At 38.8% G+C, this 109,750-nt stretch overlaps 2 protein-coding genes across 3 annotated transcripts; one reads left to right on the top strand and one right to left on the bottom strand.

The window, feature by feature from the left end:
* Positions 1-51,825: 51,825 nt before the first annotated feature.
* MOSPD2 (motile sperm domain containing 2) lies at positions 51,826-87,074 on the bottom strand. Of its 2 annotated transcripts, none has more exons than XM_089511650.1 (15): positions 86,937-87,074; positions 84,251-84,314; positions 78,112-78,267; positions 76,769-76,855; positions 74,374-74,528; positions 73,255-73,315; positions 71,073-71,111; positions 70,533-70,657; positions 69,257-69,427; positions 63,903-64,015; positions 60,715-60,811; positions 57,991-58,087; positions 56,627-56,756; positions 55,421-55,523; positions 51,826-54,377 (listed from the first exon to the last, which is right to left on the bottom strand). In XM_089511650.1, the coding sequence occupies exons 1-15, from the start codon at positions 86,946-86,948 to the stop codon at positions 54,231-54,233; spliced, it is 1,557 nt and encodes a 518-aa protein (XP_089367776.1). In that variant the 5' UTR covers positions 86,949-87,074; the 3' UTR covers positions 51,826-54,230. The 2 variants fall into 2 exon arrangements, with proteins under 2 accessions (XP_089367776.1, XP_089367777.1); XM_089511651.1 differs by having other exon boundaries at positions 84,251-84,311; positions 86,937-86,977.
* Positions 87,075-87,410: 336 nt separating this feature from the next.
* FANCB (FA complementation group B) lies at positions 87,411-108,159 on the top strand. Its single transcript, XM_089511649.1, has 9 exons — positions 87,411-87,673; positions 92,142-93,170; positions 94,622-94,771; positions 96,639-96,731; positions 99,269-99,397; positions 103,047-103,204; positions 103,509-103,933; positions 105,147-105,384; positions 106,367-108,159. The coding sequence occupies exons 2-9, from the start codon at positions 92,247-92,249 to the stop codon at positions 106,758-106,760; spliced, it is 2,511 nt and encodes an 836-aa protein (XP_089367775.1). The 5' UTR covers positions 87,411-87,673; positions 92,142-92,246; the 3' UTR covers positions 106,761-108,159.
* The last annotated feature ends 1,591 nt before the right edge of the window (positions 108,160-109,750 follow it).

Raw genomic sequence — 109,750 nt, 5'->3', positions numbered from 1 at the left:
AACGTGGAAAAACAACTACAAATTTACTGTCTCTCAAAATTTAAGAGAAAATTTTTATAAAATGTTTTTTCATTGGTATTTGTCCCCGGTCAAATTAGCTAAAATTAATAGATCAAAGAATAACAAATGTTGGAAATGTAAGAAGGAAGTGGGGACTTTCTACCATTGCTGGTGGACGTGCAAAGAGATAAAAAAGTATTGGAAAGACATCAACAACCAGATCAATACAATTATGGGTAAGCATATAAAATTATCACCAGAATGTTACCTTTTAGGAATATTCGGAGAGGAGGTCAAAGGAAAGGAAGAGAAGTTACTTTATTATATGATTGTATTAGCGAGAATATGTCTCGCACAGAAATGGAAAAGTGAGACTTGTCCAACAATTGAGGACTGGGCATATAAACTGTATGAAGGTATAGAAATGGACAGATTAACACAAATAGTTAGATGAAACCCTAAAAGTCAGACAAAAGAAGAATGGACAGATGTACTCAGATATTTAGAATCGAGATGGGGTAAAATGGCAAATGTAATTTGGTAATTAGGATAAGACAGTAAATCTAGTGTAAAGCACCTAGATTTTTATTCCTTATCTCCTTATTTTTTTTTCTATTTTCCCCCCCTCTTTTTTATTTTATCTTATTTAAACAAAATATTAGAGATATTTTAGGAAGGAAATGGGATCCACAAACAATTATACGAATGTAAGAAAGGCATTATTATCATGAATAGAGCAAATACTGGTGTAAGGAAGTTACTATGTTTGTGTCATACTCGTTTGTTTGTTAGTATCTGTTATGTGTATATGGGAAGTTAGGGTTGGAGGTAGAAGGTAGGCAGAATGTTGAAGAAGGTTAGGGTAGGTAGGAGAAGAGTGAAGATGGGAAGAATAAGAGTAGAAGGAGGAAGAAGAGTAAGAGAGTAAGAGAGTAAGGAAGCTATAGGAGAGTCTAGTGTAGGGGAAGTTAGGACATAGGATAAATAGGAGAGAGATTCCCATTCGAGGTCTTAAGACTGTATTTTATTGTTTATTGTCTGCTTCTTTCTTTCTTTTTTGTTTGGTAAATTTGTGGTTATTTGTATATTGGTTTGTTACATGTTGCTTGTTTTTATATTCAATAAAAAAATTTAAAAAAAAAGTAATAGGCTGCTGTCATCTTGGCACAGTTCTCCCACAATGAGCTGCAAAGATATACCTGGATTGAGCTGGAATGATAAGGTGCCTCAGCTGCTTATGCAGATGCTGTTGGGGGTGCTTATAACCTAAGAGGCCAAATACAACATGCCATGATTGGTCAGGTGCTTGAGATGCCTCTTATTCTGAACTCTTAACTGAGTAGCACATATACACTCAACCAAACTTTATGGAGTGCCTGGTGGAGTACCTGTAAATGTCATATATGGCTGCTAGTGGTGGCCTTGTTTTGCTTGGTGGGTTTCAATCAAGTTGTGTAGCCCTAAGTCCTGAAGCAACACAGTGTATAGCCATTCATATTATACCAGACAAATGCATGTTCATAAACAGGGATGGCATTTGAGGCATTGCCCTCAGATCAGAATTCTGCCTCCCACAAAATCTGCCTTCACTTGATGTGGAGAGGAGTAATCAGAGCTGCCTGTATAGAAACATGGTGCAGTGAGTGCATAAGTCACTCCAAATCTTTTGTTCATGTCATATATTTATGTTTTGTACAGTCTTAATGTACAGCCATTTGCTTTTTGCTTTTTTTCTGTGTGTGCTATTTGTTGCCATTGGTCTACAAAATGATGAAAAAATACATTTACCCTGCAGAATTAATCAAGCAAAAAAGCTCAGTGTCTCATATAAAAAAAGGAAGCACGCCATGAGAATGGGGTTTGGAATGGGTTGAACTTCAATCATTTTATTATCCCCTGGGGGTAAATTTGCCTGCTGGAATTCATTTTCAGTACTACCCATTATTTATTCCTGGGGATTTAAATAAATGTATTTCATCAGTTTTTATATCTTGAAAATAAATAAATTATAATGAAATTCAGGAAACTCATATACATATTTTCCTCTTGAGGACTGCACAAATTACAGAACCCTGCTGCTTGTCAATTTCAGTCACATTGATTATTCAGCTGTTCTGCATTTTCTTATTTCCTGAAATGCACTAGCCATTGAGGTGCAGATCAAATATCCTGTGTTTGATCAATAAAGTATGACCTCATATCCTTTTTTTTGTTGTTCACCAAGGTGTACTTCTAATAAGCGATCACTTCCTCTCATCCTTCTTATGCCCCCATAGTGTTTAACCTCATACTTATCTTTCATCACTTGTTTTACTGGCTATCATATTTCTTATTAATAACATTCACACTTTCCTCCCTCTATCCAGCAGTGCCAAGAATTACTGTTTTTACTAATTCTTTTGTTTAACAAGTTCAACAGGCATGAACACAATTATCTGCAGGTTCATACTTTTACAAATGAAATTCCTGAATAGGTGGGGGGAAATGTAATGCCTTTTCCATAATTGCAGGTTTCATTATTTTCTAAACTATGGCGGGATACAAACCGCCGCTTTGCGGCGGTCTGCCACCGCCGCCAGTTACTCTGCGGGGGAGCCGGAGCCTCCACACGGCGCGGCTCCCGTGCAGACTGAAAAAGAAGCTCCAAAATGGAGCTTCTTCTTGAGTCGCGTTTGCGACGTAGCGAGGCGCCAGGGGCGCACTCGCTACGTCACAACGCCCGCGACGCGTACGGATGCTCAGCGTCCGATACATCAAGATGGTGGCGCCCATGTGGAAGGGGCGCCGCCATCTTGTACGTATTGAATACGTACTAGGGTTAGGGGGGTGCGGAAGCACCGCCCCTTCCTAACCCTAGTACGTATCCTATACGTACTAAATGGCGGTATGTATCCCACCTATGAATCTGATATGATTTTTTTAATATTGTTTTTGCACTATTTGGTATTTCTTTTATTTCTGCCACTTGCTTTAAACTTCTCTTAAATTGTAGTGTATTTATCTTTTTGTTTTCAGTAGTACCCCCCATAACTTTAAATTTTTGGAACATGCCCTGGGAAATTTTGAAGAGTGCAGGGTGTAAAGCCCTAAAATATGTAATAAGTCACCTTCTTGGTGACTACTCTAGGACTTTGGAACTACCTCCTAGTCTACTTTATTTAAATACTCATCATTACATTCAAATAGAATGTGATCCGGCTACATATGATTTGTGCAATTCAGGTTTTGGAGGAGGACAGAAAAACTCCTTAAACTCCACAGAAAAAGGCTTTGTGGTTTTTACAGGCATAGCACATGTGCGGTGTCACTAGAGCTGGTGTCACCCGGTGCAGTAATTCTTCGTGTCACCTTTACTTTGACCTCTTCTCATACCACATCATATAGAATCCTTAGTAAAAAATGTTTTACTAATGTTAATAATTAGTCCTAATTTCTTTATATCAATAAATGTAATGGTAATAGTTGTGACATAAACAACAAGCAAAATTAAAATTATCTTTAAATTACAGCCTAAATGTATTTACATGTATAGTTTCATGTGGTTAAAGTGAAAATTTGGCAAGATGTGATGTTTTTAAAGAAAAATTTAAAAGAATTAAAATTTTAAAATTAATTTTTTTAAACCTGGGGCCCGTCTTTTCTCCTTCCACTGAGCCTTGCCCCACTCACACCATCTGTTCACCACTTTAAAGGACACAGGCAACACCACAGCCCATTTCTACCAAAAGGCAGATATTTGGGCAGTAGTGTAGTCACCCTCCCCTTAGGGCGTAGTCTGCACTCCTCGCACTCCCCTACTGATGTCCCTGTTCAAAGGCATCCTGCCTCTGATGCTAAAGGTAATCTAAAGACCTCCTGACTAGTAGTCATTGCTGGCCTTCTTCTCGATGGACATGTCCACTTCTCTTGAAACCTTCCAGGCTGGTATGTAGAAGCTGCCCTCAGGTCTTTGATGTGTGATATATGTAATGTGAGAAGAGTGCAGAATGAGGAAAAAAAAAGTGAAATGTAAGGTGTTTTTGTATTTTGTGCTGGATGAGAGAAGGGAGAAGAGAAATGGTTGTTGAAGAAGGAGAAATGCCATGGTGGGAAGAGCACCCAAGGAGAAGCCAAAACAAGTCAATAGAGTGAAGAAGAGCCACTATGAGGGAATACAAAGACAAGAAGCAGACGATGAAGAGAACATATAAGACACACCAAGGACCAGTGAGATTCATCAACAGACAACAACAGTCTGCTATTGTGCCATTAACATAGCCCTGTCATTTATCATGGTTTAAATTAGAGTTGTCCCTATCAGGCATGGTGTGGTCATGTTTGTTATTTACTCAGTATAGGTACTCACTGTAAAATTAAATAAATTTGTTTTTCTGCAACTGGCCCACCTTGCCCTGATAAGAAGTTTCAGGGGTGTTACAGAAATCCACTGCTACATCTTGTAGTAATAAATCTCATGGTATAATCTGTGCACTGTGTGTACTTCTTTTATCTGCTCTGAATCCCACACCATTCAGCTTTATTGGATGACTGTGCATTCTAGGATAAAGAGTGAGAAAAAAACTTCGTCGTATCTTTGACTCACAAAAGTTTAGAAGAAGAAGGATTTGCAAACTAAAAATGCTCTCAAACATGGTCTAACAGGTCGGCATTGGTGAGTCAGCCTCCCACAGTATCTACCGCACTCTGCCTAATGGTTGTGCCAGCCCTGGACCTAGCCTGCTCATTGTGTAGCCAGCCAAGGTGTGTGTGTGCTGAGAGGAACTAAATTTGCAAGCCTGCTTAAGTTTTGTTTTTATTTTGTTTTTTGCCAGTGTCCACAAAACTTTGAACTAGCTTTGCCCTTACACTGCCTCTTGAATGCTCTTTGCATTTTATGATGCAAATGATAGGCTGTGCAGGAGGGCCAGGCTATATCAAATGCCCAGGTATGTTGTTGCCAGACCTATTTACCTATTGTGCAATTATCCCTGTAGACCAGATCCAGAGCTTGTTGGACTGCAAATCTCAGCATTCCTCACCATTTCCTTTGCTGTGTACTGCTGATGTGCATTGCAGTTTGACAAAGTCTGAAGGAACATAGATTCATAGAATAATAGAATTGGAAGAGACCACAAGGGTCATCCAGTCCAATGCCCTGCCATGTGGGACCTCACAATCAAAGCACTCCCAACAGATGGCCATCCAGCTCTTCCAAAGACCTCCAAAGAAGAAAACTCCATCACACTCCTAGGGAGCATGTTCCACTGTCAAACAGCTTTTATTATCAGGAAGTTCCTTTGAACATTTAGGTGGAATCTCTTTTTCTGGAACTTGCATGTATTTTCCAGCTCTCCTATAAATAGAGTACACTCACTGGTGGCCTGCAGTCTAAGGGTCAGGAAGGGGACTCTTCCTGCAGTGGTGAAATGAGGTATCTCTTTCTACTTGACCCATGGACTGTTGGAGAGTAGCTATAGGAACAACCACTAGTTCCTGGGAATAACAAGCTGCTGTCACATTGCAGAATTAATGCAGTTTGACACCACTATAACTATCATGGCTCCAACCTAATCCTGGGATTAGCGTTTTGTTGTGACACCAGAGCTCTCTAACAAAGAAAGCTAAATATCTTGCAAAACTACACATCCCATAATTCTATAGCATTGAGATATGGCAGTTAAAGAAGTGTCAAACTGCATTAATTCTACATTGTAGATGTAGCCAGAGATAGGCTTCTAACTGTCAACCAGAAGTTAAACTGATTGGAAATCATTTAGATGGTGTAGGAAAAGACTGAGATTCCAGGAAACCTTTGGCTTTATGGAATCATTTTGTAGCTGGCAAATGTGGTGGGTGTTGAATCTCTGATAACTGAAAGTATTTGTAATGAGATGGAGCAGTCCTATTTTAGCAAATTCTAAAGCTGTTACATGTATTTAATGTTAATGAGATTAGTTAGCATAATTAAACCTAACAGTTTCTTATTTCCCTGAGGAAAAATAAAATGACTCTCTTTGGGCATAATCCAGGCAAAATTAAGCACTTTGGATTTCAATGGGGGAGATGTAAGTACATGCTTAACTCTTCAGGGGATATCAATGGGATATTAAAGTGCCTAACTTTGGCTGGATTGTGCCATTTAATTTCTTTTGTTTGCCAAATGTGTGTGATGTTCTCTGGTTTTTCATGGCTTTATTTGTTCAAGATGCATATATGGAAGAGAACCATAGTGTTAGAGAGAAGAAATATTAGTAAAATATCAAAAGCACTGCAAAGTCTTTGAGATCCTTATCAAATATTTCAGAACTCACTAAAAGAGGTATTGTGTTTACCATGACTTGTAAATAAATTTATTACTTTGTTTCAACAAACAGCTCTCTGAAGTGATTTCAGAAACACATTGAAAACACTATCAACACTGAGAAGTCTTTTAGGGTAAGGACACATTAGATAGAGGGTGTGTGTGGTTGTCAAAAAATATTTGAGGCCCAGCTGGGGAAAATGTTGAAATCCAGAGTGCTGGCATCTAAAGAGAGTTATAGTGCAGGAGACACTTAAGAGAGTCCTGGGTTTGAATCTCACAGTGAAACATTGGTAAGATAGTGGACATCATTTTCACATAATTGGTGGCAGCAGTGGCACACAGTAAAAAGGAGTGAAAGGTTTAAAGCAATTTTCACAGTGCCACGTTCTCACCTTGACAATAAACTTGCACATCCAACCTGTTTAGTGGAAATCTGATTCATCTAAATTGTGAGGAATCTGGAATCTTAAGTGGTAAAGTTCAAGGAGGTCTATACACTGAAGCAGAATTTGGCATATTTCTTCTGTACTCATACAAACTTAGTTCCATGTTATCCACACTGTACCATGTTATGAAAACAGAAGGGACTTGAATGTGCAAATACTAAGGCCAGGGGAACTACATGATACGCAGGGACTACATGACCCCTAAGACCACTGTTGGCCACTGTTTTGTTGTCTGTATCTGTTGACATACATTGGTTAGGATTGGAGTGTATTCTGTTAGTGTGGACTGCAGAGGTTTGAATGGAATGTCATCTGTTCCTGGCAAATTGTTTTCCCCATTTCTCTTATTGCAGCTTCTACTTCACTTTTTAGAAATCCAAAGAGTAAGAGAGAGAGAGAGACTGTCTTTTCTGAAAGCCAACACAAAAACGCTCTAACCTTCTGTGGAGGGAATGATCAGATGGCCTAGATGTCCATCTGCTAACCTAATTCCCCCATCCCTGATTCCACCAAAATCTCAATTTGATGGTCAAATCATAATTTTAAAAAAAATCTTGAAAAACTGTGGAGTAAATTGAAGTTGTTTTTTAAAAATCCTTTAAAGCACTTAGGCATTGAAAAGAAGTGTTTTCACATCATAAGGTAAGGAATGTCATGTGTTCCAGCTAGACTGGGATCAAGGTAAGGATGCATTATTTATCCTATGTAGTTTCACTCTCTGTTAACAAATGGTATAAATGTTTTCCTGAGTGTTTTTCCATGAGGACATAAAAATTATGTACTACATAACAGACATTTTAAAATGTTCATACAATCAACATTGTTCAAAGGTGATAAAAAGATGGATTTTTTCCCCTTTTTGGTTAATGATATCATGAAATCAGTGTTCTAATCCATGCATGAAGAATGTGTGGTGGTTGTAATCTGGTAAGGAAGAATAAAAGAATGAAATCTTGTATAAGTGGCATTAAGCCAATTCAAGATACATATTCCATACTTTTATGACAGGAACGAATTGTTAAATAGTGTAATGGTTTCTGTGCTGTAAAACTGGCTCTGCCTATTTTATTAGTCCTATTAGTAAAGTGGGTGTCCTGTTTCCAGATGTACTGGCCCTGGAATGGACCCTGGAACCATGAAAACAGAAGTATATCACTGCTTTTTGAAACAGGGGATGGGAATGCTATTAAAATAGGCAAGAAAATATGGGTGGTTTTTTTTAAAACTTGTTGCAGTTATTTAAATATTAGTGTGAACCAGTTTGAGAATCATATCCTTTCTGCTTTATATCCACAGGGCAGCTTTGAAGCAATTCAATTAAAAAGGGAGCTTGGTAAATTATTATTGTATCAGAGCTTGGTAATATGATGCTCACTATTCAGTCACGGATGGGTTCAGCTCATCATTCTTTTCATTTTTCTTAAAAATAACCTTCTAAGCCCTGATTTAAAAAATGCAAAACAATAAAATAATTACACACTCATTGGATTCAAGGTTGTAATCCTATATTCATTCACTTGGCATTAAGCCGCAATAAACCCAATGGGGCATACTTTTGAGTGCCCAGGATTGAACTGTAAAGTCTGAAAACTTTACTTGAACTTTTTCTCAGACCTGCCTAACCCTCCTTCCAAAAGGAATGAGCAAATAGGCCGCCTTTTAACATTTTACGCTATGTGAGCAGATTTAAAGTATTATTAGCATGGACCTACCTCTTCAGTTCTAGAGGGAAAATACAACTAGGAAAAGTTACCTTTTAATTATACCGTTCAGAATTCTCCAGTTAGCATGGCCACTTGTTATGCTAGCAGGGCAGGGGAGTCCTGAAAGGTTTAGTTTAAAAGAAGAAGAAATGTTGAGTTTGAAATGTATTCCTTGTAAATAAGAAAAATTCAATACAGATTAATTTAAAAAAACCCTCTTCCAAGCTGTGTGAGGGCATCATGAATAAAGGGGATGCTTTAAAATATCATACCCAAAGCCCAGGAGACATAGAATTTAACAAAACAGCATGAAAACTCCCAATAGGTTGTATAATACTATGCAGCCTTACACATGTGGAAGGTTTTTAATAAGAAACACCCTTTTAAAATAATGCAGTCAAATTCGCAAATAGTTACATGTCCTACTTGGGCAGAATGAGTTTCAGAATGTATGCAGAATTGCTTAAAGAAAATGTGCTCTAATAGAGGACATCCCCTGCCTCCTTACTAAATGTTATCAGGAAGATTCAGACTGAGATCAAACACTCATATATCTATGGAGGTACAGTAAGCATAAATGTATGGTTCCTTTGTGAAGATTAAGTATTGTTTGCTCATGTGGGTGACAATCTGTATTTCTCTTATTGATGGTTTAGCCATCCAATAAGAAAATTGCCTAAAAACTAGGATAATCTGTTTTACAACTCTGTACTTATAAAGAAGCTGGTGACTACTTCCTGCTCATAATAGTACTATGGAAAAGAAACTAAGGTCCAAAAAACAAGGCAGAAATAATCCAGTTTGAGACTGCTTTAACGGCCCTGGCCAAAAACTACAGCACCCAGAATTCCCTAGCATTGAGCCAAGGCAGTTAAAGCAGTCTCAAACTGGATTATTTCTTGGATTATGTTTTGGATTTAGGTTAGGAATACATACTCAGAGATTTTTTTTAGGAAGGCTTCATAGTATAGTTCTAACTGTCACAGACAATCAAGAGATACATTAAAATATAGAGGTTCATCATTCTGTCATTCATTTAAACTGTTATTTAAACTAATATCTCACAATGAAATCTTGATTCCAGGTCCTGTCTTATTAAAACAAAACAAAACAAAAACAGTCAAAAACAGCCACAGCTTTCAGTTTGAATACAACAACAAACTATAGAAATGGAATCATACTCCTTTGAGTTGGAAGTAAGCAAGAAAATGAGAAACACTGAACTACACCTGCATTTCTGTAATAAAGAAACATAAGGAAAATCAGCTCTTCTCTGCTGCAAATGTTAGCAAAGTTTTAACAAGGAAAAGGAAAGTAGAACACAAAGAAATACAGTGAGCCCTCAACATCTGCTGGACTTTGGTTCCAGAACCCCCCTTGGATACCAAAATCCATGGATGCTCAAGTCCCATTACATATAATGGTGTAGTAAAATGGTGTCCCATATATCAAATGGCAAAATCAAAGGTTGCTTTTTGGAAATAATAATATTATAGAATATTTTCAAACTGTGGATGGTTGAGTCAGTGGATGAAGAATCCATGGATATGGAGGGATGACTGTAGCAATGAAAGTATGCAGAAGAAATATGCAGTTTATTTGTATAGTGGCACTGATAAAAACAAATCAAAATGTAATGAAAAATAAACATAAAAATGAATGCAAAAAATAAAATAAAAATGAATACAAGAACTCCATTCAGTGAGGAATAACACTCACTGACTTTGAATTACAAGAAAAGAGGTTCCACAGAAACATTAGTAAGAACTTGTTTATTGTATGAACTGAATAGATTGCCTCAGAGGGTGGTAAACTCTCTTTCATTGTGAGTCTTTAAACAGAGGTTGGATCAACATTTTTCAGGAAAAGCTTTAGCTGTGTGTTCCTGCATGGTAGGGAGTTGGACTTGTGGAATAGTTCTATGAGTCATGGCAAGTGACAGAAAACAAGAAAGAGGAATGAAACAAAAAGGGCAAATGAAACGTAAGTCACAGTGTGGTCGTGTGCATGCTTATTCAGAAGCACATTTTAGTGAGCTCATTTCCTGAGTTCTCCTGAGTAATTATGCATATCTGTGTAGCTTTAATGTGCCATAAGAGGTTTGAAACACTGTTAGCTGCACAGTTATTGCAGAAACAACAACAGAACTGAATTATGTAAGAGTTTCCCAACAACAAGGTTGAATAGGTGCCATTTCCAGCTCGCTGCTACAGAGCTGTTGTGTGTAGAATGCCAAAAGTGCTGCTCTGATTTTCTTGTTCATATGGTGGAAATATTATTTAGGAGACGGGATTGATAAAAGAAAGAGGAAATCCACAAAGAAAGAAAACAGAATCGAGCAAAATTGTTATGGTTCCGTTATGCACCATCTTCCTAGCGACATGGGCAGTTAGTTTTGTAAGCAAGTGCACAGAAATTCATAGCCAGCATTCATCAGAGAAGCCAAGAGTATGTGGCTGAGCAAGGCATGAATTGATGTAGAAAGCATGAGAAGAATAAAAAATAAATGTGCCAAACATGTAGGTTCTCTTTTGCTTCTTAATACAATGGGATGGCTTTGGAGACTAATTTTGCTTGAACACTTCTGGCTACCACTAACATTTATATGACAGTGTTTGATCTTGTTTTTAATCCTTTGAGTTTAGGTTTATTTATACTTCATTTAAATTTAATACTTTGGGGCAACTGCAAGCACTTGCCTCTTGTCATCCGTGCTCTCCTTCTTATATGCCAGGACTCTGTTTCTTCCAAAGGCATGAGTTGTTGAAGGAAGCAGGAAGTGGTTGGGCAGAAAGAAATCTTTACTTTGCAAATAGCAGGTATTTCTTGGAGATCTTAATTTTGCTCGCAGGATGGATTGTAGCATTGGGGAGGGTCTTTTCAGCCCACCTGACCCAATATCATCATATTAGATCAGCCATTGCAGCACTTGCTTTGAGTTTATTATCAGTCAAGTCTTTTGGATGTTCAGTTATCTTCTTAACAGTTAAATAAACATTTTGGAACTAGGCTGCTGCTATGTTCTCACTAATACACACACATTCTCTCTCTCTCTCTCTCTTTCTCTCTAATACATAAGCTTATACTCTATATTATATTCTATATATGTATAACACCCTATTAGTTATATTTCCAGGCTTCAGAGTCGGCAATGAAATCAGCACAACCTGAAACAACTGGTTATATAAACATAATGAGAGACAAGCAATAGACAATATGAATGCTCCATGTATCCATGAATTGTGAAAAGAACAAGAAGGAGGCCCACAGCATTCTGGGTAGATCATTTATACAGGATTCATGGCAAGACCTGAATTATAATCACACCAAAAAACAGGATGGAATAGTTGCAATCTGTATTAGTAGAGCTAGGACTATCCACATCACTGAAACCTGAGGTCTTCTAAAATATTCAGGGCACATTAATGTAAAATGCTCCTCTATGAAATCTGCTCCATATAAACAATTTATTATAGTAAAAAGACTTCCACACAGAACTGTTTTCTAATGTTTGCCTCCTCATGTAAAACATAAGACTGATTAGCATGTCAAAAGTATGCCATCTCATTATGCATTTGATACTCAATTCAGTGCATCCTGTGGGATTATCTGAAGATTAATGTTTGTTTTTCAGAAATAACTGGGCCAATCTGAATGTATATTGTCAATTTTTCTTTATTTTTAGGATTTCCAAACACTAAAAAAAAGTTGTTAGAACTACTCTTTACTTCTTTGCTGCAAGTCTTAAACTCACTTCTTTTTACAAATATATCATTTCCAAAGGTTTTATTTGTTTTCCAGCAAATAAACAGTTGTTTTATCTTAAGGAGCTCCCTTTATCTGTGTGATATATTTTCAGATGAATTGCTCTATCAATTGGTCATAGGAGAACGCAAATGTGGAACTAGTTAATTTGGTGGGAACTCTCAAATGCAATTGATGTGTAGAGTGAACTGAAAAGATATTATTTTATATTATGAAGATCGTGCTTCAGGTAAGTTTTTTCCTATCTCTGCCTTTCCCTGTAATTTAAAGTAGATGTTTGCATGGACAATGTGGATTATTTAATGTCCTGACAGTGGCTTGCAATTTGTATTTCAGCAAGTGATGGTTTATGAAGTATTTATTTCAGGAACTGTATTGTGTTGCTGTTTATACTGCCCTTTCTTCAAGGTGCCAACTTTGTTGATGTCCTTGATTTTCAGAAATTTGCTTCTGTGTGATTTATTCACTTTTTTAATCCAAGAAGTATATAGCCTGGCTTTCTGCATATGACAAATTAGTAGGGATGGGTAACTAAACAAATATGGAATTTTCTTCATACACAGGATATTAAGAAACCAGTTTTCAAAACTGAATTTGGGAGAGAAACTGAAATATACTCAGACCAGAAGGCTCTAACGCCCTAAATCGTAAAAGTCTAGATCTGAACCAATGGTTAAGATATTGAATAAGTGTTGCCACTGCATTTTTCTGAGTAGCTCCACAATTTTATCATGTATGTTGCAGGTAGGAACAATATGGTCCCCTCAAGCTCTTAATAGTGGTATGCAATGAATTTGGTCATTGCAAATGAAGATAATTTTGTTGCATTCGGTTTTGAAGAAATTGCTAGCACTGACAAATTTAGGGTGGATAGAACTTGAAATTAAAAATGGTGGTGGGAATCAGTCCTGAGATGGAAAGCATCATGCTCATCCAAGAAAGAAACAGAAATCTTTCTTTACTTTGTTAATTACAAGCTTCCAATGATTCCAGTTGGTACATAAACCTAAAAATGTATGAGATAATCTTTGTATCTCTGTTTTCTCATGATTTTAAGAAAATATTAGACATTTGATAATATAGTGTTGACAGTGGACCTCAAAACCTTGTCTGAAACTTACTGAGTTAATCAAACCTCAAGTTAAAAAAAGATAATTTGAGTGAACTGAGTGAATAAAATGATGAAACACTATTGGAAAGGGGCAGGATGATGAAGCAGAGTGATTCTTAATCTGTGGTCCACGGACCCCTTGGGGGGCTGCAATGTCCTCACAGGGAGTCCACAAAGATTTGAAGAAATGTTCTCAGCCCTCAGGTGGAAGGCTGGAAAGACCTGGAGTAGGGGGAGAAGGAAAAGGAAGAAGAGAAGGAAGGTGAGGGGGAAAGGAGAGCTGGCAGCACCTTTTGCTTCATACAACTTTGCACAACCCAGATGCAACTGGGCAGAGAACCAGCCAGGAAGGCAGGCATCTAGACCACTTTATGTAGGTTTTCTGTCCCATGAGCATTTAGCCCATGGGTGGCACCTCTGCATCACCCCCAGACCACCAACTCTCCTCCTTTCTCCCTCTCAAAACTTTAGGGTTTCAAATCTTGAATTAAGTCTTAGTGATCTACTGATATTTAAAGGGGGTGCATAGTAAAGAAAAAATTAAGAACCACTGATGTACTTGAGAATATGGCATTTTCCTTTAACATTTCCTTTTCATCCACTAAGAAAAAGGCCATGAGGTTAAATGTAAGTAGACTTCACCATAAGTGATTTGCTCTTGCTCATTAGGCCACCTTGACTGGCTACTGATGCAGTCTAAAGAAGAAAAATTTAAACAGGAAATCATTATAGTGATGTATTGGAAACTTATTTCTGAAAAAAGGCATGGCTTTTTAAAATAATGTGACTATTCATAATGAACCTGGAATGAATAGTTGTAAGACTAGAAATCATCCCCCTCCCCATGTGCCAACATTTTGTCAACCAGATTTTGGGAAATGAGGGGCAATGTTACCAAGTGTGGTCATTGGCACAATTAGTACAAAAGCAGAAGTGCCATAGGAAGTAGGAAAGAAAGATCTCTCTGCCCCTGAAATTAGGGATGGTGACTAGCTTCTGCTAAGAGCTAATCCAAGTCCAACATCAATACAATTCATGGGTCCCCCCCCCCCCCCCCGTGCCAGGGACTTGGTCTTCAATTCCTCCTGGGACCATTCTAATAGGAGATGGTTTTTTGACCCTTTGCCACCACCAGAGTCCTGACATAGATCTCATCCTCCTGGGATATACTATTTGCATTAGATGGGAACATTCCATCAGTTACTATTGTGGCTTGTTTCTCAATGTGGGTAGAAGCTTTGGCGACCTGATCCAAACTGACATGACAGTACAGGAAAAAGAGTTAAATTTCCCCTTCCACCATGCCAAAATCCTACACTATATCCAGATTTACTTTCCAAACATAATAAAAGAAAACAATAATGTTGTATCTGTTTTAGTTCTGAAGACCATGGATCCTTGCAATAAATTATCACTGCTGTACTACCTGTCATAATGAAGGGCATTTTGCTAGCTAAAAGGAATTGTTGTTGTTGTTGTAGTTGTTGTTGTTAACTGCCTTTGTGTTGATCTCAATCCATGGTGACCCTATGGATGAGACATCTCCAGGACCCCCTGTCCTCTTCTGCTTCTGCCCACCACCTGCAAAATCATATCCATGGTCTCTTTAATAAAGTCCATCCATCTAGCATGTGACCTTCCTCTCTTTCTACTTCCCTTCACCTTTCCTAATATTGTTGTCTTTTCCAAAGTATGACAGTCTGAGTCTTGTCATCTTGGTTTCTAGGGATATTTCTGGCTTCATCTGATCTAGGACCCATTTGTTTGTCCTTTTAGCTGTCCATGGAATCCTTGGCACTCTCCTCCAGTACCACATCTCAAATGAGTTTATTTTCCTCCTATCTTCTTTCTTGATTGTCCAACTCTCACATCCATACATGGTAATAGGGAATACAATGGCTTGTATGATTCTGACTTTTGTGCTGATTTGTATGTCTTTGCATTTTAGGATCTTTTCTAGTTCTTTTATAGCTGCTCTTCCCATTCTTAATATTCTTCTGATTTCCTGGCTGCAGTCCCTGTTCCGATCACTGTTTGATCTCAGATATGAGAACTCTTTAAAGCTAATGGTGGATAAATGAGGTATACATTGAATGTTCTGTTAACTTTTTGAATGCATGGTTCCATGAAAGAATATATAGAATTCCATGGAAAAATATTTGGAAATTGAATGTCCCCAGGTTTCTGCTTCTCTGCCTTCCCTCCCTTTTCTACACTGTTTAGCCTGCAGTTTCTAATATTTTCTCTGTTGATTTGTTTTCTTTTATTTGGTTGTGCTTGCTTTAACACCATTCAGCATTCCTGAGCATTTCAAGCATCTCTTGCCCAGCCTGAACAATGGAAGAGGTCTCAAGGAAACCTGCAATTCAACAAAGATAACCTCAATGTGTCAGAAGCACTATAGCAGAATGGTAACACACAGTTCTTTTCCTCCAGATTGGTAAGAGTATCTAATTAATTTGGCAGAGTTTTCCCATCCTCAATTATGGCATCTGTTGTGCCACAGAATGATCCAGGGCAACCATCTGTCTTTCTACAAGTAAAATGAATGGATGAGCAAAGATATAATTTTTTTAGCAACAGAGGGTAGGAATGAGCATGATACCGAGGCTGAAGCTATGCACTTTAAGTTGTCAAGGTTAATTACCAGAGAAATACACAGTACTGCACATTGGGCTTCAGCAGGCTAGGCCTTCCGTGCTAAAGCACAGTTGGAGGATGATTAGCAACAAACAAGTTATACAGGGTCATACAGGTTTCATTATATTGGATGTATAAATCTTTTTTCGCTCTTCCACCTAATCAATGTTCATCTCAGCTGCCCACCTGAGGCAAATCCTTCTGCCAAGACTATTGTGTGAGGGAAACAAAACAGAACTATACGAACGACTCTGCATGTGGATGGTATTAGACAGCAGCTGGCCCAGTTTAAAGACTTGCACCTTCAGGCTCCTTCCCTACAATATACATGTTGCTTGCATAAGAAGATATCTACAGCAACATGGGAGATGTTTGGGGACCAAAGAAGCTCTTTGGATGTATATGACCTGGCAAGTAATCATGGATTGCACACAGCAAGAGAAAATTAGCTGCTGCTGCTGCTGCTGCTGCACCTATGTTTCTTTAGCAAAAAAATTCACATTAGATGCTGGAACTACATGCAGTTCTTTTGAGTAACACTGCTAATCAGTGGTTGGGGAAGTAGTAACAACAATGGGCTGCATTAAGTCCATAGCCAGGCTGCTAATGTCTTCACAGGGCTTTGGATTATGACACTGAGAAACATTTTAGATTCTTCAGCAGGGTTTCCTCAGTTTCATAGCCAATGGCTAGCATTCTGGTGCTGAATTTCAATGATACAAGTTGGATTTATGCCATGATAACCCACTTTTTTGGTCATTACAACAGTCAGAATTCTGTTCCAACTGTGGATCAAAATCCTTAAACTCATCTTGTAAACTGTGCAGCCTCTTAGCCATTTCTGAGTTGCTGGAGAATAGCTGGATCAATGAAGATAAGTCATGCTATTCTTATACACACTGCAAGGACATAATCTGCAGGGACTACTCAAGGACCTCCAAAGGTCCCTATGAATGTCTGTCACAGGGCAGTCAGCTGCAGCAAAATAGTTGGATGTGTCCCTGCTGATTACTCTGAACTCTGACAACATTTGTGTGTGGGTGGGTGGGGGGGCTGGACTATTTGTAAGGTGATTTTTGTTACCTTTCCTGATGTAGGATCTTGGCCTTTATATCAAATTTATCCAGTTCAGTATCTGACACAGCAGCAAAATGTGATCATTCAAAAGCCCATGACAGGTATGAAACCCTTACATGGTTTTTGTTTAGGTTGCAACATCTAATTGGTTATATTACTGGTTAATTTTTTTAATTGACTAAAATGAAGGTCTCGATGAACAGATTAGAGACATTCACCATGACTGAGATTAGAATGTATTTAATTGGGTAGGAGTGGTTGTTAATTAAAAATGTTTAATTGACTGAAATGGTGGCCTTGATTAATTGTTTTGGCACATATACATTGTTTAAGATTAAAATGCATTTAATTGAGTTGCATTCTAAGTTTTCACATTAAAAAAAAGGACTTGTCACACTTGTAGTTCAAATTCTAATGTCTTTCAAAATCCTTCTAGAATTCAGATCAGTAGGTTGATCAGCCATGAATACTACAAATGGCAGTCAGAACACCTTTAATGCTTTTAATAATGGGACTCTACTGTGTTATCAGAGGGGACCAGCTAAATGGCACATGAGTGCCTGGCCAGACAGAAAAGTCACAGGGAAAAGGCAAAACTGCTCAACATCTTCTTTGCTTTGGTCTTCTCTGAGAAGGAGAACAGTGCCCAACCTGAGAAAATTGGAGTAGAAGATGCAATAGGGGAATACTTTGTACAGGAATACCTTGCTACTCTAAATGAATCCAGCTCTCCAAGGCCAGACGAACTTCATCCAAGGATGTTAAAATAACTGGCAGAAGTAATCTCAACACCACTGGCAATAACCTTTGAGAATTCCCGGTGAACAGAAGTCTCAGAAGACTGGCGACAGGCACATGTTGTCCCCATCTTCAAAAAGAGGCAAACAGGGGACCCAAATAATTACTGCCCAGTCATTCTGACATCAATAACAGGAAGGATCCTAGAGCAGATCATTACAGACAGTTTGTAAGCACTTAAAAAGGAATGCCATGATTACTAAAAGTCAACATGGGTTTCTCAAAAACAAGTCATGCCAGACTAACCTTATCTCTGCTTTCTGGGCACCACAATTCAAAAAGGATGTTAACAAGTTGGAGTGTGTCCGGAGCAGGGCCACCAAAATGGTGAAGGGTCTGGAAGCCATGCCTTATGAGGAAACACTTAGGGAGCTGGGTATGTTTAGCCTGGAGAAGAGATAGTTAAGAGGTGATAAGATAGCCCTGTTTAAGTATTTGAAGGGTATCACACTGAAGATGGAATAAGCTTATCTTCTGCTAGAACATGGAACAATGGATGCAAGCTACAGGCAAAGAGATTCCAGCTCAATATCAGGAGAAACTTCCTGACAGTAAGAACTGTTTGCCAGTGTGACACACTCCCTCAGAGAGTGGTGGAGTCTCCTTCTTCAGAGATCTTTAAACAGAGGCTAGATGAACATCTCTTGGGTGCTTTGATTGTGATTTCCTTCATGGCAGGGGGTTGGACTGGATGGCCCTTGTGGTCTCTTCCAACTATGATTCTATGATAGAGTTACAAGCTTAGTAGTTGAAGGGAGATCCTGGAGAGAAGTGACTAGCGGGGGTGCCACAAAGTTTTGTCGTAAGCCCAGTGCTATTCAACATCTCTGTCAATGACTTAATGATGGAATAAAAGGCATGCTTATCAACAATTGACACCATTTTTAAAAAAAAATAAACTTGAATCCTGAACCTCTAGTGGTAACACAAAAATTCAAAGCCTGTAAGAAGTCTCTATGTGTATTATTGATATGGTGGAGAGTGCACTGTAGAGGGTGATAGGATATTAGGGATTTGAAACCTAAGAGAATTTGACAAAAAGAAAATTTAGCAAACCACACTGTACAGCTTATTATGTTGTGCTTTAATATTTTCCCACTCTGTTTCATTAAATCAATATCTCCCTCAGCTAAAACTAAAGACCACAAGTTATGTTTCTGACATTTAATAATAAAGATCTTCTGCTGATATACTGAAAAGGTGACATACCTTCCTACAAATTATCATCAATCTTTCCCATAAAACAGACTGTAATTGTAAGCTTGCTTACTTGGATGTTCTTGGACTTAGCAGAATTTATTTTTGAGTTAACATGGATAGATTCAGACTGCATGACAAATGCTTCCTTTTTTGGCACCACAGAGAAATTGTACTGTAGAGTATAATATGGAATTTAATATTTGTGTTGTAGAATGGAAAATATAACCTGCACAACAGAGGTTTCCTGATTTTATTTGGCAAAGCCTTCTTTGGACAGTCTTTCACATGGGTCCTTTTTCATCCAGTTGATTGAATATTGCTGTTATACCCCCCAGTGCATTACACCTGCATTATATTTGCTTTCTCTACATTGGTGTTCCATGCATTTCGTTAGTCACAGCTTGAGAAAAGCAACATATGCCCGGTACATACCTTTAGGAATGTCCGGGCTGACGGTAGCTTATTTCCCTCCGGGAGGAAGCTGCAGCCACCAAACTTTCCTCTGGAGCTTCCAGGCTCTTTTTAAGGCGCTGGAGTGATGTTGCAAGTGTGCCACTGGCACATTTGTAATGTAAGTGACACATGGTGACATGCAGATGCTGCGCATCGCTTACATCACAATGGGAGCCGCACCCATGTACACAGGACACCATTATTAATCCACCACTACTCCATACTAGGGTTAGGGACCATGCAGTTGGTGTGCGGTCCTTAACCCTAGTATTGCCACCATGCCCCTTTTGGCCCATCTGTCTCGGGCCATAGACAAGGTTTTCCTTGAACTATGTGTCAGATTTCTTGTTTCACCAAGAAATGAAATTCTAGCTATTGTGAAGCTCTTTTGCTTGTGAAATTGTCCATTTCATATACAAAATATATAGCAAAGAGCAATAGTCAGTCATCAGTCATCTAGTCTCCAGGGGTATTCCTGATACTTGTCCCATAACTAATCAATTGAGTACCATTGTCCTTCCTCCTATTGGCTACTGAAATCATGTATCTTTGTTTCTAGTATTTAAAACTATATATCATTCAAGTTGTGACTCTATGAATACTTTCTTGAGAGTAAGTTCCACTAAACAGTCAGTCATACTTCTGGACGAACATATACAGAATTGCAGATGGCGAAATAGGTGGAAAAGATTAGTCATGTTCTAGACCAAGACAATAAGCAATTGATTGTGAAAGAGGACTGTAGGCTTTTGCAGGTTCAACTCTCTTTAAAGATACAGAGAAATTGAATTTAGGATGTTAATGAATATAGACATGAACTGGGCTAGGAAATGGAGCCCGGGGATAGGAACTATTTACTAGACAGGAATTTGGTTTTGTTACAGAATTCTAGAGCTGAATATGTCTTGGTGTAGTGGTTTGAGCATTGGAATATGACCTTGGAGTGCAGGTTCGAATCCCTACTTGGTCATTGAAACTTTGGCAAGTCACACTCTCTCAGCCTCAGAGGATGGCAATGGCAAACCACCTCTGAAGAAACATGCCATGATAGACTCATCTTAGGGTGACCATAAAGCGGAAATGATTTGAGGCCACACCACCACCACCACCACAACAACAACAAAAAGAACAAGAACATATTTGAGAAGGGCACCATGTTCTGCATTGAGATTCCTGATGTATTTCAAAGTGTAGCACTTAAAACTCACTAATTTCACTGAGGGAGAATTAAACATCAAAAAACCTAAGTGCATATTTATTGGGATAGTAGTAGGTGATCAAAAAAGAAGAAATATATCACTTAAAAGAAGGAGGATGGAATTGTGGATAAGATCTGAATCTTTTAATGCACATCTAAACAAGAAAATTTGGAAATGATGAACAGAATGCACAGTGTGTGAGACCATGGCATGAACTATAGACTTTATCAAATGGTAGGAAAGCATCCATCATTAAATTGTGTTAATCATGCCATCGGGGGGAAGATTATCACACTCTCGCATGCTTATCCCATTCTTGCCCCATCTCTAAATTGTAATGGACCCATCATTTGGTATTAACAAAAACTCCCATTAATACCAAATAATGGGTCCATTACTATTTACAGACCAGACAAGAATGGGATAAGCATGCAGGGGTGTGATAATCTTCCCCGCTATCTTGTGATTAACACAGTTCAGTGATGATTTAAAGATGGAAGGAGGATGCTTGCCTTCTCCATATTATAATCTCCATCATGTCTGCTCAGTTTGGGCAAATTTAAAACTCCTACTCTGCAAATTATGGTACCTTAAATAATTTTGTCTGAATAACTCTTTGAAGGAACAATGTCTTCAAACAGGACTGCCCTCTGTGCAGTAGGACGTATGATCACACTAGACAGCATTTGGAATGTAATAATAACAGAGCATGATAGGACCTACAGTGATGGAAATGTCTTGTTCCAGACTGGGTATACTAGCAGGCCTCTCAAAGGGTTCTTCCAGTGCCAAACACTAACACACATTATTGCTTTAGTAGAAGCTTTATTGATGGTAAATGATGCAGTAAATGGTACATAGTAGGGAAGCATCCAGCCCTTTCACTGATGAGATCCAGTATCCCTTTACAGCCAATCATAGAATTGTGCCCTCAAAGAAATTCTATACAAATCTATCCCATAGCCAACAGTCAAATCAAATCCCTATTGCTAGACATATGAGGAGCCCTTGGATTATGGTATACCTCCCCCAAGGCAAGGCCAATGGAAGATGGGCTCCCATGGGTTATATAGGTGGTGTACAGGCTGGCACTTTGTGCCAGCCTGTGGGTGGAGCCACGGTGCAGCATCTGCATGCTGGATGCCGTGACTCCGCCTCCATCACATCATGACGCCGGGTACCCTTCTAGACAGTGCACGACATCATGGCACAAATCTGGCACTGCAGCTATGACACCCAGAGGGTGCAAAAAGGAGCTGCTTTTTGCAGCTCGTTTTTCTGCTTTCCAGAGCCCAGATCCAGCTGCCCATCTGTATAGCTCCATTTTGCAGAAGAGAAAATCAAAATGCATATACATGGCCCATCTCTTCCCATTAGCTATGAGAACTGTACAAGGATGTTGGCAGCAGGGAAAAATTCACTCCTCCAATTGGTCCTCAGCTTTCATATCTCTTCTCTGCCTCAGACTATAAAATTGATCCAGAAAGTATCCAACATGGGCATTAATACAAATTAACTCTTTCACATCACTGGTCATGATGCTAATAAGAACTCTGAAACCCATATTCCTGGCAGCAGAGGTCCAACTCACTACAGAGAGTGATATTCAAACTTTCCTTCTCCAATTGTATATGCACAGCTGCAAGTACAGGCTTTTGCACTAAGGACACATATTCTCTTATGTCTCTCCTGCCTCCAGCCACAATTGTAACATCATGCTTTAAATTTTGCTTAGCTGTCATTGATTTTTTTTCTTAGCAAAGCCAGATAAGATATATATTCTTGTGATCTAGAAAGACTGGAAAAGCATGATTAAAAATGACCTACTTCAGCATCATAAATAACACGTATATCCAAAACTCAACAATTGGGTTCCTGTTGCTTTCAACATATATGTCCCCATTTTTTTTACCACAGTGTGTTATTAGGTGCAAATAAATAATAATTTATAATTATGCATATAATTAGGTATATTCCACAATAACTGAGGCGTAATTTAACAAGGGATGACATCATTCTCTTTGTGGCATAATTACAACTGCAGAAACTACTTTCATAGTAGGGTGTGTCCCCATTGATAGAAGAGAAATGCTGCGTTATTCCAGTCCCGGTTTAAATGACTGTCTTGTAGTGACGTTGAGATGAATGGGAGGGGAGTTTTATGCTATAAGGCAGGAATTTGTAATATTTCAGGGGGTGGAGAGAGAGTAATTTTTTGTCAGTTCCAAGTTCACCTAAACAGAGCTTGACTCTTTTACCTTAAAAGTGTTGGTGGAAGTGCTTTGTTCCTGCTGAAAATGGGGTTTTGGAATGGTAAATAGACACAAATTATGTTTAAAAAGGGAGGGAGGGAGGGAGGACATACAAGCAGTGGTGGCCTAGGATTATAATCTCTTCCACAAATATTTTCCACACAAGCTGTGCAACCAAAGTTTCTGATCCCACAGAGGACAATAACTATGTGCAGTTGAATCCATTCATAAAGTCTCTTCAGACTTTCCAGTTCAACATGGGAGTGGAGGGGTTAGGGCCAACAGTATGCCTCATGTGTTAGAATAAAGCTATTGCCAAAATAGATGGCTGGGTAAATCTAGAATTTGTTCTCCAATCTGTTGCCAGGTCAGTTGCATGAAATCACAGTTGCCATTTTCAATTTCAGTAGTGTAGCTGAGATTCACAGTGTGGTCCAACACTTGTTCTGTTTCTGTGTGGAATATGCTGAGGGTTAAAACTAGAGTTATCTACAACTTTCTTGGTTATCTCTGCCTATTGGTTAAGTAAAGGCTAGTGCATTTTGAACAACTGTTCAGACTGCCTCAAGGCTATCAGTGTCAAAGACATCGAAAAAAATGAGAGAGGTGCCTAAGAGATTCTCATGTTTCCGTTTCAGTACTTCAGCATGAAACCAAAAGTGAAGACCAATAAAAGCAAGCATAATGTGGCATATATGGTAATCATGAGAACCTACGAGTACAGTGACATCTCAACTCTGATAGTTTCCACAAGGATGATTTGTCTTTCTTCTAGTGGCCTCATATTGAAAAGGAGGTGGGATCATGCTCTCAGTCCTTGTCATAGAATTATAGAATAGACTCATAGAATGGGTCTGACATCATACAGCTTCTATAGCCAGAGGAATCCATACCAGTAGTGTGGTGAATATATTTCAATTGTTTTTCTATATTTTCTATTTAGAATACACACACACACACACACACACACTTTAAAGGAGCTATCCAAGGTGTTTAACACATTTTGGGGCATAGGGTTTAGCAACTTGGACAGTTCCTTTAAAATTTGGGATGAAACTGAGAGTGGAATCACTGCACTCATGACATCGAAACCATCATCCATCCTTGTCTCCATCACTTTTGCCTGCTTGGTCTAGAAGTCTGAGCTGGGAAACATGACAGCTTCCAATTTATGTTCCCATGTGTTCGAATTTCCCATATGGGAAATATGTTCCCATGCATTGGTATCCCCAGAATAGACAGCCATGCCACATATGCAATGGAAGCTGTGAAACATTGAATAAAGGCAAGGGGCATGAAATCAAGGGCAGTAGTTAGCCATTTCTAGCCACTGTCTGCTTCAGTACAGCATGAAGAGGTTTCTGCAGTGTGTAGAGGCTAGAGTCATTTGTACTTCTGCTGCCTCTCTACAGTTTAACCCCTTTGCAGCTAATTGTTCCTGATCTTTTGACTCCCAAGTACTAGAAAAACTCTTCATAAACAATAGAGAAATATAAGTAGCATCTGTACAGTCTAATCTGGCTTTCAGAATACTCATGAATCAGAATTTAGCATTCTTATAGCTATTTTTTGAAAATGCAATGAAAGTGACACATAGTCAAGGCATCAGTAATGGAAAGATGCATTTCCAGTACCAGCAGTGGTTTTCATTTATTGGTCTCATTGCAGCCCAGCTGAAAAGTAACTCCTAAAAGAATGTTGAAAGTTGTAATGGAAGACACTGAGATATCCCACAGGGAACAGGCACGGAAAGGTCCTCTGGTCCACTTAAGATAAATTGATCTGACAGTGTCAGAAGTGACTGACAGCCACTCACTGCTATGAAGGAAGTCTGACACTCATTGGAATGAAGAGAGAAAAGCCCCCCCCCCCCCCAATTAGGAACAAGAGAAGTAGAGACTTGAAATTGAATACTAGCTGATAGCACAGGACAGCTATCACCAATACTGAGGTCAAGTCATCTTGAATATAGACTGTTGTGAAATTTGGCTAAAAGAAGTGCTGAAAACTTTTTGTCTAGACATTGAGTGACAGTCTGGCAGCAAGTGGGTTGAAGTACTGATAGAAACCATGGACATGAAATGTTATTCTTGTTGCAAAGCCTGGTTTGTTTAACTTTTACCAGGAAGCACTGGGCCATATTGTGCCTGCTTATATCATGTCTGTTTGCTGAAGGAAAGTAAGCACAGGTAGAATTTAGCAACAAGGGCTCTACTGACTCTTAGCCTTTGGGTAGAAAGATACAGGTTTATGATGACCCAGACTACAGTGTACTCTCTATTTTCTGCTCCAATTTAATTCGATTACCACACTCTACTGTTATAATACTATATTCTACTTTAACTGCCATGGCAACATCCTGTGGAATTTTATGGTTTGTAGTTTAGTAAGGCCCAAGAGTTCTCTGGCTCAAAAGGCTCCTCCCTAAACTACAAATCCTATGATTCCATAGGATGTTGCCATGGCAGTTAAAGTGGAATATGGTGCTATAAGAGTATAATGTGATATATAGCTAAAACAGGTGTGGGGAAGCAGAACCTGGGTCCAAATTGTGCTGTGATCCTCCGGGATACCCTGGTGGGTACAATCTCTGCTTTGTGACACTATAATTTTGTGATTTATCAGCTTTTATACCATTTCCTCCAATTCTAAAGACTGAGATGCCTCTCATACATTTTATTTACTGCCAGTAAGAGCTTTAAGCTAAAATATACTAGTATTTTTGGCCCCATCATTTTGCCTTTGCCCCACTCACCATAGGAACATAAGCCCCCCCCCCCCCCTGAGAATTTCTCAGAATTTAGCCTTCTGGGTATATATCTGCCTTATTTTCATATGGAAAGGAAGTCTCCTATCAGCATAGGAAACTGCCTTATGCATAGTTAAACCAATTGTCCATCCAGTTCACCATTGTCTATAACACTGCAGCAGTTCTCCAGAGGTTCAGAGAAGCATCTTTCCCCATTCAAATCTAGAGATAGGATGGAATCTAAGCTCTTCCATGTGTGATACATTTGTTCTACTACTGGAGTATGTGCCCCATCAGGTTCTTATCACAGAGTGATAAGTTTTGAAAATAAAATTATACTTCTGGAGTTAATTTTAGTCAGGGGTTAGTCAATGGCAGTAAAAACAACAAAGAGCCCTAGTGCACTTTACAGACTAACACATTGAAAACAAGTTATTCTCTTTGACAATTAAAATAAAAAAGAGAGTAGGGTTTCCCTCAGGGTTCACCTAACTTCCAAGATTTTAGCCCAAACCATTAATACACAAAGAAGCCCCTCCACTTCTATGGAATTGCCAGCCTTCAGTTTGCATTGATGATATTTGCCCCAGGTCATGCAAAAAGTCAAAGCAAGAAAAAAGGAAGAATGCACAATCATTGTCTAAACCCACGCTTGGACATGGGTGAAAATAATGTTTACATGGGCAAGGTAAGGGCATGTGATAATTTTTTACAACTGGTTTGGGAGGAAAGGCTTTGTGGGGTGACCTATCTGGATAGGGCCAGGGCTGGATTTGTTAGGGAAAATGAGGGAGCCATCTTAGATAAGCCATGGCAGCAGTCAATAGGGTCAATGAATCTGCTCTGTGTTTTCATCCAGATTTGAAAACATCTGCTCAAGGTGCAGAGTCTATTTTTGGAATAGGGTTCAGCATTTTGGATGCGTCTTTAAAAATCTGAACAAAGGTCAAAAACAGATTTATTACTGAAGCAACCAAGACCAGTGCAACACTAGTTATTGAAGCAACCAACACCAATACAGACAAGCTGATTTTACCTGTTGTAAAAGTTCTCTCTCCTACCTGAAGCTATTTAACAATGAGAGGAAAGTCCTTCCAGTATCAAAATAATTTGATTGACCTCCAGGTACCATGAACCTTGACTTGGGAGTGGAGCGAGTGGCATTTGCTTCTCTGTATAATGTAGCAAAATGCCTAGGGACATCCATCCTGGTTAAGGAAGACAATGAAACTAATGCTCTGGGACTGAGCTGGAGTCTTTCCATTTTGGATCACCTGAGTGCCAACTTTAAACAATGCTAAATATCTTCAACATATCTGTCTTTAACATAACATAAAATAAAGGCTGGCATCCCCAGCAATAAGTCCAACTTAACACCCGTGTTGCTCTTTATTTCATAATCATGGAGAGAGGCATTCACTACTTCCTTTGTGAAATGACTGACCTCCTCCCAGAAGCAGATCCTGACATGGCCATGTAGTAGCCAGGGAAGTGTTGGGGGCAGCTGATTATCTTCTAGCTATAATCAGATAGATGATAGATAGATAGATAGATAGATAGATAGATAGATAGATAGATATGATAGATAGATAGATAGATAGATAGATATGATAGATAGATAGATAGATAGATAGATAGATAGATAGATAGATACACAGTTATGCAAGCATCATCCAGTAGTTTTCCAGAAATCTTGGAGGATGACTAAGAGGATTATCATCATGTTTCCAGCTGTCAGAACATAGCAGGATAAGCCTCGACTACTTCTTTCCCTCCCTTGATCACTTCATGGTTATATCAGGTGTGAGTCTTGGAGTGGGGAGGAAAGTACAGATGTTGAACAGTTCTGTTTGGCAGAACTTTATGCTACATCTCACATTTCCTTGATACACAATCTTGGTCAAAATGAAGAAATTAATTACTAAATTCTAGAGATAGCTGGCATGGTTTAGTGGTCTGAGTGTTGGAGACTGGGAGAACAGGGTTTGAATCCCCACCCAGCCATCGAAACCCACTGGGTGATCTTGGCAAGTCACCCTGTCTCAGCCTCAAGTGACAAACCCCCTCCGAAAATCCTGTGATATATTCTCCTTAGGGTCGCAATAAGTCAAAATGACTAGAAGGCACATAGCAACAGCTATTATTAATACTCAAAGGGACCTTGCAGCACCTTTGAGACTGTCTCAAAGTTGTAGCATGAGCTTTTGTAGATTTCAGAGATGCACCTGAGGAAGTAGACTAGGTCTATGAAAGCTCATGCCATAACTTCTTTTGCACAATTAGTTTCAAAGGTGCTGAAAGATTCCTTTGCATACTGATATTCCAGAGTAGGACGGCTATGTCTCCAATTAGTACTGGTACTATTTAGTACATTTAGTACTAGATAGAAGAAATGTACTGTATTTGTAGATGGCAAAAAGTCCAAAACAGAACAAAATACAGAATGAATGGCTTAGATTTTTAGAGTCATCCATGACAAAGGAGTGTGGAATTTGAAGATGACAAAGGTCTTTTCTTTCCCTGTCCTTTGTATATTCAGCTGCATTACACATTGGTTAACAAGAATCATGATGGTTATGTAAGAGTATTTTAAAATCTTGAAGTGAGGATAAAGCTTCATGCCTAAGGGCATATAAGCAAAACACTAACCAAAGGGGGGGGGGGGGGAATGCATACACACAAACACACATCTCTTGAGGCAAGGTCATTCTATAAATGCCTCTTGCAATGTCAGTAAAGTGTTTTTGATGTCTTTGATTAAAAAAAAAAACTATTTATGAAAGTGGGTGGGGGAAGAGATGCTGAACGTCTTATTGGGAGGATATTAGATCTTTCTCTGTTCTGCGAATGTCAGTATAATGGTTACACACTGTTACATCAAATGCTACTTCAAAAAGAAAAAGGAATAGAAAAAGAATCCCCAAGTTTCATCAGAATTCAACTGCATTTAACAGTAGAGAAATACAAAGAGACTGGGGTGACTACATTTTCAGTAAATATACATAGGATCAAACTACAAGTCACACATACAAATGAAAAAGCAATGAGAGTCTCAGCAATGGCACTTGCAGGAAAAAAAGGGCAGGACACTTTTTCCAGGAAATCATTAGTGAACGGGTTTCATTTGAAAGTCCTGGCTTACTTGTCATAATGCTCTTGGAGTTTCAGACAAACAATGAACACTTTTGGTGGAAGATTAACTCAAGGTATTTAGTAAGTGGTGTTCGGTTTAGCCATTTCAAAGTAATCTCCTGAAATGTATGAACTCTGTAACAAGCTAATTAAATTCTCTAAAATCCTTAGACCTACCACTTCTGGGAAGGTTTTGGGAGCTTTACTGAAAGAACCTTTGTTTTGACAGAACTTACTTAGAAAAAACGGAGGGGGAGGAGGAGGAGAAAGATGGAGGAGGTTGCTTTGTCAGTCTGAAAGAAGAAAATTCTCTCCCTAGTGAGCCACCATTAACCCTAACCTGAACAGCCATCATGGGCTTCCATTCACCAAAGATGACCAAGTGTCTCAGCCATATGTTGGAACTCTCTTTTTTGAGTGCAATGGAGCTTGTTAAACGAAATTAATTGAAAGCCTCCACATGACTTAACTCGGCCCTGTGGAGCTGGCTCTCACTAGAATAAGTTAAATGTCCTCAGATTATTAATTTGGGATCAAAAATGACTGAAAAGTCAATCTCTACAGTCGATTTAGACTTTCATTTTAATAGTGGAGAATCACTACAAGTTGATTTTCCCCTTCTGTTTTCGGTGGTGTTGCTTTCCTCGGAGTGCATTCCTTTTCTTTACTTCCTTTTTCTATAACATGAGACCAGTCATTTCCACATCCTGGAAAATATTAGTTTACAAATGTTTTATAGGATGTAGGGTAAATATCACTATCATTGTTCTAGCCTGTTAACTCTGAATTGAGTGATGCAATGTTGGTATGCATCAGGAAGAAGGGACAAACGTTAAACTGAAAATAATCGAAATATGGCTGTGAATATGGCAGAATGTCAACAAAGTGTTCTTTGGAAATACTGGAATTGCTTTCTTAACAGAGGAAGACAGAAGAACATTTAGCCCTTGAGGATACAAGGAACATCTTAACCCATGTCCTAAAATGAGAAGAGGAATTCCAGTTCATTGAGACATTCCTACATCAGATATTAAACTGTGCCTTGTTTGGGGCCAGAAGCTGGGATTTTCCAGCTTCTGGGTGTCTCAGGTCGTGTGTTATTTGGGTCTTCAGCATCTACAACTGTTCTATTACATTTCTTATTTATTTTTGTATTTGTTACCTCCCCTGGAAACTGTTTTTCATGACTATCCTGAACAGATTTGCAAAGACTAAAAAAATTTTGGTTTTTAAATCTGAAGTTAAATAGTTCCTATACACATGTGTGCATATTCACACTTAACAACCATAAACCCAAGTAATTAAGTTTTAACATCACTTGGCAATGGTACATGGTCACAACTATTTCTTAATAAATATACCATGATTGTTTATTTGTTAATATAATCAGCATGTTATGTCACGATCATGGTAGGACACTTCATGCAGAACTTCAAAAAGTTACTTCAAAAAGATGCTGAGACCACCCTGACTGAGGGACACAGGGAGCTGTAGTCTAAAAAAAGTACCTTTTACAAGTTCTTAGCTAGAATTCGAAAGCCTGAGACTCAAGAGGTATGTCCAGTTGGTACTGCAGGGTTGTTAACTCTTAGAAGGAAAAACAAATAGGTATGTGATTTGGGTTCGGGAACATAGCCAAGCAGCAAGAGAGCAGAAACAGAAATGGGAAGACTTGGGGTGGGGAGGAATATAAGGAAACGTCAGTTCCTTCCCTGTATTGGCACAGGGGACTGAAAGCCTCTTATGAATGATAAATAAGGTATGTTGAAAGCACTTTCCTCAGCTCCATGTATTCCTCCATGCTGCCGCATAGGGAGGATGCTGCTGGGGCATGACATTATTCCCATGGATGGCTTATTCACACCACACAAGGTGCTGCATGTGCAACTTACATATGGGTGAAATAGTTAGAAGATGTTGGCATGCATCAGCTAATGCAGATTTCATTGGCTGTCCTGAAAGCCGAAGTATGAACCCTCAAACCTGTGTATCATGGCTAAAGCCTGAGAGTTGGCATCCAATGTGCCACTTGAAAAAAAAATGAGTGGGAGGAAAAACAACATTGTGAAGTTGAAGGCTTTCATGGCCGGAATCCATAGGGTTGTTTTTTTTTGGGGGGGGGGGGTGGGAGGTTTCAGGCTATGTGGCCATGTTCTGGAAGAGTTTATTCCTGACATTTCGCCAACATCTGTGGCTAGCATCTTCAGAGAATAGCCTGAAAATTATTCTATGACTATGAAAATAACATTGTTGACAATGCTGAGCTATGTCAAATAAAGCCAGTCTTTTTTAAAAAATTGACTTTCCTGTAAAGAGATGCCATGCTCAAGTTCCTCAACTCACCTGCAAACCTAGTTTAGATGCTGCAAGAGAGCCATAATGGGACCCTTCTTCTCCTGCTGTGTTAGCATCTTCTGCTCAATGGTTTTGCAGGCTCCTACATGGGAGTGGGAACAACCAGAGATACCCAATGGACCTTCCATTGGGTCCACTGAAATTGTAAACAAACAAACAAACAAACAAACAAACAAACACCTGCACCTCAGCACACAAGCCCATAACTGAGCTTTAGACTCCTTCTCCCCTCCTTTTCCTTTAGTCTGGTACTTCTCCTGAGTTCTGCAGTTGTACAGTTACTGTTTGGCATATTGCTGAATTCCTGTGTTTGTAATTATTGGATGATTCACCATAGCTAGGGTGGCTTTGGAATTGGGTAGGTTACAGTTGTGAAGTGACTGAGGGTGTGTCCATCATCTCCAGTTTGAAAGTCCCTCTTAAAGAATCCTGGAGTGGAGGCATCCAGGGGCTTGGGGGATTTGTGTTTCCCCAGGTGATAGCAAAAGAATGCAGTGGCTTTTGCTCATTTGGCATCACATTCTGTTCTCACAGGTTTCCTCAAACAGGTAGGCTGCAGATACCTCAGCACTGGTCAGCAGGCTGGTATTCTGATGCTCCTTGCTTCTTAACCTGCATCCAATAAAACTATAGCCTTAAAACACTGCACCTGTGCTTCAGCATGGAACAAATTCCCCTTTGAATGTGCTTCCATATTTATTGCAGTTGATCGGGTAGCTTGAAATACTTCTCTGAATCCTATGAGAAAGCTAATGCTTTTTCACAGGGTGCGGGTGGAATTGATAATGTTTATGTTTCTGTTTATAAAGAATACTCCTAGCAATAAACCGTTCACTGACTTACACTACCGAAAACAGGATACTTTCCCTCAACTTACTGTTTGAGTTGCTGAAAACAAGCCATAAAGGTTTGTCTCCACCAAATCCTTTTCCTTTATCCCTCCCCACTTAGGAAGGCAGGGTGTGTTTCTGTGCCAAATCAGCCAGTGATGTACACAAGCGAGGGTACTGATCAAGTGGCCATATCAGCTGACTTGTTAAACTTTAAAGCCCTAACAAAATTACTGGTTTCAAACTTGTGCTGTTTAATTATATGTCACAGTTGTTTAAGGCATGAAGTGCTGTGGTCTCCAGCTTGCACTTCACAAGACAGATCAGTGCAGCTTAGCCACAGAGAAAAAGTGCCCTTTGTGCCTTGGGTATAGAATTGTACTTTACAAAACTGTTTGCAAAGAACAAATAAATCCCCCATTGTCACAGCACTTGAATCTAAGGGGCAAAGTAAAGTGCCCTTACTGAAGTCCAAACACATCTACTCCTGCTTTCTCCCTGATTTGGAAAATACAGGCAAGCCTATGAGTTTGAAAAGGAGCACCTAAGATAGGAGGAAAATTAAAAAGAGGCTGCGCATTCCCTGTCTCTCCATAATTTGAGCATTGTCTTTCCTGAGATTTTCTCTGGAGGCCGTTTGTGCAAAAGGATTGGTTGGTGTCTGTTGCATTGCCTGAGAACTTAAAATGAGACTCAAGTTGAAAAGTTTTGCCAGGTTCATTCATAAATAACATATGTCATGAAAAATTTATGCAGGATTTGTTTAATTGTGTGCCATTTCTTCTATATCCCGTCCGTTAGGCATTATAAACATCAAACGTCTCTCTGTTTCTTGACATTCTCTCTCATTTGGAAGGCTTCTCTTTGCAAAGCAAATGCCCTGTTTTCAATAATGTAAACAATGTAAATGTTTACCCACAACAACACTGCAGAGAGGGCAATGCCTCCCAGGCTGGCACTGTGACTTTAGGCCACTTTGAGCAACTATTCAGAGCAGGCCTAGATGCAAGTATCATGGTGACATCACCATTACAATTCTTAGAATGACCTCTGGCATGATTCTTCATGCCTCATCTCAAGGGAAGTCTCAAGGGACTAGAAACCCACATTTTCTAGGGACATTTTCATTTTCTGTTCATTCCACTTTGTATTTAGTACTATTGCTTCCCTGCTTTGTAACCCGCAGTCTGATAGTTTTCACTGCTTTGTCACAAATGGCAAATATGGAAGAGAAAAGGGGACATCAAGCATGAGTTCAATTGTGGAGAGAAGCTCTAGGGAAGGTTTTTAAAAGATCCATGGTACAGTAACACAGGGGGGGAAATCCTTCCCAGCCTCCAAAGGTGAATAGCCACAGCCCTGAAAGAAAGGAAGCCCTAGAGTAGATAGATGTGTGGGAAAAGAGGGGAACCTGCCGTCTGGCCAGATGCAAATGACTTCACCTCCTGTAGACCATTTGGAAACTTCCCACAAATAGGTTTCAAATTTTTACCTGCCAATTTTTTACCAGACATTCTTGGTGTGATGCCCTGCTTAACCATTTTCTGGTCTAGAATCCATTGAGCGCTGTGTCTTCTCAACCATACTTAGTTTACACATGGTGTCTTTGAGGAAGAATTTTGAAAATGAATGTATCTTTTTGGTAATTTTTGTATTTGTGTGGCCATACCATTTCATAAGTAATAGAGTGTCTGGCCTCTATGGCCTGAAACACATGGGTAAAAAGTGCCAGCTTTGGACCTTGTCAGAGACGAGGCATTTAGATGATGAATGCCCTTAACGTGGCTGGAAGCTGCGCCAACACCACACCAAGCAAGAGGAACCGGGTCAAAAAGGAGCAGATATAATCCACTCTCTCTGGCAGCCCAGTTCAGGACTGTGGCAGTGGTCCAGATTGGGTCTGGGCCCATGCGGCTACCATGGTCCTGGTGTGATTGGGGCTGGTGCAGTCCCGGCACGGTCCTTTTGGTCTGCCTGCTTTGGGCCTTAGTCCCAGTGCAAGAAGAACTGAGGAAACAAGGGTCTAAAACAGTTTGAGATGCAAATAAAGCTTATATGAGAGGATAATTTATAATGTATGCCTCCAGATTGAGAAAAAGAAAGAGAAACTAAAAAGAGTAAGTTGATTGATGGAATACAAAATCTGGAAGGAAAACTCAAGAAAAAAATTTATAAAAAGACTTAACAAAAGATTGTTATTTCCAAAATAGTTTTCATTATTTAAAGTCTAAGAAATGAATGTCCAGCTATTATATCTTAAGGAAAAAAACATTTTGAATTTGCAGTTAAACCCAGGAAGTGGCTTTCTTACAAGCATAGATAGGAAAGGATAAAGAAATCTGTGACAAAGATTTGGAAGAGAGATCAACATGTATTGGATAATTTGTAAATATTGGAAGCTTTTGAATAGGCTTTTAATAAATAGGCCTGTGACAACTATGGAGTTTATTGAAGCAATTAAAAAGATTAAACCTGGAAAAGCTCTGGGCCCAGATGGATTACCTGCAGTATGTTATTTAAAATTTGGAGCTGAGTTGTTACAACCATTACAAATGGTGTATGATGTGTTATTAGAAAAAAAGTTGGACATCAGACTCTTGAAGAAATGCCTGTGTTAAAGTGATTCATAAAGAAGATACAGATGAGACATTAGCAAAGAATTACAGATGTATTTAATTATTAAAAATGACTACAAGATATTTATTACTATTTTGGCAAGCAGACTGAGAAAACAGTTATCAAAATATCCAAGAAGACCAGAGTGGCTTTTTGCCAAAAATACAATTAAGGAGTAATATAAGAACTGTTCTTAAAATTATCAAATATTTGGGACATCATAATGAAAGGCTGTTTTGATATTTTTTAAAGATGCATAGAAAGCATTCAATATTATTTCTTGGACTACTTATTCCAAATATTGGAAAGAATCAACTTTAGTGAAAATATTATTCAGGCAATAAAGGCAATCTACTCACTTCAAAATTCCCAGATTTTAGTAAATTACAATGCAATAATATCAATCAAAATACAAAAGGGAACTAAACAAAGTTGTCCACTCTCAATTTTGCTGTTTATTTTGGTAATCCTACTTAGAGACATCAGATAAGATGACATAATCTGTGGAATAAGGCTAAAAAAAGAACAGTATGAATGGGTGACTTATGCAGATAACCTTGTGATAATGACAGAAAACCCACTGGATTCAATAAAGTCTTTTCCGGGAAAAAAATATTGTGTTTGGGTATGCTCTGGGTTTAAAGTATACTGTGATAACACAAAATTGTTGGCTAAAATTATATCTTGAGAAGAGGAAAATTAATTAATAGCTCTTTCAAGTTTTAAAGTAGAAAAAGGGGGGTTAAATATTTGGGAGTTACAATAATGAATAATACCAGTTTATTATTTTAGAAAAACTATGGCAAAGGCTGGAAAGAAATTAAAAGAGATTTAGAAAAATGGGAAAAGTTAAATTTATCCCTTCGGGGAAGAATTGCAGTAATAAAAGCAAATGTTTTGCCAAGGCTTTTATTTTTCTTCTAATGATCCCCATTATAGGAAGTGGAATATCTTTTGTGCAATGGAAGAAAGTAATCTCCAGATTGGTTTGGCAAACTGAGAAACCCGGAATTAAATTTAAAATAATGAGCGATGCTAAAGAAAGGGGTGGTTTAGGAATTTCTAATATAAAATTGTACTATGAGGCCTGCTGATTCGTATTGTTGAAAAAATTAGTATTGCTTAGAGATGAGAGACTCTTGGAATTTGAAGGTCACGATTTAAGATTTGTGTGACTGGGGCTGTATTCACACTGCAGAAATAATCCAGTTTGACATCGCTTTATGCCATGCCATGGCTAAATGCTATGGAATTCTGGGAATTGTATTTTTTATGGCACCAGAACTTACAAAAAAAGTTTCCTATCACCGTCGAATTGTTCTTCTTCACTGCATTCACTCTGACTGCTGTTCACCACTAGGGTCGTAAGTACATCCTCAAAGACAAGTCTCAAATAAGATACAAATTATATTAGCAGACTGTAATATGTTCTGTATGAAAAATAACAACAGAGAAACAAACATACCCAAGGGAGAGAAAGGATCTGCAGATGTGCTAAACCATACAGATTCACTGCATTTTAAGAGACTTGTTCCTTTATTACCCATTTCAAAAAATGAAAAGAAGCAGCTCAAAATTCCTCTCTTGACCAGGCAAACTAGCTCTAGATTAGAAAGATCACCGCATAACTATGTGTTTGTGTTCCCACCTTAGCCGCTAAATACAGTCATACAGTGTTTTGATAAATCTTTTCTGAATATAAGAAGATTAAGGGCAACCTAATCAGGGCTTATAGTTAATATACTTGATCTAAGCCACACATGGCAAGGAATTTGACCTACTATTACAACAGCTCCCTTGGAAATGAAATTTCAAATGCAAAACTATCTGTACAGATATTGCATACAGATATACCATCTCTATTCAAGTTGCCTGAAGAATAACTATGAATAATAAATAAAGAAACCAATATTGTGTTTATATAGCAGTTGCTCACATATTTCAGCAATTGTGACTTGGGACAATATCACATGGACAAATAACCCGAATGCTCCCTAATGAGAAGCAGCCAGGGTGCAGGATGCAGGCGGGTATTATTGCACGCAAGTGGCTGCCAATTCTGCAAGGTGACTGCAACCCAGCTGCATCCTGTGTCCCAGGCACGCTTCAAAGGCTGCTTTTCAAAGATGGAAAGGTCCCAGCTTTGAAAAGCAGACTCTAAAGTCTGCCTGGGACCTGGGATGAAGCAAGGCTGCACTCACCCAGTGGAATCGGCAGTGACTTGTGTGCGATAATACCCGCCTGCACCTTGCAGCCCGGCTGTATCCTGTTAGGGAACAGTCAGGTTATTTGTCTATGTGGTAATCTCCTTGGTGCCTGTTTATAAAATAAATGTGACAGATTGTGATTCAATCAAAGATCCACCATTTTAGCAGTACAATTTACAAAAGGTGGGAATGACTTTGACTTCATCCCCGTCTGATGAAGGATGGAAAAGCAGGCACTTCTGTGTGCACCTAACGTGCTGAAGTAGAAGCCAGTCTGGTGTAAAGCCAGGGTGAGAATGTGTGAGCTCTGGCTTCAAGGCTTTTCCAACCCATTGTGTTTTTGGACCCTGCCTGCAGAAGATCCAAGTCCCTCTCTACTCCTGAAGCTCAGCCCTCCATGCTGGAAAAGAGGATCCTCAGTGTCAGGTGTCAAAGATAATGGAGATTCCTTCTCTTCTTCTTAGGCAGCATGTGACAGAATTGCTAGGCAGACCTGATTTCCAGGCAGCCAAATCAGGTGGTGAACTGCCCTGGTTAAGTGCTAGGAAATACTGAGGATTTGTAGTTTATTGTGGCACCAGCATTCTCTGACAGAGAAGGCTAAACTATGGTTCCCAGAATTCCCTACTATTGAGTCAGAGCAGTTAAAGTGGTCTCAAACTGGATTATTTCTGCAGTGTGTTTTGAACACTCCCTGTTCAGAGAAGCTGTAAAGATTAATCTTTGTGAATCTTTTATTTTCCACTTAAATCTTTGGTTTTCACACTATTTTAACAAGAATCCAAGAGAAGCTTATTCAGATACTGGTCTTAACACACTGCACAATGTTGTTTGTTTTAAATACAAGACTACAAAACAAATCCAAACCCTAGTGGAACAACGAGTCATCTTTTTCAGTATGCCCTATATTTGTACACAGGCTCTAGGGGGGCTATTTGATTGAAATAACCCCATGAATAGATTTTCTAGAGCTAGCAGTCAGTGGAAGAGGAGGTATTAGACCCATGCCACTATGATCTCACCTGAGCATTTGGCAGAAAACTGATCATTCCAAAATTCAGCAAGGGAGATTACTTTTTTTTATCCCACTGTATTTCATATTGTATTGCACTGCTCAAAGGCAGAATAAATTATCACTAAATGTTCAGTGACTGAGGGATTATCAAGAAGTTCAATTTAATAAGCAGGAAGAAGCCCCCTTAATTCCTCCTGAAAAAAGACTTCAATAACTTGCTTCTGATATTTTGATAACAGGAAGAGGCGAACACTATAATGGAGATTGAGTGTAACAACTGACTGCCATTTTCATGCTGGTTATTTGTTGAAAGACTGGATCACATAATTCAGGCTGATGAATGAGGAATTCATCCATCACTAGAAATAATGCATTGTGGTACAAATAACCTTTCTTATAACAGGAAGGAGAGTGCTTGTTTCAAAAGCTGTGCCTTTCATTTGCTTGCTGGGAATGAAATGTTGTGTTTTGCTTAATAATATTTTTGAAATATTCCTGAAGAATTAAATACTTACATTTGAATGCAATATATGCAAAGATGAGCCATGGCACTTTAGTTTCATTGTGAAACTAGAAGACAATGCGTAAAGCCTTTGGAGTATTTCTGCTTTCAAGATTTCAACAGGGAGAAACGTAAGGTACTACACTTAGGCAGGATAAATGAAATGCATAGATACAGAATGAGTGACACCTGGCTTGACAACAGTACATGCAAAAGGGATCTAAGAGTCTTAGTTGCCCCTCAAGGTGAACATGAGTCAACAGTGTGATGTGGCAGCTAAAAAAGCCAATATGATTCTAGACTCCATCAGTAGGAGCATAATGTATAGACTGAGGGAAGTAATAGCACCACTCTATTCTGTTTTGGTGAGACCTCACCTAGAATACTGTATCCATTTCTGGGCACCACAGTTCAAGAGGGATATTGACAAGCTGGAGCATGTCATAGAATCAGAGAATTGTAGAGTTGGAAGAGACTACAAGGGGCATCAAGTTCAATCTCCTTACATAGGACAGAGACCAACATGGTAAAAGGCCTGGAAGCTATTCCCTATGAGAAGCAGCTTAGGGAACTGGGAATGTCTAACCTGGAGAAGAGAAGGTTAAGAGGTGACATGATGGCCATGTTTAAATATCTGAAAGGATGTCATATTGAAAATGGAGCAAGTTCATTATCTGCTGCTCTAGAGACTAGGACATGGAACAATAGATTCAAACTAAAGGAAAAGAGATTCTATCTCTATTTTAGGAAGAACTTCCTGATAGTAACAGTTGTTTGAGAGTGGGATATGCTGCCTTGGGATGTGGTGGATCCTCCCTCTCTGGAGGTTTCTAAATAGAGGCTGGATGGCTGTCTGTTGGGAGTAATTTGAATGTGTACTTCTGAACATTTACTTGTGCATGGCTTGACTGGATTGCCCTTGTGGTCTCTTCCAACTGATTCTATGATTCTACGTCAGTTGAACAGTGAATACTAGATAGGTAATATGGAATTCATGACATCACTTATATGTTATTTCTAATGTACAGAGAAGTACCAGATAGTGTCATGGTAGGAGGGATCCAATCTGATGCTGAATTTCTGAGAAGCTACCCACTTGAATCCTCTGAATCTTCTGCTATGCTAGTTTTTCTGTATGGACCCACTACACTAAATCCCTGGATTTCTCCATTATTTTCCATAATCTCAGTAAAATATACTTCAACTCAACCAGGACATTTCTTTTCCATACAACTGTGTCACATCTCTCTCTCTTGCTCTCTCTCTCTCTCTCTCTCTCTCTGTGTGTGTGTGTGTGTCTGTGTGTTTTGTCTCTATGGCTGTCTCTTGCTTTCCTACATGTCAGTCAAAGCTGTGACTCTGCTCACAATGAACAATGAAAAAGAGGATGAACTGATTTCTCATAAAGTGATTGGGCATGATGCTACATGTACCCTCTATCTCATAGTTCTACTTTTCTTTCTATTCCCACTCCCCCTGTTACCTTTTTTTTCAATATGTTGTACTATCTTGGAATTATGCAAGATTCTCTTTTGTTAACTGCAACCAATATTTCAGCATTGAACAAATTCCCCTTTGAATGTACTTCCATATTTATTGCAGTTGAGGGGTAGTTTGAAATACTTCTCTGAATCCTGTGAGAAAGGTAATGCTTTTTCACAGGGTGCAGGTGGAATTAATAATGTTTTTTTGTTTATAAAGAAAACTACCAACAAGTCCTTTCAGTGCGATGTATACCATTGAAAACAGGATGTCTCTCTGTTTACTGTTTGAGTTGCCGAAAACAAGCCATAAAGGTTTGTCTCTACCAAATCCTTTTGGAACATTAGCATCTTATGAAACTATTTCTCTTATCCCTCCAAGCTTAAGAAGGCAGGGTGTGTTTCTGTGCCAATTCAGCAGTGATGTACATAAGCAGGGGTGCTGATCAAATAGCTGTATCAGCTAACTTGTTAAACTTTACAGGCCTCACGAAATGACTGCTTTCAAACTTGTACTATTTAATTATATGTTGCAATTATTTAAGGCGTGAAGCTCTGTGGCCTCCGGCTTGCACTTCATGGGGCAAATCAGTGCAGCTTAGCCACAGAGAAAAAGTGCCCTTTGTGCCTTGGGCATAGAATCACACTTTACAAAACTGTTTGCAAAAAACAAGTACATCTCCCAATTCCACAGCACTTGAATCAGAGGGGCAAGGTAAGGCGATCTTAATAAAATCCAAACACTTCAACTCCCTCTTCTTCCCTCTTTGGGAAAATAGAGGCAGACCTACCATCTTATAAAAGAGCATTTGAGCCTCATTTGGGATTTTCTGTGGAGGACACTTGTACAAAAGGAATGGTTGGTGTCTGTTCCACTGCCTAAGAACTTAAAATGTAACTCAAGTTGAAAAGTTTTGCCAGATTCATTCATAAGTAAAATATTTCATGAAATATTTACACAGGGTTTGTTTAATTGTGTGTCATTTCTTCTATATTCAGTCCTTTAGGCATTATAAACAGCAAATGTCTCTTTCTTTCTCTCCACAGACATTTGGAAGGTTTCTCTTTGCAAAGCAAATGCCCCCTTTCCATCAAAAATGAAAGCCTTGCAACCAGCACCAGGGCACTCAAATATCTTTGGAGAATTGAACCCTGTCACACCACATCCCATATTTCTTTGGCATCAATGGAATGATTCACCCTGATAGAGACTGCAGGCAAGTGACAAAATACTGCTGTATTAGGCAAATTAAAACAAAACTCTTCCCCCTCCCTCCACACACAACTGCTTCTGCTTGTTTTCTTTCATTTTGACCCATTTCTGAGCAAAATCATATGGGGTATACAATGCACCTGAGAGAGGACTTGTTTGATGCAGGCTCTATTAACCACTTTTAAATCTGTTTGAGTTGTAGTGCTTTAGTGGAAAGTACATCTGCTTGAGGAAACAGGGGCTTGAGTAAATACCTGGTTTTCACACAATATACACCAATGTACTCCTCTGAACATAACCATTTCTGTTCTGGAATGACCCTCAACCCAGAGGACCAGGTCTTTGGGAAGAGGAGGCAAAGTGAGACTTGTGGTTTGGTGGAAATATCCCTAAACTGGCTGTTTTCACTTGTATCAGCAGACATGCTTGCTACTACACTGAATACAATTCATTGATTTCAGTGGAAGAAATTAGTATATCCTTTATTTTCTCTTACCGAATCATATAAGCTAGTTACACACACTTAAGTACTGTAAGGTATTTACCCAACAATATTTAGGCCTGTTACAGACTGCCAAAATAAAGCTGCTTCGGATCTCTTTGGAGATATGCTATTTAAATGATGCATGGGTCCTAAGAGTCCGGAGGGCGCTCCAAAGCCACACTCCATTCCTAAGCACTGGAGTGCAGCTTTGGTGCAGCTTCTGGGTTCTTAGGACCCATGCATCATTTAAACAGCATACCTCCAAAGAGACCCGAAGCAGCTTTATTTTGGCAGTCTGTAACAGGCCATAGTATCTTTGATCCATTTAACAAAGGAATCTGAACCAGAGTTTTGAGAAGGAAAGCTGATAGGTGGATGATCATCTGAAATGGGGTGAGGAAGGAAAATACCCTAGACTGCCAAAAATAAAAGGGCAAATAAATGGATCCTATAGCAAATTGAGCCTGCATTTTCCCTAGTAGCCAGATGCCTAAACTGAGACTGTTGGACTTTGGCCATGTTATGAGAAGACAAAACTCACTAGGAAAGACAATTGCCTATTCAAACCAGAATTCAGCTGTAGTGGAATTCAGGGCAGAAGAACCCCATGGAACCAAAAGATTTAAGAAGTCTGCCATCTCTTGAATAAGACCATACATATCCTTATGGTCACCTTGAAGCATTAAATTTAGAGCATCAAAGGCATACTTCTCAGCTCCAAATAATAATACTACCCCCTTGGCAAATACATTAATTTTTGCCTATTTTACCCAGTTTTCAGCCAACAAATGCAAATAATTACTTCTCTTGCAAAGACATCAGCAAGACTGAAGACTGAACATGACCAAATTCATTGATGGGATAACTCATGGAGATCACTTCAAAATTTTAATGCATTTTCAGGGTTAAGCTGAACATTTGCTAACTGGTATGGTGTATTCCTTCATTTTCTGGAAGGAATGTATTCTAGGAATGCTCTGGGAATCCTGTTATGAGAATAACAATGACAGCATGAATGGTGCTGTAAAGATCTGTAGATGGATGGGAATGGTACAGCTCTATAGCTTTTGTTGTCCTGCAATTCCCAGCAGTATAGCCAATGGTAAGGACTGCTGGGAGTTTTAGTTGCAACAGAATGTGTTGTGCTATGTGATTTTTACCCCTAATCTATGGGTGGGTCATGGGACTTAGGTTATTCATGACTAACCTGAATCCCATTGATTTCAATGGTTCTGTTTTATTCAGCCTGGTTTATATTACCCACCCCCTCCCTCTGCACTAAATAAATGCTTGATGTTATGTTTAATTTGGACCTCATCACATTATTTTTTATAAATAAATGTGTACAAATGTATAAATAAGTGTATAAATTTTAAAGCACACATGTTCTCTTAATTGACCACTGCATCCACATATTTATTCACATGCTTGTTGACATTTTCATCATAATTGGATTACCTAATAGGAATAACCATTGGTGATGACAACACAAGCAAAAGCTTTTGGCCACCGAGGGACTTCATAGTTTGAATGTATTATGAACGTCCATCTCCATGGGAGATGTGTTTATTGTTCAATTGAACCTGTTTCAAACCTAGTCATCGTCTCAAATGACAGTGGCCAGACAATTACAAATGTATTACCTAGAGTTATGCATTTGTGATTGCTTTGTATGTACGATTGCTATGTATTCACTAGTTTAGGGAATACATGGGGACTATGAAAGTCTCCCAGCACCAGCAAGTCAGTGCACCAGCAAGTCAGTAGCTGGTGCAAGCAACAGGAGTCCATTCCACTATTGATCAGGAACCAGGAGACTGATGCCCCCAACTCCAAGCTATCTCTGATCCAAGGAGGAATTGTACTGCAATGGGACTAGGAAACACTTCTTAGCAATGTAACTGTGAGATGGTTACATAGCTAAGTCCAGTGGGCTGTTGTTATCCATTGGAGTTTGGTTCCCGGACCCACCATGGATACCAAAATCCTTGGCTGCTCAAGACCCATTAAAAACAATGGCAAAGTAAAATGGTGCCCCTTATATAAAATGGCAAAGTCAAGCTTTGCTTGCTAGAATTTATATTTTTTGGAATATTTTCAATCCGTGGATGAGTAATCCATGGATGTGGAGGGCCAACTGTATAAATCTACTATACAAGGCAGCCATACTGAGTGAATGGATTAGTGCCTTTTAGTAGGAACATGACATTAGTTTCTCAAAATACCCTTGAGTGGATAAAATGGATAGAATTATTTGTCTCTTCCATAATGCTAGACTAGTGACTAACCCAATAAAACAGATTGACTGTAGGTTCCAGACAGATAAAAGGATGTTTATTCTTCACAGACTATGTACTGAATATATGAAGGATGATGATGGGCATGAGTTGAGGTGGCTTTTAAGTATATTTGGCAATTTCATGGGGGGCAGACCTATCAGTTTCTAATACAAAGAGTCTGAAGTGTGAAACAAAGAGTCTTCTGGCATTGTTAATACTAACACTCTATCAATCCACTTCCTCTATTCATAGAGTAAATTCTTGGAGGAAACCCAGTTTCCCAACTAAAGTAAATCCTTCAAAATCAACCAGACCTGTTGACTAACATACTCAGTGCATTTCAATGGATCTCTTCTAGTTGTGACTAAAATTAGATTTCACTCTCAAGTACATGTGATTGGGGATAGGTTGTATACCATAATGTACGAGTGGGTTTAAAACTCCGAATTAGTAGCAGTGATAATTACATTTACAAAACCATTCAGAAACTAAGCCATGTAAGCCATTACCACTAAATGGGCTTCCGTGTTTAGTAGTGGTATACCAACGCTAAGGATGAACAACAGTGAAAGAGAATGGCTTTCATGTCCCATTTATCTTTTTATTTTTATGGTAGTGTGTGTGTGTGGGGTGGGGGGGAGGAGTATCTGGTTACCTACTGAGAGAAACATGATGCAGACAATATATGAAATCCCCTATCTCCTTATACGACCCTGTGAGAGTATTGCAGTCTTTGGGGGAAAGCTTCCTTTTTCACCCACTAGCCTCCCAGGCTTGTCTTCTTGGTGGCTGCTCCTCAGCTATGGAACTCTCTCCCAAGCGAGATTTTACCAGTAGACAAAGACCTATTTAAGGTCTATTTAAACAGGAATTGACTAATGAGGGTAGAGGGACATGCAATTAGGTGTGCTGTTGTTGCTTTTTCAATGTAATATGTAGTTTTTATTGCATTTTTATTACATTTTTAAATGTAACATTTCATCTGTTTTTAATTAAGCTTTAAGAGAATGTTGCAAAAGCAATGTTTTAATTGGATTGATGGTTTAATACATTTTAAACATTTGTACTCCATACTGTGTTAGCTGTTTTGTTTTAACTTCTTTTGTAAGTCACTTTAAGTCCCATTTGGGAGAAAGGTGGTATAAAACAATATAAAATAAGAATAGATGGATTCTGGGTCTGCTCCATCAAAGTGCTCATGGGATTACCAGATGAAAAGAAAAAGTTAAAATTTATGTTTTGGTATTCAGTTCCAAGAACATAGTGTTTCTGAGGGCTGTAGTCCAAAAAGTAACTTCTCCAAACTCTGCATTGGAAGAGTGCGAGCTGATTGCATGCGCTTAAGAAGCTAATTCAGAGCCCTGTCCCAGTTTCTGTCTCTCCTTTTTTAAGTGTTCAACTGCTCTCTGCACCTGCTGAGAAAATGAGCTCAGAAAATTGCTAAAGAGTTGGAGATAGCACTGTGGAAGGTCACATTGTGAAACTACCTTTCTCTGAATACCTGAAGATAGCAAATTCATGCGTCAGGCTGAGCATGAGAGATGTCTAGCTTCTGCATTTCATTTAAAGCCATAAAAAGGCAATTTAGCACTTTGCACAAAGGTCTCTAAGTTTATCCTTCACTCTTTTTTCCAGACAAGGACAAATTCCAGAAATGGGGCTATGGAGTAAACCTACCCAGCTGTCCCCAATTCTGTTAGCAAATACATCACACATGATTCACTGCTGGCACCTTCTCGTCAATGGAAATAACAGGATAGGGTCCAGGCTATTCCTGAGATAGCAACTGCTTTCCCCCCCTTTTTTTCTGTATGTGTTATCAGCAAAAGTGCACAATCCTTTAGACATTCACAAAACAGGCTGTTTCAAAATGTTTTACTTGATATCTGGAAAAGCTGAAGCACTTGAAAATGTAATTATACTTGATAAAAGACAGCTACATTGATTAACATAAACTAGGAAACATGGGACTTCCTATTGGGTATGGAGAGCTAGAGAGACATGAAATCAGATAGTGACCAATTTCTGTATGATAGAGGCTACGCAATTTCATGTACAGGGTGAGTCTCTTATCCAAAATGCTTGGGAGCCAGAAGTGTTTTGGAATTTGGATTCCCCTACCTCCCAGGTTTTGGAATATTTGCTTATATATAATGAGATATCTTGGCGATGGGACTCAAGTCTAAACATCAAATTCATTTATGTTTCATATGTACCTTATACACATAGAACTTTATTGCATGGGGTTTAAACCGTTCCCCAGCGCGTTCTAACGGGGGCGCGTGGGGGCGCGCACGGAACGCGATGAGCACGGGATGGGGCCCAGAACACGACTTTACCACACGGGGGAACGCCGCCGCTGCGCGTTCCCATTGCGTTCCAATTCGGTTCCAGAGGGCGCCATTTCTGGGGACGCTTTGAAACAGTTCCCAGAAATGGTGCCCTCTGGAACCGAATTGGAACGCGATGGGAACGCGCGGCGGTGGCGGCGTTCCCCCGTGCGGTAAAGTCACGTTCTGGGCCTCATCCCGTGCTCATCGCATTCCATGCGCGCCCCCGCGTACCCCCGTTAGAACGCGCTGGGGAACGGTTTAAACCCCATGCGATAAAGCTCATAGCCTATAAGAAATTTTATACACAATATTTTTAATACTTTTGTGCATGCAAAAATATGTGTGCACTGAATCAGCAGAAAGCAAAGGTGTCACTATCTCAACCAGCCATGTGGACAACTGTGGAATATTTAGAATTTTGGAAATCTGGATAATGGAGAATCATCCTATTTCTACTTCTAGGAAACTTGCTCTATTTTCTTACACAAGCCTTCTTTGGATATGCTTTTATATCTGAAGAATTAGTAGGTTTTTGTTTTGTTTTTCAAGCAGCAATGCTCTGTTATTGTTATAAGACATTAGAGGGATCATTCACCCTTACTTTTTTGAACGAAGAGATTCACATCTCTGTGCTGATTCAGAATAGTTTGGTGTTCCCGCTACATTTACTGTGATTGAATCTCTCCATGCCATTTTAACCCTGTTGTCGTTCACATTGGCCACCATATCAATTTAAAATAGAGGTGCCTCCATTTTGGGAACAATGCAGCATGATCTGAATCAGTTCTGTAGTGTACTCACACTACTGAAGATGTGGATCATTTATTGCCCTATGGATAGTTTGGTTATAGAACAGTCCATTCATTTTGGCATCCTCTTCTCTGGAAAAGTATTATTATTATTATCATCATTTACGATATTTATACCCCATCCTTCAGCCCTAAAGGCTTACAATTATTATTATTTTTAATTAGACGGTTCCCTGCCCTCAGGCTTACAATCTAAAAAGACACAACACAAAAGGAGAAGGGAACGGTGGTGGGGGAGGGCATCAATTCTTCTCTTCCTCTGAGGCCTGGACCAAGGCAGATGGACTAGAGGGAGGGCTCTGCTCCTTAATAGAGGTCAGGCCTGATGGTGTTGGGCTTGTCCTTTCACTCCCTCCCAGGCCAGAATAAAATATAAATGTCTTTAAGTATTATAAGGCAGACACAGAGGGAGAAAGAGCTGGGTCCCACAGTTGTTTGTTCTTCTCTCACCTGTATCTCTGGTTCTATAAATGAAAGTTTGCTGATACACAATACACTGAGGTGACTCAGTATAAAATGTTTACTTACAAATACAAAAGTATTGGGTGATCTTGAGCAACTCACATGCTCTCAGCTTCAGGGGAAGGCCATAGCAAACTTCCTCTGAACAAATCTTGCAAAGAAAATCACACGATAGGTTTTCCTTAAGGTTGCCATAAATAGGAAACGACCTAAAGGCAGACAACACACACACACACACACACACACACACACACACACACACACACACACGTACGTTCTCCATCACATTGTATTGCTTTGCCCATTGTATATAATTCCGAGGGGGAAATTGTTAAGAAGGTTATTGGAAATGAATACCTCTTTGAATGGGTTATCAGTGGAATACCTATTGGAAGATCGGAACCCACATATAACCAAGTTAATGGCCAATTTTCTGGTGGAGGCAACAAGACTATGGCTTAAATTTGAATAATGATCCTGAGGCTTTATTGTAAATTTTTATTGCAAATTTTATTGTAAATTTTATGTAAATTTTTATTGTAAATGCATGTTGTTTTTCTATGCCTAATAAAGGTTGACTGACTGACTGACTGACACATACACACACACACACACACGTACGTATTGTATTTACCATCTTTTACCCAGGTAGGCTTTCAACATCTTACTGAGTCTGGACTGAGGTGTTTTTAGCAGATTGGTATTGTATATATTGATTTATTTTTAAAATAGTTTTAAAATGCAACGATTTGGAATACTATGTTTAATTGCATTTATCATGTTAACTTTTTGTTGTTTTTACACATAGCGATTTCAGATGCTGAGATGCTGTAAGCTGCTTTGAGTCCCAGTTTTGGAAGAAAGGCAGGAAATAAATCCAATCAACTCAAATCCAGGCATACCAAGAATAGTAAAATGTAGAAAGTGACAAAGCTCATGCAATTTCTCAGTTGGCAAAAGTTGTCCTAATGGTCTTAAGAACTAGGGTGATAGGTAACAAACAAACCCTCACATACAGTGGGCCTTTGTTATCTGATGGGGTTTGCTTCTAGGACTTCCCAAGGATATCAAAATCTGTGAATGTTCAAGTCCTGTTATATACAATGGTATGGTGAAATGGCATCCCTTATATAAAATGTCAAAGTTAAGGTTTGCTTTATGGCTTAATTTTTCCCCCAAGCCATGAATGGTTCAATTCATTGATGCAGAATCCATGGATATAAATGGCCAACTGTAAGCCTTTGAGGAAGAAGAGAGAACAGATTAAACAACAGACTACAATACCAATCAGTCCACATTCATCATGCTAAAGTTAGAGCTGAAAAACATATAGAGTGAGTCATTCCCTGTCCTTGCCCTTGATAACAGGATTTGTTGCAGTAATTGGGTGCCTGTAAAATAAAACTATAGCATACAGGATCAACCTTTGAAGCATCATATGTATCTGACACAATGGCAGTTCGCTAGATGGAAAGATTGGCGAATAAGTAGGTTGCAGATCCAGTTTTTCATCTCTGACCAAGGTTTTGGTCACGACATGCGTCTCAGGTAGTATCAGTCACATAGTTTGTTGCATGTGAAACACTGCAAGCCAGGGAGGTGACAATTGATCAGGGTACTGGTGCTTGAACTCTATGACAACATTCAGGCACTGCCTCACCCAACATCAGACTCATAAGGGTCAGGTTAAGCTTGTTGCTTCCAGGGAGCAAGAGAAGGCAATCATTGCTCAGAAGAAAACAGGAAGATCCTCCTGCTTTCCTTTTTGGTTTCAAGGCCCATGCTGCAGGCAGCCCTCTGTGTGTTCTGGTAAGTGTGACATGTCTGATGCCATTTGTGTTGGGTAGACTTCTTTAAATAATTTTTCAACTGTGCAATGCTAGTAAGATGAATAAAAACTCTTGACATGCTGTTTGTATTCACTCTAGATATTCTGGCCATTTGTATTTCTTGAAATTCTACTCCTTGTTCTTTGCTCCCCACTTTCAGGCTTGCAAAGCAGGTGTTCAACTTGCTTCAAGCTGTCACCATTTGAAGGCATTTATTTAAAAAGTAGGTCACTAATGTTATGGAGCCACAAGCTGATTATTTCTATACTATTTTTCATTAGCATGCCTCATAATTAATAAGTCTTAAGCCTTTCCTGAATAGATGTTTCCTTCTCCAGGTTTTTAATAAGTTCTACCTGGTATATATGTGTGTGTGTGTGAATATTCATTCTTCATAGCCCCGCTTATTCCTGTTTACATTACTAGTACTGACTTGGCAGAGCCAACTGTCGAAGTAAGATTAGGAATTCTAATTGTTTTACATGTTTTATTTATCACCCCCCTTTCCTCTATGGAGCTCAGGCCAGCATGCATGGTTCTTTTGTTTTTATCCTCACAATCAGTGTGAGGTAGGTTACACTGAGAGACAATGGCTAGTCCAGCTGTGCCATGGGTTTCAGGGATTAGTGGGGATTTGAACCTGGGACTCCCATCTCAGCCTAATAGTTACCTCTAGAACAGGGGTGGGCAACTACACAGGGACAGAGACCATTTTCCACCCTGCACCCATCTGGTTCATTTCAGCACTCCCAGTGATGAAACATGATCTCCAGCTGAAATTTTGGCTCACTGGGTGGGGGTGATTTAAACCCCCCCCCCCATTTTTTGGGGAGGTTTGGGAGCCTTTGGAGGGACAATGGAAGCAAGCTGCACTTTCCTCACTTTTGCTCCAGATGGCATCTGCAATTCCATAGATTACCCATACTACTTCCAAGCCCTATTTTCAAAATGAAAAGCTAAAGAAATAACCTATTTCTTTAGAATGGTAAATTCAGTGCTCATTGTCTGCTGCCACACTTGTTTTGTGCAACTGTAGAATACTCACAGCTGTGATCATAACTATAGGCTCTCTGAAAAATGTATTAGGGAAGGCCCTTGGTTACTCTTTCTCAGTTACATCTAATAAATGACAAGAGTTGCAGTGTAACATCTGGAAGGTCACAACCCCCATCTTTTTTTTAATTTTCATTCCCGTAGAACTGATATTAGGGAATGAGAATAGGGGAGGGGGGCTTAAAGTATGCCCTCGGCAATCTTCATCTAGGTGGCTGTTTCCTTGCTATTGTCCCTTCCATAATTTCTGTCTTATGGCAACACTAAGACAAATCTACCATATGATTTTCTTGGCAAGATTTGTTCAGACAGGGTTTATTCTTGCTTTTCTTTGAGGTTGAGAGTATGACTTGCCCAAAATCACCCAGTGGGTTTCTGTGGCCCAGCAGGGATTTGAACCCTCATTTTCAATACTCAAGCCACACCATGCTGACTCTCAGCTGCATATTAATTAGTGGTAGGGGAAGTTAAAGAGTCTCTTCCAGCACCTTCAATGGAGATGGCTAATAAATAATAATAATAAAAGTTTTATTTTTATGCCGCCCTTCTTACAATCAGGGCGGTGCACAACATATCAGCAATTACAAATTCATAGCAAGGAAACAGGAATCACAAATGGATCACAATTATGGCTCTTCATTCCTCACAACTCCAAATCAAGATTTAGTATTTCTAAGAGCAGCAGCAGAACTTCTTCAGGGAAAAGTATCTGTGGTTCTGGCAAGCTCCAGTTTGCCCATATGTGAGCTAAACTGAGGATGATATAACACACTCTAGAGAAAAACAGTGACAAGACAAAACAACAAGAGAAATGAAAAAGGTAAGTTAACATGGGAAGTATGTGACCTAGTACAGTTCACACACGTGCATTTCGCAGTGATGGGAGATGTTTTGAAGATTAAGTAAGGGATCAATGGCAAATAATTTTGAAGGAAGGAATTTGAAGAAATGAAATGAGATGGAAGTGTTTCATAAGAGTGCCAAATATAAAGACAGCAAGAGAGAAAAGCTAAAAGTGGAAATGGCAGAAATGGAAGAGCACATCTAATGGGCAAGGACATATGGAGTAGAAGTAAGAAAGCTTCTAAAAAGCATTAGAACTAGCTATGGTTCTAGGAAATGTATTCATGCATCTTAAGATTTCAGATTATTGGAGTATGATGGTGGGCGATGCAATTCACATGTTGTAATGAAAAATACTCAGCTCAAAGAACAGCTCATGATGCTTCTGATATTCCTATAAGGTCCACAATGCAACAAGTTTATATTTTTGGCATTTGTCACAAGGTATTTTTGGTTTGCTAAATATACATGAACTTTGTGATGTCATGCTGTTAGTCATATTAGCAAATGAATTTTCGCTTCAATAAGTGGTGCTGGAGTCATCAGATAATCAAGAACTATCCTTCTAATGTGTGTTTCTAAGTAGAAAGGATAGTTCATTTTAAAGCTATCCTAATGAAGAACAACCAAAGACATTTTTATCAACTTTGAAAAACAGCTATCCAAGGGTGTGGATGCTTCCAAAGAACTGCAATGAAAACGGTGGTTCTCAAGTTTTTCTTATTTATTTCACAAATGAAGTTCTTCATCTATAACATATTAAAATAGAAAACATTATCTGATCAATTTTACATAGAAAATATGAATATAGTAATAAAATACTGAAAATATTTAAGCACCAGACATTAAGAATATTTATTGGCCTAGGTTTTATCAATATTTTGAACATGTTCAATAAAGTGCAATTAAAACCAGTTCAATTTAGTGAGATAAACATTTTGAGACAAGAATTATTATATTACTTTGTATTATGGATCACATGCTAAGAAGTTAAGACACTTTAGTTCTAACTTTACTGAAAGCCAGATTTGTTAAATCTTATGTAAGAAACAAATCATTCAAAACTGTTTTGGCTTATTTGTGAACGTGAAGTAGCTAATTTGTTTAACAGAAGACAAATGAATCCCAGAAAAACTGAGGACCTTATTATTAACATTAACAAAGTATAAGGCAATATAGGATAGATCCATCAGCTAGAAAGGTAATCCTATAAAGATACTTGAACTCTCATATAAAATATAATTAGCTTGGACTGAAATTGGCCTGCATTATTATTGTATAGATCTCTATGTTCTTCTTTACAGAATTCACTCACAATGATAAAACTTTTAATCAGTTTTTTTCAATAAAGACACTTTCAATGAAGAAGGGACGCTTGAAATATTTCTGTATACCACCATGCCATCTTTGAGGTCTGAGGGCCTGGAACTAGGAAAAAGGTGAAACTAGACAGGATGGCAGAAAACCATGTTTAAAACTGGGCCTTCCAAATAGTCTTCTACCATCATGCCTGAGCATAAGCAAGATAGGCAAAGCAAAATTCTGCACATCAAGGCTACAGTCGAATAAGCTTAGCCCATCTAAGCCTATTAAAATCAAGGCTTCAAGTTTGCATAACTCCATGGGAAAGTTGGCCTAACTTATGATAATTACTGATCACTAAAAAAAGAAAAAGACAAAAGACAGTTCACAGCGTTACCAAAGTGGTAGAAATTTGGAATGCAAATAGTAAGCTCAGTGATGAGTGCTTACTGTCATTGAGGTCACAGTGGAGGAGAAAAAAATGCATTAAATTTACTGAAGTTTGTGTATTCCCTTACCGACACATGGGAAATGCAGTGGAAAATTCCTGTGTGTACACACATCACCCCTCTCTCAAAGAAGCAAACAAGAAGTCCATGGATAGGCTATGCTGGACCATAACCAATGTGTGAACATAATAGTTTATTGTTATGTTTTTATGTGACTTCTTTATAGTGGAAAGGGACAATCAAACTGAATTTTTTTTTAAAAAAAGTTGAGTGTTGACAAAGTTCTACCACTCTCCTTTTTCATACAAAGTATAGTTAAAAACAAAGAATTTTTGACTGGCACAAACTTTTATTATTCTAAACTGCTACTAAGAGTAAGTAGTAAATGACCACTCTCTTAACAATTCTTCTAAGACATCTGTGTCTTTTTACTTAATATCAACATCACACATGATTTACTGCATGTATTTCAGAGGGAAAATGCTTACAGCAATTATTTCAAATCCAACTATGAAGCTTGTGGTGTTGCAATTATTGCCCCAGAATCTTCTGTAACATATCAGCATGAAATCAACAGCAAAACATACTGGAACAAAGCAGCTGCAATCCTACGTTAGCTATTTCAGTTCTGGAGACTCAAATCAGGATTGGAGAATGGAGAGTTGCTTTCCTGTACAACTATTTATTTTCTTTCAAAAAGATCATGGTGCGTGGCACCTTCTTACATGTAGCTATAAGAGTTTGTAACAAGAAAGTCCCAATTCAGTTCTTTTTGGAACCATAGCAGGAAATTCTGGGAAGTATGGTTATAAGATACGTACTGGATGCAAATAGTTTGGCATAAAATAGCAGTAATAATTCTGAAAAATAAGAAAGACAGAACTAACATTAGGATGCAGCTCTTCAGTTACCAGCTGCACAATCATGTATATCATTATCTATTATGTACACACATTCTATATGTACAGCCAACACAAGAAGGTCTATTACCTATTTTGCAGTTACATTTCAAAGGAAATGTTACATTTTATGTACAAAATTACTTTGATACATCTTATATATTTCTGCATGACAGAAACAAAGAAAAAGTATTAAATTATAAGCACTGTAGGTCTGAGTACTTATTACATATCCAGTGAAATGATGTCTTTGACATCCTGTTCTTCTTATGCTGTAATAATATTAATGAAGTCACTTCACATGCTGATTAAAGGCATACATCATAGCCCTGTGAATTTTAGTTTTTGCGAAACTTCATATATGGATCTTGTTTTGGCAGTTCCACAGCTCCACAGAATAGCACTAGCTATTTTCCCAACTGACTGACATCAACACTGCATGTTTTACAGAGCATTCATCTTTAGCTCCTTGGAGCATATAACATGTAGAAACAGAATGTAGTACTGGCAACTAGGAGAAACACCAACAGAAGAGTCAACTGTTGGAACCAGACACAGCGGTCAATCTGTTCTCGAAGTCTTTTGTTGGCTTGCAATAATTGTGTTAGCTGAAAAACAAAGAGATTATATTTTTAAAAGATATTTTTCTCTCTTACATCTATTTACAGTATCTTCATTCAGTAGTCATTTGCTGTTCTATTATATAACTAAGACATACTATGTTTTAGATATACAGAAAACATGCCGTGTTTTAGCCATAATCTTATTTTCAGCATATATCCAGTATGAAAAGAAAGTAATTACTTCCTTTTCTCTACTATAATCACTCTTATCAGCCCTAACATTACATACATTCTTTTTTAAAATAGAGGTGCCAGTATGTTAGGCACTTTAAAAGAAATAGGAATGTAGCAATAATGATTAATATATCATTAATTTTGCTGTGGGAGCCAGAATGTTGTAGTGGTTTTGGTGTTGGACTGGAAGACCAGGGTATGAGTCCCTGCCCAGCCATGGAAACCCACTGGATGACCTTGGGCAAGTCACACTCTCTCAGCCTCAGAAGAAGGCATGGGGCAATCCCCCTCTGAACAAATTCTCCCAAGAAAACTCTGGGATAGGTTCACTTTAAGGTCACCATAAGTAAGAAATGACTTGAAGGCACACAACAATAATTTTGCTGGGCTATGTCACATAGGCTGCATTTCAAGCCTCATGTTAACAACTCACTCCTTTTTGCCTATGAAAACAAGAGATACTGGAAAGATTCACTCAGCCCTGGAAAGCTGCTTCTAGAGTTTGGATATACTTGCTTAAAAGGGGAGACAGACAAAAGAACCCCTGAATTCATTTTCAGCCCAGATTAAAATCTTGCAAGACAAAGAAAGGAAAGCCAGGATACAAGTATGTCCACATACATATGCAAAGTGCATTTGTGGACACACTGAGGGGCAGCCAGTTATTGCCTTGTACCACAGCATCTCCTTCATCACAACTGCACAAGACACTCTGAGAGAGATTACCAATCTTCAGACTTGGTTTCTAGAAGCATAAAAATTTACAAGATAGGGAATCCTGAAAAGCCACAGTGCACTGCATGATCTACTAGACTCGGAAGGAATCTATATGTATAACAATATACATTTGTTACCTGTAAGTGTAAATCTTCATTGCTTTTTGCAGGAATGTTAAAGGTATTTTCATTTAATGTTAAAGAAGAAGGTTTGCTGCTTTCAGTAACATGGCATCTTAATCTGAAAAGAAAACCGCCAACATTTCAACAACTATTATAGTTGTACAATTATATATCATTGTAGTCATATTCTTTGTCTTCCTGTATGATCATTTCTATTCCTTGCTGGCATCTGTTTCATATCCTCAGTAATGCTATTTGTATTTCTGCTCCTGCACCCTGACCCCACTACAGAGTGGAACAACATCTAACATAGCAGTGCTTGAAACAAATAACATCTGATCAGGCAGACTTGTACAGCAGGCTGCTGTGGTATATATCTTGCTCAAAACAAAACACAGATGGTACTGGCTCAAGGAACATGAAGACAACATGTTGAAAAAGTTTCACGATTGGGGAGAAGTAATTAAAAGATGTATGAAAAAAAAGTTAACTAATGCTATTCAGACTTCTCTTTTCTGCATGGTAAAGCAGGTAATTAAATATAATAGAAAAGATACTGAGAAAAGAGTAATTTAGAATGTGCAGTAGAATGTATAACTTGGATGGAAAACTTGAGGTGTCCCAGAATCATAGTCTTGGGCCTGAAATAAGACACAAGTGGACAGGATTAGATGCCTGCCCACACAGCATTCCCTCAGTATCCAATGCAAATCTCCAGCAGAGAATAACATGACTTTTCTATGAGGAGGTACAATCTCAGGAATAGGGCTTTTCATATTAGCCTACTCATAGCTACAAAAAGGGTAGACAATTGTAGCCCTCTGATGTTTTTGTCTTATAACTCCCATCAGCCATAGCAATCATAACCAATGATAAGCAATTATGGGAGTTGCAGGACAAAAACTTCTGGAGGGTCATGGTTACCTACTCCTGTCATAAAAACATAAGAACAGATCAGCTGTGCTATACATATAATTAAAAGTACTGCCAATTAAATATCAACATTGTATCTGAAACTAATAAGGAATCTTGAAATCTTCTAAATCATTAATGTGTAGACATTATAGCAACATTAAATAACATGCTTTCAAAGAGCATCTGCTTCAAATTTCACCAACTTCTGCTAAGATATGAGTGATGTAAAAGATGGTCACATGTGTGATCATTCACATTTATTTTAGAATGCAGTCTAGCAACCTTCTAAAAAATATAAATGCTCACCTATGCTCCATCACTTTGTTCCTGGGGATTTCCTTCCAAAACTGAGCCAATTCTTGTGTTCCCACTACAGAGGACTGATCCATTTCTGCTGCCATAATCAGAAAACGGTCTTGTAGAGAAACTGCACAACCTGCTCAATCCACAGAAGGTAATTAATAAATGTATGCTGTTCAGATTTAATCTATATTGAAAGTTTATGCACCATGGGAAAAATGTAAAAACACAAAACAAAACAGATTATATGGAGAGTTACATTGCTACAGCAGATGCACAATAACTAGAAGCACTAAGCAAGGTCTACAAATTCACCAGTCTTGCAGAAGGATAGGAGAAGAAAAATGTGGAGACAGAATATATCTTATATTTGATCTTATATATAGCCAGTTAATAAATCTCAGGTAGAATTACCCTGGTATCCCCTAGCTATTGGATTCACTTGGTAAAATTCACTTGGAATGATTTTTAAAAGTGCTTTAAAAGTGACAGAGTTGTCCTAAATGATCTTCTTCTAAAAATATAACTGCCTTAACATTTAGCAACCAATCAATACACTCCAAATCCACACTCAACTTCTTAAAGAACATTTAATAATTTTTAACTAGAAGAGACCTATTTTGACAGAGCTAAATCCAATGTTCTGTTGGCAGAACTTTCTTTCTTTCTTTCCCCTCCATTTTTCAGGCCTTTGTGTCATGCTGAATCAGTTCAGGTGGGTTTGTCAGCTCTTTAGGGCCATTTGAGGGGTCGGGGCTGCAGTGGGGAGTCATCGGCTCTTCTGGATTTTGCAATTCTACCAACAGAAGTCAATTTTTGGATCCTGCCCACAAGTACAACATATTTCCACCTATTTTGATATATGAAAAATAATTTTACACTACCTTTTCCTTAGCCAGCCAACATGAAATATGTAGCCAAATTTAAGAGTAAATTAAAAATGCCAATTAGTAAATATTAACAATCAGTGTGGTATTTTCACATTTTATGGTATTTGCTCTATTGTATTTGAGCATTTTTTAGTATACCATGCTGGTATCACCACTATCATTCATTCATTCCTTCATTCAGTTACAGCTCAATGCTATTTCCCATTTTTGAAGGCTGAAAAAACAGTAAGAATCAGGGCAAACAATGCTATTTTTTTTTTTAAAAAAAAAGATGTTCAAGTCAATCAATGCACTCTACTATTGGTTCAAAAAAGTGATTAGACACTGCCTCAGAGACACGCATACATACATTTAGGTATTTAGTTTCAACAACACTGGCTTTCCAGTACATGTCCCTAGAATTCAAAACTTACTGAAGGAAAAGTGTTAAACAGTACTTATTTATTTCACTAATAAATGGCGGAGCAAGGTTTCACTTACCACCATGAAGAGATATTATTATATCTACAGATGTGCCTGGTTCGCAGCTGCTGTTACTTGGCTTGACTCTGTACTTGTCAGGAGCAGTTGTTCTCACCTAAATAATTATATAAAATCTATCAGTTCTTCCATTTATCCTTTAATATTTAAAAGTCTCACTTTCTATTGTTATAGAAAAAGAAGAGAAAGCAGTGCAATTCAGTTGGGCTTCCTATTTCATATTTGTAATTCATGAACTAGCTCATACATTTTGAAAGTACTTGGAAATAAAATGCCTGGCACACCCAACAGTTTTAAATATAAATAGGTAAGCTGGTCTACAATAAATGTTGACAGTTGTAAGAACATAAGAATTGCCATGCTTAATCAAATGTCAGTGAATGTAAAACCAGCATACTGTTTTTATAACAGACAGCTAAACGCCTCTTGAAAATTACAAGCATGACAAAATGTTGATGAATATTCCCTACTTGTATACAGTATCTGGTATTCAAATGTATGAACACAATTCCATTTAGGTATATCACACATACATCAGACATGGACAGACTTTAGGTTTGTCAGATCTATTTTATGTTCTTTTACAAGCTGTCCAGATCTATCAACCACAGAAGGCAGAGGCAGAAGTGAAGAACAGGCTGCCTCTGAGCATGTTCTGAGCCTATTAATTTATTTTCTATGGTTTTATCGCACCTTTCTGCCAAAAATGGATGTCAAGATAACTAGAACTTCAATTTAACACTGAATGGCACCAATGAAAGTAACAAACACACACACACCTAGTTAAAACTACTTCAAACAGCAATCCAGCTTACGTCAAAGGCTTTCACAGCTGGCATCCATCGTTTTTTGGGTTTTTTTCGGGCTATGTGTCCATGTTCTAGAAGAATTTGTTCCTGACATTTTGCCAGTATGTGTGGCTGACATCTACAGATGGCATCTTCTCTGAAAATGCCAGCCACAGATGCTGACAAAATGCTCGAACAAATTCTTCTAGAACATGGACACATAGCCCGGAAAACCCACAAAAAACGAGCCAAAAGACCCTGATGGTTCTGGAAAATCCTCTGGTCCTTTTAGTCCACTGCAAATGTCGCAGTTTTCAGATTTTGGACTTTTGCTAGTCAGAAGGAAAAAAAAAACGTTGCTTTCAAGTGGAAGGAAAACAATGAAGGGACCAGCCTTGTCTCCCCTGTTATGGGTTTGCCAGTTCTGGAACCAGTCTTCAGTGTCAGAAATGAATTAAGCTTACATAAATTTCACTCCTACTTTTTCCAAGTAGCAGCTCTACTTAGGCTGATTGCTACAGTTCACCTAGTAGACCTCAATCAACTTTTTATCCAGTCCTAACAATGAACTCAGTTTTCCAAATCAAATAGCCACATCAGCACTACCCATATACAGTGGACGCTCTCCTTATGCGGGGGATCCGTTCCGGATCCCTGTGCATAAGGGAAAATCTGCTTATGCTCAAGCCCCATAGGAAATGTGGCAGGGCGGCACACGCGCATCATTCTTTCCTTCCTCAAGTAGCTTCCACGTATGCTGGAAGCCACGTAAAATGCGTCCGCTACTATAAATTGACCTCATGTATAAGTTGATGGCAGATTTTGGGGGGGGGGATTATGGATTTTGATATGACCCATGGATAAGTCAAGGGTAAAATGCATGTAACAAAGGATGTAAAGGATGAGGCAAAAGAAAATTTTACCATAGAACTGACAAAATTCTGGCAAGCATAACTGTTTGTGCTCACCCTAAAGGCTGGATGGATGGAAGAGTAAAGTGGGTCTGTGCTTCCTTTAGGTGCTCTGAGGAGGGATTAAGCTCTCACCTTTCACCAAGGGATGGTTCCATATTTAACAAAAGTTAAAGAACCGTACTTACATTGCCCCATGGATAAGTCGACCTAGTGTGTTTGGGTCAATGTTTTGACTAAAATTTCTAGACTTATACATGAGGGTATACAGTATATATATATACTCAAGAGGTAAATATAAACAGGAACAAAGAACCTCATGGTTTACAGAAACATCCTGAAGGTAAATGTCAGTGCCCTCCTCTAAGCCCATTAAGAACTGAATCTCACCCTCAGGAGCACTATGCTTAGTGGTTGTGGAAAAAACTTGCCAACCATGACAGGGAGATAGAGAACCAAAGAAGGAGGTTGATAAGAGTCATGGGAATCCTCAGCAGGCTTACTCAGTGGTAAGCCTATCAGAGAGCACAGCTGTTTGGCTGGACCTTTCAACAGGAGCAGTCCACTGTTACAAAACCCATTGGATTATAGCTAATCCTCACTAATTACAGTTTTAATTCTTCTTAGATGTCACCTAAGTGAATGGCTACCACACAACGTGGTAAAAAATACTGTAAATTAAATTATACAAAAGGAAGCACTTTTTCCTTTTATGTCTGAACCTACTGCACTGCTCATTAATCTCATTAGGTGACCACATGTTCCAGTACTATATCTCTCCCCACCCTCTCTTTCCATAAAATGATTAATTTTATAAATCTCTTATCACATTCCTCTTTGGTACAGTCTCATTTGAATTTATTAACCCCCCCCCCCCATCTTTACAACCCAGTTAGAAAATCCTTCTCTGCCTCACAAAGAGCTAATTATGGACTCTGTAAGCAGGTATGAAAAAGTATACTTTTTTCCTGAAAAAGAACAAAGTATTGAGCCAGGATGTTACTGCGTAAAGTAAATATTATTACCTTAAATGCCACTGTATTTTTAGTCACATTTGTTAGAACAATCAAACATTTCTTCTCTCCAGTTTCTTTGGAACCAAAGTGCAGTTCTTCTGCTGGGCTAACAAAAATAGCAAGTATTTTATATTAAGTATTTGTATTTCAAGCTTGTAAGGAAACAAATATTTTCTTTGAAATAAAGGCTACATTTATTGAAACAATTATCAAACAGTTATAAGGGTATATTACAGTCCTGTCCAAGTACAGTACAAATGTGTCACTGGTATTATCTTAGACGATGTGTTTTAACAGTTCAAGGCGATTTTCACTTTATACTCATTTCACTGTGTTCCAAGATGACTGACATATTTAAAATAGTGTGACACGTGCAAAAATAAACATGCATTTGAATGGATACCAACTAGAAACAAACAAACCAAGAGTTTCTTTGTAACATTCTTGGGTGAGTAGAAAATATGTATCGCAAGCCAACAAGATGCCCTCCTGATGTTTTGGACTAAAACTCCCATCGTGCCTGACGATTATGCTAATTATATGTTTCGTAATCCAGAACACTAGAGGACACTAGGTTGCATATTCCCAATATATGGAGTAACTGTACATGAAGCCACAAAGCTGCCTTATACTGAGTTGTTATAATACTGCCCAGTGTAATTAGCAACAGCTCTGCAAAGTCGCTGAAAGTTCTACTAACCAAGGTAGTCTTTAATGGAAGATAATGGGAACTGAATACCTGGGTCTTACAAGTAAAATTAAATACCTCTATTCTGCAACTTAAATCAGGTAACTTCCCTGAAGCTATGACATTTCTGCCTTTAAAATAAAATGAAAATTTTTGCAGATATCTAACCATTCTACAACAGAAATATGAACATGAGTGAGTACTTTGTGATCTAAAACTGGTGGCTGAGTTTCAAGGAGCATGCACATGTACCCTTAAATTCAGAAATGCACAGAAATTTAAGACCCAATGCCATACCCCAAACTGGTTTCCAGAAATGGTTTGCTAAGCAGATACAAGAAACACAACCCTGAAAATGGGCGCACAAAGCTTATCAGGAGGTTTTGGATTCTGACTGACAGCATGTACAACAACACATACATAGAATAGAATGAGCTTTAAAATTCATTGAGAGCATAAAATGAGCTTAAAAGTTCAAATAAGCTATTTAGGAAGTGTCAGATGTTAAAGAAAAAGGCTGGGACATTTAAACTTGATGGGAACCTCTTTTTGATTGTCCAAAATTCTCAAGTATCCTTTTAAAAAAGAAGATAAATATATCCTGGTGATATTCAAGACTTGACTGGCCAGTTTCCCTGGGTTCAAAACGCCCAGAAACAAGACCCCCATGGATGCCAAAATCCTGGATGCCCAAGTCCCATTAAATACAGCAGTGTAGTAAAATGGTGTCCTTGTGTGTGTGTGTGTGTGTGTGTGTGTGTGAGAGAGAGAGAGAGAGAGAGAATATTTTCAAAGCATGGATGGTTGAAGCTGTGGATTCGGAGGACCAATTGTAACCTTCTGACATTTTGAACCTAGGGAAACTGACTTATTGCTTTCATACATCAATTCTACCTAATCATTGCAAAGATTGTATCACCTCAGCCAGCCCTTTGAAAATTTAGGGTAAGGGAAATGGTTTGCATTTTTTGGATCCTGTTATATTATATTCCACTCCTACAACTGTGTAAATATGCTTTATACCTGAGGCCTTAATACCATTTAGTCCTGCATCTGAAGATGTGCATTTATAGTCATGAAAGCCCATGCTAACCAAAAAGCCAGCTAGGAGATTATCACACCCGATTTTTAAACTGCGATTTCATTGGGAGGGAAGTGGCATCGGTAATGCTGAACTTATGTTGCCACTTCCCTGCCGTAACTGCCCTTTTCCTGACCCATTTCTTTTCATTCACAGGGGAAACTCACAGTGAATGAGCTGCAGATTGAACAATACCCCAGGTGTGAAAAGCCATTCCCAGGGTATGTGTGAGGCAGTCACATGGTGTCACTGTCCCCTCCTTTCCTTTGCCCATTCCCCTTGCTTTTTTTTTTTAAACACCACAATTTCTGCACAATTCTGGAGCCCTGAAGTGTCAAAAGGTCATTTTAAAACGTTTCAATCTGGGCTGCAGAACTTCATAAACAAACAGGAAAAAAATTTAAAGGCATATTGGGTAAGGCATAATGGGGTGTGTGTGTGTTAAGGGACAGGGCAGGAAGGAAGTGCAATGGGGGCAGCAGTCCTCGTTGCGTGGATGAAGGAAGTGTAGTGGTGGCTGTTGTAAAATTGGAATGTTCCCATTTTATTTTTGATTACATGACTGTAGTGGGAAGGAGGCGAGAAAAGGTTAGTGTGATAATCTCTTGGTTGCCTCCTGGCAACTGAGACAAGCAATGAGCTTTTATTAAGGACTCAATACTTTTTCAGCAATTCTTATAGCAATACTATAAAATAGACTATCATTAGCCCCAAATTATAAAGGCCTGGAGTAAAAAAATAGTGACTTGTGTACAGCTACCTAATTTAAAGGAATTCCCAACTCAAAGCTGATTCTCTTACCTACTACACAATAGTTTTGCAGGCAGTTGAGCATCAGTAAGTTTGCCTTATATGGTCAGAAAAGAGAGAATAAGCTATATCACAAGACAAATGATGGAGATGATCAAGAAAGAGGGAAGCATGTTACTGAAATTAGTGCCTAGCCTGGCCAGATGCAGCTCTGTTCAGTTACTCACAGAGAACAAATCATTTAGCTTGTTGTAACTTAGGATCCGTACAGATAGGCCAAACTAAAGCTGCTTCGGGTCACTTTGGAGGTATGCTGTTTAAATGATGCATGCCTCTAAGAGTCCAGAAGCTGTGCCAAACCATGCCCGACTTTTAGGAGGCATGCATCATTTAAACAGCATACCTCCAAAGTGACCCGAAGCAGCTTTATTTTGGCCTGTCTGTATGGGGCCTTACTCTTCAGAAATCTCTTCTCCCCACTTTCCAATATTGTTAACTTTGTCAACAACATCATAACCGTGACAAAGTAAGAAGTTCCCAAAGATCCAGAATCAAACAATATCAAGCTATTCTTAAAATTCTGTCCATTTAAATTTTAATATTTTTGAAGTGATGAAGCAGTGCTATTAAAATATGGAATGGTCTAGAACGTGACTGAAATTGTTCCTGTTTTGTTACCTTATATGCAATAAAAGTCCTTTAAATGTGGTAAGTGCTTTCTTCGCATTTTTTGTTTTCAAATCTATTTTGTCACATTCTTCGGATTTTGGAGTTTGTTCTGCATGATTTGCCTAGGCAAACAGAAACAAGAAGGAACAACTATACACAGTCAGAAGTCAATATTTCACTGTCAAGTAAAATGACTGAATTAAATGTTATGGACCCTTCTTCATTCACTGAATTAGCACATCACAATTAAAATATAAATACTGGATTGTTCAAATTGTCTGATCACTTTGGTTGTTCATTTCTGAGTCTTTTCCAGTTCTACAACATTCTTCTTGAGTTACAGCAACAAGAACTGTACACACATTACGAAATGTGGTCATACCTGACTGGTATTAAAGGATTACTATAAAGATTTTATTTTCTTTGCCCTCATTCTGCCGATTATAAGAAAGCTAAGAATAGTAACAGACAACTATGGAGGAAAACTGTTTCTATCAAGAAAATCCATTACATTTTGAATTTAAAAAAGAAATCGAACCACTACTAACATTCAGACCTTAAATTATACATATGTTGACACCATTACCGTATATACTCATGTACAGGTTGACCTCACGAGTAAGTCAAGGGAAAGTTTTAGGGACAAAATCACGGATTTTGATATCCCCAGTGGATAAGTCGAGGGTAAAACTTAGGAGCACACAACAAATGATCTAAAGGGGAAAACACCACTTCCTTCCCTCCTTCTCTGGACCTCTCCCAGTTACCTCACAGCACTTCACCACTTCCATGGTGCTGGAGGAGAAGATTTGAACATCTGTTTGAAATGGGAAGGAACTGGCAAGTGGGGTTTGTGGACATAGAGGGAGAGTGAGGGTGGGGAAAGAAAGTTTTAACATCACATTGAGAAGGGAAGGGAAATGGGGTATTTGGTGGGCAGGAGAAATCTGGAGGAGAAAGAAGATGGGGAGAGAAGGTTTTAACATCGGATTGTGAAGGGAAGGAAGTGTAATTAAATGGGGTGTTTGAGGGGGGCAGAGAGATCCAGGAGGAGGAGGAGGAGAATGGGGAGAGAAGCTTTTAACATCATATTGAGAAGGTTAATCACCTCTTTCACCTGCCTTGGCAGCTGTTTCAGAGCTCACTGCCAAGGAAGGCTGAGTGTGGCATGAGGGTAAAGCTTCTTCCAGGACTTTTCTAAGCAGTATTACTGTACTGTATATAAGTCAACCTAGGATTTTAGGGTCAATTTTTGGGCATACATTTTTCAACTTCTAGTCAAGTACATACAGTAATTAGCATTATTTTAAATGGCAATACTTGTACAGTATTTCTTTAGAATTTGGAATATTTTGAATGGAATAGAGGGGAAAAACAAGGTGAAGACAGGCAACATCAAAGTATTTGTATTTTAAAGGTCTGTTCTCACTTTGAGAACTTTGGTATTTATGGTAAATAAAATATATATGTAGGATCCATTTATTTACCATAAACCTGACAAAGGCATGTACACTTTGTTTCTCCTACAAGGAAATGTTACTACAGCTGAACTTCTTATTCAGAAGCTTAACAGGAAAATGGGAAAGGAGCGACACAGCAGAAAATTATACAATTGTTAATATGAGAAAACAGATGGAAGCAAAGGTTTTGGCCCTCATAACACAAGGTCACCCAATGAACACAAATGGGGAAAGTTCAAGACAAACAAAAGGAAATACTTCTTCAGATAGAACACAGAGTAAGTGTGGCACAGTGGTATGAGTACTGGATTATGACTGTAGAGACCAGGGTTCAATTCTTCGTTTGGCCGTGAACCCCACTGAGTGAGCTTGGGCAAGTCATATACTCTCAGCCACAGGGGAAAGCAATAGCAAACCTCCTCTGAACAAATCTAGCCAAGAAAACCTCATGATAGGAATGCCTTAAGGGATATGATTTGAAGGCACACAACAACAACATAGTACATTAATCTATGGAGTCCATTAAAGATGTTGTAATGACCACAAAATTCATTACCTTTAAAAAGTGGTTCAAATTCATAAAGCATAGAGCTCTCAGTGTCTACTAATCACGGCTATGTATTATCCCCCAGTGTCAGAAGCATCAGGCATTTATTATAGAACTACAGAACTGTTGCCTTGTATATTTTGTCAGATCCCAACAGGCCCGTAGTTGACTGGTGTGTGAACTAAGCTACTGACAAAACAGATGTTTGGTGTGACCTAGGGGGGTTCCTTTTATGATATACGTAATTTGACTACTTCCCAGCTGCAACCTTATCTAGTCAAGGTTATCCTGCCATCTGTTACTGATGATGTGTTTTATGTTACCTTTAAAATTATTTGAAAACTTAGGTCCAGTGAGACATTTAGCCTTCTCTATCAGAGTGCTCTGGTGCCACAATAACTACAGTTCCCAGGATTCTCTAGCACTGAACCAGGGCAATTAAAGCAGTCTCAAACTGAATTATTTCTCCAACATGTTTTGGGCCTTAGTCAAAAATAGGGCAGGGCACATTCTAGTCCCTATGTAGGACTAACTGAGGTAATCTTATGATGCTCATCAGCTGTGTTGGCTCCCGATCCACTTCTAGGCCCAACTCAAAACATCAGTGTTGACTTTTAAAGTACTAAATGAATTGGGTTTTCTGAGGAATAATATCTTCTGTATGTATCTGCAGACACTTCAGTCTTCTTTAATTGCCATCCTCTGGAAGGTCTCACCAAATAAATTCAGGCAGTTTGCCATTTAGGAGAGGGCTTCTAAGTCATACTGCCATTTCTTGGATGCCCTCTGCAAGGTGGTTTGCCTGGCACTCTTTTCATTGCTGGGCAAGGTGTTTCTTTTCTTCCATGATTTTCAGTTTTAGTGTCATGTTTCAAGGTTTTCCAAGAACTTTTATTATTCTGCCCCTGTAAACCTGTATCACTGTGAGCTACCCTGAACATCTTTGGATGGCATAAACTGATGGCATAATTTTTCTGTTTGATTTTAAAATAGAACTGCTGGCACCTATTTCACAAATTTCACGTAACATCTACAACTCCTGAAATGTTGTTTTCATGCTAAGCATCTCCCAGTCCTCAGCTCATGTCACTGGCAGGCAATTTGATACCCCCTACCAAACAAAAACAAAAAACCCAAAAGCAAACATGGCAAGTTTTTTTTTGTTTTTTTTTTTGCATCTTATTCTAGCTATCCTAGTCAATGCCTGTCTTTCAATTGAGAAATCAGTGAATTCTACACAAAAACGTAAATGTCTAAGGGGGCACTGTTCCACACTTTGTCAGTCCTTTACAGCAGAAGCTGGGTCACCCAGGTTAAAAAGTGGCAGTCAGTTTGTTCCCAAATACGTTTGTCTCACACCAACATTTTAGTTTACGTTAGTACAGTATAACCCCTGTATCAGTAGGACTGATGATACCACTGTTTCACTTACTCATGTCTTTAAAAATATGTTCTCTCTAGGTCTTTTCTAGGTCCTCCAACATGATTCTATAGCATGCCTCCAGTGGAGGTTGACCAGACAGTCATGCTGGCAGACCTAGAAATGCCTAGATAGGTGTGCTCTCTAGAAATATCTAGATCCTTCAGCATGAGCCAACTGATCTAAAAGATTTTGCAAGATCCCTTTGCATATCTCTGCCAGAAATAACTTGTTTCAATAGGATTTACTATTATCTGTGGTAACCTGTGTTTCCATGGTAAGTCTGAGAACATATCCCCTGCAGACAAGGGGGCATGGCACATACAGTATTGATATTTTTAAAACCACTAAATATTGTAGTAGGTCCAAAGGGTCAGGAGTAGGCTTCACCTTGTCCCAGATAATTCATTTTTCTTAGTGGGAACTATGAACTGAGACAGCTACTATGTGCATATGCTCATCCTACTCATGTTAGAGTGTGATGGAATAGGTTTACAAACAGTAACATCACCATGGAAAAAACTATAGTGCATTAAGTATAAATATGTTGAGTAGGAAGGAACATCTGCTATAGAGAGAACCCAGAAACAGGTATATTTAACTCTCCATGGCAACACATGGACACTGTAGGGGGAAAAAAGGAAACAAAATGCTATGACTAACTGCAGCTTGCAAATGTGTGAAAAACACCTTCAATGTGCAGTCTCGTGTGAATAAGACTGCTAAGGAACTGAGATAAAGGTGTGAATGCAGAACCAAGTTGTATATAAACCATTTTGGACGCCATAATCAAGGATTAGATGTGACAACCATCTAACCAGCTAAGACCTGAGAATTCTGGAAGAATTAGAACTGGGGTACATAACTTCAATGGCTATGAAGGACAATGTTCTGCCTCAAGAATACTCTTGAGGACTGCAGAGACTTCTTATACATGAAACCCAGAATAGAAGTAGACAGACATAATTTCTGGTTTTGAAAAATGGGTGTTTTTGATATTCCAGCAGTGTGGAGCCTGTGTCCTATTTAAAAGTTACTCCTAGAAACTTCCAGAAGGAATTCACTACTTTTTTGCCACATGAAGTCTGGGGCTGCCCAGAAGATTGGGGCTAAAATGTAACTATGTTAGAACAACTACAGACAATTGATTGGCCAATAGATTGGCTGTAGTATTTTAGGCTTTCAGGCCCATATCTACACTAGTGCAAAAATGAACTTGAATAGAAGGGTTCAGAACAAAGAGTCTGATATGGCTCCAAATGAAAAGAAGGTCAATAATTATATGTACACTTCTCCCTCCGCGTTCATGGACTTAACATACACGGGATAGGAGGGGCAGGGGGAGAAGAGGAACACATGCGCCTGCTCCCTTCCCTGCCTACCCCTCCCTTTAGCTGGCTTCCATGGGGAGAGGTAGGAGGGAGTTATTTGTGAATTTTCACATTCGCGGGGGTCTTGTGCCCATAACCCCTGCAAATATGGAGGGCTGAATGTATATACTGTATATCTCACGTCTTATACCATTTCTAGAAGAACTCTAAATTGCAACATTCAAGTTGCTATAAGAGGCAACCACAAATGTAAAAAGGGCAGGTGGGAATACAGAAAAGAAAGGAAAAAAGCAACAAAATACACAGAAAGAAATACTGTATCTAAGTAGGTTTTCAATTGGTATCACAGTAGGATAGCTGCTTAGATAGAATTCTGTACTAATTTACCCAAACAAAATGTGGTCAACAGCCACAGTTTCAGAGATAAAGAATTAAGGAAACAAGACAGATCCATTACTATGCATCAGTTCTTGATTTTGAAGGGAGGACATGATGACCACAGTTACCCTTAAGGCTTTATTCAGTCTTCTTGAATAACAGTAAATGCTTGGATAACTGGCATGAAATGGTTGCTTACATCTATGTACAATTCAGTCCACTGATACCTTTTTTGAATTGGGTCCTTGCTCTTCATTAGTATCTAGACCTTCCTTGTTATCTATGTCTGTATCTTCTTTACTTTCAGTTTCATCTTCACTAGTAATGGGTCCATTTTCACAGAGTGGAGTCTGAAAATCATCATCAACCAGTGGAGGGTAACTGTACTTGAATGTATCCTATGACATAAGAAAAGTAGCATATTACAGGTGGGTTGAAGAAGGAGACATTTCTAACAATACACAAATCTCTAAAAAAAAAATCACAAATCTCTAACAGTGCACATTCTAAAAGCCATCCTTCCCCACTCCTTCAGCCCTAACTACAATTAGGGATTTATGTTTTAAGAAGATGGAAAACGTCAACAATAGTATTGATAGATTCTGTTCTCAAAGATTACCTATAGCAATAACATAATAGGAATATAGCACATATTGTTACATTAGTACTGTATGTAATCTTTTGAGAATGGTACATTGGAAGACTTACCATGAAAGTTCGTTCTGGCCAAGGATGAGGAGCCATCCAGAAATGGGTAAATCCTGGCACCACCCAGGCCAGGCAAAACTCACATTATCTTAAACTGAACCTATTGGTCCCAATCTCCTGTAGTATCAGTTCCTCCACAAACTGTGACACAGGAAAGAAAAGACTTCCCATGTTGAGAAGAAAATTAAGGTCTTGCCATCCAAGGATGGATAGCTCCTTCTCCTTGGCAAGAATGGGTCTTCGCGGTAAGTCCTTCAATGTGCCATTTTCAGCTGGAGCCACCCATGAATGCTATCTACCCAAGCAAACATGTCCATTAGTACAGGGGGGTGGCAAGAACATGGTTTAATGTGCTATTTGTTGTAGAACCATTCTACTGATGGACAGTTGCAGAACCTTTCCACTGAGGCTGTTCTGGCTAAGGCAAATTTGTCTAGTGTATAGTGTTCAGTAAAAATGAATGGAGCTGCTCATATGCTTGCTCAGATTTACTTTAGGGGTATATTAGTAGAAAAGGCAGTCTAAAAACATTAATGCAACCAAAACAAATTGACTGCATCAAGAGACACAAGCAACTAAAAAAAAAGAAAAATTAGTAACAAAACTAAACCAAAAACACTGATAACTGTTAAAAGAAAAAAAGTTTGCTAACTTCCATTGTAACTGTTATTTAATACCAATTATGAATACGATAAACATGTTTTTCAGACTCATGGTAAATACTTTTCCCATGTTCTACATAGTACAATACTACTATAAATTGTGCTAACATTGGTAGTATACAAATATACTTACAGTCCCACCCATATGGGGAGGTAGGTATTCAGCACTGATATACTCCTGGACATCATTCTTATTGGTCACCTTCAACAGATTTACTGCTTCTGGGCCCAGCCAACTTTTAACAAGCTTAAAAGCAGCTAGATTTTTTAAAAAAGAAAAGAGACAGATTGAAATTACACACGGAAAACAACGCACAACATGCATCTCACGTTAGATATGGCACCTGAAACTAGACTGTTCTTAGAAAAGCTTAGTTCAGACCATTTATAAAACTATCAAATAGGATAAAATATATTTTGTGTTAAGAATTGACTGAAACAGGTGTAAATAGTCTTAAAAATAATAACAGACATTTGGTGTTTAAATTCAAACAGGCCAGGGAATTTTACTGTGCTTGCCTCTGTTGGGGACAGGATAATACAAAATTGTAAAGAACAACACACAAATACTTTAAGTACATTAGAATATTCCTGTTAATAATAATCTTTTGAAGAAATTCTACTAACAATCACTATACATAATTATCTGAAGATAACTAAAATTGTAACTTACCATTCATTATCCAAGGCAATTCAAAGATCACAATTTTAGCTGCAAGAACACAAAGAAGACTTGTTCTAATAAGGATATATGCTGACCCTCTCAGTAACTAGTTTTCAATGACAGCTGAACTAAAAATTCTACGAGACAAATTTGTCTTCAAGAAAAATCTCACTTTCCCCCCTTTTCTGTGTTATTCTCTTCAACATTCGTGGATGGCAAGCCCACAGGGAGAGGGGGTAGCATTGGCAGAGGAGGAGGAGGGAGAAAGAGAATGAGGAAGAGTGGAGAAGAGGAAGAAGAAAAGGAGGATGGGCAGTGCCAGCGCGAGGGAGGAGGGAAGAGGAAGAAGGCAGAAAAGGCGAGGTAAGAGGAAGAGCCACAACAGCAGGGATGGAGAAGAAGTGGAGGAGGAGAAGAGAAGGAGGAATAGTGAAGAGGAGGAAAAGGCTGGAAAGAGGAGGAGGAGAAAGAGATGTGGCAGTTGCAGCAAGAGACAAAGAGGGGGAGGAGGTGGGGAAAAGGAGGAAGAAGAGGTACCCCCCTGCTGCCTGCCGCAGTGAGAACGGTGAGGCTGGCATCAGGGAGGGGGTGGGGACAAAGTGCCATTGTCCTCAATGGTGGCACGGCCATGTGGCTGCGCCATCATTGAATACTATGGGACTTGAGCATCCTTGGATTTTGGCATCCGCGGGGTGTGTGTATCCTGGAACGGATCCCCCATGGATACCGAGGGCCCACTGTACATGTTAAATGGAATCAAAGTAAGCTGCACACCTGAAAATTGAACAGGCCTTTATATCCTCATGATAGTTATGTGACTATTGACTAGATCTATTTTGGCCACATGCTCATTCCAATCCAGCAGCTCCTTGCCCGTCAAGGGATTCCTTTAATGTAGATGCAACAGAAGCAAATATGCACATAGGCATTTTCTACTCACAGAATGAGTAGAGTGAGAAGTTTCTAAATTGAGTCCCTTGGTATGTATAGTTGCTCATCCAATGAAAAAGAACCTGATTATGCTCACTTGACCGGGTAACCATCTTTGGAACAAGCCAGCATCTCACTGCTATGTTTTAAAGTTTTAAATGTTGTGGCTTGCTGCAAAGATGGTGACAATAATTTCGCAGTTTAGACAAATCAGAAGAACATAATTACGTATAATCCTCCTGGTTCAATTATATGAAGGGGCTGAATGTGTGGGCAGAATATTCCTTTGTATCTAGGATTCTTTAGCTGACAGGCCCATTCACAGTTTGCGAGTTAAATGCATATTCAGCACATGCAATTCACTCTGCTGTGTGTGCCAATAAATACTTAAAATAATTTTGCATACCTAAAATAAGTAGGTCTATTATTTGTTTACTTATCCTTTTAACACTAGCTTTCACATAAGAGGTATGATTAGTTGCTAAGTACTCCAACTTCTATGTACAAGCAGAATGCACATCTACATTTTCCACTAATGGCTTTTCTGGGTGTTCTAGAGGGACTGGGGGAAGGGTGCTGGAAAAACTTTAGTGCACACAATGATCACAGTGTACTGCCATTTGGGTTCTAACAACGTGGCAGAATTTAACCAGCACAATAATAAATACTCTTTAGAATATTTATGCAGAGCAGTGCAATACCAGAGACCAAAGGAGCCAGCTGAGCTCCAGAACTATTGGAGAAAATATTACCCCACTAGCTATTCTATGAACAGCCTTGTTAATTGAGTATCGTATTGACTACTGGCAATGACTCTGTGTCATGTTCTCTATTGCCTCACTACCACTGGAATAGCTTATGGAGTGATTCAGAAAGGTGATTAAATTCTGAGTGATGAAACTTCCTAATCATGGTATAATCTTTAAAGATGGGAGCTGTGAAGAATTATTATGCAGCTGCAAGAAAGAAAAAAATGTGCCATTCAGCATTTTGAGCCATTTTATGCCTCCTATAGTAGGTTTGCCACTTAGTTCACAAAATATTTCAACAACACAAGGGAATCACATAATGAAAGCTGATGCTCATAAAACATCTAAAACTGGTATCAGTCCTTCACACTGTTGTTATGTAGATATCTGCAAGTTGCACTTTTCAAGAAGTGTTATAATCAGCCACCTTACACAATTTTAGAAACCCCTTCCTCCACTCAGGAATGTTTATTCCCTAGATCAACTGTGTAGTACAAAGCTATCATACTTACTGAGGTAATTAGGATAATAGACTTTAAAACAGCCAATAATGTACCGGACAAAATCCAAGTCCTAAAACAAAGCACATTACCAGTTAACAAAAATGTCAAACTCTACAAATAAGAGCTTTTTACAAAACTTCAAAGTAAGTTTAATTCAACAGATCCACTACTGAGCTCTCCTAATCACTTCTAAAGTCACAGGGAGTTTAAGAAGTAGGTTAGCATCATCTTTGGATGATGGAACTGCTGAACAGGGAAATGAGAAATGCTTCAGTGTCTTCATATCTGCACCAAGGGCAATAAACATCATGTTTTAAACATTTATCCCCTTATTTGAAATACTAGAAACTCAAAGGTAATTCTTAACCAACCTTATGAAATGTATGCATATTCAGATTAAACATGTGCAAGATATTCCATATGTTCACTTTATGCATAGAAGCTTGCAAAAGTTATACAGTGCGCCCACAACGTACGTGGGAGCACTATATGTGGCTTCAGGCTTACGCTGAAGCAGTGCAACAATTAAACATATGGCGCATGCGCCTGTCAGCACACGCCCCATTGCTTTCAATGGGGCGTGAGCATATGCGGAATTCCACTTACGCGGGTGGATATGGGATGGATCCTCTGAGTAAGGGAAGGGCCCACTGTATAAAATATGTATCAATTCCAGTGGGGTAATTCCAGTGGGGTACTAACAGTCAATGTGGGCTGAATGTGCTGTCAGAAGGGATTTGGATGTCTTGTCATAGACTGAAGTAACCAAATGTTATTTTTTCAGTACTGTTTTGAATGGCAATACAATGCTGAAATAGTTATAAGAATTCATCTACAATACATCTAATTAATTTCAACAGACCTTTACTGTAGAACAGAATGCATGACTTCACCATTTACTAATGTCAATTATGCAAGTAGCACACCTATGTCATTAAGAAGCCAGTTTCAGCAGTAATTCATGAACCAGTCAATCCAGAATATTTAGAATTATGCCAAAGGGCAAAGAACTAATTTAAATTCAAAAAAGCTACATTAAAATGTGTGTACACGTTCTTGTCAGCATTTTTCCAACTAAAGGCAACATTCAAGATACAGCACCAAAATGAAAAACAAAAACATGCTTACTATGTTACTTAGTCCAGTTTCAGCCATGTCAAACACCACTGTCAAAGGCTTGCCATTTTCCCTTTTTGCATAGCGCTCTAACCAAAAGGCTACTAGTTTCTTTTTTTCAAATTGAGTTTTAGGATCTTTTGTATGAAGTTTCACCCTGAACCAAACTAATGGAGAAATAAAAAAATATACACATATATGTCAGAAAGGTGAAGAGTAACTCAGACTAGCTTATGTGAAAATGATACTTCAATTTTCTAAGATAGACATTCTCTTTCATAACGTGTCAATTATTATTATTTTGTCTTAGAATCATATTCTAAAATTTTATCATAAAATATGACAAATGAAAAACATTTCATACAAAAGAATGTGGAAGTATTAATATGCTCACAATTCTCCTTGTCTGAAGTACAAATGCAGGTAGCAGAGGTAGAAGTAGACCAGCATAATGTTCAAGTCTCATCTTTCTGAGCAGAAAATAGACAAGTATTTGGTCAAACCAAATACAGTGGGCCTTGGTATCCACTGGGATTTGGTTCCAGGACCCCTCTGCCCATGAATGCTCAGGTCCTATTACAGTCAGCCTTCTGTATCCATGGATTCTTTATCTGTGCATTTAACCATCCACAATTTAATATTTAAAAAAATATGTAAATTCCAAAAAGCAAACATTGATTTTTCCATTTTATATAAGGGACATCATTTTACTATGCCATTTTATTTAATGGAACTTGAACATTCATGGATTTTGGTATCCATGGGGGTCCTGGAACCAAACCCCAGCAGATACCAGTGGTACATACAGTGTGGCCGTGCCATATGTGGGCACGCCATATACAGCTTCCAGCCTACATTGAAGTCACGTGGGGGGGGGGGGGAGAACAATGGCACGTGTGCTCGCAGCACACACACTGTCCCACAGGCTTGCACCCCATTGTTTGCACCCCAGCCTACATGTTTTTTCCCCTAACACCGGGGGGGGGGGGTTTACTGGAACAGATCCCCATGTATGGGAAGGGTCCACTGTGCCATTGTATATACAATGGGCCAGTAAAATTGTGTCCCTTATATAGTCTGCCCCCCTTATGCGGAGAATCCGTTCTCCCCCCCCCCCCGGTATGGGGAAAAGAGTGTATGCTCAAGCCCTATAGAAAATAATGGGGCGCGTGCTCACAGCGGCACAGGTATGTGCCCCATTACTTCTGCCGGGGCTTGCTGTGGGCGTAAGCTCAAAGCCATGGAAGGCAAGCCCGCCTATGAAGACGGCTGATGGTATAAAATGGAAAAATCAAGACTTTCTGGATTTTTTAAAAATATATTTTCAAACCACATATAATCAGAATCTGTGGGTGCAGAATCCATGGATATGGAGAGCTGACTGTATCAGTTCCTAATGGAACAGAGTCTAAAGATCATATTCCTAAGCAAGTCCTATTAATCTTGCTGCGGTTTACTCCCAAGTAAAGGAGCACAGGTTTTAAAGACAGCAAGATTGCGTTCAGAGCAGTAATTTTCTACACAGTTGATATCAAAGGCATCATGCCTGAATCAGCAAATGCAGATAACCAGATGCTGACAGCAAATTCACGAGGACTGTCTTTTAAGTCATTTAATCCTTTTATAAACATTTTCCCTAGCAGTCCTGCACTGCTAGGAAACAGAGGGAATTGCCTCAGAGATTATTACATACATATCCCTATGAGGAAAGGTACCTCATCTTGAGTCTTCTCTCCCAGCACTTCCAACCCCATTTCAATCTGCACAGTAGCTACTGCACTTTCTAGACGCTCTAAATGTTAGCAAAACCTAGCTATTAAGTATGGATTTTAGAACAAACAACACTTCCAACTACAGATCAGATCCAGTTGCTGCAGATCAGATGAGTTCATTCCAGATTCAGATCCCCTAAATTCTTCAAAGGTACTTACTACAACTGTGCCCTTAGGGTTTCAGTCTACTTGCTATTACAATTAATGCAAACAGAACTGGGCTTTCCTAAAGAATAATGGCATCCACAATGAAAAAAAATCACTGGGAAGGCTGAAAACATCAATAAGAAGTTCAAAGGATGGAAAAAGTCTCCTCAGTGTACTAGAATCAAATCCCAAGAGGCTATGTCAAAAAAGAAGGAAAAGCCACAAAGAGCATTAGAATTAGTTACAGATGTAAGGGTTTATAATCTGCATTACTTCATGAAAATTAAAATACAGTACTCTTCTTTTTTACATATTCCTATGTAGTAATATAGATGTCAAAAGCATGAGTTCAGACTTAACCATATTAAATTTAAGTTTGCCAAAAGCCAACTGTAGCTAATCCAGTAACCAATACCCTGGGGTTTTCTTTACACTGAAAAATTATTTTGATGTATCAATAAATGCAAGCAATAGTAGAGCTGACTTACATATTTTATAGCCTTCCTTGTCATAACCATGTAGATAAAGGGCACCAATATCAAATAACCACTTTGGAAGTGCTGATTCAGTCAAGTCTGCAGAAAAAAAATCATATTTATAAGCACATTTCATGATATTCTAAACTTAAAACTCATCATTTATACTTGCAACAGAATGTATATATGTAATTATATTCCCATAAAAGAAAATATCATGAATCAAAAACTTTTATTTACCCCAAAATAGTTTATAATTTTAGCAGTTGCGTTATTGTGTCTCTTCCCACTCTGATGAAACAGCAGTAATGACCCTGACTAAGAAGGAACAAAGGCAGCACTAAGAATCTGTCAACCCAAACAGAACATTCATCTTGATTCTTTCACATTATTAGGAAGACTATCTTGAATTTTAAATAAGTCAGCAAAGTCCAGGGCAATATAAAAAACTGCTATCACAAATTATCTAGACCCACTGCTTACTATTTGTGAATAGTCTCACCATTACAATGCCATATAGCTGGATTTGCATTCACGTATAGATGTGTGTACATAGTCCTCTTTTGATGCCATGAAGATTCTTATTATTTGTTTCACATGACTTTTGCAGACGGTTAATTAAAAATAATTAAAATCACCACATGAAATATAAAAATACTTAAAAGATGTACAAAAGTAAAAGAAGATAAACAAAACACCCCAATAAAAATCTCATCTGCTTACACATTAAAAGCCTGCTTAAACAATAAGCTCTTTCCCTGCTAGTAACAGGAAAGCAGGGAGGCAGTCAACCTAGCCTCCCAAGGAAGGGAGTTCCAAAGGGTGGGAAGGCTCTTTCTTGTGTCCTCACTAAGCAAGCTTGTGATGGTGGTGGGACCAAGAGAAAGGCTTCCCTTACAGATCTGAGAATTCTGGCAGGTTTGCATGGGGAGAAACAGGCCTGAAATGTAGGGGCCAAATAAAGTGGCTTCTGGGTGGAAGCTGCTCTACCGCGATATCGTCCTTTGGAGCAGATCAAAAGGGAGCGGAAATAATCTGGCTCCTGGTGGGGGCTGGTTTAGGACTGTGGCAGTGGCCCACTTTGGAAGCAGGCCATGAGGCTGCCACAGTCCTGATGCGATCGTGGCCAGAGGCCGCTCTTTATCAGCTGTGTGCTTCACCCCTAGTCTTTGATAGTCTGGACTTAAGATGTATATTTGCTACATTTTAGGGTGCAATTTCTTGGTAAGAACCAAATAGTAGAGGCTTTTTACAATGTTGTGATAATTTAACCCAGAAAAATAATGATAACTGCCATATGGGGAACACTCTAGCTGAAAAGGTAGCATACTTAAAATTTTTATTAGAAATCTTACCATGAACCGCATATTCTTTCCTCCACTGAAAACTTTCATCAATCATCTTTAGTGTATCATCTACAACATCGTGCCTCCACAGTAGGAAATTTTCAACCCAGGTATCATCTTGCTGTAGTCTCTCCAAATCTCTGGAATCATATTTCTCTGTTTTTGCTGATCCATAAAATAAAAATCATGATTAAAAACATTTAAAGTTTGGATGTAAGGCAATTTTTTCTAATAATCTGATCAAGAATACCAATGTTAGATGAGAACATGCTGGGAACAGGTGGCAGCACACTGCAATATAACAATACATAAAAAACCTAGTTAAACTCAGCACTTTTCAATGGTAATGAGTACACAACCAATTACTTCACGCAACAGTTAAACGGTGGAACTGACACAGAATGTAGTAATTGCCACCAACTTCAACATCTTTAAGACAGTATTAGATAATATCATGGAAGGTGGGCATCAATGGCTTTTAATTGGTACAGCTATACATAATTTCCTGTATCAGAGGCAATTTGTTGTGATGGGCCTTCAATTTGTTTCTAATGTATGGTGATCTTTGATGAAACCTATCACTGGGTTTTCTGGAGCTGAGAGTGTGTGACTCTCTCAAGGTCACCCAAGGTCACTGGGTTTTCATGACTGAATGAGGAATCAAACTACTCTCCAAAGGCAAGAGTCCAACCATCAAATCACTACACCACACTGGCTCTCCATCAGAGGCAATATGCCTCTGTATATCAATTGCTGCAAAACCCATGAAGAATGATGAAGTCGAATTGATATCTTGTTTATAGGATTATCACAAGCAACTACTCAGCTACTGCATACAAAAAGCTAGAATAGATGAGCCTTTGCACTAATGTTAAATGGCTCTTCTTTGGTCCGATTATACTATGTCTGATGAACCAGAATCTAATTGATTATATAATTTAATGATCAAGTCTCATGGTCAAAATCTAAGAAAACATGTTAGCAAAATATGATGGATAGTAGGAAACAAGATTTAATTTGAATCCCACAAAAGCACAGCATTGACACCCAAGGTCCAGGGCTGCCAATGTCTAATACTCCATGAAATAAAAGATGGTTTTTACAGCAACTCTAGATGAAGGGTCAACATCAAGATAATATTTAATACTTAATTTATAAAATAATTAAACATGACATCAAATAATGAGTGAATATTTAAGTTTGAACAATGAAACCAAAAAAATGATGTTTCAAGAGAAATATTAATTACCGAAGCCAGCTATAATTTTCCTTGTGTTAGATCATCTAATACAAGATGAATTAATTAGAAAATACGAATGTACTCTGGGCTTCATAGAGATATCTAAAACTGAATATTTTTTCACAAGATACATCATTCCATTTGTCAAAATTTCACCCAAGGGAAATATAATCCCAAGTGGGTGGGTTTTAAGCTTCCTGCATGTCACTGTCACCAACAGGTATCAACAAATGAACTGGAAGAGCTTGTATTTGATAAAATGCAAGTTCCTGATATGGCTAACCACACCATCCCTCAGGTCGCTCTACCAAAGGACTTTTAGCCATCTTTTATCAACTCTGTAACACTCCTAAAGTACTCTTCTAGTACTTCAGTTGAAACAACTACATCACAACTTCTTGAGACGTATCTTCTGAACTCTTGGAAAAATTGTTTTCACAACTTAATGTGACATAAATAAGAAGAAAACATGTCTGCTTTAATTGTAGTTAAAACAGAGGCAACCCAATCTGTATCTATACATATCGTTGAACACATAATTTCTCAATATGCTAATACCAATGACAAGACTGAGCTTGAAGATCCTGTCACATTTTAAAATGTTGTACATGAGGAAAAGTCCTAGTACAGTACGCCCGCGCCATATGCAGGCACACTATATGCGGCTTTCAGCTTCCGCTGAAGCCACTCCGCATCTGAGCCCCATTATATTCAATGGGGCTCAAGCATAGCCGGTTTTCGCTTTACGTAGGGGAGTCCAGAACGGATCCCCCACTTAAAGCAAGAGTGCACTGTATTGCAAACCTGCCTGAGATGTTATTGATAATATACAGTGAGACCTCAGTATCCAGAGGGGATCCGCTCCAGATCCCCCCCGCGGATACCAAAATCCATGGATGCTCAAGTCCCATTGCTCCCAATAGTGGTGCATGTACGCAGCCATGTCGCATTAGGGACAACAGGACTTCAGGTAAGCCTCCATTGTCCCTAATGCTGGTACATTCATGAATCTATGCCACCATAAGGAGCAATGGGACTTCAGGTGAAACCCTGTTGTCACTAATGGCAGCATGACTGTGTGCATGCACTGCTACTAGGGACAACGAGGGCTGTCCCTAATGGCAGCATGGCCATGTGCTGCCACTGGGGACAATACAGGCTTGTTGTCCATGGATACCAAGGTCCCACTGTATAAGAAACAAGATGAATGAATGACATACGATATAACTTTGGATTTCTCTTCATTTTGGTTTTTGATGGGGAAAAGAAGAGTATTAAGAACAGTGCTACATATTATAACAACATGCTGAATGATTTATACAATAATACAGTATTTCTTTTAATAATATAAAAATAATAGTCTTTTTACAATGCACAAAAAATGAACACTGAGAGGAAAGTATTCGTCAATTCTCATTCACATAAGGGCTATTTCCCCAGTATGCTAATGTCCAATGTCTTAGTGCTTACTTGCAAAAAATCAGTGGTATGGAGAGTCTAGACTGGCTATAGAATAAAAGAGAAAGATTGGGTACTCCCGGTGCATGCAAGCAGAACCATGTGGCAAGAAGAACACTCCTCCATGCTTTCCCCATTGGGTTGATTTGAGAAGAGTGAGACTGTATCTTCAGCAGAGAAACTGCACTCTCCACAGACAATTCAGAAGTGACTTTGTATGGAATCTGATGGGAGATGATGCCACTTGTTCCCTGAATATAACTGATAGAACATAACCTGGTCTGAATGCAGGTGGCGCAGTGGTTAAATGCCTGTACTGCAGCCATTCACTCAAAACCACAAGGTTGCGAGTTCAAGACCAGCAAAAGGGCCCAAGCTCGACTCAGGCTTTTGCATCCTTCCGACGTCGCTAAAATGAGTACCCAGACTGTTGGGGGCAAATTAGCTTACTTGCTAATTAGCTTACTTGCTGTTCACTGCTATGATCTTTGGAATAGCGGTATATAAATAAAACAAATTATTATTATTATTATTATTATTATTATTATTAATGCTACTGTGTGTGTGCCTTCAATTTGCCTGTCAATTTACAGCAGCTCCACGAATTTCCTAAGATTTTCTTAACAAGGAATAGTTAGAGGTGTATTACTCAGAGGTACAATATTCAGAGGTGTATTATGGTGCTTCCTCAGAATTCTGGCCTATACACCTGGATGTGCTTTGACAACAGTAGACAAGACAATCCTGCTGCACCTCAAAAACTAAAAACTTGTATTCTGAGCACACTTAAAAAGAAAGTATATTTATTAATGTACTCATTTATGACTGAATATAATTAGGAACACACTGTTACTATAATATAGGTGATATACCAGAGAATGCCTGATTTCTTTCATTACAATAAACTATGCAGTCGGCCCTTAACATCCTAGGGGGCTCTGTTCTGGAATCCCCTCTGCAAATATCAAAAGCATCAGGTCCTCAAGTCCTGTGGTTTTTAATGGCGACATGCACATGCCACCATTAGGGCCAATGGGGCCTCCCATCCATGGATGCTTAAATCCATGGATAGTTAGGGCAGGCAGACTGTTTTTAGCTTGCTTGCTGAAGCTGCAGATGTACTATAGAAAAAAATCCAGTTTGACACCACTTTAAGTGCCATGACTTGTTTTAGTTACGTTCTTGTACAGCCAGGATGGCATAATGGTTTGAATGCTGGACTAGGACTCTGGAGAACAGGATTCGATTTCCAGCTCAGCTATGAAACCCACTAAGTGACCTTGGGGAAGTCACACTCTCTCAGCCTCAGGGGAAAGCAATGGCAAAACTCATCTGAACAAATCTTGGAAAGAAAACCCCATGATAGGTTTGCCTTAGGGTCATCATAAGTTGGAAATAAGGTGAAGGCACAGAACAATGTTTTTATAATTTTCTACTATTTTTGGCTATAAATTTTAATTGTTTTTTTTAATTTATTGTAAAGTTTTTAAATGGGTTTATTTGTGAGCCACCTTGGCTCCCTTTCTGGGAGAAAGGCGGCATAGAAATTAAATGAATAAGACTAATTCTATAGAAATTTACAAGACAGTGACCCATTATACTCAATGGGACTAATTTCTAAATAGACCGCAAATACAGTGGTACCTCGGGATACGAAATACCCAGGTTACGAAATTTTCAGGATACGAAAAAAACCCATAGGAAATTATTGTTCCGGGTTGCGAAAGTTTTTTCGGGTTATGAAAAAACTTTTGGTGCTTTTCTGCGCGATTTCACACGGAATCGCGGCTTTTCCCCATTAGCGCCTATGGGAATTCGGCTTGCGAAAGCCTTTCGGGTTACGAAATTGACAGCGGAACGAATTAATTTCGTAACCCGAGGCACCACTTCGGGAAAGTGATCATTCAACTGATGTTTTCCAAAAGGATTTATGGAACAAAATATTTATAACACTAATATATGATTGCTTATGGTAGTAAGATGCTCAAAGGTTATCTCATCACAGGAATTAGTGGGGTTTTTTTTTAATTTTCAGAATACTAAGAGCATAACAATTAACTCAAGGAAGCAACTCTTAAAAGTAAAACATTTTGACATGTCTTTAATAATTGCTGTGTTCATACATCTGGTGAAGTTTGACTGCTGTAACTCATTTATGCCACTAAATGCAATATAAATTCAACCAATCTGACTAAAAATTGATAGTCTAAACAAAGTCATATAGGCCAGACTATCATGACAACATATCATCTTTATTACTGCTTTACTACTAATTAACTTTTGGCTGATTTTCCCACTTCAGCTTACAGAGGTATAAAAAAGTGTATGCACTTTTATCTTGTAGATAAGCAGACCTACCAGATAACAGCACAGGATACTGAGTCGGCAAAACTGTGGTATGTAATGTGACCCTGGCAGAGAAGCTGACCAATATAAACCAAGAAAATGGATCACGTGTCCAGTTACAGTCAGACCAACAAAAAATGCTTTCAAGTTTGGGTAGGTCTTTATGTGTCATAGGATTGTAGGTTTAAGTATCATAACGTGTTGTAGTTGTACATTTTCAAAGTACTGGCTCACAATCATAAAATGAAAGAAATGGAGGGAAGTGAATGAGACATATTCCCTGACTGCACTGAGTCTTCTGGTTTCACTGTTTTCAATATTCAATACTTTTAGGTACCCACTCACATCACTGTCTGCAGTAAGAGTCTCTTTCAGGAAACCAGGGAAGGAGAGTTTTGGTTTCAATCATATGCCAGCATACTTGTTGGGACTTAGTTTTTAACAGTTAATGCTATACACATTCATGTTAAAATTAAATGGTGGCCTTTTTATTTAGGCCACTAATGATTAATTTAATTTAATTTTAAAAACTGTCGACAAATGAGTGATGGCACTGCAGTGAATAAATTGAACTACATCTGTGGAAGAAGCTGCATTTCAAGAGTTGTCCAATAATTGGTTATCTGCAGCCAATAATTAACCAACTTTTTCAATAATAATAATCACATTAGTGGAAGCAGATGAGTGTAAGTTTCCAGAAGTGAAGAAATTCATTTTATATAGTTATATCAAAGAAAATGTTTTTCTCTTCTAACCTATCTGAAATGTGTCAAAATTACTGCTTGCAAGTATAGAGCACATAGAGCAATATTTGATGGGCACAAATCCATAACACTAAACTGCTACACGTTCAAGTTTCACCCCAACTAAACATGCAATACATCATCAATCTCAAGCAAGGAGCAATGTAGGCCTGGATCTGAACAGAAGCTGTATGGGAAAACCCTCTGGAAACTTCATGTAAAGTGACACAAACTCCACTGAAGGAAAGTATGAAATGAAATAAATAAATAATGATGTATTGAAACAAGAAAACTTCTTCCCACAGATAAGTAAATAACCTCAGACAAACAAACACAAGTAAAAAGTCTGAACACTACCAACCTGGAACATATTCTGCTTCAAAACGTTGTCTGGTTTCATGTATTAATGCAGCCTTGTTTTCCTGCTGAAGGAGAAAGAAAGAAGTAATACCAGGCCACTTTCAAACCCCTCTGCCTGCAAAGTCCAGGCTTGTATATACTAAAAATTTTATTAACAATTAATTAGTTAATTTTAAATTAATTTTTAAAGATTCAACGGTCTGATCCAAGAACAAAAGACAAACATTTCTAAGAACAAGAAGCCACTGGGCATACTGTCTGAGTATCAATTTTGTTTTCAGTAGTAAGGTGTGAACCTCTAGGTTTCACACAAATTTACTCATGGTGGCAAAAAATGGTTTTGTTATTTCTATTTGTTAAAACCGAAACCAAGAAACTTTTGCAATTTTCTAGAAGTCCGTCAACAAAGTCACATTCAGCTGTTTCAGCTCATTCTCCTTCCTCCCCAAAAAGTAAGCGTCTCTAAAATCACAAAATTGTGAAAAGTACAGCAACAGATGTTGATGTCAAAGATAAAGAAGAGAGGGAAAAGAAGGATAATGGTCAGGAATCTTGTAGGATTATAACTAAAGCAGAGTTCCCACACATCTTAGGACTGCTTTCTCCTACAACAGCTGGGATGCTTAATAACACTGGCTTGTAAAACTGAACGTAATAACAACCTTTTATGCTTGTTTAATAGGAATTTGGTCAAACCTAAACCCAAAAATGACCTCAGATTTGCTCCATCTTGTACGGTTTTTTTAAACCTTGCTTTGACTTTCCTATGCTTTAGTATGTGACTAAATAAAATGATCCTGTAAAGAGCGAGAAAGGCGTTAAAGTCTTCTAAGAGGCTTTCAAAACACCTTGGAAGACAAAAATCCATTAAAAACAATAAAAGAAGTCACAGCAGAAGATCAGATCAGCGTCCGCATTTAATCAAAGCCAGGTTACAAGGGAATTGATTAAAAGTATCAAATTTATTGGGGGGGGGGGGAAGAGAAATTCTGTGTGACATTTTTATCATTGTTTGAATTTGGTTCCCAAAAATACATTAAGAACCGCTTCAATATTGGAAGTAAAAGGGTTTTTTTCATCGCAGGGCTGTGTTGTGGGGCCTTGTGGGAAAGTGACACATCAAACCATGTACCTGTCGGCCGACTGACAGCTTCCTCAACTGTGGCTGCTAGTGCTGTGACTACACTGTAATTGTCACTAACAGGAGAGGGGCCTAAATGTCGAGGTCTAAGAGCTTCTTGCTTCGCTGCTTAAAATCGAGGGGAGGGGCTCTGGCAACAAGAATATCGACTTCTGCTCTGTTAGTGTTAGGCCATTAAAGAGTGACGATGACAAATGTTATTTCTTTCTCTCTCTCCTTGAGGCTTTACAGCACATTAAAACAGAGAACACAATTTAAAAAAAAGTAAGCCCCAGCTATATGGTTGAAACCTTCAAGCTGCGCCCTGCCCTCCACAAAAACCGCACAGGACTCTTACACTTCTTCTAGCAATTCCCAAACTTTGGTGTTGTTTTCTTTGGACTCCATCTCCCAGAAGCCCTTTCCACCTTGGCCTAGATTGAGGCAGGGATTCCGGAAGCTGGAGTCCTACATCCCTGGAAGAGCAGAGTTTGGAAATTGCTGCCTGAGCCGGAGAGGAGGGGACACAACCTGCTGCAATTTGGGACAGATCTCTTTCTACATCTAGGCATGTTCAGGAAAGCTCATGCCCCTGCTTCTCTCTTTCAGTCAGTCTCAAAGGGGCCACAAACTGATTCTACAGACCGACACAGCTATATCTTCCCAGGGAATTATGTCGTTCACAGTCACCTCAGAGGACATTTTTAACCTCAGCTCTTTAAAGTGATTAAATAAAATGTGTATTGTATAAAGAACCAATTTTTTTAAAAAAATTACCACCCAAAGCCTTTAATTTATTTATTTTGCTTAGCCTCTACATACATATATGCATGCATCTGCAGAGACTGAAGCCTAGGAAGGTCTCAAAGGTGCAACAAGGTCTCTCTCTCTATATATATATGTGTGTATGTGTGTGTGTGTGTGCATATACGCACGCAAACACAGACACAGGCTGAAGCCTATGAAAGTTCATTCTGCCAACTTGGTTATTTCAGTGAGCCTCAAAGGTGCTCCAAGACATAGACTGAAATTTATGAAAGCTTTAGCCTCAAAGGTGCCCCAAGATCTCTCTCTCTCTCTCTCTCTCTCTCCACACACACACATATATATATATATACAGGCTGAAGTCTAGGAAAGCTCATTCTGTCAAGTTCTTTATTTCAGTTATTAGTCTCAAAGGCCTCTCCAAGATCTCCCTCCCTCCCTCTCTCTGTATATACATATATATATACTGTATATATATATATACATACACACATAGAATGGACTCTTGGAAATCTCATGCTGCCAACTTCTTTATTTCATTTAGGCCCAAAGGTGCCACAAGATCTCTCTACATACATATGTGTGTGTCTTTCTATCCCCTGACAGAAGTGCCTGCCCTGCCCGAGTGAAGCGGCCTCTAGGTCCCCTGGGTCCCTTCCTTTCTCCCTTTTGCAATATCCCTCCCCCTCTCACTCATCCCAGCCAGGCATGCCTCCCAGATTCCCTCTCTCCCTGCCTGAAGCCCTCCTCTGTGGAGGAGAGTGAGAAGACACTACAGAAGGGGTCCTCTCCCTTGGCTCACCTCCGCCGCCATGGTCCTCCTCCTTCGCTCCCTCAGCGCCAGCCACAGACCCAGCAGCAGCGGACCGGGAGGGAGGGAGGGAAGAGGGGGCGCGTGACGTCACGCAGGGCGTCCGTCAGTGCGCATGCGCGCAACACCCACCCTCCCTCCCTCCCTCGGAACAAAACACTCCTTCCTCCTCAGAACCAATCCGCTCCCTTCTCTTCTATTGTTGCCTGTTTACCAATACAGTTACATATTATTATTATTATTATTAGACGATGCCAGTGCGCATGCCCACAAAGGCGCGCACGCGCGCCGCTCAAAACCGCGCCACTTTTCCACTCCCCTCCTCCCTCTCCTAAGCCACGCCCATTTTACGTCACCGTCAGATTTTAAACCAATCCCGGTCGCCTTCCTTCAAACTTGTCTCAAAAAAACAAAACCCGCCACTTTCCCACTTCCCTCCCTCCCCGAAGCCACGCCCACTTTGCGTCAATTAGCGCGATTTAAACCAATCCCGGTCGCCTTCCTCCAAACTTGTCCCGCCCATTTGTTTTCTTCAAGGACCAATATGAGTAAGCGGGTTCGTTACGTAGCACAAAATGTTTCCCCTCCTCCTCCTCCCTTAAGCCTGGCTTTATTTTTCCCCCCACAATGCTTTGCGAGGCGGGAGGTTCAGAAATGGCGTTTGGATGGGGATGAAACCGGTCCCTCCGCGTTAATTCCCCATTGAGTTCAGTGAGGCTTACTTCTAAGTAAGTACCCTTCAAACGGCAACGTCACTTGTTTCTTCATTTGTTTTCTGTGCCGCCTTTCCCCCAGAAAGGGGCCCCAGGCGGATCACCAAGAAAAACTCTTTTCAAAAGCCTTAAAGTGTTGCAGGGTTAACGTAGAACTAGAAGCAGGGAGAGACCAGGAGCCCTTGGGAAGGAAACATTTGGACCAAGCTTTCTATAGTACTTTGACCAAAGGGAAAAACACAAGTCACATTTTGTTGGCTGCATAAAAGTTAAACCCAGAGGGCAGGATCAAGATTCAAAATGACCTGAACAGACTAGAAAGCTGGGCCACAGCTAACAAAATGACATTCAACAGGGAGAAATGTCAGGTACTGCACTTAGGGCGGAAAAATGAAATGCACAGATACAGGATTATGGGGGACACCTGATTGAATGAGACAACATGTGAAAGGGATCTGGGAGTCCAAGTAGACCACAAGTTGAACATGAGTCAGCAGTGTGATGCGGCAGCTAACAAGGCCAATGCGATTTTAGGCTGCATCAATAAAAGTATAGTGTCTAGATCATCAGCCAATGAGGATGCTTTGATTGAGAGTTCCTGCATGACAGCAGGTTGGACTGGATGGCCCTTGCAGTCTCTTCCAACTCTACGATTCTAAACATACACACTTGTCCCTTTGTATTCACCAGGGTTAGGGGCACAAGACCCCCGTGAATATGGAAAAGCCGCAAATAACAAAAACACCACGTTTTTACTTGAGAGGACACCTCTCTAGGAATCCCTAGGTCCTCCGGTGCAACTCTGTGGTCAACATCTGACAGACACTGACACAGAATTACGCTGGAAGAGCTACAAAGGCCTAGTAGAGTGTTCTCCCTAGGAATAGTCTCTAGGTCTTTCAGTGCAACTTTTAGTTAAGGCTGACCATAGAGTTGCACTGGTGGACCTAGATATTCCTAGAGAGAACATATTCATGAAAAGGCGCAAATATGGAGTGACGAGTGTACTTTGAACAAATAAAACCACAAATCACGTTTCGTTGGTTACGTAAAATTAAACATATACATCCTTTTATGTCCATTGAATATTCAAACGTTAGGCCTAACATACATCTCTATCCCTTGTGGATACCCATCAGTCAAACTGTTATCTATATGTTTTCTCTTTATTGTCTCCAAACTGTCTCTGCAGTACAGTACCTCTTTTTATTTGGGTTATATCTTGACCCAGGAGCCATTTCAGGGTTGTTTACATCCCAGAGCGGAGGCTTTGACATGACCTGAATCTTTTATCCCAACAAACTTTGCCCTCAATACATTTCAGTACTATAATCTTGAACTCCTGCGCACAATAAAACTTCAGTTCAAATCTATCCTCGTCGAAACCATATAAAAATCACAAATGTTAAAACCGTAATAAAGGGTGGCTCTCTCCCGAGTATTTGTCCCTCGCCACAAAGGAGGATGAGGTGCCACAAAATGTAAGACCTTGGAGGGGGAAAAAAGATGGAGGACGTGACCAAATAGAAAGCCAAAAACCAAAACACTCCTGTAAATGTAAACCAATGCTCATGCTCGAAAACAGAGGACATTTTGGAATTCCTCCTAGACAGAAGGTTGAAATGGAGGACACCTCCTGGAAAAGGAGGATGATGTCCAGTCACCCTGAAGGTAGGGCCTTCAGGAAAAATGGAGGACATGACCAAATAAAGTTTAAAACACTTAATATGAATCCATGCTTCATAGTCATGATTCAAATGGAGGACATTTTGGAATGCTTCCTGAAAAGAAAGTTGAAGTGTAGGACATGTCCTGGAGAAGGACGTCTGATCACTATGGTTGAGGGGAAGAGATTTCCCCTTTCTTTTCTGCCTGTTGTTTTGGGCCTTGAGCTGATTGCGTTGTTGTTGCTGTTGCCTTTATGGTGACCCTAAGGCAAACTTATCATTGGGTTTTCTTGGCAGGATTTGTTCAGAGGAGGTTTGCCATTGCCTTCTCCTGAGGCTGAGAGAGTGTGACTTACCCAAGGTCTCCCCGTGGACTTCCATGGTTGAATGGGGATTCAGTTATAAACAGAAAATCATTCTACTTCCCAACATCCATTTCCCCCTTTTAAAAAACCAAAAATCAGAACAGCAAGAACATTATACACAAATAGACAAACTAACCCCCCAAAATCCCTACAACTACATAAAAACATGAAAATGTCCCACTTATCTGAGAATATACGTACATTACTCCTATATACCCTTAATGTTCTTGCTCTTAAATATAAAACAATTTCCTATTTTCTTTTTATACTACTGTATAAACTGAACAAGCTGACTATTATTGTATACTTAGACCTCATGATTAAATTTCATTAGCGCAACCTCAAACACGAATAACATTTTAAAATATCTTCATTATAAAAATTACTTTCTGTGAATAAAATTGTAAAGTACTTGCTTTGCCCTTATAATTTAATTTATAATATATTTTATAATTTACTCTTTAATTTTTATCTCTTGTTTCTTTTTGCACAGGACCCAAGAATAAGTTCCGTCGGCCCCAAAAGGGCTGACTTTTGGCCTGATATATATAGAATTGCAAGTACAGTTGTAATTCGTACGGTTGCCCAAATGCTGACCTTGTTTGTCTGAAATTTCCTGGGAGTTGAAATCCAGCAATGTCTGGTGACGCACATTCCTAATCCGTTGTTATAAAGAAGACCTTCATTTGTATCAGTTCTAAACTAGCTCTCAGCCTTGGAAGCCTTTTTACAAAGTGGGGCCCAGCTCTAAAATACGTAGAAGAAAATACTATTCCTGCCCTTTGGGATAAATCTGACCACACCTTCAAATTCACCTGTAATTAGTGGTTACCTGGCTTAAATGTTTTCACATCCTGAAACGTATGCACTCCCAAATTAATTATGCCACTGGTTCAGAATTAACACTGTAGGGTTGACCTGAATGCAAAGTGCATCAGTGCTCTTATACTTGTTTTACTTGCTTAGAAAGAATTTTAGCTGCCACAGCATCTCTCTCAGCAATATAAGATGACAAGAGGTAATTGTATGAATGTCCTCTTTCACACACCAGTTAAAGTTACAGGAGTGTTATCTGCCCAACCATCTACTCACCCATCCTCAGACTCTATAGTACAAAGGCTACATGCAATCCCTGTAACTTCTTTAGTAAATCTCACTGCCTCTCATTGGGGCTGTTGCCGCCAATACCAACAAAGCATCAAAGCACTGACCCATGGCAAGAAAAAAAAAGTTGAATCCAGTGGCACAAGTGGCAGAGAAAGATCCATACTAGTCCAGGTATTCAAGTTTCTATGTGCAGTCTGAACCTCCATTAGCATGCAAAAGTGAGCATTCAGAAACATATTTTCTTCAAATAGTAGATTAAAGGATATGTTGATTAGTACTTTTGTTTTAATGGCAGAAATAAGTTAATTTGTGGAAGATGAGAATAGGGCAGGTGCCCTGTCCTCTTTGCCCTGTTCCAAAACCTCCACAAGTGCCTAATTCATTTATATGCTTCACTGTCTTTAAGAGGAATTCTGTCACTTAGGCAGAGACACTATATCACTGGGATTCCTCATTGTACTGAATGTTTCTAAATAAGAAATACATAAGTATGTAATGTAATCCTGTGCTTATGCTTATGTGAATGCCTTCTAATATTCAGCATTTCTCCTGCCAGGATGTTTTTGATTATCTTTGGACCTGTTTTTTTGTTTTAGTTCATAATAGCTTTAAGCTACCTTCCTATTTATTCATACCTAAGAATAAGTCCCACCAAACACATTAAGACAGCATGGGAAATTGCCATGCACTACTGCATGGCATTATGCTTTAACTCCAGTTCTATTGGGACCAGGACATAGGCAGGGGGTATAGACCTGGAATGGGATGAGTGGTAGATTCCTTTGTTCTAAGCCACCAGTGGCTTGCAATATATTGGACATGATTCCCTGCTGTTCTCTCTCATCTGGCTTTCTCAACCAGTGCTTCCAGGCATTTGAGAGGACAGTTGAGACAGTTGGATGAGAGATAACAGATGTGCCCCACTCCTATTTCTCTGTACAGGAAAGGAGAAAGGTAAGCATTCTACTGGCACCTGGTACCTCCAGAATCTGATTAGTCCTAGACAGACCCGGCTGGCCTCCGTGGATCTGCATTTACCTCTGATAAATACTTAGACATAGCAAGTACTTTTCTTGTTTCTGCAGAGGTTCAGAGTCAGTGGAGAGTTTCTGATGGGCTGGATTGCAATCCTTGATTGGCTGCATGAGATGTATTGGCTGGAAGGTTAAGGTCTGCAATCTTAGAAAGTGCCATACAATATTTATTTCTGGATGCTTACTGTGGAGTGAAGGTGATTACAGGATTTATGATGCACTTGCTCAACCAAATTGTCTGGACTCATTTGCTTTTATTCCAGTTAAAATGATCTACCATCTATTTCAGAATTAACTTTTCCTCCCACAGGTTGTGAAAATGACATTCAGGTAATAGATTAAATTGAACAGAAGAATCATTGATACCAAGGAAGAATCCAGTTTTCATGTCATGGATGTTTTTTAAAGAAGAAAAATGTTACAAAATCAACAAGAACAGTTGTTGTCTTATAATGGGGAGGTCCTTATTTTCCAGCTGTCAGAAGAAAAATCTTCACATGTTGGCAATAGCAAAATCACCAGATTACATGTCAGACGAATGACTTTTGACACTGGTACAAAACTGTTTGTTGAGACATCCACTGGGTCATTCATCATGAGTGGGGAGGATGTTGAAATGATCAATTGCAGCTCTGCCTGTTGCTTCAGGACAGGAATTCTTCATCCCTGTATTCTACTGAAAAAGAGAAAGAAGAAGAACATTAAATATATTTTACTGTTCCTTCATAACTTTAACAAATTTGTGGTGGTCCTACATTTTAAATTGGATTATGAACTCAAAAAACCTGTAAATATACTTGATGGTCCAACAGTTCTGTGGACCTATGGAAAACAACTGTTTCATATTTCTCCCCAAACTGGCACGGTTGTATGTGCCTCTGTTCAGTTTTCATCCATCAAATGGGTGGGTAGGATTAAGGATGAAGGTACTGTTGTCCTAGGAACCAGATCTTCTCGTTTGCCAGAGAAAGGTGATGGTCGGAGTTTTGCCAAATCAGATGCACACATCTGGGGTACTGAATGTTTTGCCTATGCACTAGACAAACAGCAAGTGCTAACAACTGCTGCTTTTCTGCCTCATGCTTATGGTAACATTGTATCTTGTGTGCATGTTTGCAAAGCTGAGAAATTAAGAAGTAAGTTCAGGACATCGCTTGTTGCTGTCACATGTAAAAGCCAGTTGGTTCTCTTCCGAGATGGTCTGCCTAAAGATGTTCATCAGCTTCCATTTGAGAAACCTTGTTCAGTACAAATGGTGGTGGTGAAAGGAGGTAGCCAGATGGTGCTTGTGACATTTGCTTCAGGAGACGTGTGTGCTGTATGGAAACATAATTTTCAGGTATTGACATTCTGCCTTTTTGTTCTTAGAACTGCATATTTCCTCTCACATTCTGTAACAATTGGTTCTGCCTTCTCAGCTTGTGTACACTTATTCCAGTCCACCCATGCAGTGATGATGGTTTTCTGGAAAAACTAGAACTGGAAAAAATTACTTTTGAGTATTAATACTTCCAGAATCCCAATTAGTATGGCAAGTGGTGGGAAGGTTGCTGAGCTGGAGGCCAAAATGGTAGTTTTCCCACCAATCTCTGTCATGAGTAAAGGTGCAAAATAAGATACCTGAACTTTTGAACATAGTACAGTGGACCCTTGTTATACGTTGGGGCTTGGTTCCCCCGTCTATAACAAAATCCGTGTATGCTCAAGTCGCATTAAATATAATGACATAGCAAAATGGTGTCCCTTATAAAAAATGGAAAATCAAGGTTTGATATTTGAAATTTATACTTTTTTTTGAATATTTTCAAACTGTGGATGCTTGAATCCGTGTTAAAAATAAAATCAGTGTATAAGAAGGGCCGACTGTATTCATTAGAAATTAACTGTTTGGTTCATGGAAAATTAAGTGACATGTAATAATAATAATAATAATAATAGTAATAATAATAATAATAATAATAATAATAATAGGATTTATTTATATGCCGCCCAATCACTGGGAATCTGGGCAGTTTACAACAGACGGTTCCCTGCCCTCAGGCTTACAAGCTAAAAAAACACAACACAAAAAGAAAAGGGAATGGTGAGGGGGGGGGGGGGAGAGGAACAGGTCCAGCATTCTTCTTTCCCTCTGAGGCCTGGACCAAGGCAGATGGACTGGAGGGAGGGCTCTTCTTCTTCAGGCTAGCCCTGGTGGAGCTGGGCCAGCCTATTCTCTCCATCATAGGCCGGAACATGACAGTTATGGAGGGAGGAGTCTCTTCTTCCAGGCTAGCCCTGGTGGAGCTGGGCCTGCCTGGTTAACTCCCTCATAGGCTGGAAGATGACACTTATGAAGGGAGGAGTCTCTTCTTCCAGGCTGGCCCTGGTGGAGCTGGGCCTGCCTGGTCAACTCCCTCATAGGCCAGAAGATGACACTTATGAAGGGACAGTTATGTAAACCATTTAGGAAAAAGATTCTTTAAAAGCAAGATATAAATATAATTTTAAAGGTCCTGCAGCATTGTGCATAAAATGTTTATACATTTCCCCAGTAGTTTTGTACAGCTTTTTCCAGTATTGATTATTTACAGTTTCTGTTAGAGTACCACAAGAGATAAATGTATTCCAGTGTTATTGTAAAATGGTATTGCAGCTACTCCACAATATCTAAAGCTGCCTACCAAGTTACTGCAGACAGGCTTTTCATTAAACGTAAACAATACCCTTCAGTGTCAAAATCACCAAGAAGCCTTTGTAAGTGTTTATCAGGTACATCTAGAAACACTTCTAATATTTAATATGTTGCAGGTGGCTTCCTGCTGGAAAGATGTGACATCCATTCTCGTGGATGATTTTGCTGGCATTGGAACTGAACAAATCCTAGTTCTAAAGAGTAATTCCATTTCAGAAAATCTGAATACATTCCAAATAACAGATTTTGGAAAGGTTAATTATGCGGTAAGATTTACTAATTGAAGAAATTGTAGGGGTACGTTTTTGTTAATAAGGAAAAAAATGGTGAAATAATGTTTAATCTTTAATATTGTTTTTTGTTCATAATCCATTGGCTAGATCCTGCTGTGCATATTCCGTAGGCTAGCAGGTGCCTTGTTCAGACAGAAATCTACCTTCCTGAACCCCATGCTTCCCAGTGTTTTGAACTTCAACTCCTATAGAATTGAAATCCCTCAACACTGGCCATTTTAGCTGATGGGAAATGCAATGCAAAAAGCTAACAGGTGCCACTTGCACAGGCTGCAGCATAACAATTTCATCTGGAAATATCATCTGGAAATGACTTTAAGCCTTATTGTCATTGTTTTTCTTATCAAGATTTGTTCAGAAGGGGCTTTGCCTTTATCCCTCTCTGAGACTGAACGTGTGATTTGCACAAGTTCACCCAGTCGGTTTCCATGGCCAAGCAGGGATTTGAACTTTGGTCTTCCATTCCTGGGGATGGAAATAGTCACACTTTTCCTTCTCTGATTTAGGATTGAGTATAACCTGCAACAAACTTGAGCACATGCTCCCCATCTTTCTCTTTTGGCTTCTGTTCTAATTTAATTGTACATTGTTTGGGTCAGGCCAAGAAAACAAACTTAAATATATTGAAACAACCCAGTTTCAAATGGTATTTTATAAGGTTAGCTTGATTCAGCCTAACCAGTTATAATTAATTAGAATTTTATGGTTTGGAAAACATGGTTAATCCAAAATAGAAGCAGATGCATCTGATCTTTTTTTATGCTGAAGGGGGAGAATTTGTGAGCCTGCAGTTCACAACAATTTGTTGTCTTAACCTGAAAGATATATAGTGCCATGTTCAAAATGGGCAGTCATGTTTCACAGGTTTTGTTGCTGAACTGAAGTCTGTTAGGTGCAATTCATTATAGTTAGGAACAGATTGGCTACAACTAAATAAAATCCTTTCTCATAAAAAGTTTACTTTATGCCAGAAATTTAAAATTATAATTATGTGAAAAGGGTTTTTTTAAAATAAAAAATATGGAAATGTATACTGTTTTTGTATTCATTTCTCTCTATATATATCCTGAAACACAAAAGTGTATATTGGATCCCTGGTAGTCTTCAGTTTGGCCACTGGTCAGATCTAGCCCTGCTTGACTTCAGTAGAGGGGTTGCATCATATGCCATGAAACTATAGCCTGGTACCATGGGTTAGTATGACAAAAAGCCTGCACACAGATTATTAGATATGTATAAGAGCAAACACATACTAAATCCTTATAGATTCACATTCACCTCTAATGTATGTGTGCATCCCCATAGGATCTTATGCATATAGATCTCCTTTGCGGAATTAGGAGAATTCTGTTAATACTTCATACTTGTTTTCTTTTCTTTTTGAAGTATTTGTTAGCTTAGCTGAAAAAAACTTAATGTAATACCATTTACTGTTTCAGTATATATTTAATTGAGAGCCAGTGTGATGTTATGGTTTGACTGTTGGGACTATCACTGGTAAGGCACTAGAACCCCACTGGGTGACTTTGGGTGAATCATACCCTCTCAGCCACAGAAACCCACATGGTAAGTTTGCCTTAGGGTTGGCGTAAGCCAGAAATGTCTTAAAGGAACATAATAAAACAAATATATTTAATCATAATTCAATAGTTTAATGTAATTACATTTTGAAAATATTTTATTTCCTCATTAACATTTTATAAGCATTCCTCTTTGTTTCTCAAAATTCCTCAAAGAAAAATCTTAATTCTATGTTTAAGCCCTTTTGTGTTTTTGAAATCGTGTATCTGTGCCTTGTTTGCTTTCAGGCACTGATTTAATGTGTATTGTCTTTCTGTAGAATAACATAACAAGTGAGGAAGACTCATCATCTGCAGCAGACCTGCAACAGAACTGCGTTCTTACTGTCAAAGCACTTGAAGCAAGATTACAGGTTTATGGGCAGGATCCACCTCATGATATGCCTTGGCAACACAAAATTTTGTATTCTGTGCATTTTCGTGGTTATAAACTCTGTTTTTATCATTTTAGTTACAAGTTTGTTAACGCAGAACAAGATATTAGAACTGACTATTCACTCTTATAAATGTGGCTGAGGATAAACAAATACAATAAGGTTAAGGGACATGAATTGTTGCTACAACTTTTGATGTCAGTTCTTACTGGGGACTGTTAAGCACAGAGAAGAAAATCCATACATATTTTTGTGGGATTTGTTGTTTAAATTTCAAGCTACATTTCTTGGAAATTAGCCCCCCACCCCTGATTCCCTTTACAAAGCAAACCTGTTGAGAGGGCAAGGAAGTCCATAGCAGCAGTACTGTTATTTCTGTGCCCTGCCATCTGAAGTAATCTATGGCCAGAGATGAGTAGGGTGAATCCTCTCACAAGAGAAACTTAATCATGTCAGCTGGTGATCTGGCAGTTTCTGTTATGGGAAGGGGAGGTCTCTTTAATCATTCTGCAGCCCATTTTGGGGATTGCCTAGTAAGACAGCCAGAGAATAGGAACATTTTGCAGAAATCTCCCCTCAGCATTGATGAAGATGGCAGATCATAGTGTGAAGTGGCCCCTTGACCAGTGAAGCATAGGCTTGTTGCCTTAGACCTTTAGGATCTGAGGACAATGAGCCACTACTACATTACTAAACATTTGGTAAAGATATAACTGCTTCCCCTAGTTTGTATTATTTAATCTTCCCCAAGTCAAGACAGAAATAATTGTCAGGCTTCTTTGTGTGTTAGCAATAGATAAATTGTAATAGAGATGCACTTTGCTGAATACCTTGGCTTCCCCCAAAGCCTGCCTCTTCAGTGCCAGCAATGAGTCCATGATATTACTGAAAGCATAGGGAGACTTTTTTTTCTCCTCATGTCAGGGGCAGATGCTGTTGGTAGGCAGAGCCTCCTTCTGTTTAAATGCACAAGTGTATTCATTCTTTCTATCATTCATATTCATTCACTGTTCCTCCCTATTCAGTGGAATCCTGGGAGAGAGACAGATAACCTGATAAAATGCTGAGAGCAGCCCTCTGCTCCTTCCATCCCTTCATGCAGTCCAGCTGTTCCCCTCTAGACTCTCCCCCCCCCCCTCCTTTTGCAGTCATTTTATCTTCCAGGCTTCCTGAGTTTTCATAAAATTAGGCCAAGGACTTCAGATTTCCTAACCAAGCTCTAAACTCCAAACCCTTTGTCCTGATAAAGCTGTCTCCTACTGTATGTGTTTTGTTGATATTTTGGCTGTCCACATTGGCTGCCACAGGTAATTTTAGTTAGTACTCTGGCTGTGGATTATTTTTAACTGGTACTAAAAACTCTTTACAGCTCAAGGTTTTGAAAGATGGTTATTTTTAGTACTCTGTACTTCATGTGTAAGCCTAAGTATCCTAAAGGGATCAGATCGTGTCTGTTCTTGGAAGCTAAGCAGGGGCAGCTTTAGTTAGTACATTACTTGAACAGGAACAGTTAATACAGTTAGTACAGGGACCTGAACTAACCACTGAGTTGTATTTTTATGATCTCTTACTACACACATTTATTGTATTATGGGTTTTTTTTTTTTTTTTTTTTTTTTTTTTTTTTTTTTGCTGCTCTTCAACTGGGAAGGATTCTGAGCACCTTACAAAAAACTGTAGTGACAGTGTCTGCCCCTATGATTTCAGTTTAAGATACATGCTACAAAAGGAAAAAGAAAAAATGGGAGGTAGGAAGAGAAAAGCATGCTCAGGTACACTTTCTTAGTTAAAGTTTTTACAGCAATAATCAGAAATAGGAACATAGTTATTGGTCTTTTAGCAAAGCTGCCAAATTTCTGCTCTCTCTTGCCTGGACCTGATGGACAGGATGCTGTTGGGGACAGATGGGGGAAGAATCAGCTGGCTTCTCAGTGAATTGTAGCCATATCTTTCTCTGTCATTGCAACCTGATGGAATGGCTGCAGATAGCATAACGGTCAAATGCACACATCCTATTAGTGACATGCATCCATAAGTCACACAATCCATGTAGGGTAAATTATTCACCATAGCGTGACAGACTTATTCATGGCCCAGATTCTGTAATAAATGTTTTTTCACTCTCCAAAGTTGTCTTCCCAAAACAGCTTAGACAGCCAAAGGGATCTGTAGCCAGCAAAAGGATTGTTGGTTCAGCATAGTTGAAGATCAAAGAAAGGCAGTTGCTGCAAGAAACTGATGTCCATGATTCAAAATTGCATAATTTCTGTTATGCAAATCATTTGTTTGAAGGGATTTTACAGTCAGCAAGTAAACTGGCTGAGCTTTCTCACTGCATATCATCCATTATTTGTTTTCATGGCAAGCAGAAGGCTTCTTGTTTGCAAGTTAGAGAAATTTTTTTTATATAATAGGAGTGATATTTACAGGGGTTACATCTTACTGACTGTAGTATCATATGAAATGTATCTTACATTTCTAGTTGTGAACGCTTTGTTCTATTTTATATTGTATAGGCTGGCTTTGCTTCTGTTCAAGAGCTACAGCAGCATCTCCGTCTCAAAGGAAATGTTCTGATAGAGAGTTGTAATGCATTAATAGACATGGTTCAGGATCGAAAACATAGTCTTCCAAGCGCAGTAAAGGTAAAATTCATGTCAGTAACTTTGGAAAAGGGTTTATTTTAAAGGATGTGGTGGGTTTATTTATATTTTCTTATAGCTGGTATAGCCAAGCTTGGTCAATACTTGGCAGAAAAGGCCCTTACTGGCTGGCATGACCCTGTAAGAAATTAATTTCCTTATATTTTGGCTCAGTTTTGAAGTTTTGTTTTTTGTTTCTTTGTTTTATTAATGGAAGCAAAAAAAAGCCTCAATACAGTGAAACAAATGATAAAGTTATTTGTAAAGCGAAATATATGCTTGAAGTTTAGTTACTAAAGAATGTAAGCACTACAGAGTGATTCCTGTTATTCAGATTATAAATCAAGAAATTCTACTTAAACATTAATAAGAACCATTTTACTATAAACCGCTCAACAGTGGAATAGATTGCCTTGGAGGGTAGTGGTTTCCCAGTCTTTGGAGGTCCTTAAACAGAGGTTGGCTCAAGGAATAGGGACTCTACCTGTGTTAGGTGGGGTTACTCTCTTCCTGAAACCTCAAGGTCACAGTTTGGGCACTCTCCTGGATTCAACTCTGAGCCTGGATGCCCAGGTCTCAGCAGTGGCCAGGAGTGCATTGGCACAGTCAGAACTAGCGTACCAATTGTGCCCATTTCTTGAGATGCCAGATCTGGCTATGGTAACACATACCTTGATTATATCCCATTTGGACCACTGTAACACACTCTGCATGTGGCTGCCTTTTTGCAAACTTTTTGGAAATTTCAGCGGATCCAAAATGCTGTGGCCAGAATGTAGACTGGGGCTAGTTATAGGGAACATATAATTCCCTTATTAAAACAACTCCATTGGCAACCAGTTCATCTCCAGGCATAATTCAAAGCAATGGTCATGACCTGTATAGCCCTTTACATCTTAGATCTAGGCTATTTTAAAGACTGCCAGAGTTCTAAGATCTACAGAGGAAGGTACTCTTTCACTTCTGCCACAACCATAGATTTCCTTGGTGAAGACTTGAGAGATAGGCTTCTCATTGGCTGTTTCTATCCCCTGGAAGTCCCTTGTGTGGCAGGCTTGACTTTCTCCCTGCTTTCCTTTCTCTGGCAGTCAAACAGCTTTCTGTTTCAGTAGGTTTTTAATATATAAGCACACAGAAGCTTCTTACTGAGATGTTTTATCTATCTTTTTAAACTTTTGTATGTCTTTTAAATGATTTTATACTGTTTTATGTGATGGTTTTAATTCTTTTAAAAACTTTATTGTGAACATTTTTAAACTGACTCTTTTCTGTGCCTCTTTTCTTGGATCCCACTCTGGGAGAAAAGTGGCATACAAATGAAATAAATAAAATAAAAAAAATAAGTTGGATGGGCATCTTTCAGAGGTGCTCTAGTTGTGTATTTTTTATGGCAGGAGATTGAACTAGGTGGCACTTGTGACCCTTTCAAGCTCTAAGATTCTATGCTTTCGTGCTATGGTATGTTCTTGTTAAAGGTTGATGATCACCACTTCTTGCCTGTCGTTTATGTTGACTTGCATTCCATCTGATCACCAGCTCAATGCAGTTCTTTTTTATATTGCAACAAAAATCTAATAGATATAGCTGTGGCATCTGCTTGTATAGTTATAATGGGCACAGGAAGTGAACAGGAACCTTGGAAGGCAGAAACTTTATGTATCTGCACTTGACCAATGTACATCCTAGCTTATAAAATTTACAGTTTGGAGTCATCTTAGTTCTAGGTGTTTCTGAAAGAGGCAAGTTATCTAATTTCAGTCTGGTTTTAAGATTGATTGTGGTATAGAAATAAAGTTAATTTTCTGAGTAGACACCCTATAATAGGAACTGGAGAGGTGGAGTATGTCCCAACTAGTTCATAGTATTGTGCCTCAATTGCCTGAGATTGAACTTGGAGGGTATTGTTTTACAGTGTCTCAATTTCTTCCTAAAGAGATGCGTAAAGGGGGTAAAACAGTCAGATTCCAGTCTGGTGACATAGCCATTGGCCTGAACAGTCCTTCACCATTCCATCTTATTAACATATAACATATACATGAAACCACTGGAAGAGATAATTTGGAGTTCAGGGATTCAGTGCCACCAGCATGCCAGTGACACTCAACTTGGGGGCATAACAGATGGCCTCAAAAGTCCAGTTCTGTGTTGGCTTGAGGGCATGGCATTTAGATGTGCCATGCCCCCAAGCCAGACAGAAGCGGTGCCAGTGATTACAGGCCGTCCGGCATCTGTTTAGCTTTGGGACGTGGTGTTCACACATCACTTGATCCAGAGCCGGCAAAAAGCTGACTCTAGCAGCAAAGGGGCAGCTTTTTTCACCCCAAATAGGAGCTTTCCCCCCCCCCCTACTCTTATTTGGGGAGGCTGGCCAGATTGGGGCTGCAGCATTCAGTTGCCATGGTGCCCACCCAGCTCTTCCGTGGGTGATTTCACTCCACCACTTTGGGCCAGTCTGTTTCGGCCCTTGGTCTTCCTCCCATCGATATCCGAAGAAGCTGTTCTAGCTCTAAATCATTGTCTAATCTCTGTAATGGTCTGGATGAGAGTGAATAAACAGGAACTTAATCAAAAGAGGACAGAGTTGCTCCTGATAATTCAAAAGGGAATCAAGGAACAATGCAGGATGAGGCTTCACTCCTCTTGTAGATTCAAGAGGTATGTGTCTTATTAAGGTGGAATGCATCTTAATAACTAAGGCGACTGTGGCAATGGCAACAATTTGTGTAGTAGTCAGTTGTAGACGTGATGAAATATTCTTTAGTTTCATCCCATTCAGGCTACTGTAACATACCTTATGCAGGATTGCCTTTGAGATGTGTTTGTGAACCAGGGTATTCCTCACCATTGAATATTCTGACTAGGATGGGTGGAAGTTGCAGTTCAGCAACATCTGGAGGGTGACATGATTCCTACCTCTGTGTTAGGGATAAGTTTGTGGGAGACATGAGAGATCACCTTCATGGCTGATCTGGAACTATGTATTAAAGAAAATGAGCCTGGTTACCTCTTTGCTGTCCTTCGGGCTACAGGCAAATACTTAGTAGAAGAAGAAATACACACTTTTAGCATTTAATCAAGTTTGCTGTTGAAGAAATTTTAACTGGTGCATGTTGTTTATTTTGTTATTAATGTGTTTATGGTTGTGCTTTTAACTGTTTTGTTTTTATGTGGGCAATTACATTATATTTATATTTGATTCTTCTATTGTTAGCTGTTTGAGTACCAGTTTTTGGTAAAACGGGAAACATACAGTACAGTCCGTCCTCGCCTTATGTGGGGGATCCGTTCCGGATCCCTCCGCGTAAGGCGAATTCCGCCTATGCTCAAGCCCCGTTGGAAACAATGGGGCTCGTGCGCGGCGGTGCGGGAGCGCGCGGGGCGCAACGGGCGCGCACGCCCATTCAATTGAATGGGACACGCCGCCCCTTCCGCCCCGCGTGCACCCCGCGGCTTGAGCGCGTATGCTCAAGGCCGCGTATGGCGCGCCTGCGTATGGCGCGGGCGCGCTATAAATGGTAGTGACTATAGTTTATCATAGTGTTTTAACCAGAATACATGGGAAAGGTTTCTTGATTCTGAGATTCTCAATTTGCAACAATGGCTTTGGGTATATGTATAAATATATGTTTGTTTGTTTGCTTGTTAATGTAAGGGAGGTCTTGTATCACTCTGGGATGAAACTGAGAAAACCCTTGAAAATGACACATCAACTCAGTATGCAGACCGAGAGCACTATGTGGAGGAGATTTGGTTCCGAGTAGCAGAGGACAACCTAGTAGTTGGAGTAAAATTAATGGAAGAATGTGATTTGTAAGTAGCCTAATTCCCCCACAGTATTAGACATTACCATTCATCTTGATAAATTAGATCATCCCAACAACTGAAAAATTAAAAATCAGGAAGTTTGGCCATTAAAAAATGGCCCAAAAAGGAAATGTAACAATTATGGGTTTTGGTATTTGTATTTTACAATGTATGTTTAATATAGAAGAAATGGTAAGGTACAAGCTTATTAAATATGAAGGTCATTGTATAAAAGCAATCCTGGATTTTCAAAAATGTGTCCTCCTCTCTGTATTGTTCTTTTATGTTTATGTTTTTGTTTTTTAAACAGGCTGCTTGGTGATGTCAGCTTGTTTCTGATAATGCATCAGAAATGTCCTTCAGTTTCTCCAACTAGGTGCCAGTCTAATGTTGTTATGCTGAAGAAAGCTACACTGCCAGAGCATACATCATGTTGGCAACTAGAGCCGTGTCCTAAAAGGATCAAGTTAGATTGCCATAATGGAAAAGAACGTAATGGAGGACCTTTTCAAGTGAAGGCAGAGAGGACAAAAGCCTTTACTGCAGTTACCCAGCTCTCTCCTTTCTTGGCATTGCATCAAGTACACTGTATGGTCCTACTGCATGCAAAGAAGAAAAAATGCAAAGATGGAAATCCACAGAAAAGCAAAAAACTGACTTTATTATGTGGTAATATTTTACTGAATCTGGTAGAGATTTTTAGTGGAAAATATTCAGTAAATCTGAAAGAGACAGGTAAATTCAAACTTGGTACAAAGATCAATTCATTGTTTTTACTATTTTTAAAACAAGGGTTTGTTTTTATTGCTTCTTACTGTGTTTTCCAAAATATTATTTTAGAAGTAAAAACTATTGTTTTAATTTATTGACTGTACACCCATCCTTCCACATTTGCAACTTTGACTTTTGCTAATTTGATTATTCACATATTTGATTAATATGTTCCCTCCAGAAATATCTAGGTCTTCTAGTGCAATTCTGTGGTCAACTTTAACCAAAAGTTGCAATGACAGACCTAAAGATTCCTAGAGAGAACACTCCACTAGGTATTTGTAGCTCCTCCAGTGCAATGCTATGGTCAATGTCTGGCAGATGTCCTAGAGAGGTATTCTCTCAGGTAAAAACAGTGTTTTTGTTATTTGCGGTTTTTCCACATTCATGGGGGTCCTGTGCCCCTAACCCCGGTGAATGTGGAGGGATGAGTGTACTTTGCAGTCGTTGTTGGACATGAACTTAAAATATTCACATTCTTGTTTTCCTTTAGATGTTTATCCTCCTTCATGACTTTGTGACAGCAGTTTTCATTAGCATACACCCTACTAAAGAACAAATGAGACAATACAATTTCTCCCTGTCCTTGTCTTAAATAATTTCTCCCCTTCCTATATCCAGTTCTTGTATGATTTATGGAAATAATATTTTAAAATTTGATGTGTTATGAGACATGGCAGGGAATCATGCTGCCATCCAGATACTGTTGAACTGCAGTTCTCATCATTCCCTGCTATTGACCTTGCTGGTTAAGGCTTGTGGAACATTGTGTTCACCAGTATCTGGAACACTGGATGATTCCTAGTCCTGCTACAATGGAAGATAACTTTATAATTTTAAATCAGCTATGGGAACACCAAGTGCTTTTCTTAACTGATACTAGAGGTTGTGTGTAGTATGTGGAAAGGGTTGTTGCCTCTGAATATCCATTCCTATAAGAATAAATAGTATAACTAAGGAGCATAATACATATTTTAAATTTTTTTTCCAGTAACCACAAGAATTTAGAAGATGGTTACAAAAAGAATTTCCAGCACCTTCTTATCAGAAAACAAATTGTCCTCGGGGAATATATTTTCTGGTTTCCACTCCCCGCTTTTTTAATTACAGTATATAGAATTAGGAAGCAGATATGGATTTTTAAAATGCTTTGTCCACCTTTCTGTCCCTGCTACAGGCTCCATGAAAGATCTTGTTGCACTTTGTGCAGTATTATACAAACAGTCATTTCAAATAACCTCTACTGACTATACACTGAATCCTATAAATACATGGCTACAGAAACAAATGGAGTGCATACCAATTAAGGAATTTCCTGAGTATGTGATTTGTTGTAAGTCTGGAAATCTGAATGGCATTCTCTTCAAATGGAATCTAAGAACACCCTTTGATGGAATTTTAACAGTATTTTGCAGGTAATAGTTGAAATGCTGGGATTACTTGGTTCACTTACTTTTTAAAGTAGTGTGAATTTTGCCTTGTTAGTATAGTACTCTGATACCTTGTTAATTCACAATTAAAGATGAACAGATAATTGACTTTCTTCTTGTAAGTACTGAAATTATTTTCATAGTTCAGTAAACAAAAGACTGGCACTTAATGCTACTCTTAGAAATGCATTTCATACAAACTTGAAGGACAGTATATTGGGGTCTTTTCAGAACTGATGTTGCTATGTACTGTTTAAAGCAAACTGTATTGTGCTTGAATTGGACAGTGTTCTCTTCTATAGCCTCATGGTGCTAAGAAATAGGGAAGACACAACTGCTTGCAATTGCACATATTGAGCAAACTAGATGGAAACAACAGGAATAGTCAAAAGGAAATCACAGGGATATAATATACCTAATTTCTTTTAACTTTGCTCAATTATCTTACAGAATATTTTACCAGGTCTAGATTAAACATCTTCTGTAGGGCAAATGTTCACTGTAAACATGAGTGTTGATTGTTCATACATTCCTCTAGTCAGATCTTTTAGAATCAAAACAAGTCATGAGACCACATATTTGGTATATTAAATTCATGTATGTAACTGCACAGTAGGATACATTTGTCTTAGAGAATCCATTTCTTCCTTTTTCTACCTCTATTGTTATATTTATTTTGATTTTGAATACAAAGTTGAAACTTGGTTTTTTAAATGATATTACTAAACTGTAACTGCACCTTAATAGCTCTTTTCTGGGCAAGTACACTACTTCTGAGAATTTTTGAGCATTACTTTCATTTTGCTTGTATTTCATTCTTTTTCCAGAAGGAGATTTCTTTTTTTGTAGACAGCAGCTAAAGCATAAATATGTTGCCTTGTCATGAACAACTTTCACATTTAAAACTTTCTACTAGTGAATTTTACTGCACAGTGATTACTGACCTTATTCTAAATCTACTTTACAGACATCCAACTGTCTTGTTCCAGTGCCTTCATAACCTCATTGAATTGTTGCCACCAACTTGTAAGATAAAGCCCCTAAGAAGAGGCAGCAAGAAGGGACTTGCTGAACAGTTTGCACTAACTTTAGTAGAAGAAATAGTCACTCTCCAACATCCTTTCTCTTCAGCTCTAAACTTCACTGAAAACATGTCTCCAAATTATGAGGAAAACAAAGGAACACACAGTATCTCTACAGTGCAGCACTTCAAAGAGGCATTCAAACAGGAGCAAAAGCAAAGTACGGTGTGTGTAAACCAAACAATGAGTGGTGCCTTGTATAGAGGACTGATCTTGAATGTATTCGAATCACAGATGAAGTCTGACTTGATTTCATATCAATGCTCTTTGCTGTCCTAACATTATTTTAAATTATCTGTTGGCTAATACTATAAAGTGATGGAATTTATATGAATTTCTATTTTTTTTATTAAATAAGGTTGTCACTGCTATATTTTTGCATGTTTTCATTAGCAATGAAATTATTTTGCAAACTTACAAATAGCTATAGAGAACATTTGGCTGAATGTAAATAGTTCCTCGCTATGTGTGCCTTGTGCCAGAATTTTATATTCATTTCATCATTCTGTTGGTGCATCTCTACATAGAACAACTGCTTAGCTGTCTTTAGCAGGGGAAGAGAGAGAGGTAAATTCCTGGCAACTTCAGTGGCAGCATCAAATCTCTGCCATTTCCAAGTCTAAGATAGCCATGTAGTTGCAGTGGCACACCATTCTGCTTGCTCTAGTTGCAGTGAGGGCTGTGTATGTTCATGTGGTATAGTGTCAATGGCTAAACTGCAAAATATATTAAATCTATATTGTCTGGTACCCTGGGATAGACTTGTTGAACCAACTGCTGAATGTTGAATCAGCATGTTGGTAAATCCCTCGATTTGATGTGGCTGATGGCCAAGATATGCTGTCACAAATCTGGTTGAAACCCCTTCCAAAAGGACCAGACACCCACTCACTGTGAGTTATTCTTCTGTTCATCACAGTACAAAGAGACTGAGTTGTACTCTCAGTTCCTAAAGAGCATCCTGTCCCTTCACCAACTAATGTTAAGTTGATGTGTGGATGAGAGGCCAATAGAAGTCAAGCAGACCTCTGTTTTGTTTTATTTTTGTTTTTGTTTTTAAAAATGCTAAGCTTTATATCAAAAAATGTTCATGCTCCTTTCTTTTGTAGAATATTTTATGAGGGACATAGGAATAACAGATGCTCCCTGTCTTAGGCTCAGTTTAAGGTAGGTGGGGATTATGTACACCATCATCTTTAAAGGATACCAAGAATCAAACAGATCTTAAATCTTTCTTGCACCTATCCAACATTGTCTAATATTCAGTGCAGCTGTTTTGAAGAACCTGCCAGATTTCTTGTCATGATATTGACTATTACTTCATACTCATCCAAGTTCATAATCTTGGTACATAAGGATGTTAGTCTTCCATTATAACAATGACTTCTCACTGTAACTTGTCAAGTGGGAATAAGACATTGTCATAAATAAATGTTCAATTTCTTTATTAATCTATTTAATTAACATTCACGGTGAATGTGATATTGTATATTTGATGCTGAGGATCTTCACTTGAATTATGCATTCTGAAAGAGTGGCTATCCACAATTGAAAACTTTCCAGATAGGGTTTTTTTTAATTAATTTTTTTTTTATTCCACTATCATGTGATATGGGTTTTTTGTATTTACTGTACACACAACAGTAAACTGGCTCCATGAATTTCTGTTATTTAAAAAAAGTTTATATATAACAGACAGATATATATTATATATTACAACCATATTTTATATGCAGTATGTTAGTTTACCTTTAACAAGAATAAAGAAATAATAGTTTTATCTTTAAAGGTTTATCAGTTCCTTCTATTCAGATTTGTAATCCTTCTTGTTTTGTTCCTCTGAATTTGAACCTCTACACTTCGCTCACAATTATGTAAGGAAATTATTGCTATGATCATTTCATTAGTTTTGTGTGAGTTAGGACTTTGCAAAGTGTGGCCCTTCAGATGTCTTTGGACCGCAGTTTCCATCAACCTTGTATAGAATGGCTAATGAAAATTATAGTCCAATATTTTGAGGGTTGTGATTTGCCCTTCATTATAAGTGGTGAGGTACCTTGCTGTGGTGAAAGTAGACCCACAGAATGTGTTCAGAAAAACAACTTCAACACACAGTGATCAGTATCCAAAAGTGCTCAGCACAAAAGCTTCCAGAACATTATGTGTTTTGATGGTGGGCCATGTTCAGAAATTAACATGACAGTGTACTATAAATAGATACTATGAGATGTGGTCTCATGTCTTCAATTATGTCTCCTCTAGCAAGGCAAAACTGAAATGTCAATTTCTCCAATAGCACAAGGATAGAAACTGTTGAGCTGTTGGTAGATGGATAAATCTTGAAGCGTTCGCCAAGTATTTCCTGTCTCTATCCTTGCTGCATAGAGCAATAGAGATATAAGATCTTTGTGTTAAGACTTTTTTTGTTTGTGTTATCATAAACTGACAATAATTTTTTTAAAAAAGGAAATTTGAAATTGTACAGTCTGATTAGTTATTTTGTTATTTCAGCTGAAAACTTCAAACCCAACGAGAATTATTTGGAAACAATATAAGAAACTTTTCAACATCTATCTGACAAATTAATCCTAATTTTGTGTAATATTCTTTATTATTTTGTGTACTGCAAAAGAGATGTCTGTCTAGCTTGTCTTATGGAATGATCTGATTCAAGGTCAGGAACAAAATGTGGTACATATCAAATAGAGGCAACTCCACTGAAAGAAGGAAATTATCTGTTCTGGAATAAGTTCAATATTTACCTGAATGATGTGAGTCATTCCTAACTTTTAGGTAGACCCACTTCTAGGCATCTACAAACCAAAGCTCTTGAGGAGCTGATACTCCTTCCTACCCCTGTATTCTGTCTTTTGTTCTTAATTGTGCTATCCAATTTCTAATAAAAAGAACTAGTAGTATCACTCAACAAAATTAATTCACCCGCTGAATTAATTGCTGGTGGCATTTGAGTCATGAAACTGCCATGAAACTTGAGATTTTTAATTTAGAAAGACTCTTGGAATAGATCAAAACCAGGGATATGTAATCATTGTGAAAGTCAGTGTTATGAAAATGCAAAGGGTTTACCTAGCAGTGAATAAGTGTAGTTTAATGCTAGACTAGGCTTCTAGGAGACCAGGGTTTGAATCCTCCCTCAACCATTGAAACCCGCTGGATTACCTTAGGCAACTCACACTCTCAGCATTAGAGCAAGACCCCTTAGGGTCACTATAAGTTGGAGTTGCCTTGAAGGCACATAAGAACAGCAA

The sequence above is a fragment of the Sceloporus occidentalis genome, unplaced genomic scaffold (genome assembly GCF_023333645.1).
Source record: "Sceloporus occidentalis isolate IW3139 unplaced genomic scaffold, rSceOcc1.0.p SCAF_2, whole genome shotgun sequence".
Lineage (NCBI taxonomy): Eukaryota > Metazoa > Chordata > Lepidosauria > Squamata > Phrynosomatidae > Sceloporus > Sceloporus occidentalis.
This window is presented reverse-complemented; position numbering and strand designations above follow the sequence as displayed.

Coding starts and splice junctions, on each gene's coding strand:
- MOSPD2 (XM_089511650.1), bottom strand. Junction 73,316..74,373: donor AAACTGGACTAAGTAACATA/GTAAGCATGTTT, acceptor GCTTTGTTTTAG/GACTTGGATTTTGTCCGGTA. Junction 64,016..69,256: donor AAGGACCCAATTCAAAAAAG/GTATCAGTGGAC, acceptor CTGTTTGCCTAG/GCAAATCATGCAGAACAAAC.
- FANCB (XM_089511649.1), top strand. CDS start 92,247: ATGTTACAAAATCAACAAGAACAGTTGTTGTCTTATAATGGGGAGGTC. Junction 99,398..103,046: donor GTCTTCCAAGCGCAGTAAAG/GTAAAATTCATG, acceptor TGTTAATGTAAG/GGAGGTCTTGTATCACTCTG. Junction 103,205..103,508: donor TTAATGGAAGAATGTGATTT/GTAAGTAGCCTA, acceptor TTTTTTAAACAG/GCTGCTTGGTGATGTCAGCT.